The sequence below is a fragment of the Hydra vulgaris genome, chromosome 15 (assembly GCF_038396675.1).
Source record: "Hydra vulgaris chromosome 15, alternate assembly HydraT2T_AEP".
In the NCBI taxonomy this organism is placed as follows: Eukaryota; Metazoa; Cnidaria; class Hydrozoa; order Anthoathecata; family Hydridae; genus Hydra; species Hydra vulgaris.
In genome coordinates, this window is record NC_088934.1 from 20,952,533 (window position 1) to 21,096,711 (window position 144,179).

The 144,179-nt window shown below is 27.1% G+C and overlaps 4 protein-coding genes across 4 annotated transcripts in view; all 4 read right to left on the reverse strand.

Annotated features, from left to right (window-relative positions):
• Nucleotides 1–13,976, reverse strand: part of LOC136072095 (UDP-GalNAc:beta-1,3-N-acetylgalactosaminyltransferase 2-like) — a 42,167-nt gene extending 28,191 nt beyond the window's left edge. Inside the window, exons 1-6 of the mRNA XM_065820358.1 lie at nucleotides 13,810–13,976; nucleotides 13,320–13,416; nucleotides 10,774–10,880; nucleotides 9,691–9,773; nucleotides 7,750–7,851; nucleotides 5,627–5,722 (exon numbers count right to left, since the gene is read on the reverse strand). Coding sequence (XP_065676430.1) covers nucleotides 5,627–5,722; nucleotides 7,750–7,851; nucleotides 9,691–9,773; nucleotides 10,774–10,880; nucleotides 13,320–13,416; nucleotides 13,810–13,888 — 564 coding nt within the window. The 5' untranslated portion in view covers nucleotides 13,889–13,976. The remainder of the gene's footprint in view (nucleotides 1–5,626; nucleotides 5,723–7,749; nucleotides 7,852–9,690; nucleotides 9,774–10,773; nucleotides 10,881–13,319; nucleotides 13,417–13,809) is intronic.
• Nucleotides 13,977–14,653: 677 nt separating this feature from the next.
• Nucleotides 14,654–44,049, reverse strand: LOC136072096 (nuclear pore complex protein Nup93-like). The gene is made up of 14 exons (XM_065820359.1): nucleotides 43,844–44,049; nucleotides 36,222–37,378; nucleotides 36,031–36,107; nucleotides 32,973–33,087; nucleotides 32,438–32,564; nucleotides 32,150–32,222; nucleotides 31,964–32,008; nucleotides 26,321–26,437; nucleotides 26,188–26,232; nucleotides 20,874–21,065; nucleotides 18,281–18,364; nucleotides 15,077–15,147; nucleotides 14,937–14,988; nucleotides 14,654–14,830 (listed from the first exon to the last, which is right to left on the reverse strand). The coding sequence occupies exons 1-14, from the start codon at nucleotides 44,014–44,016 to the stop codon at nucleotides 14,711–14,713; spliced, it is 2,448 nt and encodes an 815-aa protein (XP_065676431.1). The 5' UTR covers nucleotides 44,017–44,049; the 3' UTR covers nucleotides 14,654–14,710.
• Nucleotides 44,050–56,233: 12,184 nt separating this feature from the next.
• Nucleotides 56,234–116,639, reverse strand: LOC136072044 (membrane-bound transcription factor site-1 protease-like). Its single transcript, XM_065820038.1, has 29 exons — nucleotides 116,472–116,639; nucleotides 116,140–116,291; nucleotides 102,558–102,697; nucleotides 102,342–102,369; nucleotides 102,151–102,207; nucleotides 101,987–102,035; nucleotides 92,764–92,874; nucleotides 92,421–92,530; nucleotides 92,038–92,154; nucleotides 91,734–91,801; nucleotides 88,465–88,567; nucleotides 88,309–88,385; nucleotides 85,553–85,627; nucleotides 85,306–85,406; nucleotides 83,675–83,738; nucleotides 78,701–78,797; nucleotides 78,454–78,501; nucleotides 78,307–78,351; nucleotides 74,928–75,065; nucleotides 74,491–74,567; nucleotides 68,406–68,501; nucleotides 68,224–68,303; nucleotides 67,930–67,965; nucleotides 67,718–67,819; nucleotides 64,116–64,298; nucleotides 57,441–57,668; nucleotides 56,954–57,079; nucleotides 56,723–56,879; nucleotides 56,234–56,635 (listed from the first exon to the last, which is right to left on the reverse strand). Exons 1-29 carry the CDS (start codon nucleotides 116,575–116,577, stop codon nucleotides 56,623–56,625), a joined length of 2,784 nt encoding a protein of 927 aa, XP_065676110.1. The 5' UTR covers nucleotides 116,578–116,639; the 3' UTR covers nucleotides 56,234–56,622.
• A 22,985-nt stretch (nucleotides 116,640–139,624) lies between these two features.
• Nucleotides 139,625–140,857, reverse strand: LOC136091810 (ATP-dependent DNA helicase PIF1-like). The gene has a single exon (XM_065819522.1). It carries the CDS (start codon nucleotides 140,855–140,857, stop codon nucleotides 139,625–139,627), a length of 1,233 nt encoding a protein of 410 aa, XP_065675594.1.
• Nucleotides 140,858–144,179: the final 3,322 nt, after the last annotated feature.

Consider the following 144,179-nt stretch of genomic DNA (forward strand, 5'->3'; position numbering starts at 1 on the left):
ATTAGCATCAAATATATAACATTAGCATCAAAAAATTTGTAAACAATGTAAAAAAATGTGTTTTTTACCAATATTTCAACGCATCCTTTACTGAAGCTAAAATAAATATTAATTAAAAGGTTTTTATGTTTACTATTATGTTTTAAAATAATTATAACATTGAATTGATATTTTAATTAACATTTTTTAATTGATTAAAAAAAGAACAATTATTAATGAGTTTAAAAATTTGCAAACAAAAGTAGGAATATTTCAATGATATTTAATCAAAATTTATTAGAAATCTCTTTACTATATCGAGGGACTATCAAGTAACAATCAAGAACAGATTTTCACTTAATAGTGAAACTCATTTAAGTCAGTTGATTGGGATAGCCACTTCAAAACATAATAGATAGCCACTTCAAAACATTATTCTTTTTGAAAAATTCTTGAACTGATTTGCCTACGTGTTTGGAGTTGTTATCCTGATGACATATCAATCCATGAGGCATTTTTTATTCCTTGCATGAGGTAACACAATACTCTTGCATATTACATGTCTTTGTATATTTCTTGATCAATAATTCCAGTATTCTTAAGGGGTACACAGATTTTATCTGTTGATCAACCTCGCACCCCTTCTTCATCTGTTAGGCTGGCGCAGATGTATTTATAATACATTGTTTCTAATTTAGGATGTTGAATGCTGGATCTTCTTGACTTAATGCATGGGTTTTGCTTGAGTCTCTGTTTTTATGACTAGGCAACTCGTTCTATTATCTCCTAATGAGGGTACAGCTCTAAAACTCAGTTTTATGGTTCTGAGGCCATCTGGTAGGTTTCACAAACTCTGTGGTAGCTCACAGAGAGACTGTTTCCATCAACAGCTGTAAAATATCAGAGTACTAACAGTGCCATGTTGCGCATGGATGGTGTCCCTGTTTTAACTTTTAGTGTGCATTGTCAAGGCCACATTTGGAGCCCTTTGTTACACATTAGGGTTTATTAATAGTAATGAGGCATTTTCTTGGGCTATTAAACAGTGTACTGAGTACTGCCTATGCTTTGAGTCAGGTTCTTTAACAAATCTATAAATGACTAAAACAATAAAAACTATAAAAAACAAAAAACCATCGTCATCACAAAGATCTCAAAACCTATCATTCACTAATATTCGTGGTATTCGAAGTAACTTTTCTTCTGTTGAATCATATCTCTTGCAAAGTTTACCAGACCTAATTGCTCTTTGTGAGATTAATTTGAGTTCAGCTGTCTTATCTTGTAGTGTTGATGGTTATCTTCCTTTAATTCGTAAAGACTCCAATAGTCACATGCTTGGACTGGGCATTTACATTTGTAAGAATTCACCCATTTGTCAGGAAACTAGGTTTGAATCCAGACTTATCTTTTATGTGCTTTTGTTTAGCACCATTTCACTCTATCGCCTTTCTCTTTGTTCTATATCGCTCCCCTTCATCTCAAGACTGCACTCTTTTTGATGTAATTTCTAATCAAATTGACCAAGCCCTCTCTCTTTATCCATCAGCCATTCTTGTTGTTGTTGGTAACTTTAATGCTCATCACACTAAATGGCTTGGCTCTAGTGTTAGTGACTCTGCAGGCGTTAAAGCCCACAGCTTCTCAATCCCTAACTCAAATAGTCAATTTTCCAACTCACTTTCCAGACAACCTGAATCATTTACCTTATGCCTTGTTTTTGATCCAAGTCAGTGCTCAGTTTCTCCACATTTAACCTTAGGTGCTTCTGATCACAGTTTGATCTCTCTAAAACTATTAAATCGTTCTTCTTCATCATCAGATTCCCCCTATCATCGTACCTCTTACAACTATCTTAAAGCTGACTGGGACTCTTTCCATGATTTTCTTCGTGATGGGCCTTGGTTAGAAATCTTTCATCTTCCTGCTGACAAATGTGCTTCTTACATAATTTTGTGGATTCAGGGTGGCATAGAATCACTTATTCTATCTTGATGATTCCAGGTCAGGCCTCACTCTTCTCCATTGTTTTCCTGAAATAGTGCTGCTGCAATTTTCAAACAAAACTCTTACTTCCATATCTATCAGCATAACAATTCTCCAGAAAACAGACATCTTTTTATTACTGCTAGAAACCATTGTAAAAAGGTTTTGTCCAACGTCAAAGCCCGCTATTTTCAGGTCATGAAATCTCATATCTCATCTCAAAAACTAGGCTCTCGTGACTTCTGGAGAATCTTTAAAAGTATCTATAATAAAGGCAAATCTGCTATTTCACCTCTCTTGTATGGCTTAGACTTTGTCATCTCACCTAAAGACAAAGCTGAACTGTTTGCTAAGAACTTTTCATCAAAATCATCTCTTGATTCCACTAGTTGCGTTCAACCTGATTTAGCCATCAAACTGGTTGATCGATTGCTTGACATTTGTATCACTCCAGCTTCTGTATTTAAAGTGATTTCCTGTTTAGACTCTTCTAAAGCTTGTGGTCTGGACAACATACCTGTTATTGTCTTGCAGAATTGTTCTCCAGAGCTGTCATCTTTACTTTCAAAACTATTTAACAAGTGCTTATCAGAGTCTTATTTTCCAGCCTGCTGGAAAGCGATATCTGTTATCCCTATTTTCAAAAATTCTGGAGAGCGATCTGATTCCTTTAACTACCCTCCGATTAGTCTTCTTCCTATATAAGCAAGGTTTTTGAATCTTTAATTAATAAACACTTAATCTCTCATCTTGAATCTAATAAATTACTTTCTGATCATCAATATGGATTTCAATTTTCTCATTCTACAGCTGATTGCTAACATTTATAACTGATAGATTTTATTGTGCATTAGATAAAGGTGGAGAGGTTAAGGCCATTGTTCTTAAGATTTCTAAAGCTTTTGATAAAGTTTGGCATGCTGGTCTTCTCCATAAGCTTTCTTCTTATGGTGTATCCGGCAACATCTTTAAGATTATTGAATCCTTCCTTTCTAATTGTAGTATAAAAGTTGTCCTTGATTGACAGCACTCTTCTTCTTATTCTGTAACTTCAGGGGTTCCTCAAAGTTCTATCCTTGGCCCTATACTCTTTTTAAATTACATTAATGATCTTCCAGATATTCTCACATCTAAGGTGGCATTGTTAGCTGATGATAGTACCATTTGTTCTAGTCATGATAAGAAGCTAACACTCTCTGATTGCTTAGAGGGGACATTTGAGCTTGAAAAGGGTCTCACTTCTGCTACAGTATGGGACTCACAGTGGCTGGTGAATTTCAATACAGATAAAACTCAATTTTTTTCAGCCAATCTTTATTGCAATAATTTAGAATAATTTAGGATTAACTCTTCCGATCTTACTTGGAAACCATATTCAATTCTGTTGCAAAATTAGCATCTGCTAAGGTTACATCTCTTTATCAAGCTCGACTCATTCTTACTCGGGATTCTATTCTCTATCTCTAAAAATCTCAAATCCGGCCTTGTATGGAATACTGTTGCCATATCTGGAGCGGATCATTTAATGATGCCCTTTTTCTTTTAGACAAGGTGAAAAAAACGCATTGTAAACATAATTGGACCTGCTTTTGCAGCCAACCTCTATCCATTATCACATTGTTGTAATGTTGCTTCTCTTTCTCTTTTCTACAAATACTATTATGGGCACTGCTCTAAAGAGCTAGTGTCTCTTGTGCCATCTAATGCAATTCGTTCTCATGTTACTCGTCATTTAATTAAGTCTCATGCTTTTTCTGTGACTGTTCCTAAGTGCTTCAAAAACTCTCATCCCCCTCGTTTTTTTCCTCAAACATCAGTTCTTCAGAACTCGCTTCCTTTATCTCACATTCCTGATTCATATAATTTGCAATATTTTAAGTCGTCTGTCAACTGTTATCTTGCTCAATAAACTTGCTCAATAAACAACTCTATTATTGGTTGCTTGCAGCCTTGTTGTAAGCAAAGATGTTGAAGAAAAAAGATTTTTTTTTAAATATATATCTATGAAGTGGATCAACATCTTCCAAACTAAAATATCTCAAAACTATCACATTACCACCTCTATATTTTACTGTGAACAGTTGGGAGTTAGGATTTGTACAAAATGGATGTCCAATGAACTTGATTCTATCTGATCCAAACTGCATAAACTTATTTTCATCACAAAAAAGAACCTTTGACCTCTTTAGATACTCGTAATAAGATACTTTCTTCAAACTTCTTTAAATACCATCTCCAAAGTTTTGAATTTTCAAGGAAATCAATGGCTTTTTAGCAGAATGCCTTCCAAACACATTTAAATGCCATAAAAAATGTTTTGCATTAGAAATAATACAAATTATTCCATAAAACATTTTATTTGTTCATTTAAATTAACAGCTGTTAAACAGGGTTTTTGCTGCTAAATATCACAAGCTTTTTATCCTGACAATACGTTATTTTGCGTGTTTTTTCTGAAATTTTTCAAATTTTTGTGGATCCAGTAAGTTTATATTCTCTTAGAATTTGTCAACTAGCAGACTTACCAGCTCCATAAAAATGTCTTATGAAAAGAATTTCCATTTTTCAATCAAATTTTTAACAGATCATATAACATCAGCAGATGTTATACATTTCCTATATCTGTGACCTCAATAACTTATAGGTAAAGTTTTTTAATTACTTCCACAAAGTAATCACTTACAATATTTATAAAATTGCAATTAATTGGGATAAATGTAAAAGCTACAGTATGTCTGACAATTCTTGAACTCTTTAAAAATAGTTATCTTTAAAATCAATTAAAGTATGTTAATTAGATAATCAATATTTGTTCAAAACATAATAGTAAACTTGAAAAACTTTTAATTGGTATGTAATATGTCGACTTTAGTGAAATAAGTACTGGATCCCAAGTACCAAAACAAGTTGTGTTCATATATTAATTAACCCTTAATAAATAAGTTTCAAGTTAATTAACCTTTTTAAAACAAATTATTTATCTAGATAATAATTTTTTTAATTATTATTATTTCAAAGATAAATTCTGGCTCTTATTTTTTTTTTTAAATAACACTGGTTAATGCGGGCAGTACTACCCTAAAATAGTTTTAAGGACCTTTTTTTATTTTTTAAAGGCATTTTTTCAGTCAATTTCTTCAAAATTATTTATTTGAAAAATTATTGGGGGGGAGGGGGCAAATGCCCCTGCTGACCTTATTTTAACTATTTAAAGAAATTTTAAACATAAGACAAAAAAAGGGTAGGAAAGGGTTTAGAATCTTAATTTCTTGAAATATAAGACAACACTTTAGGTATCATTTATTTATTTTACTAAAATGATTATAGACTTGTAGCTAAGTAAGAAATCAAAGACAGCATAAAGAGTATAACTTATGGTAATCCACCAGCAAAAAAAATAATATAAATATAGTGTTTCTTTTTTATGCCAATAAATCTTCTAAATTATATCACAAAAAAGGATTTAAAGTGTTGCAAAATGCAGCGTCCAGCTACATTTTTATGATTTAAAATTACAACTTTACACCTTAAAAAAATTATTCCTATAATATTTTAAATAAGTAAAAAAAAACTATAAGTCATAAATATTACTAACAATTACTTAAAAAAAAATTATAATTATATAAAATGACAATAAATATGGAATAAATTATTTAAAAACCTTTGGTAAGACAAATCTTTTAGCTGGTTTATATAAATAGAACCCATCTTTTTCTCCAGTGCTAAATGAAGTGAAGACAACTTCTGTAACGACATCCTACAACAGTAAAAAAAACACACCCACAACGAAGTTATTTCGCTTTTTATTTTATAACATTTTAAAAGAGTTGCTTAAAGTTTAAATACTTTATTAATGTTTAACCCTTTGAGCGCTCGATAAAATTTAAACGCCGTTCAGAAAAATTCAACTAAAAAAAAAACGGCAAAAAACATAACAAAAAACAAACAAGAAAAAACTATTTTTGAACTTTATTTTTTTGTAGGTTTATAAGATTAAAAGCAGTTTAATGATTTTAATGCACAGCTTTTATGTGATAATTACAAAAACAGGCTGGACACAGTCCAACACCACATAACTGACACTGCCAACTTGTGCGCACGCGAGTTTGGTGCCCAGCTACACATTTTATTTTTTTTCCTGCACTAACTTTCACAAGATTGTGACCATATAATGGATTGTTATTTGCAGTATGTTGGGGAAGTGGGTATGAGACAATTGTACTATTAGCCATTTCAATCTTTCTTGATGTTCGTCTTTTAGAAATTACTTTCACTGGATAATAATCTCCGACTAAACTTTCCACTATAGCCATCATAAAATCTATTCTTGACATTGGCTTATGTTCATTTGTATTGAGCTTATACAATAAATAGCTATTTAAAATTGCCCTACCAAATAGAGAAAAAGCAACTTTAGTTGTCCACTTTATTGTTTTACGCTCAGACAAGTACACATAGAGCTGTGCATCACCCAAATCTACACCACCTATGGTTTTATTGTAAAGGGCAACAGCATTTGGTTTCATAACTATATTTCCTCTTCTGTTATGTATTTCAGTAAAACCTGCTTTGGCAACAGTAGATAGTAATATAGGCTTTTTTTTACCATCTTGGTATGCCACTCGCAACAAAGGCCCTTTTCTACATTGGCAAACCTCCTTGTTTTTTAATTTTGATTTGATGCAGATTTCTGGTAGGCCTTTCCTATTGACTCTCACTGTGCCTGTTGCAGTGGTCTGATAAGCATATAGATCTAATAACAGTTGAGAAGAAGTGTAATAATTGTCAATACCTAAGTGATGACCTTGATGGAGGAAATTAGTTTGGCCCAAAAGACGAAAAACTAAACTATAAGTCATACCATAGGCAATGGCTGCTACATCTGGGTCTTTTCCTCCTTTGTAAATTTCAAATTGACACAAATAACCATTGGTGCTGTCTGAAACACACCATAACTTAATCCTAAACCTAGAATGACGTTTGTTTGGCTTTTAGACGTTTTTTGGCAATCTTTTAGAGATAAAAGGAAAGCTTTTATCTCTAAAAGATTGGTCTTTCCCTGTTTAATCCATCCATGACCTCTTGATGTTGGATGGGACCTCAAATGTTGTTGATTATTTTGAATCCATGTATCAGCATAATTATTAGTAAAATTTACTATATTTTGCAAAAATTCACGGGTAAAAAACAAGTCAAGATATTCAATAGGCTTAGACTCAGGTGAAATTGAGTGCTTGGGTCCTGATTCACCAGTAAAATAAACAACATCAGGACCAAGGTCATCTCCTAGAATAAATACCCAATCATCTAAAACATTACCATCAACATCGCCATCGCCATCAGAACTGAAGTCTACATAAAAATTAAAATAAAAACTCCAAATTATCATACTAGTTGATATATTTGTATTAAATAATATTGTATACAATTTTTAAATTAAAGTTATCGTGCCTTCATCAAACAAACTGTCATCGCTGGAACTTAAAAAATCTTCGCTGGTACAACATCCATACAACTTTCTTCACTGTCGCTCATTTTTAATGCCAAATATATAAAGACAATATACCAAAAGATAGAAAAAAATGTGCTCTATTCAATGCTACCATTTTTAATGAACGAACAGCGGTATTGTGCTGTAAAAAGTCATAGTTTCAAAGACCACTTTTAAAGCCACGATCGTGGCTCTTCGCGCTCTGACGGTATACCCACGATCGTGGCTCGTCGCGCTCTAAGGGTTAATTTAAAATATAATTCCTAGAATAAAAGACAACTAACTAAAACAACCTTGTTACCATAGTTATATAAAACAACTTTGAGCATTCCTTTGATTCCATCTTGGGCATGGTCATATACACCTAACTCATGTATAACAATTGGATGATTCACCTAAAACAAAAATAATTAAAAGAAAAATTTAAAAGTCCGTTTTCTTTAAATGTAAATTTCAAAACCATGTTTATTTTGACTTTCACTGTACAAGCCTACAAAACATTATTATTGATAAGCTTCTTTTCTCCTGATGATCTTTATTTTTCTCCAATAACCAACTTTTGATCTTATTTATGACTGTTTCATTTACAATTAAAATAAAAAAAAACAAAGATAAGGATAAAAGAAAATTTTTTTACAAGCGTTTTAAATTTTAAAAGTGGTATAAAATATTTAAATCTTTTCAGTAAAATTTTTATTTTACTGAAAAGATTTAAATATTTTTAATCTAAAAAAATTATAGAAAAAACTCCTACTTTTATGTTGTTTTTGAGGCGCAATCACTTATTTGGTGTTTTTGGAGTGCAATCACCGATTTGGTGTCTTTGGGAGTGCAATCACTAACTTAGTGTTTTTGGAGTGCAACAACTTGTATTTCTTTATTGTTGCTTTATACAACTTAGATAAAAAATGTAAAATGGTTTTAAAATAAAACATGTTTTAGTTTCAGTATGGTAGTATTGAGATACTGACGTTAATTACTAAAGTTAATAAGTAAAATAAAAATATCCACAAAGACTGGTATATAACACAGACTCACATACACACACAAACACACACAGTTAACAACACAGTTAACAGCAGAATATTAAAACAACACAGTTAACAGCAGAATATTAAAACTTTGAAAATAGAGCATTTTGTAAAAACAAACTTCTGCAATATCATTTAAAAATAGATAGATATAAAGATTAAATAGATAGATATAAAGATATAAAAATCTAGAATGGTAATAATCCCGTTTGAATGTAATTGATTTTTTTTAAACTAATGCTATATAAATTGCTCTCAAAATAATAATAAAGAAATAAACAATGCAACAATTTATTAATAACTAGATGTAAAAATTATATGTAAAAAGATAATATAAAAGGCTTTTAGATAGTTTGTGTAGTCATGAAATCAATACACACTTTTACTTTGCATACTTTTAAGTTGCATTATTTTTTAAAAAGTTTTATTAATTTTTTTTTTTTTGATTATAAAAACTATAAGCTTATTTCTTAAAAAAGATTTACAGACTTGCTGTATATTTCTGGTGTAGATGTAGGTCAAAAAGGATTTTGGAAAATTTAGTGCCTTATAGTTTTATCGCCAGTGGTATTGCTCTAGTCATCATGTCATTTGTTGCAAAAGTTGAAGTCAGACTGTTTTACACCTTTTATTGCCCATAATATAGTTTTCACTAATTTGTCAAAAGCCAGAGCGTTTTTGGTATGTGGAAAATAAATGCAGCGGATTGAGAGAGATTCTTATGGGAGTTTAAGTTCAAGCCAAACCTGTTCTGAGAATTTGCATTGAAAACTGTTGCTTAGTTGAGAATGGTCAATTTCATTGACAATAAAGCTGGTCTTGCCATATATGGCTACACCTAAAGTACACCTGTACTTGATTTTCTTGTGTAGTTTCACATTATCAATAATTGTAAATTGATAAAATTTAGTTAAAGAAATTTACAAACAAAAATATATTTACTGCTACAGATTATTTAACTAAATAAACCATTTTCAAAATAAATAAATTAAAAAAACAAAAAACATTTTTTTCTCATCATTCTGGATAAAGAATCCATAAAAAAACATTAAATAAATAAAATAATCCAGTAAAATACAGTAAAAATGAACAATTAAAAAGAAAAAATAATAATAAAAAAGAAAGTCAGCAAGACATAAACAGTAAATAAAAATAAAAAAATATTTATTTATTTATTTTATTGTTAAAACAAAGAAATTATACCTGAAAATCAAGTCCATAATGACCAGAGTTGATTAGTTGAAAATCTGTAGGAATGTTCTGTAGATAATATGTTGTATGCATTTCTACAATAAAATATTTTATATTTTATAACTTTTATGTACTAAAAATTTAATAAAAAAGAAAATGCAAATACAAAGATAAAAGAAAATATAAAAATTTTAATAAAAAAGAAAAAATAATACAGCATAATTAAAACTGAAGAATTGGTCAATAAAGATTTGTCCCTTATATTATTTATATTTTCAAATTCAAAACTTTTACTTAAATTCGTTAGTTAGTGTTAACTTATAAACATTATTTGCAGGTTTTATAATTTATAATTATTATAATTATTAATTTATAATATTATAATTCACAACTATTATAATTGATACTTATTATAATTTATAACTGTTATAATTTATAGCAAATTTTTGTTTTTAGTTACAATAACTTTTGTGTTATCGTAAAGTTACAAATTAGTTTTGCTATAAAAATAATACACCTTCATTTTGCTTATTTTTTCGAACCAATTAAATTAGTTGAAAAATCTCTTTGGTTAAAGATACAGCTCTTTTTTCAGCTGAAAGAAGTGTTAAGAATAAAATTTCCATGAAAGTGAAAATTTTAGATGTTCTGAAGAGAGAGAGAAGAAAGAAAGAAAAGAAAGTGAATGAATGCTTGTTTGATTTTCAAAAGGATGAAGTCTTTAATATGTCTTCAAATTTGATACATCAGAAGTCCAGAAAAAACTGCTTTTTAGACTTTTTCCAAAAAATCCATATGACTTGGAATTTGTTCAAGATGCATGTGACTCAAAAAGTCTAATTAAAAATTTTTTTTTCATCTAAAAACAAACTCAATGTAGTAATTCAAAATTCAGCTAAAAAGCAGTACTTAAATTTATATGACAAACTCAACACTTTTTAAAAGAAATGTTAGTATATGAATCAGCAGAAAAAAGAAATGAAGATCCTGAACTTTTATTTAAAGAACATAATATTGAGAACTAATTGAACTAAAATTAACTTAATTTTAAAAATGTATAGAAAAGAATTTTTCAAGCTTTAAAACAATTATTACCGAAGTCTATTTTTTTGTGAGAGCTAGCTTCACATCTGAATTCATCAACACGATCTTCTGGAGGAATATTGCATGCATTCTTGCTTACAATAAACTTTAACAATACACTAAAAAGAATAAAAAAATTCTCTCTTATTGAAAAAAAAACAAATAGAATCTTTTGACCATATCATGAATTAGAATACTATCATTTAGTGGTAACATTTGTAAATTTGAAATCAAACAACAACAGATTTATCAATAAACTGCTACAACAGCAACACAAGAAATTTATCAACAAACTGATACTGATACATAATAAATTTATCAACAAACTAATACAACAACAACACAAGAAATTGCAAAAACATTAGTAAAAAAATAAAATAAATTATCATTATAGCAAATTTATCAACAATAACAAGAAAAACATAAACCATTTAAAACTGTTTTATTTATAGTTTTAAATGGTTTATGTTTTTCTTTTTATAGAAAATTAATTTTTGTTTTTTATATTATTTTGTAGCATTTTTTTGTCTGATAATTTGCACACTGACTGTCATTTGGATACCGAAGAATAAAATTGACTTCAGAACATCAACAATCAAATATGTCTGCTGTTTTAATAAATATTAATGATAATAAGTTAGTAAATTTAAGAATAATAATAACAATAGTCAGTGACTCATGTGAGTATATATGTAATCCTTTTAAATGGTTAACAATATAATGGCTGGTGAAGATTATTAAACACAGTTAGAATATTGTGAGAAAATGCATTTTTTCATCTGACGAGTGTTAACCAAAACTAATTAAAATTTTATAATATATTAAAATATAAACATAATGTGATGTTTAAAATTCAACACTAACATTTTAATTTAATATTTTTTACAGCTCATATTGAAACAAAATACTAGATCAATCAAGAGATGCTCAAAGAAGTAGTCTTAACAAAAAATTTTAAAGCTTTTAATTTGCAAGACAAACATGAAGGCAGACAATACATGATTAAAAAATTATTAAACTAAACAAAATTTTGTTTTCCAATAAAAATATTATTTTAAAGGTAATTTTATTTGAAATAAGCTAATGAAATTATATAATTTATCTTTTATATGTTCTGCAATTTAAAAGTAGTTTTGCAGTACTTGCTTAGGTTCTCATAACAGTTAAACCTCATGGTTCTGTATTTAAACCACAGCTAAAATCCGGGTTTCCAGAGGGTTTCTCTTATTATTAGATTCTAGTTAAGTATGGTATTCCATTGGGACCATTGGTCCCAGTTACAGACCCAAAAAGTACCTTTATCAATGTTGGCTGGGTAATGTTTTAGTAATACTTTATGAATTCATAAAATGGTTGCTATTTTTTTTTTAAATTTGTTTTATATAAGTATAGTTTTCTGTAGTAATGAGAAAATTTGATCAAAATATCAATTCAGTTTTGAATATTTTGTGTTGTGATGTGATATGGTGAGAAGAGAATTATTAGGTGGCTAAAATAAAATGTAGGAACTTGGAATACGGGCAGTACATAACAGCTAAATAATTTGTTTGTTATTATCTATTAATAAAATATTGATTTGAACTAAATAATAAAAAAACTTCTGTAAAATGCTATAAAAATGGTTGGTGTAATATCTAAGTCTTGCGGAAACAAAAGATGCAGGATTACTTTTTTTAAGTCGCCAAGCAAAAAAATAATGAACAAAATGCAACTGTAAGAGTGATTTGATGTCTGATGAGTGTATGATGCAATTATATGAGTTATTTAGGTTGATTAGTGAAGCAGGAGTCACCATTATGAATCTCTATATATAATACTAGTTTATGAATCTAGTGCTAACCTTGACTATCGCTAGAAAATGTACTGAACTTTGTAAAGTGTAACTTTACTGCTGGTTGTGAAACTAAATGCTGTTCGTATATAAATCAAATTTAAAGTGTTCATATTAGAGTGACTGAACTAAGTGGGAGAACACTTATTCTGCTGCTGACAATGATGTTCACGATGACAGTGTTGATGATTATGACAAATATGAAGCAGATTATAAGAAGGCTTGTATTACAATAAATCAAATTCTATTAGCAAATAGTTTTTAACTCTTATGCTTATAAATAATATAAATTTTTTTGTAGAGAACCAGTTGGAGATAAATTTTTTGTAGAGAACTAAAATATTATTGTACTGTGTTTTTCAAAGCCCGATAAGTCAAGAACTGCGGGTTTTTGAATTTTTGAATTTTTATTTTAGAATTTCCACAACCTGAAATGCTCATTTACATTCGAAATTTTTAGTTCTCACGACTGCACCACAAAAGTTAACTTTAAAGCATCTTGTTATATTATGGCCCGTGGTCTATAATTATTTGTTTAGCTAATAATTTTATTAGGCTAATAGTTAGTGTGAAATAGTTTAATGGTTTAGGTTAAATCTATTTATTTTAAATAACTTGCTTTTAATTTGCTGCATTTATATCACGGGATCATTTGGATTATGGGAAATATTTAGTTAATACAATCATTGACAGATAAAAAAATACATAAAAAAATGACTAAATTTACTTTGGTGACAAAGAATCTTTGAGCCCATTTCGAATAATTCTTCTATTGTCAAAATGACTTCGAGAAGACAAAATACCAATTACAAGTTCATAACTTCCTATAATTTTTATTTAAAAAACATTTTAAAGGATGAATTTAAAAATCTAAAAGTTTTTATAAAAAAATAAATTTTTAAAACTATATTTGAAGACAAAAACTATAGATTTACAAAACTATATATTTATATACATAAAAAACTATATATTTGTAAATAACTTAATTAATACAATATTAATAAAATAATTATCTTGAAACTCCATATTTATTCATTTTAAATGACCCTTAACATAAATTAATTAAAAATACATTAATTATACTTAAATCCTATATAATTTAACTATTACATAATTGTTACTTATATTAATAAATCTAGCATAAATTATATTTAAAAATGACTTGATTATGCTTTTTGATTTTTTTTTTTTATCTTTAACCAATTATTATTTTATACCATAAGTAAATGAATATTTTTTCCAAGCAACTAAAACTGCAGTAATTGCAAATAGAGAAGCCACAATCCACCACTTCATTGAGTGCCACAAGCCAACACTGGATAGAGTGCCATATAATACTTTATAAATATTTTATGAAATAATTTGATTTGTTTAAAAACTTTAAATTCTAAAAATAAAATTTAAATTTTTTTAGCTATAAATAGGTTGTAATTTTTAAAGAGTTAAAATTCATATTAAAAGCAACTATTGTAAATATAATAACATTAACAAACAGAGACTAGAAGATTCAAAACCAGATTAAACAACATTTTAGGATTCTTGCATGACAAATTTCGTAATAGATTTGTTTTCCACATGACAGATTCAAAGGTAACTTAAAAAAAAATTTCTTGTTTTATAACATGTTGCAAAAGTAATAACATTGATGCATTAAATGAAATTTTGAAATTACAACTAAAAAACAAATAATTAATTACCACTAACAAACAAATAATTAATTACCACTAACAAACAAATAATTAATTACAACTAACAAACAAATAAAATTCACTTTAAGGAATATTTTTTTTTTATTAACTAGTTTTTTAGGTTCAACAAATGTCACAGGATCAAAGGGGGTTTTTGTAATGAAGATTTATTTTATTTAAAATTGTTTTTTTTTCAATTAAACTCCTCATATTTATTATTAATGCCATAAAAAAATATTTGATAACTATAATTTGTTTTACTTTAAAATGCAATGCTACTTTAAATATGCATTGTATCTTAGTTTGAAATAAAAAAAATTCATACAAAAAGTACAATTTTAAATTCACAAAGAAACATAAAATTAAAAAAAAGTATAGGTATTTTCTTTTTTATATTTCTTTTAACAACTCTTGGCTGAAAATTATAGCCTTAATTCATCATTATTTCCATTTGAACAAGACGTGCATTAGAATCACCAGGCATGCGATATGGTAATAAACCAGCAAATGTTACTAATGACCGTGCTTCATTGCGTATACTTTTTAGGTACTATATGAAATTAAAAAAAATTTTACAATGCTTTTAGTAAACATAAAAAAAACAAAATTACAGCTAAAAAAAAAACAACAACATGGTTTTAACCATGTGCTCTTACACTATCTTCTTTTTCTTTAGAAATGCTAATAATATTTGCCTGTGCTCCCATTCTAGAATTATATAATAAGAATGATTTAAGGTTATTTACCAAGCCTAAATCATCATCGTGAAAATACTAAATGATGAAAAATTACTCACTTGCATTTTTTATATTTACCATATAAAATGCTCATAGTAGCCAATAGTACATCAGGCAAACATTGACGCACCTTTAATAAAATAAATACAAAATTAACCAACTGAGCAGAGTAAGGATACAAAAAAATCTAATTGCAACCAATTGTATTCAGACTTAAGCTTATAATGCAAAATAATTATAATTAATTATAATTGTTTAAATAATTATAATTGCAAATAATTGTATTCAGACTTAAGCTTATTTTACTGAAAATAAATAAAAAAGATAATACGACTGCACTTTGATTTTAAGTTGATAAACAAAGAAAACTATTAGTACTACATTCTATAGATGAAATATACTCATAAATGCTATACTTAATTAAGTGTACTTTAATTAACTATAAATTAAAATGAACTTTATATACTTTTTATTTCAATGAAAATAGCCACACCAATTATTTTTATTGAAATATGTAATTCTAAAACCAAAAATATTAAAATTGAATTTTAAGTTTAGTACAGATCAATAAAATTAAAACGTAGATGGCTTCAAAAGATGCAGTGAAAATTCCAAGCAAAATTCATTTAAACTATCATAAAGCTATTAATATCAAGCTATCAACCAGATGTATAATCACATAACATCATCATACATAAACATCAAGCTATCAACCAGATGTCTTAAATCAAATCTAATATATTTCAAAATAAGTTATAACATTTCAAGGAAATTTACAATAGTACAAGTACTAATATAAAGTAAATACCTGAATATAAAACATAACGTTATAGTCAATGATGAAAATAGTAATTATAACTGATATCAATAATACTAACTATTATAATAATAATAACAATAATAATAATAATTGTAATAAGAGCAATAATAATAATAATAATAACAACAAAAACAACAACAACAACAACAACAACAACAACAATAACAACAACAACAACAACAACAATAATAATAACAACAATAATAATAGTAACAATGATAACAATTATAATAAAAGGAAATTCATAAATAAAGACAATAACAGCAGCAACAAATATTTAGAAAATAATGACAGCAACAACAAAGATTTAGTACGAAGTAGAAAATAGTTGAATGAAAGAGATAAATAAATAGATAGATAAATAAAGAATGTCAAAATATTAGTACTAATATAATGATATTAGAATGAAAAATTTAACAAAAAAATTTAAAAATGGCAGATAGAAAACCAGAGGAATTAGATGTAGATGGATAAGTAAAGAATTTAAGTTGTTCTTAAAGAACAACTGATACAAAATCTTGCTTATATTTTTCACACAAAAGTCTTAAAGACTTGTCTCTAGCAGATTAAGTTCTGGCTGACTTAAAAAAATTTTAAATTTTAAATTCAACATCAAAAATTACAATTTTTAATGTGGATTAAGTGACTTATGTATATAATTTACTTTCTGTAACTGACAGAACATTCATTTTAATATAAATTAATTTAATTTATTTTAATTATATTTATATAAACTAATAGTTAATGACTTTCTCAAAAAAATACAACAGGTAGCAACAAGCTGAATTTGAACTGTATTCAATTATAAACACTGTTATTTATTAAAAAAATTTAAAGTAGCTCAGTACAGTTTCAAAGTATCAAAGAGAACAATGACTAGCTTGGTTACAAAAAACATAGCAGCAAAAAAACATGGTCTCATAGCAGCAACAAAACTTTCAGCAAAAATTGGTCTCATTGCAGTTCAAATTTTAAAGACAATTTAAAAAAAATTTATTTCTCCATTATTTCTGCAAAGTCTTTAAAAAAGACATTTAAAGCTAATCACTATAATCTTTTAAAGGGATCCCAAACCTCCAAGACATGTTGTGTTCATGTGTTCATATTAAAGAGAATGATAAAAAAAATGTTTGGGTTAAATTTTTTTGATTAAAACAAAAGAATAAATGAATACCAAGACTAGCTTTTTTATTTTAATTGAAGCTCGCCTTCTCCATTTTATTGTAGGCCTAAAAGTCAGCAATACTGCAAAACACAGCAAGTCAATAACAGACTTTATAATTCATTTAAGCGCGTTTTAGTACACGACATCATTAACTTTTGTTTGTTTACATAATCGATCTCTTGCACAAACAAACAAAAAAATCAATGATGCCATGTACTAAAATTTTAAGGAATAAAACGCGTTTGAATAAATTATCAAGTCTGTAGATTGCGGCATATATTATGCTGACTTTTAGGCCTACATTAAGACAGAGAAGACAAGCTTCGACTAAAATAAAAAAGTTAGTTTTTCTTGGTATTCATTTATTCTTTTGTTTTAATCAAAAAAAATTAGCCCAAATATTTGTTTTTATCATTCTCTTTAATATGAACACAACATGTTTTTGTTTTTTTATTTTTTATTTTTTTATAATTCACCTCCCCAAGGCCGAGAAGGCCACTACAGATGAGGAGGCTACTTGTGGTTATAACCCTCTCTCAACTCTCTAACTCCGAAACACGAACCTTGATGAGCAAGGTCGCTGCGCGGAGAAACAAGTTGAGCACGGTACTACCAGGGACGTGACAGGAATCGAACTCGGAACCTCTCACTTATGAAGCGAGCGCTCTACCACTACACCACTACTGCATGTCTCGGAGGTTTGGGATCCCTTTAAGAACCATAAATCAAATTTTGTTGAATGATGGTTTTACAGAACAAGCTATACTCATCATCTTCTGAATAAAAAGTTTTCATTAATTTTATTGAATTATTAAATGTATTAAATAGATTATTATAAATGTATAAAATCACAATGTTGTTATATGCAAAAGAATAGCTGCCAACAGGATAAATAATTCAGCACAACAATCATCCTTAACATACAGCATTTTCAATGACTTTGTTGGTTAACATTAAAAAAAAAAGTTTCCTTAAACACAAACATTGACGAATACAGCAACTGAGCAAAAAAATATGTTAGGTACAATACTACTAGAACATGGCGGGGGTTTGAATTTTTTTATCTTTTTACTTAAAAAGTAAAGGCTCTACAACTGTTACCAATTAAAAGCTATTTGTACTAAATTTTACAGTCATAAACTTTAAGAGCATAAAGTGGTTAGGTTAACACTTAAATATCAGAAAACACAAAATTCAAAAACCTTTAAGTGTTATAAAAATTATTAAAAAGAAATGAGTTAAAAATATTCTAAAAATATATATATATAAAAAACTCACTTCATCACTATATTGCTTAAAAGAAGTGACTTTCTGTTCAACTTCATCGGGTTTTAGAGGTATCAGTTTTATCTTTTGTATTGTCTAAGAATATGATATAATCAATACAAATATCAATACAAATTTATACAAAAAAGAACATTTATATATATTAAAATAATGTAGTTAGTATGTTGATGTCATGTCAAGCTTATTTCAAGCTCCATTTCTTATATAATGTACATGAAATCTAATAAAGCTTTTTTAAAAACATCAATGTATTGTCAATGTAAATGTCAATGTACAGAACTAATATATTACAATAATAACTCAAGGCTAGGTTCAATGGATCACTGAAATTGATGCTTTTTAAAAAAATTTAACATTCTGTCGCATGGTTTTTATTTCTCCGAGTCAATTATTATTTATAACTTTAATTCTTAATTAAATATTTTTACTTTTTTTAAACAAATTATTTGGGGTAGTAGTAACAGTATCGAAAACAGCCCAACTGATTAATCTCAAAAAGAGACTTTCCGGAATAACATCGAAATTGTGAAAAAAGGAATACTATCGGAAATTCAAAAAACCGAATTAGATCGAAGTTGTGAAAAAAGGAATAATATTGAAAAGGGACTTTCTGGAATAATATCGAAATTGTGAAAAAAGGAATAAAATCAAAAAGGGACTTTCCGGAATAATATCGAAAGTGTGAAACAAGGAATAGGTTCGAAAATTCTAAAAGCAGAATAAATAGAAGGCCAGTATTTTGCAGTTTTGAATTAAAGTGTAGTAATTAACTGTATAATTGTATAGTTTATACAATATAAACTAAAAGTTCTATTAGTAGAACAAAAATATTGAATGTTGTGTTGCTGGCTGTGTATAAAACGATTTAAAACGAGATGTATTGATTTTATTTACAGTTAATGTCAACAAACCATAAAAAAGTTACACAATTTTTAGTCAAAGTTAATAAAGACTTACGAACCATAAAAAGTTTAAAGGATAAAGTTATTTGTAAATATGCAAAACTATATGACAACTATGTCATCTGTTATATGTGCACAAAAATTTCAAGAAGAAAGTACTTTAAAACAAGGAGAGCAGGATAAAAGATCCTGCTTAATAAAACAATTAAAAAAGCTAATTAAAAAATCCTGATTAATAAAATAAGAAGAGCATGCTAAAAGATACTTTTTAATAAAAGATTATAAACAGTACCCACTCTACCTCCAAATACCATGGAAAAATTACAATTACATGTAGTCATCTGGTTATTCTGTTCCAGAATGTTTAACATTGTAAATACTAAAAAAATATTGAGCACACAATTTTAAATACATTGCTGGTATGGTATGTAGCTACCAAATGTTAAAAATTAACTATCATATTGTATTTTACAAGATGTTATTTAATAAAATTTCCATACCAGAAGTTATTGAGTTTATTATACAAGTTGCTGAGAGCTTGAATGAGAATATTTTACAAGTTGTTTATTATCTTTACATAACGTTTTGTAATAGTTATAAAAATGCCCTACATGTTTATGTTGGAACACTTTCCTACTTACTTACAAAATCATCCAGAATCTGTTTGGTTTTGGTTTGGTTTTTGAAGAACTTAAAAAGAAATAAAGAAGAAATTAGAAAATACTGATTATTTTAGTGTTATACTTCCATGCAATTATTCAAAGCATACATTATATCACCATTAAAAATTATTTGGAGAGATTTTTCATTGCTTTCTTTATTGAAAACACACTCTGGTAATATTGACACAATAGAATATGCAAAATTATTACTCAATATTGGCCCAAAATGTTGCAAGATAACTGTTTAATATTTGATGAGATGTATTTACAGAAATATACAGAATACTCTGAACTTTGAACTAAAAAAACTCAAGTCAAAACTTTTCAAAAATGGTATACAATAGAAAATTGTTAAGAACATTCATTAAATAATAGAAACATTTTGTACATAATAAAAACTGCTTCAGTTATAAAAATTGATAGTAATTGATCGAGAAATGAAACCATTGAAACTGTGACTATTTTTTAAACAGTGCTTTTGGTGTGCAAACTTATATATTATATTGATAAGTTCTCTAACGACATTTGGGAATATTGAGTTTCTTAAAAGTTTCTTAAATTTCAAGTTTTAAATCGAATTGAATTTCATTGCACGTGCAAATTAAACTGTTTATTGTGCGTGCAAATAAACTGTTCATTTAAACTGCTGTTCTCCATTTTAGATAATGCTCACTTTGTGTAAAGTCGATGCGATATTTAGGTAAAAAGTTAGGAATGATTTCGATTCCGCATTTGTGAATTTCGATATAAAAACTTTTCGATATTAATCTGAAAATCACATTTTCGATCTTAATCATTAAAATGGGTTTCGGTCAGTTATTTTTCGATATTAATTATTTTTTCGATCAGTTAATTTTCAATACTATTCCGCTTTCCCGTTATTTGTTTATTATATAAAGTAACACTAAAGAACAAAAGAACATTAAAAATTATAAATCTTAATATAATAAATATCAGTTAAGTTTTTCCTTATTCTTATAAAATATAGTTATCATTTGACTTTTATCAAAATGTACTTACATCTAATGCTGTATCAAACTGTTGTTCGTGGTATAAATCAAAAAAATACATTAAGTCTATAAGAAGATAAAAAGTTGAACTCCTAGTGCGACTTCCATTGTGACCATGCGTTTTATAGCGCTCAGCTACAGATCGTGCTAATATTTGAATTCGTTCTCGAGATGATTGTGGACTATTAGCAAGTGAAACAAGCTGAAAATAAAAAAGTATGTACATATTAAATATGTATATATTGTATAATATATATGAATACATACATACATACATACATACATACATACATACATACATACATACATACATACATACATACATACATACATAAATATACAGGGCTCAAAATAGACACTAGACATCACACATTGTCCAGCACTTGTCAGGTAAAAAATGTTATCAATCGATCATTTTGTCAGAACTATATTTTTTGTGTTTTGTGTTATTTTATATATATATATAACTAGTTTTTTGATTGACTTCATTAAATTAACAAAGTTATTTAATTAAAACAAATTATTAATTAAAACAAATTATTTAATTAAACTAAATGATATAAAAATTTAAAACAATGTAGTGCATACTACTGTGTTTATACTAACTTTAGGTGTTTTATTTGAAAGAGATGACAATTTATTTAAAATACAGTAATATAACTAATTAATAAAAAATTAAATAGCTCATTCAAAATCAATTGAGGACCAATCAAATTTTAAGGTATAAATTGCAGTCTGGTTTAAAGTTATCTAAGTAATATATTATATATATACTAAATATATATATATATATATATATATATATATATATATATATATATATATATATATATATATATACATATATATATATATATATATATATATATATATATATATATATATATATATATATATATACACATATATATATATATATATATATATATATATATATATATATATATATATATACTAAATATATATATATATATATATATATATACATATATATATATATATATAAATATAATAATATTTAGTGATTTAAATTTTATTTATTGTAAAAAAAAATGTTTCGTAAACACTCTTCTTTATTTCCAGTAGTTTTCGGAGTTTCTTAAGGTTCTATCCTTGGTACTGTTTGGTTTCTTCTTAATGATCTTCCTGACAACCTTATATCTGAAGTGACTCTATTTACTGATGACTCAACATTATACTTCTGTCTTGACAAAAAGTCTTCTCTTTTTGATCACTTAGAACAGGTATCATGCCATTATTTTACTTCTGATTCCATTCTCTACTTCTAAAAATCTCTTACTCACCCCTGTATGGGGCGAATAAGAGATTTTTAGAAGTAGAGAATGGAATATTATTTTCATATTTGGGCTTGTTCTTCTTATGATATTTTATCTGCCAAGCTTGAGCCTCTTTCACATTGTTGTAAGGTTGCATTTCTTTCTCTTTTCTACAAATTCGATCATGGCTGCTGCTCAAAGGATCTATCATCTTTAGTTCTGTCAACTAAAACTTATTCTTGCTTGTCTTGTCATTCAGTAAAGTCACATTCAGATCTTACTGTATCTGTCCCTGCATGCTTTAAAAACTTTTATTCGTCTCGTTTTTTTTCCCTCACTTTAACCCTTTGGAACTCTTTTTCATCTTTATGTTTTCCTGACTCATAAAACTAGTGCTTTTAAAAATCATGAAAATGCCTACATGGGTACTTGTCAAACCAACGGGGGGGTACTGGGCACATGGTAAAAAAAAACAATATTTTTTGTTTATAGTTGTTCTTATATAAAGTCAAAAAAAAACTTTCAATTGAATGATGTTATCTATATAGAAATGTTCTTTTTCACTTATTTATAAATTTTATTTTATTTTAGGAATCCAGGTTACACAAGTCCAAAATACAGTTTAGAAAAAGTAGCGTGTCCGCTTGTGTAAAAGATACACGTCATTGATTGATCACATGCCCAGCAGTCAAGAAAGCGTATTCCGATGGACAAAATGGACATTCTGAAATCACAGGTGTGCACATGCTCTTGTGTGATAACTCTAAAATGGCATAATTATATCTTCCATCTTCCAAGTTTTGAAAGATTTTTGTCCGAGAAAAATTATTAATAAGTTGGCTAATTTCTATTTTACATAAAGAAAAACCAGTACCTAGGAGTTATAATAATTATCATTGAGGAATTATAAATATCTGAATCAGAAACTAAAATAACTTTTGGAATTTCATATTGCATGTTTTCAGAAATTCTGATGGTGATAAAAAAATCATAACTGTTGAAATGTTTAACAACAAGTTCTTCATTCACATACCAAGTAAATATTTTTTTTTACAAATCTTCTTTCACATACCTAATTAATATTTTTAATTTTCTTTAATTTATTTTAGATACCCCAAGAAGTCCTTACATTCCTTATTACAGAGCACTGTGGAAGAGCATTTAAAAGGAAGTTCATGCCTCCTATCTTACTGATGTTATAAAACTTGCCCAGAGGTGGCGTTGAACCATGGATCTCTAGCTTCTAAAGCAAGCGCACTAACCACAGCGCTACAGCTGCCTAATTGTTATACTACACTTAATAATTCTAAGGTTTAGAAATGAATAAAATAAATTTGAAATTTATCAAATGATGCATACCCATCATTTAATGTTAGCCGGGCAGAAACCAACAGGCCTAATTACCAACATACTCATTCAAGGCTTAACGAAAAAAGTAAAAAAAAAACATTTCAAAAGATTAGTTGCTCTTTACTGCTCCCAGATAGAGGGTTTAGGTTGAAGGTGAAGGTACCTGGAATTTTTTGGCAGAAATATCAGAAAGACATACTCAAATAACCATAGCCAAAAATTAAAATTGTACCCACTCCTAAATTGAAATTTCATGTTTTTTTGTATTGGTAACTAATTATGTATTGAAACTTTGTTGTCTTTGGCACTACAGATGGCCTTATAATCTTCAAAATATAACAAGAACACATTTATTTTTTAGGATTATATATGTTATATATATTTACATATATGTAAATATATATATTTAAAACTTAAAATGTGTGTGTAAAGTGTTTCATGTATTTTAGCAGGAAAAATTAAATTTGAAAAAAAGTAAATGAATCGGAAAAGAAATCCCCAGGAGTGCAAAGGTATAATCTGTTTTGGATGTTGCAACAAGAACAAACAATATATACCCCCTCAAAATCTAGCTCAAATTGCTTTAAAAAATCTAGTAAGAAAGCATAGATATAGGTTTTGATGTCAAAGTGAAATTCTTTCCTACTGGAATGTGTCCGAAGTGCAAGACTGCAATATATAAGAAAGAGGTATTTATCTTTTTTTGCCATTTTAAATCTGTCACTTTTTGTAAAAATAGTTTTAGTTTCTTAAATGTAAGATATAAAAAATCATTTTACAGAAAGGAAAAAATGTTAAAAGTGCAAAAATCTCCTGGCAAAGAGGAAGAGCTACTATTTCAATGTTTGACAGAATACAAGTGGTGTCAGAATTATGTCAATGCCCAATCTGTAGTCTGGCAAGGACCCTAGAAGTAACATAGAGATGAACATAAGGGAGTACATTGACCCCATTTTTCCCCAGGAAAAAAAAGTAGTCCAAATTCAAGTTCTTATAGTAATGCCTCAATGTGTGGAGATTGTTTTCAATATATAGGAAGAGGTATTAGATCCTGCAATAGAAAATCAACTGCTAAAAACTTAGAAAAATTTATTTTCAAAAGATCTTAAAATGTCTGAACAGATAACATCAAAAATTCCAAAAACATTAATTGGGGATGAAAAACATGGTAAGGTTGAACTATCAACAGCTTGGTATTGGATGTTATACCTCCACCAGAGCTGCATCTCTATGAGCATATTATCACACAGGTGTCAAGAGTACTATTTTCAAATAAGACCTTAACTAAGTTCTTAGAATAAAAAGTGTTACTCAGCATGGCTACAATTGTGCAGGACTAGTGGACCTAATTGTCAAAAATTTCTAAGATCATTAGATGAGATATTAACTGTAGCGCCGTTGAAGTACCACGAGTGTATTAACAAACAAAGAAAATTTAAATCAGGTAAATATTGATAAATAAAATATTATTAACATATTTAAAGATCTTAATAAAATGTATCATTTTATTTGTAGTGACTGAGAGTTGTTTTGGAATGAAATTAGATCCATCTTATGTTTACAAAATTGAAGCTTTCATCGACTCTATGGACTATACAAACAATTATGTTGAAGAAAGGTTTAACATCAGTATGTCACTTGGATGGAAGTACCATATCATTAAATATCACTTGAATGATTATTTGGACTGCCATCAGATGTCTCTCAGCCTGACAAACCTTAGAAGCTATTCACAAGAACATTAATAAGACTATCAAGAGGTTTAGTGAATCGGAAAGTAATCTTTCTCATGGAATAAAACTGAGAAGAAGGGCTGAAACATACAGCTCAAAGTATAAAGGTTATAAATTGGATAACAGTTGGTTAAGATAAATAACTTGTATATATATAAACTACAGTAATTTCCTCATTTGTCCTTTTAATCTCTTTTTTTCCTATTTTTAAAATTTATGTTGGAGATATGAGAAATTTTGATGAGACAGCTATAATAGCATATTTTTAAACTATCAAAAATATTTGTAGCTATTGCTTGTATTTAAATTCATAAAAAATATTTTTTTCTTGGGATTTTAAATTTAATATCAAAATTTGATTAAAAAATTTAAAAAAATAATACATTAATACAGGGGTGGCGGAAGGAAATAATAAGGAGGGAGGGTGCTGAAAATATTATTAAAAATTCAAATTCTATTAAACTAAATTTAATTGCTTCAATATTTTCTTAACCTTATAGGATAAAATGTTATTTAATTTTAATTTAAATAACATTTTATCCTATAACATTATAATTTTAAATTGTAAGATTACTTCTGCTCCATAGGGTCTATTTAAGCTATCTGCAGCATGAAACACAACAAGGTTATGACAGTAACCTTGTTGTGTTTACTTTCGTGTTTAATTAAAAATTTAAAAAATCATCATACTCTCAATTTAGGAGCAACTCCGATTTTAATTTTTGTTTTGCAACAATCTACTAAACCCACCTGATAATTCTGTGAAGAAAAAATCCAGGTACCTTCACCTTCAACCTAAACACCCTATCTGGGAGCAGTGTCTTGCTTAAAGTGTTCCAAAATTGTTTTATAATTTAAAAACTAAAGTGCACAAATATTATTTTTCTTACTTACTAATTAACATTACTTATCTTATTATTTATTCCATTTGTGACAAATTGCAATAAAAATGAAGCGAAACTACCTGAGAGAGCAGAGTAGTCAACAGCTCAAGAACTTTTTCATGATTCTAAAACATAAACTCTATTAACAATCATTTAGCTACTTAAGCTAAAAATAAAATAAAACATCTAATACTGAAAAATAATCATTAATACATCTGCTAAATCATAAAGCATAGCCGCATCTTCAAACTGTCCTTTACTCTCTGCATCTTTAGCAACAGTGCATACAATATTGCTAACATCAACTTTAAACTTTGATATACATCCGGGCTAAAACAAAAAATAGATTGCAACAATATATATACATTTGCATTTATAATTTCTAAATACGGCATGTTAACTCTACTTGTCAAATTTTTTGTCCTGCTCATACGGACAATAAATCAGATTTTGCAGGTGCAAAAGCTGTAAAAAAATTTCAAAATATTCTTTTGTCAATATAAAAAGTTTCTATTAGAATAAAATAACCTTGCCATACTGTTTTTGTTTTATACAGATTGTTTTATACATAAAAAATATAAAATACATATTAAAAAAAAAAAAGGAGTATTTAAATAACAAACATGTTTAATCTTAAAAGTACCAAACAATAAGATGTTACAGTTAAAACTTTAACTGAACTTCTTTTTTTACTTTAAAAATAAAAGTAACATAGTTACTTTCAAAACAAAAGTAAGAGATTTAAGCTTATGAAAGTTTTAGGTATTTTTCAACAATGGATCTAATATACATAATTTCATGTTGAAAAGTTGAAACTTTTAGAGACTGAGCACTAGGCCTAAGATACATAATTTAAGTTTGAAAAGCTGAGACCAGAGTTGTTAGTCCTTGGCCTTGGCCTCAATCTTGTCTTTGCAAGGCCAAAAATTGGTCTTGGCCTTGAAACTGTTCGCCTTGGTCTTAGCCTTGAAAATTTGGGCCTTGGTCTTGATTGGTTGGGCCTTGGTCTTCCACATTTTCTTTAAAAATTCAAAACTTTCTTTCGTGTTTGCATTTTAAAAATTTTACTATAGTTGATTTTGTTTACAAGAGTTTTGTTTACTTGAAAGCTTAAGAACTTAATTTTGCATTTTATGTCACAGTTTAAATTGCCATTTTTGACTAGTCATTTTAAAGCAATAATCATTGACATGATTGGTTAATGAGAATTTATTACATCTATATATTAAGTCACATGATGTAACTTAACACTTTTTATTAATTAAAACATTTCAAAATTTAAAAAAAGATTTAAAAACACTTGATTTTTTCTTAAAATTAAAAAAAAAATTTTAAAGGTTTAATATCTAATAACTAATAACATATCTTTAATTAAAAGAATGTTAGTTGTTAGCACTAAGCACAAAAATACATAAAATTAAAGAATTAAAAGTTTTAATTTTTTATTTTTATGTATTTTTGTTTTCGGTTTTCATATATATCTACAAGTATACTTTCTTATTGACTTCGTTGAATTTTGCACATAACCTTGGTTTAATTTCACAACATGTGGTTTTATTGTAACAACGTAAGTCCAAAATTTAAATCTCTGGTTTTGAAAATGTTCGTGTAGGCCTTGACCTTGAAAATCTTATACTAGGACTTGGTCTTTAAACTCTTGTCCATGGCCTTGAAACTTTTGGCCATGGTCTTGGCCTTGGCCTTGTAATATGTGGCCTTGGTCTTGGCCTTGCTACTTTTGGCCTTGTTAACAACTCTGGCTGAGACAGTAAAAGTTGTATTAAGTACTGATAATCAAAAGTATAAAAATTTATGAACTAAATAATGTAATCTATGCACAATTTTTCATGAAAATACTTGTTTGCTTGATATTTTTGAAAATAAATGATATTCTTGTGATAAAAAAAATGAAGACATAACTAAAATTATGCACAACTAAAATGACAATTTTCATAATTCAACTTTACTCATAGTGTAAGCATTTTAAGCACTTCTGATTTACTTTCCATGTAGTGAAAGAGTACAAAAACCACTTTGCATGCCTTTTAGTATGTTCATTAAAAAATGCTCAGTGAACAAGCAAGAATGCTAATAACCTACACAATCAACAAAACAGAAGTTGCACAACTTAACATGGTTGTACATAAAAACTTATGAGGTAAAACACTTGATGCAGAAATAGAAACAAATCTATTTATGCAATAATTGTTGTACAACATTTCTAGAACTATTTGAAACTAAACCTTACATCACACCATCCTACATTACACTATCTTAAACCAAATCATCTTACATTAAATTATTTTACATCACACTATCTTATATTACACACCCTAAACAAGGTAACTTTAAAAATACTTTTTCAAAAATTTCTTTTAAAAGTAACTTTAAAAATTTTTTCACATCTTTTTTTGAATTTTTTTATAATTATCATAATTGTTATTATTATTAGGGGAGACCGGGGCTAGTTGCAACAGGGGTAAGTTGCAACAATGCGGTTTAAAGAATGGTTTTTGTATATTTTTCCTAAATTTTTCTTAAATAATATAACTATAACTTTAACGCGTCAGCTGTAAAAAACTTACAGTTATTCAATAAAAATTTCAAAAGTTATTGATGTTTTTTTTTTTTCGATATAAAATTCTAAATTTCGTTTTTGAAGTTTTTTTGGGTTTTACTTTAAACTTAGAGGTATATGACCATAATAAAGTTATGGTAAGTTAAAAAAATCTTTTTCAAACACGATAAGTCAAAAGAAAAAATTTTTTTTTAATAAAAATAAATATATACAATGATTCGAGTGATAATGATGCCTATGGGGTAAGTTGCATCAAATTGCTTGGGGTAAGTAGAATCATAAATTAGCTGCGGGATTTGTTGATTTTACGCACTTAACTAGTTTTTTCTAAAATAATGGACGCTTTTTTTATGTAACAGCGCAAACAAATATAAACGAAAACAAAAATTTTATGATGAAGACAAGTTTAAATAAATTGTAAATGTATATAATATATATAAAGCATATGTATATATATGTATATATGATTATCCATTACATATTATGTATATATACATGTATTTTATATGTATATTATGTTTAATATACATATTACATACATGTATATATATATATATATATATATATATATATATATATATATATATATATATATATATATATATATACATAATATATAATACATAAATATATATATAAATACGTTTCATATATACTATTTACATACACAACTTATATAAGCTTTTATTTATTTATTTATTTATTTTATTTATTTTTTTTTAAACTTATTTTTATCATAAAATTTTGTTTTAAATTTATATATATACTATATATATATATATATATATATATATATATATATATATATATATATATATATATATATATATATATATATATATATATATATATACATGTATACATATATGCAAAGATACATTAATCATTCATATATAAATAAATTATGATGTAGGTTAAGTTATGTAAAATGACTTTAATGTTTTTTTATTTCATTGTTATTTGATTAAACTGTTATTTTGTGCTTAAGTAAAAATTGTAAATGAGAACTTATAAGAGAAAAACTGAAAAAGGACTTTATACAACAGCAGTGGTAATAGAGGCAGCAAACCATGCTATTGATGGAAAAGAAATATCGATTAGAGCATCAGCAAAAAAGTATGGAATCCACTACTCAACTCTTTTTCGTTAAATAAATAAAGTAAAAAAAGCTATTAATATGGGAATGCCGCTACCTATTCCTGGTTATAAAAAATAATGCCAAGTTTTCAATTTAGAACAAGAAAAAGCTATTGCTTTATATATATCAACAGCTTCTGATATTTATTTTGGATTATCACCTTATGAAGCACGAAAACTTGCATTTGAATGTGCTATAAAGTATAACCTTAATTTTCCAAAATCTTGGTTAAAACTTTCAATGGCTGGTCCTGACTGGATGAGAGGGTTTTTAAATCGACATTCAGGATTGTCTATTAGAACTCCAGAAGCAACAAGTCTTGCACGAGCAACTAGTTTTAATCGTGCTAATGTAGGTGTATTTTTTCAAAAATTATCAGATGTTTTAGATACAAATCATTTTTCTGCATCTAATATTTACAATGTTGATGAGACTGGTATCACTACTGTGCAAAAACCAAACAAGGTAATTGCTCGTAAAGGTATTAAACAAGTTGGAGCATTAACATCTCAAGAACGGGGGACACTAGTGACAATGGTGTTAGCTGTAAATGCATGTGGCAATAGTGTGCCTCCAATGTTTCTATTTCCGAGAAAGAAATTTTTTGATCACTTTATTCGTGATGGACCAAATGAATGCATTGGTGCTTCGAATGGGTGGATGAATGAAGAGTGCTTTGTTACTTACTTAAACCACTTTATTCGGCATGTCAAGCCCACAAAAGAAAGTCCTGTGCTATTACTTTTAGACAACCATCAGTCTCATTTATCTGTTCAATTAATAACATTGTGTAAAGATAATGGTATAGTTTTGCTTTCCTTCCCTCCTCATTGCTCACATAAGTTGCAACCTCTAGATAGATCTGTATTCCGACCATTCAAAAAATGCGTAGCTAATGACTCATGGATGAAACAATGCACAAGACTCATGGATGAAACAATGGCCAGGAAAAACAATGAGTATATATGATTTGCCAGGAATTGCAAAAATAGCCTTACAGCATTCTCTTACACAACAAAACATAGCATCTGGTTTTAGAGTGGCAGGAATATTCCCATATGATAAGGATATATTTTCAGATGCAGATTTTGCTCCATCATTTGTTACTGATCGTCCAGAAACTCAATCTAAAGCAGGTATTGATATTAGTATATCAACTTCAATCTCAGATGCAATTCCATCTCTGGCATCATTAGAATTTTCCCCAGAGAATGTAAGACCTCTGCCAAAAGCACAACCTAGGAAAGAAATACTCACTAGATCAAAGAGAAAGTATGCAGAAATTCTTACAGATACTCCAGTAAAACAGCGACTTATGGCTGAAAAAGAAGTTAGTTCTAAAAAGAGAAAGTCTAATACTTCCACATCAACAATCAAAAAGAAAAACATTAAAGGTGAATTAAAATGGAATTAATGTAATTTTTTGCATTAAAAAAATTGTTTTTTAAACAAAATGTTATTGTGTTTTTATATCCTAAAACCAGAAAAAAACAGAACTTAATATCCTAAATACTCCTCTTGTCTTTTTTTAAACTTAATTGTTGTTTATTTGACCAAGGGAAATTTTTTTTTCAAAAACAGTTTTTAGATTACTAAACAAGTCAGGTATATGTGAAGTCTAGCATAATAAATGTATTGCAACTCAAGGAAAATACTACTTTCTTTTATTGTAATTATAAAATTTTTGTTGCCAAATAGAAATTACAGATTGACTAGTAATTTTTCTGTGAACTCTACAAGGCTTATTCTTTTAAAGTAATGTGTTGCAACTTGCCCCATTCACTGTTGCAACTTGCCCCGACGCGGGGTAAGTTGCAACATTTTTTTTTTCATTTTTGTTTCACTATTGCGGAATAACTAAGTTTTATATTATATTTATCAATGTTGGATTAACATGTCACTAAGATCTATTTTATAACCCTGAAAAAAAAATTTCAAAAATATTAAAGTTTAAGGAGATAAATGCAGTTTTTTAAATTTTGTTGCAACTAGCCCCAGTCTCCCCTACTATTACTTTTATTATTATAATTAAAATAATAATAAGATGATTAATATTATTATTTATATTATTATTTTTTTTATATTTTAAATAAGCAAAATCATAAAAATTTGGAAATCAAAAAATCTTTTTAAAAAATACCTTTTTGGTACCATCTGCTTTAATACAACCCAGAATTGTTTCAAACTAAAAAAAAATATTACTATTTTACTCTCAAGACAGATATCTTTTATCCTTAATTATTTAACAAATTTTCAAAAAAATAGAACTCAGAAAAAATAGAAATTAAACAACATATTGTTTCCTTTTTAAAAAAAAAAAGCTTACTTCTCTTGTTTCTAGAGCGAGTTCACTGATGCACGATGCAAACAAATTTTGTCCATTAGGTCCAGTCAAGCCCCTATAAGCAATATCATTAAAAGAATTACAAATATAAGTAATGATTTATTTTGATTGTTTTTATAAAAAAAATCAATGAAGAATAAGGTTTAATTTCAATATTAGGTCCTCCCTAAAATTTACTTCTATCAATTGCAACACTTAAATGGTAAAGAATAAAAAACGCACTTTCTTAATTAACAATACGCTAAAAAAAATAATAAAAAAGATAAATACCTCAGGAGAAAAAAATATTCCAATGCTTCACGAGGATCAGTAATTTCAAATTTACGAGTGTATATTGTTATCAATCTAGCAAAGTTCAGACGTTTTAAAGGAGGTGGATCAAGCGGATCAACAGATACTACAACAAGTTAAGAAAAAAAGAAATTTCGAAGAAAATAGTAAATTAATAAATACAATAAAATGTCATTTTAAATGTAATTTGTATTTGTTCTAAACGTTTTATTTGTTTTAAACTTTTAAAAGTTTTTCCCATTTTATTTGACTTGGATTAATTACAACTTTGACCCTTTTATTGACTCTGTTTTAAATAAATCACATGGTTTATATAAAATTGGAATTGTAAACAATTTTTTAAGTTACAGCTAACTAGTAAATAGAAACCTTTGTTATTAACATTGATTTTCTCAAGTATAATTAGTAAATAATAATAAATTATTATTTTAAAACAAACAAATAATTAAATTGTTAATAATAAATGTCTAACAACAATTATAAAAACAAAAACAATGTGATAAAAATCACTCACAAAGTTGTGTATGGATTAAATCAGGCATTAAAAGAAGATTATAGCTTTGCAAGACAATAGCCAGATGAACAGCATGACATCGACAATGATCAATCCTTGAAAGAAATTCTATACCCTAAATAAATTAAAACAATTACAATAAATTTAAAATATAAAAGATATATAATCATACTATTTAATCAAAAAAATTATATATATTTTAATCAAATTGCTATTAAAAGTTTATGTTAACTACTTTCATTTGAAAAACTGTTTAAAAAAAAACTACAGGGCTCGAATTAAGCATATCATGATTGCTTTTCACACCTTTCCGATTAGCTTTTTTTTAAAGAAATATTTTTGAGATTTGTTTTTTTTTGTTAATTTTTTTTCTTTTTAATTTACCATTTTTTTGGTCATTCTTAAAAGTATAAAATACTTTGTCAAAGTTTTTTATCAAGGGTCATAAATACATCACGCTAAATATATCCTTTGAATTAAAGTATAATCATCTAAAATATCTTGCGCTGAGATTTTCATTCAATATAAAGTGCTTTTGAATTTAAATTATTTTATATCTCTGTGTGGAAGCCAATAGTATTTTAAAATTACATTTAGTTTGATTTACCTAATGGATAAAGTAGATCACAGTAAATTTACTTATAAACTAAAACAAAAACAACCAGTTAAGTTATTACAGTTAAGTTACTCAACTATTAAATTTTCTTAATATACTTCAAAGACTTGCAAAAGTTAGCCATAAAAATTAATATTTATATCTTATATGTTTTTAACACATAATAAGCTTTTAACACAAAATTATTTAAAGAAGAAATCTCAAATAGAATATGAAAAAACGCGATACCAATTTTTTAAAATTTTATTTAAAGCAATATCAAGATTTAACATTTTCTATTAATATGCTTAATAAATATAATAAGTTGATTTTAGAAATTTTTTTTAAAAGAATTTAAACAAAAGAATTTTAGTCTTCTAAAATTCTCTTATTTAAATAATTTTGAAATTGTACTTAAAAATTTTTGCAATTATAATTTTAAAAAAATTGAAAAGTTTAAAAGAATTTTAACGCTCGCTGACAATATTATTGTCAATATTATTATAATTATAAATTTAATCGCAGCAACGTCTGTAATACCCAGTGGCATAGCGAGAATAGGAAGAAAGTTTTATTTAATTCGTAAACATTTTGAAAAGTTAAATACTTTTTGTAAAGATGTCGTTATTTTTTGTTACCTGAAAATAGTTTTAAAAGTTCATAAAAAAGATTGCTAACATTAAACTAGTGGTTATTGCAAACATTAAACCAAATAATAAATTTTTAAAAAATTAATTTAAAAAAAAATTATTTACTTCTGTTCAAATATATTTTTTTCAAAAAAAACAATTTCAGCTTAAACTTACTTAAACTTAAGTAAAATATAATATTCAATTTTCTAAACCAAATTTTCTTCTTTCACATTTTATTGCAAAACAATTTAAACAAAAAAATTGAATGAAAACATCAACTTCAAAACCATTTGAATAAAAAAATTAATCATACTTAAATTTTAAATAGTTAACTATACTTAATAGTTATATTAATATACTTAATACCTAACTTAATTATACTAAAATTTTTAATACAAGATCAAGAAGTACCATCAAGCTTGTTTGATCTATGGATATAGCATGTTTTGGTGCAAATATGAATTTAAAGTTTTATGACGATAATGTTTTAATTTAAAAATTTAAAACAATTTTATTTATTTACCTTGTTTTATTTATTTATTTATTTTTTTATTTTTTTTAATTATTTACCTCCTTACAGCCAAGAGGGCCACAACAGTCAAGGAGGCTACTTTTTGTGGTTACAACCCTCTCTCAACTCTATAACTCCGAAACACAAACTTCAGCAAACAAGGCCACTGCGCATAGAAACAGGTTGATACACAAACAGAAACAAGTTGATACACTGCGCGGAGAAACAAGTTGATACATAAATTTTATATACATTTTATATTAACGCAAGCTCTTTACATTGACAAAACAACTTCGCAGTATTACTTAACTGTTGTTTTATAGCTTTTTACAATAACAATTTAATACTCTTAAAAAATAAAACATGTTTTATTGTTAACATGTACATATTAAATAGTTTTCTATAACTAAGTTATGTGCTTTCAATAATGTAATATTTGCGTTTTTACTTTTTTTTAAGTATCATGCTAATTAAAAACAATATCATAAAAAGTAATATCATAACAGTATTAAATAAGTAACTTGCTCATTACATTATAACTGCAACTCAAACTTTAAATTATAACTTAAATTAATTATAAGTAACTTATGTTATTTTAAACTCTGCCAAACGAGAATATTATATGATAATATTTAAATATATTATGTTAAAGATATTAAAAAGATATTATGTTAAAAAAAATAACAATTATGAACTCATGTACAAATAATAAAATTTAATACTAACACAACCCCCCCTCCCCCTACCCAAAGTGGCTACAGGGATTAGGGGAGGGGGGTTTTCGAACAGGATAACTTTTGCCAACCTGTAAAATCTCACAGATCTCCCTTTAAATTTGCCTTAAGATAAAAGTTAAAAGGTTAAAACACAAAAACTAAGACTCAATACTCATGTTAAAAACTCTAAATGCATAAGATGAATGTTGACATATATAATTCACTCACTTCAGAATCATGTGGTAGTGGTGTTGTGGTAGAGCGCTTGCTTCATAAAAGGTTCCGAGTTTGATCCCCACCACGCCCCTAGTAGTACCGCGCTCAACTTGTTTCTCCGCACAGTGGCATTGTTCATCAAGGTTCCTGTTTCGGAGTAATAGAGTTGAGAGACGGCTAAAACCATAATTAAGTAGGCTCCTCATCTGTAGTGGACTTCTCATCCTTGGGGAGGTGAATTAAAATAAAAAAATTTTTTAAAAAACTATTGTTTTAGCTGGGGCTGGCAAAAAGGGCAAATATATCCTCAACCCTAGTCAAAAAAAATTAGCATAAGATAACTAATAACACTAAACCACTAATAAAAAACTAAAGTATAAATACTTACTGCCTCAAATTGACCAGTAAGAAACAACACTTGACAATACAGATAAGGTTGGTCATAAGCTTTAAAATGGGTTTCACCTAAAAAAAAAGGTAAATGGATTTTACCTTAAAAATGATTATGTAATTTTTAACTATTAAATTCATTTACTATAATAAATTTTTAATAATAAATGCAATATTATAAGACTTTACCATATTCTTCAAGCAAAAGCTTCTGAAGGTATTGCAGTGTAACTGTTTCTTGATTTTGTAATGGATCTTCAAATTGTACTTGATTCAGCTTAAGCCAAAGATAATCTTCTGTTTTTTTTATAACTTCAGAATGACTATCTGTGTTATCACATTGTCCAACAATACAAAACAATATCCTTTTAAATGGATCTGAACTGCTTCTAATGCTTCTTTTATATTGGAGTCGCAACTTGGACTCATTGTTAGTATGCAATCGATTGTCAGGACTAGATAAAAACTCTTTTAGTGAAGCCTTGAAGTCAGAATACTGAGGAGGAAGAGCTTCTGCAGCTTGCTCTGTAGCTTTTACATCTCCACATCGTAAGCAAAAGTAAACTAAAGGCCAAACAGGAACCCCATTTATAGTCCCATCTTCAAACCCTGTTAAGTTGGAAGATAACTTTATTTTCAAAAAACTTAAAGCTAAATTATAAAGACCAGGAACTCCCCCTAAACATGCTTGTTGTAAATTATCAAACACACACTTTTCAATAAAGACTCTGTACCTATCTTCCAAAAACTTTTTTGAAGATTTTACAAGAATATTTTGAAATACATTAGACTGGCGTAACTTTCTTACATTTTGCTCATTTAAAGGAATGTCATTAAGTAGCTGCTCTAACAATATCCAAATATTTTTGGCATTTTGATCTTCACATTTTTGGCCAACTTGTTTAAAAGCATTTAAAAAACACCCTTTCTGTTTTTGTATTGTCATTTCATTACAAACAAAAAGTTGACGTGCAAAGGACATTTCAATAGCAGTTAACGAACTTCTTCCTTTAGTTAAAATAAATTCTTCAAATCTATTACTTTCTAAAGGAAATACCATGCTTTCTTTACCAGCAGTTAACAAAGAATTCAAAATTTTTTGTTTTTCTCTTTCCCATTCATCTTCAAGACTATTCCAAAACTTTTTCTCTGCATTTTCAAATGTTTTTCTTTTTGTTTCTTCTATTGTTGCTAGAATGGCATTTTCACGTTCATTTTTAAGAAAACTCTGAATGTCTGTTTCCAAAATTGGTTCAATAGGTTCAAATGTTTTAGTTGCATCAAGTGATTCCAATCGCTGAGAAAGTTTAGGAAGTTCAACACCCCTGGAGCTAAGAAGCAGTGAACTAAAAAATAAAAATGTGTAACACTTGTTGAAAACATCAAAACATATTTAAAATATGTTGTTATTGATATATTTATTAATATTGTTAGATATCAATATTTGTTGTAAAAAAATGTATTTAATTATATTATAGTATAAACATTTCTTAATAGGTTTTATAAAAAAAAAATAAGTCTAGCATTTTTAATAACAAAATGGCTTATTGGAGTTCTTGTAACAGTTTCATTTTAAATGTTTTAACAGTAAAACTTTTTTACTTGTTAATCACTTAACCTTTTAATTTTAAACGCCAAAAAAAATCACAGTAGACTTTGAAAATATTGATGCACTATCTTTCAAAATGATTATTACTATCAGGTTTGTATGTGTCTCCTTGATCAAAAGTAATGGTTTTTTTATAAGTATAAAAATATAAAACTAACTTTTAGTGCAGCAAGGTTATTCAAAAGTTAAAAAGAAATTTTTTTTAGCTTTTTAGAACTCTAGATACTGAAAAAGATAATTCCTCTAATTAAAGACAGATTGAAAACATTGCTAATAATAGTGAGAAGACTAATTCAGGGTGGCCACACTTTTTTGATTAAAATTTTTTTTAAATTTAGAAGATTTTATTAGGAGGCATGTCAACCCTTTAATTAGACAATAGTTAAAAGGGTCAGAGCAATCTTCCAAGTTTTAAATTATAGGAATTACCCATTTTCTAGTTGTTAAATCGTTAAAAAAACTCTTAAATAGTTTGAAGAGTTATCTAAAAAAAATAGAGTAAAAAATTTATTATCTATTATCTAAAAAAAAATTAATTAGAGTAAAAAATAGTTTTCATTGAGATTGATTTCCTTAACCTTGAGGCAGAGAAGAAGAAATAGAAAAGATACTTATATATTTTTTAACAAAAAACTTATAGATCTACTTGTAAATTTAGGTCAGGTCAGGTTATCCTGCAAATAGTAACATGTAACCCAGTACAACCTATATCAATATATCTTTCCTCTTCCAGTAACTTCCAAATCTAATCTTCCAACAAGACTTGAAACCTTGTTGGAAGTAAAGATTACACAGCTATTTCAAATATTCATATTAATAACACCAGAATGAGTGCCAGTGATTCTATTGGTGCTGATAACAATGTTGAATTTTAAAAAATATGGAAAAAGTAAAAGTATATTTTGATACATACTTTTAAGTGGCTTGCTTTCCATTTTTATTTGTTTTGAGCGAAATAAAAGGTTGTGTATTTAAACAGACCATGGTAACTCATAAAAGCATACATGCTGAACTATAGAAGTTGCTATATAAAATGGTGCCAACACTTTTATTATTAACTTTCTATCTTTTATTATTAAGTTATTATTATAAGTTATTATTATAAGTTATTATTATATATTTATATTATTATAAAATGGTGCCAACACTTTTATTAATAACTTTCTATCTTTTATTATTAAGTTATTATTATTAAGTTATTATTATAAGTTATTATTATATATTTTATTATAAGTATTATTAAGACTATAAAACAATTATTCTCTACTTTTTTGTTTATTTTCTTAAAAAGTGATGAAAATGTAGTGGCAAAGTGCTCTCTTTGTAAGAAAAAGTACCAAGCTCATAGCACATCACTTATGGTATTACCAGACATGGTGTGGAATGAATAAGGGCCGCTGAAATTTATTTAAAAATACCAGTCAGCAGACTGGCAAAGAAACAGTTATTAATTACAAGAAAGTGCTTCATAATAAAATCACATTTTGAGCTATAAAGATTTTATTTTTTGTAACTATTTTACTTAAAACTTTAAAAAAACATTTCAACTTATTATTATTTTACTTAATTTTATTTTGCACTATGTTGCAAAATAAAATTTTATTGAATGTAATAAAAAGAAACCTACCGCAACTATATTAGACAAGTATCATTTCAAAATGTTTCAAAATCAATAAAATAAATTTGAATTAAAAATAATGTATGATTCAAAATGTTTCACATTTTGAAAGTTTTATTTTGAATTCATGTTTCAGAATAAGTTTTTTTTTTTTTTTTTAATTCTGATTCACTCCAAACAAAGCTGCACCACTATTAAGTTGGGAGCTATAGAAAAAAAGAATAGAGTTAAGGAAAAGAATCATGAATCCAATTAAAAAAAAAGTTCAATGCAAATGAGAGATGGAATGTTAGACCTACCCTTATTAACAACGCTGTTGAAGATTTTCTCAAAGTCTTTAGAACCTAACTCTTGAGGTAAGATACGAGATTTAGTGAGCAGAGAATAATGGTTCTAAGCATCTGACAACATCTTTTTACACCGATTTCTTGCAATAATAAATAGCCACTTGTTCTTAAGAGAGTTGCTCTTTTAAAAAAGATGAAAAAAATGATTATGATTAGATATAGCAGCTGCACAAGAGGGTGAAAACCATGGCGTAGAATGAGGCTTGATTTGGAACCAACAAGAAGGAATAAAAGCTACCATTACTGCCTGAATCCAGGAAGTTACGTAGGAGGCACATTTTTCAGCAGAGAGGGAAAAGACATCAGTCCAAGGACCGTCACAGAGAAAATCTTTAGGGTAGCAGTAAGTAGTGCAATGATAGGGTAAGTCCGAAAAGGAAGTGCGAGATGAAAGATTTAAAAAGATCAGTGCATGGTCAGAACCATGCACTGATCTCTTTAAATCTAAGGATCAGAAAGCTAGGATCAGAGACCAGACAGTGATTATTGGAGTTTTTGCAAATCAAAGGATAGGTCCCCATCAACACGAAGATCAGAAGAAGGAATAGTAGAATTTAAATTGGTCTCACTAAGAGCAAGCAAGACTGGTGAATTTTGCAAGAGGTAAGATTCAACTGATGGAAGGTTGCTTCGCAGACCACGAATATTAGTAAAAGATATATTAAAACAGTTAGGTAGTGGGGATGGCTTATTATGTTTATTATTTTGGGTTACTTTTGGCATGTTTTAAGTGTAAAGAGAACTTGACTCATTCATAATAGACCACGACCTCCTAAGCAATGATCTATGCGATTTCCTCAGTCCTGTTAAATAACCCTGAGTCATAACAAAGGGCTCCTTATGCTGCCTCGACAATGTGCACCAAAAGCATTAACCATCCATGCGCAACATGGCACTGTTAATACTATGATATTTTGCGGCTATTGATGGAGCCAGCCTCTTTGAGAGCTACCGCAGAATTTGGGAAACCTTACTACCAGCCGGTCTCAGAACCATTAAACTGAGTTTTAGAGCTGTACCTTCATTAGGAGTTAACAGGAAGAGTTGCATAGCCACTATCAAGAAGGCACAAGCAAAAAGCTATGAAAAGAATCAAGAAGATCCAGCATTTGTCATCCTAGGCAGGATTTGATGTAACACAGGTTTGAATCTAAGCCAACCTAATAGATGAAGAAGGTATTTGAGACTTGTTAGAATTTGCCTAGGAGACCTCCTGCAAGACAGTAGCTGGTTGCAGTTAACATTTGCCCAAGATGAGTATTTTTATTGAGACACCATCTCTAGCCTTTACCCAACTAAGAGCCCCAATGCAGGGGAATTTTAGCTGGATGCAGTTAATATCAGCCCAAAATGAGTATTTTTATCAAGATACCACCTCTAACCTTTACTATATATATATATATATATATATATATATATATATATATATATATATATATATATATATATATATATATATATATATATATATATATATATATATATATATATATATATATATATATATATATATATATATATATATACATATATATAAATACATTTTTTAACTTTATTTAAAATTATTCTATAAGCAGTAAGATAAAAGATGTAATTAGCTTTTTAAAAAACCACATTAACTTTTGAATGATAATTATGCAAAAAAGTTTGAATGATAATTATGTTAGATGTAATATATAAACTTATTAAAATTAGGGTTAATGCTTGGGTTTAACTTAAATGACAAGTTTATTTTAAAATGTTACTAAATATTTAAATATTCAAATTTTTAAAAAATTCAATGTTTTTAAAAAATTCAATATTTAAATTTTATTCATTCTTAAAAAAAAAATTAGCTCATTTTTATTGCAACTTTATTTCGGTTTTCTTTCCTAAACATTTTTTTACTTAAAATTAAATACAAAATAATTGTGTTCTGAGGCTGTATCAAGAATTTGCACAAAACATAAGTTAAACTTATTTTTATAAACGCAAGTAGAGAGCAGCATTTTTTTTAATAAATGATATATACAACAACATTATTTTAGCAAATAGGGTTTAGAAAAATAATCTTTACTTTCTCAACAGAATCGCTAATAAAATAATAAACTTTTAATAAATAAAGTTGATAAATTAACGTAATTTTTTTATCTGTTACTCTCTAATTTTTTTTAAATGAAAAATCTTTTTTAATTGCAATTTTTTTTAAATGATTATTTAAGAAATAATCATTTAAGAAATAATTATTTTAAAAAACTTAACATATTTATACATATTTTATAATTCATTTATACTAATGTTGAGATAAACAATTTGTTAACATGAAAAAAAATTTTTAATGTAAATTCATTTTAATTATTCAATATAAAAAAAAAATGAAAATAAATATTTCCTAACAGTAATGATAAAAAACGAGTTAAATAATATTTAACTTGTTTTGCAGTAATTAATATTATTGCAGTAACTTAAAAAAGTTAATTTCTTTAAAAATAAAAAGATAAAGATAATTTTATGACGTCAAATTCATATTAGGCTAAAGAGTTAAGCATTTTTTATTTACAACAAGGCCTGTATATATATATATATATATATATATATATATATATATATATATATATATATATATATATATATATATATATATATATATATATATATATATATATATATATATATATATATATATATATATATATATATATATATATATATATATATATATATATATATATATATATATATGTATATATGTATTTATATGTATACGCATATATATCAGGGGCTAGTCTAGACAGTTTTCGATAGCGTCAACCGTATTTGGGTGCCGCCCAAATTAAAAATTGAGGACTTGTTTTTTTTTTTTTTTACATTTTTACAGCAAATATTGTTTTTTCGTGAAAAAAACGCCAATTTTCCGCTAACGCTCGTCGAGTCCAATTTGGGTGCCGCCAAAACTTTTTTCCTAGAACAGACCCTATATATATATATATATATATATATATATATATATATATATATATATATATATATATATATATATATATATATATATATATATATATATATATATATATATATATATATATATATATATATATATTAGTGATGTACTGATTAATCGGCATTGGCATTGGCTTAATTGGACACTTTTTGCACAATCAAAATAGGTATCATTCTTTATTTATTAGTTTACCAATTTTCGAACCAATGGCATTTTAATATTTTTATACTGCATTATGATAATAATTAAATAATAATAAATAAATAAACTTGAACATCACAAAATAAAATTATTTCTAAAACAACTTAATTATCTAAAAGTAATTTAGATATCTAAACAACATATGATTGTTGTTTAGATATCTAAATTACTAATAAACTAAAATAGAATTCTAAGTAAACTGCTTATGATAGAACTATTTTATTTTTAAAAGTGAACTAAAAAGCATTACTCTAAAATTGTATTTATTTTTTTGAAAGTTTTCTTTTCATAGAAAAAAAAAACTAAAAAATTTTTTTTGTTTAACTGAGTTTTTCTTATATCTTTTAAAATAATGGTTTGGCTCTGATTTGGGTCCAAGTATTTGTTTACCAGTGCTGATTCCATGAAAAAGATTATACAACTTAAAGCAGCATGGTTTTATATATATATATAAATCCAATGCTTTTTGACCATGCAAAATTTTGAATAAATTAAAAAATTTTAATAATTGTTTAATTCATCGGCATTGGCATCGGCATCAGCTAAAAAAGTCCTATCAGTACATCACTAATATATATATACATACATATATATATATATATATATATATATATATATATATATATATATATATATATATATATATATATATATATATATATATATATATATATATATATATATATATATATAAAACTGGTAATTCAAATTTATTTTTTAATTTTTTTTAGAAATTACCGGAATTCCATACCGGTAGTTTCATCTGTATTCCAGAATTACGGGAATACAGATAAAACTGGCAGATAAATCTGGCTTACACCATTATTATTATATTATGATATTCTGAGATTATGATAATATATTATATGATATTATTATGTTATATTATATTAATATTATGATATTCTGATATTAAAATAGTCTGAAATTTATTTCATATCTGCAAAAACAGAATTAAGTATTAAAAAACATTGTTATGAATCTTAAAATAAAATATATTCGAATTTGTAAAACTTTATTAAAAACTTTTAAAATATAAAAGAATTAAACTCTTACGCTTTAACATCTGAGGCTTCATCAACATTACCCCATGTTTTTGACAAAAGTCTATTAGAGGCTTCAGCTAACTGTGGAAAATTACGCTCTATTCTTGGTAACTCACTACCAGTTTCCATATCAGCAGTAAGCTGTTCAGCTCGATGCAAAAGATCAGAAAATGATATATCCATTTCTATTTGTGTATTATAAACTAGAAAAAATACTGAATATATTATTTAGATAGTGTGAATATCATTTGTAAAAATTTACACTATTCTAAAATTTATAATTCAATTGAAGCAGCATGTTATATTAAACAAAATGCTACATTCATTTTTAAATTAGCCAAAGAATGCTGGCGGAATAACTATTTGCCATACCTACTCCAGTAGTGGAGCATTTACTTTTTAATTATTTTTGATAGTTTTATTATTTACTTAGTTTAACAACTTTATGTTTTAGATGATTTGCATTGAATAATTAAAAAAAATTCATAAATTAATTAATCTTAAAAAAACACAATTATGTTTAATCATTTATTTTACACATTAACTTCCTAGATTTTTGGAGCATTTTATAGATTTCTATGTACAATGAGATTACTAAAGAGTAAAATATTGTGACTGCAATTACTTAACAACACTAAAAGTTATTTTTTAAATTGATTAGGAATGTTAACTATCTTTTGAACTTCATCATATGTATTTAAACAACATGCAGGTGTAATATCATTATCAATGGTATCTATGAAAAATAATTGACAATGAAGAATCAACTTTGGAAAAAAACTGTGATAAAAATAAAATCTAAAATCTTTTAATATAGTACTATAAAACATTATAGATAAGTTCTACCCCACTTTGAAGCATTCCTGTTGATTATTTGTATTTAATTTTGTAATAAATTTTTTAAGTAAAAATCAAATTTTCTCACGCCATCATTTTTAAACTTTTCTTCTATCTATTGCAAATCATGGCCAAAAAAAAGTTCTCAATGATCATTTAAACTAATTGAGATAAACATCTTAGTTTTCTTTCATCCTTAACTATCAAAATAAAGGTTTACTTTAAAGTAAGGATTTAGATATCTTAAAGCTTTATACCCAGGCTTAATTAATAAAAGTTACCAAACTAAGCTCAATAATAATTACTAGATACATATTTGATCAAATCCTAAGATAAAAAACATTATATTATGTTTTTTAAAACAGATTTTGATCAAATACATATATCATTTGTAAGGAATATAACTTGTAGTGCATATAGAATTTTTTTTAACAATTATTTTAATAATTATAATAATTGATTTAAAAAACATTATAATAATTATTATTATTTTAAATATTATTATGCATTATAGCTATTATTATATTGCTATAATTATTACTATAACAATTATTTTATTGCTATCATTTTTAATTACTTATTGCTATAATTATTACTAATTTTTATAAATATCTACATTTTAAATATTTAAATATTTGTTATGATTTCAAATGCCAGCTTATCTTCTAAACATTATATACCTAAACTATTCTTTTTTTACAGGAGAAGTAAACAACTATATATTAATAATAAATAGTGGATACATCCTATTAAAAAAAAAAAAAACTAATCAGAATACGAGGTTTACTAGATAGGCCAGCGATATTTTAAATAATAAATAAATTGATAGTGATAAAAGCATAAAATATACATATTATATTATATATGTAAATATTGCATACAATTTTGGCATTTATAAGAAAGCATTTACTTCAAATAATATTTATAACTTTTAATGTTTTTTTCGCGCGTTTACAATTTTTTAAATCACGCGTTTATTTCTATAACTACGTGTGCGCGTATTAAGAAAGCACCTATATTTTCGACAAAAACATTTTAATCATTGATACGAAAGTATATAATACATATATATATATATATATATATATATATATATATATATATATATATATATATATATATATATATATATATACATATATATATATATATATACATATATATATATACAGTGGCGGCGTTAGGGTAGGGCCTGGTTGGGCGATGGCCCAGGGCGCCGAATATAAAGGGGCGAAACCAATTGGTCATTTTACCCTTTGCCTTTTTTTTGAATGGGGTTAAATTGAGCTAGGGGCGCCGTAGAAATCTCGCCCAGGGCGCTGGTAGTGCTAAAACCGGCACTGTATATATATATATATATATATATATATATATATATATATATATATATATATATATATATATATATATATATATATATATATATATATATATATATATATATATATATATATATATATATATATATATATATATATATATATATATATATATATATATATATATATATATATATATATATGTATATATATATATATATATATATATATATATATATATATATATATATATATATATGTGGAAGTATATATATATATATATATATATATATATATATATATATATATATATATATATATATATATATATATATATATATATATATATATATATATATATATATATATATATATATATGTGGAAGTATATATATATATATATATATATATATATATATATATATATATATATATATATATATATATAGCATACTTAATATATGTACATATTTTAAAGGCTAGAAGAACGCATTCTGTTTTGTAGTACGAAGTCAATTTTAAAAGTGATTCGCAAAGCTTCTTCAAAGCTCTTGCTTTGTGCTTTTTGTTACTTTTTACAAAATCAGTCTTCAAATCAGGCAAACGCTGTGGTTTCTGTTTAAAATATAGGGCGATAGCAAAATACTTTAAACAAAAACCACAGCGTTTTCTCCCTATGGCTTCACCTTGTTGAAACCCCAACTCTGGATTAGTCTCTACCTCTGTTCTCTAAAAGATTTTCAATAATTTCTGGTATTGAATGCCATTCACATTAATTAAAGCTTGTTTGTTGCTTTAGAAAAAATATGACCTAACGATCTTTTCTGAAGTTGGCATGTGGCTAATATATATTTGTTGGCATTTGCTGGCGGAAAAAAACACTAAAAACTAACAGTTCTATTTGTGTTAATAAGATATATAAATAATATATTATAAATTGGAATATTTCACTTCACAAAGGTAATCCACTGCTATTAACTAATTTTGTTTGTTGAGCAACTATTGAAATCATGACAGTTACAATAAAAGATTTGGCATCTAAGTTTGAAATATTTAAAGATGATCAAATTAAAAGAGTCAAAGAATTAGAAGAAAAAGTGAAATTATCAGAACTTAAGACTACCGCTAAACCACCGCCTGAAAGTTCAACATCTACTGTAGTAAATTCATGGATTAGTTTGCTTCAAATAAAAGCAAAGTCAAAGAAAAAAATTTGATAATTTATGGTTTGGAATTGTATAAAAAAGATAGCATTTCTAATAAAATAACAGAAGACCGAGAAAATATTGATGCAATATTTCACAAAATTGGAATTAACAAATAAAAATTGTTAAAATTCACAGGTTTAGGTCTTAAAATGATAAAACAGCACCAGTGCTAGTGGAACTAAAAACTTCAGATGATCGAATTGAAGTAATATAATCAGCCAAAAAACCAGGAATAGATGAACAGTTTAAAAATGTATTTATTAACCTCTACTTAACCACAACGCAACGTGATCTTGTAAAAAAAAAAACTTCTTGTTCAAAGAAATAAATTGAACGATCAACTAAATAAAGATGGCATCAGTGATTATAAATATGGGATTCGTAACAACAAAATTGTTAGAATATCAATTAAACATGTCAATTATCATTTAATTGAATATCAATTAAACATGTATAGTAATCTTAAATCAAACTTTATTAAAATTAGAAAGAAAAATAATGATTTGTCAACTAGGAAAGACATCAAAAAAGTTACAGCAACTAATTGTTTAAAAGATTACTGTATAAAAAAACACATTAACAATTCTAGTCTTGCAGTGTGGTCAACAAATGCAACGTCACTAAGCAACAAAATTGATGAAGTTAGAGCTCTAATTGCAACTTGCCAACCTAATGTGCTTTTCGTTTCTGAGACTTGATTTAAACAAATATCAGATATAAATATAATAAATTACCATTTGTATAAGTGTGATCGAGAAAAAAAAAGAGGTGGCGGAATTTGTATTTATATTTGTATTATAAAAACTCAATTATAGCCTCAATATACAGTGCCAAAAATCTATTAGACAAAGGATTATTTTCAGGATTACTTATTTCAGGAGACTTTAATTTTGACAAGATTACTTGGAGTAATGAAAATGCGCACTCTTCTGGTCTCAATGAAAACCAATCTAATAAGTTTTTAACTTATTTAGACAACTACTTCTTCAAACAAATGGTACTAGAAACCACATTTCAAAAATCAACAATTGAAATGACAATATTTTAGATCTAGTAATTGTCAATGATGACACCAGAGTTTCAGATATAATTCATTTACCACCTCTTGGAGTTAAAGAACATGCTCATCATCTTTTATCTTTTAATTTTTATTAATCAAACATAACTAATCCAAATAAAAACAATAATCGGTTAAATTACATGAAAGGAGACTATTTAAAAATAAATTAATACATGCTAAATAATGATTGGAATAAATTATTTTTAGAAAAACCTATCAGTGACTGTTATAAAATCTTTCTGGATCATTATCATTCAGCATGTAAGTCATATATACCAAAAGTGTGTGGAATTAAAAATCAAAAAAATCCTTGGCTAAACTATGAGTTGAAGCAAGCAATAAAAAGAAAAAACAATTTGCATATACGAATCAAGAAGTTAAGCTTGTAAGATCACCTGTTAAAGAGCCAATATAACAATATGAAAAAGGATCAAAAATTATTGTATTTATATATAAATTGCAAACCAACAATTAAAAGCTACATTAAAGCAGTTGAAAATAAAGATGGTACCGTTGTCATTGATAAAACACAAATTGCTTGTATCTTAAATTACTATATCGGAACGTTTGGAGACACTACCAGAATTTAAAAATAGATTTTAAACTAAGTTAGTAAAAATATATGTCTCTGAAGAACTAGTACAAAACTATATGCTAAAAACAGATATTAGAAAATCTATGGGTCCTGACTGTGTTAATCCATATGTATTGAAGCACGCTGCAAACCGTATGAGTTTGCCTTTATATCTTATTTATAAGAAATCAATTTTGAGTGGTTTTAACCCAGACGAATGGAAAAAAGCTAATGTAACTCCTCTTTTCAAAAAAGGAAATAAACTTAAACCATGTAGCTATCGTCCAATATCTTTAACTTCAATCCCCTGCAAAATTATAGAACGAATTATAGCTGACAAAATTATTAATCATTTAAATTCTAATAAACTTTTCATCAACTTTGTTTTTGAAAAGGCAGACGCTGTACAACTAATCTTTAAGAGTGCTTAGACATTTTATATACTGATTTTGCCAAAGCCTTTGACCGTGTTTCACATAAACGTCTGTTAATAAAGTTATTCTCTTACTGCATCAAATCTAACTTATTAAATTGGATTAAATAATTTCTATCTGAAAGATAACAAAGATTAGTCCTGGGTGACATAACTTCATCATGACAAAATGTTGTGAGTGGAGTAGTTCAAGGATCGGTATTATTTTTAATTTTCGTAAACGATTTACCAGAACAAGCAATTAATACTTCAAAATTGTATGCCGATGATAACAAACTTATTGCACCGGTTAATTCATTTATAGATCGTGATCTTATGCAAAATGATATTGATAAGTTAGTAAAATGGGCACACAAATGGGACATGGATTTAAATATTGAAAAATGTAAGATAATGCACTTTGGTATACATAATCAAAAATTTGATTATTACATGACTGATAATGATATTAAGATCAAATTACTAACAACAAACATTGAAAGAGATTTAGGAGTTTTGATATCAGACAACTTGAAATGGACAATGCAAATCAGAGCAGCAGCTTCAAGTGCCAAAGCTTTTATTTATAAAACTTGTGACATTTCTAGAAGCTATTTTGTGCGTATGTGAGACCACATCTAGAACTTGCTGTTCAGTATGGAATATGTTCTTAAAGAATGACATTGATATACTTAAAAATGTGCAAAGACGATGATTTACTTGAAAATGTGCAACTAAGGTGATACCTGAAATTAAACACCTTTCATACGAAGAAATGTTAATCAAACTGAATTTAACAACATTAACTGAAAGAAGAAAATGTGGTGATTTAATTCAATTTTATAAATTTTTCCATCATATTGAAGATATCTCATGGTACAATCCGCCTAAATTTTGTGAATCGTTATTGTTGTCTGGGCCAGCTGCTAATACAAGATGTAATCAGTTTAAACACAGTTTATAAACTCAACAGGTCAACAGTCAAATTCGAAAACATTTCTTCACAAACCGAATTGTAAAGACATGGAATATTGTGCCACAGTCAACCATTGAAGCATTAACGGTGAACAATTTCAAGAGCAAAATAGATAATTTATCTAGTATTATGTCGATTACTAACTACACTTCTAGAAACAACATAAATAACTATTATTTGTTGTTTATATTGTTAATTATAAAATTATTATTGTTAAAGTCTGTCACAGATTTAACATAGCGTTAAGTCTCAACACCAATAATAATTATTATAATATTATTATTATGTGGCTGAATGGGTCAACGCGGCTGCCTTCAATTTGAACAAAAACTTGTCAGCAGTTTCAAGGATTGTTTTTTTACGAGTGAGTAGAGATCTCTACTCACTCGTAAAAAAACAAGCTCGAAACATATAACCTTATCAATATGTTTGAAACCAACGATGGCAATATCACTACAGACTACAGGGTTATAACCGCCACAGTTAACAAAAAAGGAAACAAGCTCAAAGCTTGTAACTACAGTCAGTGTCTCTCACTGCGCAAGTTTATGGAGAGAATTATCAAAGAAAAGATTATAAAACACTGTGCGTGACACAATCTAATTTCAAAGTGTTTCATAATCAACAATGCAAAAGATTTTGACGAGTCAATAATTAAGCCAAAAATATAACTTTTGTTAGCCAAACAGTCTAAAATTTGACTGGCCATATCATTTATTGTATGATAAGCTGAACGCACTTTCAAAAACCAAGCTGTGTTATGAATAATCCATTATCTTTTTTAAGAGAGTTATACAGTTGGTTATAGATAATGCATACGTGAAAATAAATATAGGTCTGTTGTTAGATGAAATAATCGTCAGTTTTGCAGACAGGGCTACTCTTGCAATTTTTAATTGACACGGAAAAGTTGTTAACGATAGATTAAAGATTTAAAAAAGATTCAACAATATCACCCAATGAGCACGCGTTGTCTGGAGGTCGTCCGCAAGACAGCTACTTGACATCCGTAAGACGTCCCCCGGACGACGCATACCCTCTAGGCAAGCTTTTAGAATATTATCAGTAATATCGTAAAACGCCACTTTTCTATTTTAGGTGCATTAAAAGTTGGTCAAAGTTTTTTTACTAACAGTTCAGAATCATCCATTGCAAAGTGAGCTTTTTTTAAACAGAACTTGAATGGATTTTTTTCCCGGAATCAAACTGCTGTTTGTTTAAAAATAAATTAAGATTTCCGGCAACTTTTTTCTTATTAGATATACTTTGTTCATATATGTTTTCAATGTCTTTAAAATAACAGTGTTTTTTTAATTGTTGTTTTTCTGTTACTTCTTTAATTATGTTGTTTTACTATTGTAATGTTTTGTAATTGTAATGTTTTATTTTGTAATGTAATGCAATCATGTTTTTTTTACTATTTTCTATTTTATTAAATTTTCAAGGGGAGAGGGTGTAAATTTTATATGGCTAAAATATCTGAAGACAATAATATTTTTCAATGAAATTTTAAATCCCTGAATCTATTCCAAACTGCAGTGACCACAAAATGATCATTTAGAAAGGTTCTATATGATTTTTGGAACATTCTGGTTGATAACACCAAATTTAAATGCACTTTGTCAACCGAACAAATTTCCCCTCCTGCTTCGGATTCCCCTACTCTGTTACTTTGTTATATACCAGCAAGAAAAAGTTTAATTTTCAAAAGAAATTTAAACAAAGAAATTTTCATAAAAATAAAATACACAGCAAAAAAAACAACAATTTAATTAAAATTCTTTTTCAGAATATGAAAAAGATACTAAAACGCTGTTTTCAGAAAATAAATAAGAGAAGTAATATATAAAATAAGAAAATAAATAAGAGGCAGGTAAAACAATGTTATCAACATTTCAAGCTCAAATGAAAAGATAATCATGAAAAGACTCTTCATGGTTTAACTAAAAACTATTGGTATTGTGAGCAAAATAATGGTAATTGTTTCAAATACGTTATTGTAACAATTAAAATAATGGTAATTGTTACAAATACATTATTTTAACAATTAAAATAATGGTAATTGTTACAAATATGAATATATGAAGTTCAGTTTTGGTTTCCATGATAAGCCGTTTGACAAAAAAGAAAAAGTCAATTTGAGCGAACAAGCAAACAAATGCTCAAAAAAAATTTATTTAATTTGTAGAGATATTGAAAAAATTTATTTTATTCAGATAACTTTCTTTAATGGAAATTTTTTTGACCTGTAAACAAATGGGCTATTGTTTTGACTTAATTCGCTCATTGTTTTTTGTTGCTCAGAGTAATATTGAACATTTTGCTTAAAATTGTTGCCAAAATAAAAAGTATGATTGACTTTTTAAAGTTGTATCGTATAATACTTTACGTTTTAAAATTTTTGGCAATAGTTTGGCAACTTAAGCTATAGTTTTAAAATTTTTATAACAGAATAAAATGTTATTTTAAAAAGAGAACACTCATGAAGAAATATATACTAAAATAGTTTAATATAAAGGCGAACAAAACCTTAAAATGGGAGCTACTTAGTATTTTTTTTTAATATCACTACCAATAAGGAACCACCATTTAAGGCTCCCTCTAACCACCATTTAAGTTGAGAGTTAACAAGAAACAAACAGTTAACTACCAATCTAAATAGCAAAACTAAACGTGAAGACGAGAGACTGGTTCCAAAGCACCGATAATCAAGAGAAATACTAGATGAATAAAAGTTTAAGCATGGCTGGACTTTAAAGGTAAAAGTAAATAGATCCAACTTTGCTGAATGACCAGTCATGCAAGATTGAAGTTTGGTTAATAGAAAAAATGATAATAGCTGCCTTAAGCAGCGACCATAGTAGTATTTGAAGAAATGATAAAAAAATAAAACCTTACAACATTGGGACAGAGATTCAACATTTTTAATGCGTTTTCGAACGTTGTCTCAAAATAAAGAGCCTTCAACAGAAAAATCTTGTCCACAAAATATAATTTTAATAATGCGTTTAGTAAAAAAGGATTCGATAATTTTAAAAGTCTTTCTAAATACACCATATGAAGCGAGCTTATGGAGATACAAGTAGTCCAGACTTTATTGAAAACCTTTAAAACATCAAGAAAATTAGCCTTTGCCTTAAAGTTTTTATAAAATGCTCAATATAATCTTTATGTTATAACAGTTTACAAGTCAGCAATAGAACGTTAAGATTAAAATCCGTATTGATTGTCTGAATGTTCATGAGATATTAAAAGTTTATTAATTAAAAATTTAAACACTTATAAAAGTAATAGGAAGACTGATTGATATAAAGATGGGTCAGATCTCCAGTGTTTTAAAAATTAGAAAAACAGTTATCGTTTTCAAGCAGACAGGAAATCGAGAATAATTTAAGCACTTGCTAAATAATTTAGAGAATAATGACAAATGTCGTTGTTTTAAAACAGTTTTGAAAAGATCATAAAAAGAACTTTGTGCGAATAACAAGCTGTAGATTAGTTGAGCGCGAAATAATTTTAATAATAAAAGCCGGGATGATTTTAATGTCTGAGTGTGGTTATTAGATTTAAGAGTTGAATTAGAGAAAAAGCTCTTTGCAAATAGTTCAGCAACTGTTTCTGTTTTTTTTAATTATATAATTCCCAAGGGTTTTAAGATTAGATTCATGTATGGTATGTTACCAAGATGAAATGTTAGACTTTCCTTTGTTTTTAACAAAGATTTATTTAAGTCTAACATTTCATTTTGGTAACATACCATACATGTTAAAAATTTACTCTAAGTCTCTAGAATCTAACTTTTGAGATGAAACACAAGATTTAATAAACTGAGACCTAAATAAATGGTCCTTGGCGCCAGACATCACCTTTTAATATTCACAAATCAAGAAGTGAAGGTAAATAATTAAGGTTGTCAGGAAAACGAGTTATAAAGTTAACTATCTAAGTAAGAGATTATGAAAGACTAAAACTATGAGCCTTAAAGTAAGCAAGATTAGTGAACCAAGTCTTTTAGTGTGACGAGCATTAAAGGCATCAACAACAATAATATTATTGCTGAAGGATTAAGAGATAAAACTCGGTCAATTTGATGAGAAACTACATTAAAAAGATTGTAGACTTGGAAAGGAGAACAAAAAAGAACAAAAATAAGAGTGAATGGATAAAAAGAAACTAAATAAAGAGCATAAAAAATTAGTCGGAGGATTCAAAATTAATTTTATGTCAAATAGGTGATTTGATACCTAAGTACACGCCGAGGCCGAATATCTGACTGTAAGTGTCTTTGCAAATCGAGTAATGTTAGCTATAAATTCTACGATCCTAAGATGAAACAGTTAAATATTAAGTATCACAGCAAGTAGGTCAAGTTAACTTTGTTAAAAATGATAAGTGGATGTAAAGTTACTTTGAAGATTGCTATTATTTGTAAAAGATAAATTAAGAAAACTTAGTGATAATGATGGTTTTTTTAGTTTAACGTTTTCAGGTATTTTATTTATGTTTTAAATAAATAGAGGTTGATTTAACCACAGTAAATGCACTGTTTTTAGTTAAGTGAGTTTAGTAGTAGCAGTGCATCAATGCTTTCCTACTAACCAATCCAAAGTCGTGGATTGACAATGTGCACTTGCAAAGACACCATTTTAATAGATAGATATTTTACAGCTGGTTTTTTTATTTTATTTTACAACTTGCGTGGGTATAATTTACTTTTTTTTTGGCCGGAATGAGCCTCTCTATTTAAATAATTACCTTGAATAAATAATAAACCTCTCAAAAATAGTAATTGTTTTATATACTGACTGTAAATTTAGATTTTATATACTGACTGTAAATTTAGATTTTATATACTGACTGCAAATTTAGATTTTATATACTGACTGTAAATTTAGATTTTATATACTGACTGTAAATTTAGATTTTATATACTGACTGTAAATTTAGATTTTATATACTGACTGTAAATTTAGATTTTATATACTGACTGTAAATTTAGATTTTATATACTGACTGTAAATTTAGATTTTATATACTGACTGTAAATTTAGATTTTATATACTGACTGTAAATTTAGTTTTTACATACTGACTGTAAATTTAGATTTTACAATAATGCTTTTTATTCAAAGGCTTCTTAAATGAAATTAAAAAAAAAATAGCTTTTCAATGTTTTATTTTTTTAGATGTTTTTACAAAATATGAAAAGTATTTTTAAAACTTTTTATATCATCTTGCTTTTTAAAAGATCCAGGTTGATTTTTCAAGAAAGTTTTTCGTTAACAATATTAGGACTAATCTTCAAGGATCTTGGACAAATCTAATTCAGTAAATAATTCATATAATTAAATAATATAATTAAAAAAAAAAACACTGCATGATTGAAATTCATGAAGATTTACAGTTAACTTTATCTAGCAGTTTATTGTTATTTTCCACTCCAGAGGCGGATGCAACATTTTTTAATGTTTGAGACACTTCCAGACATGGAGAACACTCTAAATATTTATATAGTTATACTCATATCAAATAAGGATGCTTTGCAAAAAATTGCTATGATTAGATGGGTACAAAAAAGCCCTAAAATTTTAGCTACACCTGCCCTAAACGTGAGAGCAACAAGTTGATAAAATATTTTTTTTACTATTCTCAACCAAGTTTATATTCATCGATAAACTTTAAAATTCACACAATAATCTCTTAGCGTTCAACAATTATTGCCTTATAAAATTTGTAACTCCCTTAATTGAGGGGGGTTCAAACCTTTTATGGTTATAGTTTTTGAACGCTAAAAGATTTTGAATTTTATAATTTATCGATAAAAATATAGATTCATAACGCATTTTTATAAAATTAAAAAAGAAAGACATTGTTGCTAATAAAAAAGCAGATACCACGTAAAAGAAAAACTAAATTTTAAAGCGTTTTAAACACTTAAAGCGTACTATTGCTACTAACGCTGTAATCGAATGTAATTCGGAAGCATCTAACGCATCGACACACGCATCATACTCATTTATTCTAGATATTAATATTTTTACGCCTGATAAAAATTACATTGTTATATAACACATATAATAATACAAACGTTTTAAGTAAAAAATGATGTTTTTTAAAATAACGTTTTTTAAGCGAGGGTTTGAAAATTTCGTATCAAATTGCAACAACCAAAAATATTGCACTTAAAAACATCGTAGTAGCACCGAATGTTAATGCAACAAGAAACGTCTTTGGTAGTAGAAAACTCTTCCCTTTAAGCAAGACGAAACTGATAATATCTTCTGTATGTAAGCTTTAAGAAGAAAAGCAATCGGGAATGGAAATGTCGATAATTTCACCGTTAAACTTCGTATCCTGGATAAAGGATCCAAGAAAATATTGATTTATCGAAAGAGTTGCTGAATTTATGTGGGAGCCCTAAATTAAAAAAAATTAGTAAAAAAAATAGAAATTTTTTTTTCAACCACTTTGCTCTTAAAAAAATTATTGAAATAAAATATTTACGTCATTGGTACGGCCACTGGTAAAAGGTATTCAGGAGCGAAACCTTTTCGGGACAATGGCACATTCCACTTAATTGAAGGACAGTTTGGAATTGGCTTTTTCAAAATCTCATCACCAACTTGTTCAATAACTTTAGAATACAAATGCAACTTGTTATCTGCAAAAAAATTTAAAAATTAATTTTGATACTTAAGTTATATACAAAAAAAAAAAAAAAAAATTTACAAATACCCTGCAACCGAGTAGTCAACATGTGCGGTTCGCTAATAGGTTCGCTTTTCATAGATGTTAAAAATTTAGTTAATTCCCCACCATTAATTGTATAGTTTAACATTTCTTCTAATAGCCAGAAACAATCTAAATAGGACATTTTTTTTTTTACGTAAAAATCAAATATGATATCAGATCATATTTGAAAATAATTTCTAATTCTATTTTAATTCTATTTTAATTCTATTATATCCTAAGATCTGAATGTGTGTTACAATAAAACTAATATTTAATTATTATATTTATATAATTAATTTATACATTATATTTATGTAAATATATTTATATAATTTATTTATTATTATAAATAATATATTTATATAATTATATTTATATAATTAATTATTATAATCATTAAATTATATTTGTGTTATAAAACTTATATAAGCATTTCACTTTTAAGCAAAATTCCATGTATTATAAAAATTTAATTATATTTAACATTTACCGGTTGTCATATGTGCAGAATCTAAACAATTAGAATCTCCATACACAACTATGCGACCTGAACCACGATGAGTCTGACTTGGATCATAAAAACCAATGATAGGTACATCCGAGTCTGCTTTAATTTCACCAAACAAAACCTCAGCAGCTTGATCGTAAAGTTTGTTTGCTCTCATCACAAACCCTTCTTTAGGAAATTCTCCAATCGTTGCACCAGATGCATAAATGACTATGTTAATAAGCAATGTATACATATAAATATATAATAAGTAATGCATATATATACATATATAATAAGTAATGTATATATATATACATATATAAAAAGTAATGTATATATATATACATATATAATAAGTAATGTATATATATATATAATAAGTAATGTATATATATATAATAAGTAATGTATATATATATATATATATATATATATATATATATATATATATATATATATATATATATATATATATATATATATATATATATATATATAAATATATATATATATAAAATAAAACAACGAAACATTGGAAATGTTTCGTTGAAAATATGGAAAGGTTATAATATAGGTTTAATACAAATATTGTGAAATCAGCAAAAATTATTGGAATTTAGCTGGGAAATATCACCTCCTCCACCATATTCACCAGACTTAGCCCCAATTAATTATTACTTTTTCATCACTGAGAAATGGTCTATTTGATGAAGTTTTTAAAATGAGATTAACCTAAAAGCTTACCTGAGCAACTATTTTATCTTCATGCCCAAAAAGTTTTATTAACGGGACATCTATGTTTTGTGTGCACGCTTGCAAACAGTCATAGACAATAATTGAAAAAATAAATTGTTCCAACGGTGTCCCTCAAAGCTCAGTATTAGGACCACGACTTTTTCTTCTTTACATTAATGACCTTAATAACTCAATTAAGACCATTAATGTAAAATAACTAAATTAACTCCTTACCACTTTGCTGATGATACTAACTTGCTCATTATCAACAATCTTAAAAAAAAATTAACTAATACATTAATTATGATCTTGCCAATCTAGTTCAGTGGCTTCACTCAACTGTAGTAAAACTGAACTGGTCATATTCAAATCCAATAAAACAAAAATCAACAAAAATTTAAACTTTAGATTAAGTAGCCAGAAAATCATTCCTGTAAACTCAATCAAATATCTTGAAATTGTAATTGATTCCAACTTATCGTTTATATCCCATCATAAAGACTTAGCCAAATTAAACAAATCAAATGGAATGCTGACTAAAGTTTGCCATTATGTCAATCTGGAAACACTAGTAAATTTATATCATGCCATTTTTGGCTCACATATACGATATGCTTGTCAAATATGGGGACAATCTCAACAGCAAGCATGTGCTTTATCTTGCTTCTAATATCCTTAAAGAATGTGATCTTGTTGAATTGGCAGTTTGTCTGGAATCACCATACAAAAACCTACTTCTTACCTTCAACAATTTCTTCCCCAAAAATGCAAATAACCGATACTATCTTCGATCAATTGATAATCTGAACTTAGCAGTCTTAAAACATTGTTCTGTTACTTATGGATGTAAGTCCATGAAAAACCAAAGTAAAAAATCTTGGAATAACTTTCCCTATGACCTAAAAGCTCTCTATTCTATGTTTTTAAGAGTAACCTATTCCATTCCTTCCTAATCAAATACACTTAATAAATCCAAAGATATGTGTATCTGTGTATTAGTGTTTGCGGAAGTGAATAAGTGTGAGTATATATGTATGCATGTGTATATGTATGTATACATGGATGTGTATGTGTATGTTTGTATATATTTGTATGTGTAAATAAATGTGTGTATATATATATATAGATGTATTTGTATATATGGGCAAGTCCATTTTTAACTTATGTTACATGCGCAACAACTTTATCAAATATTGGCCTATTTAAACTGAAAATTAAATTTTTAGCTATTTTGTATGAAAGCTGTTAGTCTAAAAAATAAAATAAGCTAAAAAGTTTTGAGTCTGGCCAAAAGAGGGGGAACTTTAGTAAATGCATGTAGTTTTAACTTATGTTACATAAATTATAAAAATAAAAATATGCTTTAACAAAGCATCGCTATGCAAAACTTTAAATGTAAAAATGTTACACTTAATATTCTTTCGCATATATTACTAAAAAATTTATGTTTTTAAACTAAACTTTGCAAAAAACAAAACTTTATCATGTTTTTGTTAACTTAAATTACATAAAAATTGCAAAAGTTCTTTTGTTATTTGCTTGAAATATATATATTTTTAAAGTATAAAATCTGACCAACAACAATTTGAACATGTTAACTCCATTTTCATGCTAAATTAGTTCTAATTATGCAAATAAATCTATGGTTAAAATAAAGTTTTACAATGAAACTTTTTTAATCATGCAACAATGAGAAAAACTGTAACTTTCGGAAGCATAAAAATGACTTAAACCAATTAATTTTAGTGCAAAGGTATATTTTAAATAAACTTTCATGTGTCTACATCAATACTCATTTGCTAAAAGTTGACAAAAAAAAAGAAAAAAATTTGACTAATTTTTCATTTTCTGCCGTGGAATTGCCAATTTGCATATGCATATATATATATATATATATATATATATATATATATATATATATATATATATATATATATATATATATATATATATATATATATATATATATATATATATATATATATGTGTGTGTGTGTGCGTTTGTGTTTGTGCGTGTTTATATATATATATATATATATATATATGTATATATGTATGAGAATATATGTGTATATGTGTGTATATGTATGTTTGTATATGTGTATGTAAGTATGTGTTTATGTATGTATAGAGTATTCTCGTGGGTCACACGAATTTTAAAAATTTTCCCATTATGAGAGGATAAAAATGTAAACAAACTATTTTTGGTAATCATTTTTCAATGTCATTTGTAACAATGTGTCTTAATGATCAACTTTCTTTTTGTATAAACCTTTTTTCATTTTTAAACTCAAATCAATATCAAATTCAGTAGCTGAAGTTTTTATCTTATTTAAAGAAATGTCTTATTACAAAACTCTGGATCCACCTAATAAAAGCAGATATGATCAAAAACTTCTTCTTATTGAAGGCATAGATCCTTACTTAATTCTGGATAGTGAATTTAAAAACAGTGAAGAGACGTTTCCAGATGTAACCTACGCTGACATATTGAATTATCTTGGATTTTCACCAAGCTCTTATACTATTAATATAAGTATAAGCTGTATAAGTTATACAGCTGAGGATATAAGAGCCTATAAAATCTTGGAAGCATATAATCAAGTTTTAGAAGGTTAGGTCAGGAATGTAGGAGTTATTTGCATTGGAAGTTTGAGAATTTTTAAGGGAAAGGTAAGAAAAAAATTATTGGTAAGGTATGTAGTATATAATAATATTTATATGCTACATGCTTTACACAAATGCCAACAGCATTACTTAAATGGAGTTAAATAACATTATAAACACACCTATCAATTATAAAATAATCAATTAAATAAAATTATATATATATATATATAATATATATATATATATATATATATATATATATATATATATATATATATATATATATATATATATATATATATATATATATATATATATATATATATATATATATATATATATATATATATATATATATTATATATATAACTTTATTTAATTGACTATTTTATAATTGATAGGCGTGTTTGTAATGTTATTCAAGTCCATTTAAGTAATGCTGTTGGCATTTTTGTGACTAATATGTGTTATAATTATCACTATTATAATTTCTATTAGGAATATTAAACTGTTTTTTAATACATATTAAGGTATTTCATTTGCAGCATCTAAATGATACCCCACTTATTCTATGGAATGTTGCAGTGTTTAATGGTGAGATTGTATGTGCACACTGTAATTGCATGGTAGGCCTCGCTGAAGCATGTTCACATATTGCTGTAATTCTATTTTGGATTGATATAACTGTTAAAATGGAAGTGTCTAAAACAGTAACTGACTATAAATCGTACTGGTTACTACCTAATTCTCCTGCACAGTTAATACCAAACATTTATGTGAAATTGATTTTTGATCTTGCATAACCAAAAAACGAATATTAGACAAAGAGTTGGAACAAGATGTAAATGATTGCATTACTTCTGCATTTACTTGTTCTACCATTTGTAAATCAGCTATTGAAAAGCCAACACAGAGCGAACTAAATGTGTTTTTTAATAAACTAAATAAATCAAATTCAAAAGCAGCTATCCTGAGAATAATCCCTAAATATGCTAATGAATACTCTACAGAATCTAATCAACTTAAAGTACCATTAATGAGTGATTTATATTCTTCAGATAAAATAACTCTAAATTACATGGAGTTGCAATCATATTGTGACAATATTTTTCCTAGTTTAACTTTAACAGCTGAGCAAGTAGTTAAAATAGAAAGATTGACACAATAACAATCAAGTTCTAGTTGTTGGCATAAGTTTAGATGTGGTCAGGGCCAAACAGGGGGATGGCCCTGACCACATCTAAACTCATGCTAACAACTAGGAGTGCCCCCCACCCCACCCCAAAGCTGTCATATAAACATTTGAGTTGGCACATTGAGTAAGTTTTGAACTATAGTTGGCAAATTGCAAATATTGAGGACCTTATTTTTTTTGGTGTCTCTAGTTGGCAAAAAATACATACAACACCCCCCCCCCCATGGAAGACCTCGTCGGGACAGCCCTAAATGTGGTCGAGTAATTACATTTGTTATAAAAGATGTTTGTCATACTGATATCAAGAATCCATCAATATCTATCATCAAAAAAATATGCTACCCTGCAAATTTTTGGAGTATTTCTACAGATTGGGGTATAGCGCATGAAAAAACAGCTAGGGAAAAATATAAGTGTTGTGAATGTATGCCACGAAAACTTAACAGTTATTGACTCAAGTCTATATAATAATAGATTAATAATAGATTGCACAATATGATTGAAAATGAAAAAACTAGCTATCTTTATATAGAAAAAATGGACAAACTCACTTAAAAATGGACAAACTCACTTAAAAAAGACCATGCTTATTACTATCAAGTACATATTGTAATAATAGCTATTATTACAATAATAATCACTTTTCGTAAATATCTGTATAGCTTAATTAATAAACTATTGTTCAATTTAAGTGCTAATGAAGTGCTACTACAGATGGACATATGTTAACCAAAGCAAATGCTGAATGGACAATTTTTATTTAATGTTGTATGACAATATCCATCTTTAGTAAATAAGTGAATTGGTATTTTATTTTGGAATAGAATTTCAATGTTTAATATAATAATAGATATAATAAAGTTTTATATGCAATGAACGCTTTCTTAAAAATCTAAAGTTTAAGTTTTTTTATTATATCGGCTTTGTTTACATTTTTATCCTTTCATAATGGCAAAATTTTTAAAGTCATGTGACCCATGGGAATACTTTATATGTATGTGTGCATTTATGTACATTAGTGTGTATGTATATATGAATCTATATATATATGTATGTATATTATGTATGTATATAATACAGAGGAATATAAGTATATGTATTTATATGTATTTGTAAATGTGTGTATGTGTGTTTGTTTGTATGTATTTGTATGTGTCTATATACGTGTGTATGTATGTGACTTATACTAAATTACTACTATTTTTGTTATGATTATTGTAATTAATTTAATTTTTATCATTTTATTTTTTATTATTATCATTTTATTGTTATTATTGTTACTACTACCACTTTTATTATTAATATTATTTTTTATTATCATTATTAGTATTTTTACTCCTACAACTTTTAATGTTTGTTTTGTTACTGCTGTGGACGATTAATATTACTATTAGCATTAATGATATATTTATTAGCTTTAATTTGCAAGGTTTTTACTTAAGATTAGTACATGTACTATTTGTAAACTTCCGTGAATGTAACAACTATTTCAGAAATATATTGATTGATTGAGCATATATAATTGAAAAATTTATTTGTTTATTTTTTATTGACGAAATATTAAAAACCCAATAAAAAATGAAGAAGACTAAACAGTTACATCTAAACTGTTACAAATAAAAAAATCTAACTTAGCAGAACCTGAAAGTTTTAGTTGTATACTACAAAAAAAACTAAGTACAACCAATCCTTGTCAACAACAATAATATAAATTAATCACTAGCAATTTAAAATCTCTTCTAAACTTTTTATTGTTTATTGATTTCCCTATAAAATATGTCAAAGCAACTCAACAACTGTTGCAAAAAAAATTTGACAGAAATGTTTTTACAAGATGCTACTTAGAGAATTCTATTTAAAAAAAATTATTAACTCTATTTAAAATACAAAATCTACTTAATTTCCAAACAAAAATTTTCAAACTACAGTTAAAAATTCAACAAATTGCTTAAAAACTAGATGCATATCTAATTAGTGACTATGTAAAATAACAAAAAATGTAATGCACCATTTTTTCAGAAGATTGATTTTAAACAACAATTATAAAGATAACAGGAAAATGACAGTTTAGAAAGATGTCAGTAACATTCATTTAAAACAAAAAAAAAATTAATTTTGCTGAAAAGTAAGAATACCTGTTTTTGTTCCAACTTTAAATTCTCCAGAATAAACTTGATCAGTCAATGATATTCCCCACGGCTTCATTAGTTCATTTAAAGCTGGAATATTTGCACCTCCCGTAACCGGCGTCCACCATTGTCTTGTATTTTCATCATAAAATTGTATTTTATCCATTACTTTCACATTGTACCATTCCCCTTCAAATAATATTTATAGTAAATATCAAATTTTTATATTTATATTTTATATTTATATTATCAAAGTTTTTCTTTTGTATTATATACACTTCCTTAATGACAGAGGTTATTTATTCACTCATGGCAATAACAATTTAGGGTGCCATATTGTTCCATAAGATATTACACATAAGTAAGTATAATATGATACATCACAATACTAATATAACTACTTTTTTAACCATAAGATTTTTATAATTTTTCTACTACAAGCATTAAAAAAAAATCTTTTTACTTTAATTCTACTTCTCTTTGATGCGCTGGCACATTATACTACTATTACCTATCAAGTAGTGTACAAGTAGTGAGTTTATTTAGCTTTCTGATTGCCAACAACTAACCCAAATTTTTTTTAGCAGTTTTATATTTAATAACACTTTTATCCTATTTCAATTCTGATTTTTTCCATTTACAATCATCCAAAGGACATAAAAGAGTGAAAGGATAAAATAATGATCACATGTGTTTAAAGATAAATTATATAAAAACACTATAAAATTCATACCATAGGCAAGAATACATATGTCATTTTACTTCATTGCCTCACATGTATCACACGCTTATAACTGATTTTTAACTATTAATAATACTATGCATGCTGGAAAATCAGACTCTGATAAGCAGTTGTTAAATAGTTATGAAAGTATAGATAACAGCTTTGGAGAACACTTCTGCAAGACTACAACACGTATGTTGTCCGGACCACAAGCTGCAGAAGAGTTTAAGCAGGAAATCACTTTAGATACAGAAGCTCGAGTGATACGAATGTCAAGCAATGGATCAACCTGTTTGTTGGCTATATCAGGTAGAATGCAACTATTGGAATCTAGAGATGATATCGATGAAAAGTTCTTAGCAAACAATTCAGGTTTGCCTTTAGGTGAGGTGACAAAATCTGAACCATAAAAGAGAGGTGGAATTACAAATTTACCCTTATTATTGATACTGTTAAAGATTCTCCTGAAGTCACGAGAGCCTAATTTTTAAGATAAAATACGAGATTTCATGACCTGATAATAGTGGGCCTTTGGCGTTAGACAAAACCTTTTTACAATGGTTTCTAATAATAGTAAACAGATGTCTGTTTTCTGGAGGATAGTTTTGCTAATAGATATGTAAATAATGGTTTGGAAGATGCAGCAGCACAATGTGAGGTAAACCAACGAAAAGAATGATATTTAACTTGGAATCGTCGAGAGGGAATAAAAGATTCCATGCCAACCTAAATCCAAGAAGTTATGTAAGAAGCACATTTGTCAGCAGGAAGATGAAAGATCTACCCAAAGACCATCATGAAGAAAATCGTAGAAAGAGTCCCAGTCAGCTTTAAGGTATAAAATAATAATTTTACAGAGATCAAACTGTGATCAGAAGCACCTAAGGGTGAATGTGGAGAAAGTTAGCACTGACTAGGATCAGAAACATGACATAAGTTGAGTAGAGAAGGTAAATGATTCGGGTTGTCTGGAAAACAAGTTGGAAAGTTGACTATTTGAGTTAGAGATTGAGAAAGGCAAAAGTTGTGGGCCTTAACACCTACTGAGTCACTGACTAGAGCCAAGCCATTCAGTGTGATAAGCACCGACAACAAGATTGGCTGATGGATAAAGAGAGAGGGCTTGGTCAATTTGATCAGAAATAACATCAAAAAGAGTGCATTCTTGAGTTGAAGAATAGCATTATAGAACAAAGAGAAAGGTTATAGAGTGAAGTGCTAAACGAAAGCACATAAAAGAATAGTTGGTGGATTAAAACCTAGTTTCCCAACAAATGGGTGAATTTTTATGAATATAAATGCCAAGGCCAAGCATGTGACTATTGGAGTCTTTATGAATTAAAGGAAGATTACCATCAAGACTAAGATCATAAGATGAGACAGCCAAACTTAAATTAGTCTCACAAAGAGCAAGTAGGTCTGGTGAACTTTGCATGAGATAAGACTCAACAGAAAAGTTACTTCAAAGACTACAAATATTAGTGAATGATATGTTTAGAGAACTTGGTGGTGATAATGGTTTTTTGTGTTTTATAGTTTTTGGTACTTTAGTCAATTTTAAATTTGTTAAAAAACTTGACTCAAAGCATAGATAGTACTCAGTACACTATTTAATAGCCCAAGCAATTGCCTTATTACTATTAATAAACGTTAAGCTGTAACAAAGGGCTCCAAATGTGGTCTCAACAATGCACGCTAAAAGTACAAACAGAAACAACATCCATGCGCAACATGGCATTGTTAGTACTCTAATATTTTACAGCGGTTGATGGAATCAGCCTCTCTGAGAGCTACCACAGAGTTCAAGAAACCTGGCTACCAGCCGGCCTCAGAACCATAAAACTGAGTTTTAGAGCTGTACCCCCATTAGGAGATATTAGATAATAGAGTTGCCTAGTCATAAAAACAGAGACAAGCAAAACCCATGGAATGAGTCAAGAAGATGTAGCATTCAACATCCTAAACTGGAAATAATGAATTATAAATACATCTGCGCCAGCCTAATAGATGAAGAAGGGGTGCAAGGCTGGTCAACAGATAGAATCTGTTTACCCCTTATATATATATACATATATATATATATATATATATATATATATATATATATATATATATATATATATATTATATATATATATATATATATATATATATATATATATATATATAATACTTATTTACATGTATGTATATAAATGAAAGCATGTGTGATTTCAGTTCTTTTAAGTGCAAGTACTTTCATATATATACTCATTTTATTAACTTGTTATTGTATAATTTTTTGCACTTTCTCATTCAGCTCATTAAACTTTTTTTGAAATATTTTTAGTAAATAGTTTAAAGCTTGTTTACATATTGCTTTCTTAACTGCTGCTTTTGTACTGTGTTTTTTAAAAATATATTTACCTTTAAAGTTAATGTATCCACTATAGTGGATGCACTATAGAAGTTGAACCCTAATTTTGTCCCTTATTGCTCTATCCTCTCTACTTTTTTTCACACTCTCGACTTTTGTAGCACCATCTCTACTAACCCAGTTGCACCGTCCTACTAACCCTATAACTCCTAAAAGTAAACCTTAAAGAACATAGTGAGAAGAAATAAGTTTATTACTCTTAGGTTTGAGTTGGAGTACTTCCATTGGTGTAGCACATTTAAACTTTTTACCACAAGCTTATGAAGTAATTGTGCTACCACTAAAATACAAATGCATTAATGGCATACAAGAAAGTACTGTTGCATCTTCATCAAAGAGGGATATTTATAGCGTATTTACTTAATAAAAATGGTACTGATATGCTACCTTGACTTTTATTATACATTTTACAAGAGTATTTTTACTTTGTTTGTAACACCTGTAAAAAAAAATTTGAAAAAGCACTACCTACTACAATGACTGAGAGTTTATTGTCAAAAATATCTTTAGTCAATTTTACAATTTCTTCATCAAAATATTCTTCTTCAGGATCTATTACTAAAAGTACTCCTAAAACATAAAATCTTTTTTAGAAGGAAACTCATTTAATTTGTAATTTTATTAATTGTAATAATGCTTTTTGGTAAAATCCACAAATAGAAAAGTAAAAAACTGAATACCATAATCATTTGCATCAAAGCATGTAAATGGCAAGCCTAAAATAATAAAGATGTTTAGATGAAGTAAATTATTAACTAATAAAAATAGTAATTTCTATTCTTCTCAATTCTATAAACTATTTCAGTTTATTTGATTTTAATATATACAAAATTTTTTATGTTTTAGTATTATCATTATTAAAACTATTTTTTTAGTATAAACTTAGTAATATCATTTATTAACAATACAAAAAGAACTTCAATGTAACTATAACTTATTAAATAAAGAAGTTGCTCCAAGAACTGTTCACTTACCTAACACTTCAATAAAATAATCTTTTGAACGTAAATATGTGTACAAATCTTTGTAGTTTGTATGGATGTGGTCTGCATTCCTTTAAAAAAAATTCAAATTAAAAAAAAAATAGTTACATTTACAACAATTTAACAAAACTTTTGTAATATATACAAATAGAAAACCTTTATTTTTATCATACCAATCCAATGGATCCATCTTCATGTTAAGATTATCTCGAGGAAAATACCCAGAAGGATATCTCAAATTATGAAACTGATCCCAAAGAATACGTTTGCTTAACAAAAAAAAATTATATTTACAATAACTAGAAAACTTAGAAAATGAAAAGAAATAAAAAATGAAAAACCTTTCTTTGTTTACAAAGTTTTCTCATTATTATTAACTTTTTTGTGCTGTAGACACTAACCGCTTTTTCCCAATTTTTAATATATATATATATATATATATATATATATATATATATAATATATATATATAAATATATATATATATATATAACATGTGATTCCAAACAATTTGGACAAACTTCCCGCCAATTTTTTCTCTGCGTAAATTTATCAATTTTGATTGGCTCGCACGCCATTTTGTAGAGAATTAAATTTTCTGCAAAACTCATTAATTTTATACTGAGCAACAAATTTGAAATGATGAAAAAAGTTACTTCGAAACAAGATGACGTAAGAAAACAAGTGTACGAGTTTATTAAAATTAACCCAGAACTTTCCAAAAATGCAATTGTAAAACATTCTATGATGGAAAGTATTCCAAGATCTACGCTCTACAATGTTCTAAAACGAAAAGACAACAATATATTACCCGAATGACAAGTTAGAAGTGGTAGGAAAGCAGTTAACATGACAATAAAAAAGATCAAACAATTGGAAAAAAAAATCGATCATCAACATGGAATCAGTCCACGTTCTCTTGCTAAAAAATTCAATGTCAATCAATCATACATATGAAAAACGATAAAGCAGAAGACAATCATTCGTTATCATAAAAAAATTAGGGCTCCAAAAAGAACTCCTGAAAAACAATCTCTTGTTTGCCCAAAGTGCTCTAAATTGGTTGAAAAAAACAGGTGATTATTGACAATGAATCATATTTTGGATTAAGTAATTGTAATATTTCAGGAAACAGTGGATTTTATTCATCAGATGTTACTACGACACCAAATAATGTTAAATTAAAAAGAAATTTGAACAAAAATTATTGGTTTGGGTTGCAATTTCTCCAAAGGGATTGTCAAAACATTATGTTGCACCTTCCGGTCAAGCTGTCAATGAAAATGTGTACATAGACAAGTGTTTGAGATCATGTTTGCTCCCATTTATAGAGACTGTTCATAAAGATGATGAAATAGTTTTTTGGCCTGACCTTGCATCATCTCACTACTCAAAAAAAGTTCAAGAATTTTTGAGGTCCAAAAATGTCGAATATGTGCCCAGAAGTCAAAATATTGCAAACGTACCAGAATTGCGACCTATTGAGGATTTTTGGAATGAAATCAAGAGAGCAGTATATGCTAATTGTTGGGAAGCTAAAAATTTGATCCAATTGAGGAATCGTATCAACTACTGCTTCAAACATCTCGACATTGAGCGTGTACATCGACTTGGTAAGGAGAGTTTTATTAGAGTTGATACAGTTCGCAGACAAGGAAAATTTGTAATTTTTTGTAATATTACTCTATGAACATTGCTCTTTTTGAAACATCGTTCAAAACTTAAAAAATAGTCATCTTTCTAAAAATATTTTAGAATTTAAATTGTCCAGATTTTTTGGAATCGCATGTTTTATATATATATACATACAAATAGAAATGTAATGTGTTTGCATGTTTGTCAAACCCTTTACACCTCACGTTCCATGCCTGCTTGAGTACTTTGCAGCAGTTTATAGTTCATTCCTCAGGAAGGATATTAAATAGCTTGAAAAAGTACAGAAGCATGTTAATAAGTTTTATTATTACGGCTACAGAGTTATTAATCATGTCTAGCTAAGTTGGGTTTAACTACTTTATCTGAACGCAGAACAAGAAGTTAATTAATCCAATATTTAAAAATAAAAAAGGAAAACAAGGTACATTGAAAAAAAAAAAACAGCATAGTTTACAATATAAAAAAAGCTCTCTGATTGCTTGGAAGGGCCATTTGAGCATAAAAAGAATCTCACTTTTTTAAGTTTTAAAAAATTTTTTTAAATTTTAAAAATTAAAACTGCAAATCTTAAGTCAATATATCTTCTGATTAGGTTTATGGTAATAGGTTAAGATGCTCGCAAAAAACCAACTCCTTTTAATGAATTTGAATCTAAGCAGTTGATGGTAGAAATGTAAGAAAGAAAAAAAAACTGCCATTATTAAAAAACCGCTAAAACTTGTATACTGAGAAATGTATTTTAATGGCTAAATTTATTCTTCAGGTACTTAAAATGTTTACAAACAAACCCAATTTTTCAATTCACTGCCGTATGATGACAACAAGGATGAACAGGATGTATTCAAATAAATATAAACTTGTTTACAGGAAAGTTCTTTTGTTTAAAAAATATTTTGTTATGTTGTTTATTTTTACAGGATTTTAAAATTAATCTATGATACTTATAATTGCTTTAGCAATTTATGTTTAAAATAATTTACATTTAAAATTATGACAAATATATGTTGTTATTTATAGTTATTTCAAAAGTATTATATGTTTAAAACTATGATAAAGAAATAAAAGAGGGCCCATTATAGTCATACCTGGTTTTTTATGCTAGACATTTATGATTTTATTTTACTCTTAGTGGAAAGGATATTTTTGTAAATGTAACAGGGTAAACAAGTATACAAATTTATGTATGTTATACTTTTGGCACAGTGCATTGGATTTTCCATTTCTATAATTTACCTTTTAGATAACTTAGAATTTGTTACATGATCCCAGGAATACCTAAACTTCTAAATTTATCATAGGAGGAGTCAAACATTATTGAACTTATTTTACCTGTATTATTACAGTTAAGTTTATACCAAACTTTATACCAAACTTAATACCAGTAAAATTTTGGTCAATATTGACACAAAAATCATAAGGCTAGTGTATAAATTTCCATAAGGTCCACATGATCAGTCAGCTCCTGCATTGTTTGGAAAAAAAGCATTTTTTTGACCCTACTTCAAATATGGAGTGATGAAAATTTTTAAAACTTTACATTTAGTATTTTTAAAACCATAATAAATATAACCATATTTATGTATCAGTCTTATCTGTTTAGCCAGCGTTTTCGTGCTCAAGTCTATTCACGCTCGCCCACTCGCCCGCAAAAACTTTGGCAAGCACATAAAAGAGCGCTTGCAAAAAAAAAAAGTTTTTTGTTTATTTGTTCAATTTTTAAGAAAACTAGCCTTTTTTTCAAAAATTTTTTTTTTTTAATTATTTTATTTAGTCATCTATTTTATCTGTATGTATGTATGTATGTATGCATGTATGTATGTATGTATGTATGTATGTATGTATGTATGTATGTATGTATGTATGTATGTATGTATGTATGTATGTATGTATGTATGTATGTATGTATGTATGTATGAATGTATGTATGTATGTATGTATGTATGTATGTATGTATGTATGTATGTATGTATGTATGTATGTATGTATGTATGTATGTATGTATGTATGTATGTATGTATGTATGTAAGTATGTATGTATGTATGTATGTATGTATGTATGTATTGTTTGGTAAGCTAATGAGCTTTTTATAGTAAAAAAAATTAAATATTAATGCAAAACAAAGTAAAATTTTGTATGATTATAGTTAACTCTTTTTATAATTTGAAAGCTAAAACCAATAAATTAATTGAAAAACTTTTTAATTCGTTAAACTCATTTATACTTGAAAAAAAAATATTTTAAACTTATTCTCAACAAGGCTGCAATTAAATTAGGAATTACTATAAAAAAAAGAATAGCTTTTAAGAGCAAGAAAAAGGTCGACACAAGACTTAAAAAACTGTAAGTTGTACAAGCCAGGAAAACATGAAGATGGGAGAGAGTTCCAAAGGGTTGAAGTGCAGGGGAAAAAAAGATTAATTAAAGACGTTAGAGGGACAGATATAGTAAAAGGTTGCAACTTTGCTGAATGATAAGTCAAGCAAGAATGAATTTTAATTGATGGAACTAGAGCTTCTTTGAACAGCAATTATGATTAGTTGACAACTAATCATAGTAGCCCCTGACAACTATGAAGCAATTATTATGATGCCAACATACATTGATGGGAGAGTGGCTCATACTTAGAAGATAGAAAAAGTCCAACTAAATTTTCAATGCACTTTAAACCTTGTCTGGAGGAGAACTGTATTCCATACAAGGACGAATAAGAGATAAGTAAAGGTAGAGAATGGAATCAACAATATTGTAGTTGTTATAAACTACAAGAATAAGAGATAAGTAAAGGTAGAGAATGGAATCAACAATAGATAGTTGTTTGCAGTAAATAACTGAGTTTGGTTGGAGTTAAAATTCGCTAGCCACTGCAAGCCACAAGGTGTTACAGAAGTAAGATCAGATTCAAGATTGACTGCCTAAAAAAATAGAAAATTTATTGTCAAGACATGATTATAAAGTTGAGCCTTCAGCAAATATAGCCACTTAAGATGCAAGATTATCAGGAAGATCATTAATGTAGATAAGAAACAATACAAAACCAGGAATAAAACCTAGAATAAAATCTACATTACAACAACAAACAAAAAAAAGGCCTACAGATTCTTGGGTGAAAAAACATGTGAAGAAATTGGATGAATAGAGTAAATTTTATATAATATCTTCTAAGCATCAAAACAAATTCTTTTACTCAACAAAAATCAATTTTGATACAAATATAACAAATATAACAATGATACAAATATAACATATATAATAACAAAGTTTTCATATATAAATATCTGAAAACTTTGTTTTTACAATTCAAGTAAATTCTAGATATGTTTTTATTAAATTAATTTTATAAAAAAAATTTCTAAAGAAAAAGGAATCTTATTGCATAAGGATTTCTTTCTTGAAATCACTGCACAATTGTTGTACTACAAGCTGCTAATACAAGCTACAAATTGTCACTCTTCATTATTATCATCATGTGGTAGTCATGCGGTAGTGGTGGAGAGGAAGAGCGCTCGCTTCATAAGCGAGAGGTTCCAAGTTCGATCCCTACCACGTCCCTGGTAGTACTTGTATCTCCGCGCAGCGGCCTTGTTTGTCAAGGTTCGTGTTTCAGAGTTATAGAGTTGAGAGAGGGTTATAACCACAATTAAGTAACCTCCTTGTCTGTAATGGCCTTCTGGGCCTTGGGGAGGTGAATTAACAAAAACAAAAAACAAAAAAAATGTGTGAGAACCTTTGCATAGTTTGTGATCATTTCAATTCCTCTCTCTGCTGCATCATTTAAGCATAGAAGCCTAAGTACTGTTATTTGCTTGCAATGACATTCTTGGTAGTCCAGACATGACAGGCATTCCAAGTGGGAATGATGAGGGTTGATTAGTTTTTAAAACCTTCTGAGCAGATTTTGTCTTTAATGGTGTTTGGTGTAAGAAAACTGCCAGTGGTATCATTTCTCCAGCAATGTATCAGGTATGCCTTCCAATGAAAATCCAAGTTTTTTCACCCATTTCTTTCTCAATTTGGTCAACTTGAAAATTGTGAGATCTTAAACTAGATTCAACTCATTGACTGGTAGTATGTATGCAGGTAAGCCAGTTTTTTGACGTAAATTACAAAAAAAAACTGGATAAATCTCTCAACTTTAGCAGAAAAGTCTGTTGAGTAGTTTAACTGATGTCTGAACAAAAATATCTTTGTGCTGCACAGAGGTATGGCCATCCAGCTGGCCTTGTGGAAAGCATCAGGTTTGTAGAAAACAAATCCATCCAATGCTTTTTCTCCAAGTTTAAAAAATCTAACTTATATGTAATTTTGCAAAGATCAAAGTAATCACTTTTAAATTATTTTTGTTTAAGAGTTAATCAATAATAATAAATAATAATAGTAATTAATCAATTATTCAGAAAGTTGCTTTATTAATACTTAAATTAATTAAACTAATTCATTGATAAATTGAAAAATTAAATGAATATATCCCTATACTTTATTAAAGAGTTCTGGTTTTCATATCTTTTGTATAAGACATGCTATTTTTATTAAAATATATGTTATATTATTAAAATTAAACCAGTATTACATTAAAAAAAACAACAATAATTGATATTTCTTACCTCTTTAGGGGTGTTGGTATAATACTAACTTTGACTGGAATTGTTATCTTAGATGATTGCTCTTCTTCATTTTCAAGCTAAATTATTTACAGCATATCTACTAAAGTATCTTTTAAAGTTGGACTTGTTTTATAAGCTTAAATATATGTATAATAAAGAAGTTATTGATTTTATAAATGAGGACAAAATAATTATAAAAAAAAAAACGGATTTTTTTTTTCTATTTTATTTAGTGTTAAAATTATTTCTTTTCTTTACCTTCCTTATTTAAATTTATGACATTTGCATCTTTGATTATTAAATTAGCTATCAAACAAAAAGCAACTTAAAATTACAACTACAAAATTACAAATTTCAACTTGAGTACGAAATTACAAGAAAGAAATCAAATAACATCAATAAAATTTATGGATTTTAACACTTAAAATGAAACAAACCGTAGCATATGATGTCACAGAAAGTGTTATTACACCTTGTACAATTCCAGTCCATGCTTCTCCTTCCTTTGAGACACTTAAATATACAGCAAGGTAACCTGACCAAGGCCATAAGTTATCTGAATATGCAAAAGCAATCTAAAATTTATTGATGACAAAACATTTTATATATATACATATATATATATATGGATATATATATATATGGATATATATATGGATATATATATACATATATATATATATGGATATATATATATATGGATATATATATATATATATATATATATATATATATATATATATATATATATATATATATATATATGTATATATATGTATATTAGTGATGTACTGATTAATCGCATTGGCATTGGCTTAATTGGACACTTTTTGCACAATCAGAATAGGTATCGTTCTTTATTTATTAGTTTACCAATTTTCAAACCAATGGCATTTTAATATTTTTACCCTGCATTATGATAATAATTAAATAATAAATAAATAAACTTATATATATATATATATATATATATACATGGATATATATATATATATATATGGATATATGTGTGTGTGTGTGTGTGTGTGTGTGTGTGTGTGTGTGTGTGTGTGTGTGTGTGTGTGTGTGTGTGTGTGTGTGTGTGTGTGTGTGTGTGTGTATAAAAATATGTATATGTATAAAAGATAAATACATAAATATATATATATATATATATATATATATATATATATATATATATATATATATATATATATATATATATATATATATTAATATAAGACAGATATATAGTTTTCCTTGTGTTCAGCACTTAGTTTGACATTGTCATAATATATATTGCATACTCTGAGTTTTAAAATGGCAATAAAATTCTCTGTATACATATTATATATATATATATATATATATATATATATATTATATATATATATATATATATATATATATTATATAGATATATATATATATATATATATATATATATATATATATATATTATATAGATATATATATATATATATATATATATATATATATATATATATATATATATATATATATATATATATATTATATAGATATAGATTAGCAAATGCTTACTAGTTTTGCTTATCTTTAAGGCATGCAGCTTTTTTATAAAAAGAAAAACAATATGAAGAATAATGTAAGAAAAGATTGCTGCCCCATCCCAAACCATCAGTTGATGTTACTGCACTCCTTTGTGACAGCAGGCTCTAAGATAGTTGATATATGTACTAAAGCCTCCGGCTGCAGACTATTTCAGTGTGAGGTCACTGCCTAAACATGCATTTATAGTTGCATATTAAATAAAATCCTCAAGTTCCAACTGGCAAATGGGTTTTGCATAACTACTTACTTTTGAAATTAATTCATTTGAGCTTTTATGTGCTACAAGATTACTCGTGTGTTACAGGCTGACTGCTGTGTTATGTCTAACCTGATAAAGCTATGGAATAATCTAAATAAGTAATATGGGTTCCTCATCATAACCTCTAAAAATGTGCGTGCATGTGTGTATACATATATATATATATATATATATATATATATATATATATATATATATATATATATATATATATATATATATATATTTTTTTTTTTTTTTTTAGAGTGTTCACCTCCCCAAGGCCTGATGGGGGCCACTACAGTCGAGGAGGCTACTCATTTTTTTTATTTTTATTATTTTTTTATTTTTAGTTGTTAATCGTGGTGCAACCCTCTCTCAACTCTTTAACTCCGAAACACGAACCTTGCCGAACAAGGCCGCTGTGCGGAGAAACTAAGTTGAGCGCGGTACTTCCAGGGACGTGGTGGGAGTCGAACTCCGAACCTCTCACTTACAAAGCGAGCGCTCTTACCACTACACCACTACCGCATAATATATATATATATATAAAGGTGTATATATATATATATAAAGGTGTTCCAGGCTATAAGGGGGAACTTTTTTTTTCAGTTTTAACTAAACATTACTTCTCATTTCCCAACTTTAATATTACTATTAAACTTTTTTTTCCCTAATGATTGGTGTACTTCATTAGTCCTATCAATGAGTCAAAAAAGAAAATTCTGAAACTTCATTATCAATTCAACTTTTTCTGATGAATTGCAAGGGTGCATTTTTGAATTTTTCCTGTTACTAGTATTTACAAATTCTGTAAATACTGGTAACAGGTGTGTGCCTTAGATTAGTCACAAAACTTGGTTGATTTCTACTTCTCCTAGCATGCAAACATCACATTTATAAAATACATTGTTCACTGCTGGAACATTTATTCAAGCATTAAAATAAATGACCATTTGTTTAAAAATAAAATAATATTTGTTTAAGAAGTTTAGAGAAGTATTAGAATCATTTAATTTTCAATAAACTGAAGATATTTTTGATCGCTGGTTGCAGTTCAAGAATAAATTCAAAGTAAATTTAATACTCTGTAAAAAAATAACTTTAGTTATGTATTTTTAACAGTAACAATTGATGATGAATATCTGATAAAGGAATATCTGATAAAGGAATATCTGATGAACAGAATTGACAACAATGGTGTTTTCTGGTGATGAAAAGTACAGACTAAGAAAGCCTGGATCTCTACATTATGCCAGATTTTTAGCAAAGGAAATATACTTTCTAAAAATGTATCTCCTTCTGGACAACATTCTTGGTTTATCAAATTTTGAGAAGAAATAAAAGAAATGGCATTTTTCACAGCTGTATTTTACACTTATTGGTTTATAAAGGGTAAAGTTTACTTCATTTTTCCATATCACATGGCAATTTTACAAACTAATAGAAGGTTAATTTGAATATATTGAACTTCCCTTGTGTTGAAAAATGATACTCTCCCAACCTTGACTCCACTAAAAACTGACTAGAATTGGTTAATTTTTGTATGTTAAGTCATGTAAAGGCAGAAATATAGAGGTTTTTTTTCATCATTTTGGATGAACTGACAGGATCCAAATAAGGGGACTCATGGAGTGGTTCTATCATAAAAAAATAAACTTTAATAGTAATATCAAGTTTAGAGCACCTTATAAGAAGCAATATTAAATGAAACTAAAAAAATCATTTTTTAGGAACACCCTATATATTTGGGGCTTATGCATTATAGCCATATATATGGGTTTGAAAAATATCCATCAAGACATTCAGAAGACATAAAATCCTTTATTTTAACATTTCCCTAACAAAACACCTTCAGTCAATATGCAGCCTTTTTCTATCATAAAACATCCAGGCTTTTATATCGAGTCTGATAGAACTCAATCACATATGTAACTTTTTACTAACATTACACGCTCAGCTATACAAATGGTTTCACTTTATTAACTTAAATGTCTTAACCAAACCTTTAATAAATTTCCATGATTTTCATTGAGTGGTTCCCATATTGGCTAAATTATAAAAAATAAAAAAACTTTAATATCATTATTAGAACTATAATAATGCATTAGTAATAAAAAAAAATGCGTTAATTGATATTAAACAAAACATACCATTTCTTTTATTCTTCCTGTTACACCCATTCCATTTAAAATTGTCATCTGATGATATAAAAACAATGGACATCAGACAATAAAAGTATATTTAAAAATGTAACAATTTAACAAATGTTGAGTTTAATAATAAAAACAATAATTAAAACTAGATAAAAAAAATTATTACAAAAAAATACATAAATATAGATAATGCACTTAAGTTGTTAATCACAACTTGAGTGTAAGAACAACCAAAATAACTTACATTAACCAAAATAGGCATTCCACTATAGTATAAAGGCTGGGAACAATAAGGCCACATATAAGGACACTCAGTTAGATCAAGATACTTAGGGATTACACTAAATTAGAAACATATATCTACATATATATGAATCAAATAAAAAACACATGTCTACATATATACAAATCAAATAATAATACTACTAATAAACTAATAAAAATACTAATAGTTCTCTTCAAGAATATCTATCAAAATGTTATTACCAGTGTTGTGGAGCTAAAGAGTTTTAAGAAAAAAAAAAGTGTTGAAGTCAGTACAAACATACTAGGGTTTTACTGGGCTATACTTTTAATTAAAGAATTAAATTAATTTTGCCTACGAATCTCAAGATGAAACATGGGATTTCAGAATGATGGTTCTTATGTTTAAGTCTTTAGTTAAGTAAAAAAATTTGAGTAAAGTTTTATTAAAAAAATTTTTAGTTCAGTAAAATTTTAAGAAAATTAATAAAAGAATTGAAATTAAAAAGTCATTTAAGTGTCATTAAAAAAAAATACTTTTTTTACTTAATTGCTTTTTTATATTTTTCATTTTTTCTTACTTTATAAACAAGTTTCATTTTAACCTGTTTAAAAGTCCTTAAAAGAAAAAACTAACAATTGTATATTAACATAAATGTATATTGCAAAATTCTGCAGTAAACATTTTAATCCCATATTTATAGTGAATTGTTTTCAAAAAAAGTTATTAAAACATTGTAACAATTTTAAAAATTTAATAGAAGATAAAAAAAGAGTAACAAAAAATGATAGTTGCAAATCCAAATATTAGTGAGAATTATTACTTTGTTATCCAAATAGTGAGAATTTGTTTGTTATTCAAATATTAGTGAGAATTTGTTTGTTATTCAAATATTAGTGAGAATTATTTTGTTATCCAAATATTAGTGAGAATTATTACTTTGTTGGAATTTTGCAACTGCTAGTTACACCTATGTTTCTTTTATTCTTTGGACATCAGACAAGAAATCATTATTAACCAAGAAAGTAAATAACCTATTAATAAGCAAGAAAAGAATTGTAGAGAAAGAGAGTTTTGGACCATACTTAACAAACGCTCCAAATTTTTAAGGTACGCTCAAAAATTCATTAGAAAATAATTAAATAAAGTTTGTATCATCCAACTTATAAAAAAATGCTTTTAAAAAAAATAAATTTAAATAAAATGAAATTAATCAAAATAAAAGTCATGTAGGTGAGGCTATTATTTTGCATTCCTTCATTAAATGCACGTTTTATGTGTTGTTTTTTTTTTTTTTTTTTTTTTGCAAAATCCTTTTCAATTTAAATAACAGATATAAAAAGTACGAGATAAAACAATCTGTAAAAAAAAATTATTGACTACTAGCACATTAAAAAAAAAATATATATATAAAAAATTTTATATATATATTTATGTGTGTGTGTGTGTGTATATATATATATATATATATATATATATATATATATATATATATATATATATATATATATATATATATATATATATATATATATATATATATATATATATATATATATATATATATATATATATATATATATATATATATATATATATATATGAGTAAAAACACTTATCTAACTTTTATCTTCAAAATTATGTTTCACCATCAGTAGGTTTATCAGGAAGGCTTCCTGATGAACCTACTGATGGTGAAACATAATGTTGAAGATAAAAGTTAGATAAGTGTTTTTACTAATTTATTATTGCTCTGTTCTTTAAGAACATTGAGCACTCTATTTGTAGAATACACTGACATAATTTATATATATATATATATAAATATATATATATACATATATAAAATATTATTTCCTAACTTATTTACACAGTTTTATAACAAACATATACATTGAGGTACTAATAATAGGCCGTTCCACTGATCTTACAGTTTTTTTTAGAGATATTTGCTTCATTAACATAACAATATACTTCTTTAATTTTTTTGTTGGTCTTTGTCTGAACATTATTACCAATTTCCTTACCACTACCTAATTAACTAATGAGAGGTGCAATTAACAGAGATAGAGAGATACACAGCCATCGAAAGTAATTAACTAATGAGAGGTGCAATTAACAGAGATAGAGAGATACACAGCCATCGAAAGTAATTAACTAATGAGAGGTGCAACTAACAGAGATAGAGAGATACACAGCCATCGAAAGTAATTAACTAATGAGAGGTGCAATTAACAGAGATAGAGAGATACACAGCCATCGAAAGTAATTAACTAATGAGAGGTGCAACTAACAGAGATAGAGAGATACACAGCCATCGAAAGTAATTAACTAATGAGAGGTGCAATTAACAGAGATAGAGAGATACACAGCCATCGAAAGTAATTAACTAATGAGAGGTGCAATTAACAGAGATAGAGAGATACACAGCCATCGAAAGTAATTAACTAATGAGAGGTGCAATTAACAGAGATAGAGAGATACACAGCCATCGAAAGTAATTAAGTAATGAGAGGTGCAATTAACAGAGATAGAGAGATACACAGCCATCGAAAGTAATTAACTAATGAGAGGTGCAATTAACAGAGATAGAGAGATACACAGCCATCGAAAGTAATTAACTAATGAGAGGTGCAATTAACAGAGATAGAGGCACAGCCATCGAAATTAGGAAAAATAAGATCAGCAAAAAATTGCTGACCTAAAATTATTTTAGGTCAGCATCAGGTTGGCAAGAACTTTAGAAACAGGGTTCCAAATATTAACAAATGTGTGAACATATAGCATCAAATTGACAAAAAAACAAATGCAGAGTTTGCCAACTTTTCTTTCCAATGTAGACATTTGCTTAAAAATTTGAAAAATGAACCCAATATTTTAGAATTAATAAAATGCTTGTTTTCCATTTTTTTTTTTTTTTTTAATCATTGTATTAACTAATTTGAAATATTAAATAAAATTAAGTTTTAAATATCTAAGGTTGGCAAAAAATAGCCAATCTCAGACACTGTCAGGTTTGGTCAGCGGTTTGGTCAGCATTGCAGGATGCTGACCCTAATTCCAAGGTCTGGATACAGAACCTGATCTTAAGAATTGCTGAACTAAATCTCTGAACTACATCTTACTTAACTACTTTAAATAATATAATATATTATACTTTAAATAAAATAATATAATATCAGTGGTTACTACAAACTTTTACAAATAATTACAGTGCAAATTCTATGACTAATGTCAAGATCAAATGATTCATTGTTGACAGAAAAAGTCTCATTGCCGCTAGAGATACTCTTTAACTAATTGTTTTTCAGCTTTATGTAGTATTTGTCTAATTGCTGGTTTACTTACATTTTGTTTTAGATAAATTACAACATTTTTTTGCAAGTTAAGATCAGATTCTGTTATCTTATACTCTAATATCTTAATATATGTATCAACAGGTGATCCAGGTAGACAAACCAAATTTAAGTTCCAAAAATGGTTGGCAAATAGTATCTAAACTATTATTTAAGTAGCAAACAGTACATAATTTATATTGAGTCTATTTATTAAACAATAAAGAAAACCATTGTCCAATAACAAATCAAATCCTATACGATTCTAGAAATGACTGTAATCTAGAATTGTAATCTAATCATTTTACACATTTTGTTGAGTGTTGAGCATTACCTTTTGAATGCTATAGGTATAAGACCTGAAATGAAATCCAGTCAAAGGTATATAATATTGAACAAAATCATACTATAAGCAGTCATGGACAGGAAAGGCGTGCGATCGCACTATTACTGACCAAACATTTATTAATTTTTTGCGATAACTTGACCACAGCATTTAAGATTTTTGAAAACGTTTTAAAAATGTGCTAAATAAAGAGGTAATAAAGCGAGAAATTGCTTTTAAAGATTGTATACTATAAAAGACATTTTATTTAAATTATCGAAAGATATTTTATGTAAATATTTTTAAAACAATTTGTACAATTAATTTTATTAAAAAAACATGAGGTCAAAATGTTGCAAAAATCAGGAATTATGTCAATAAAAAAGTCTTTATAAAAAACATGAGGCTAAAATATGGCAGAAATTAGGCATGTTTCTTTACAAATAACTCTTTATTAAAAACATAGGGTTAAATTATGAAAAAAAAATTAAGCATGTATTATATTTATATTCTATATTCTTTATATTCTATAGAAAACTAAACAGTAATTTGAAAAAGTTTTAAAAGAACCATGTTTACATAATTCTGTGTTTTATTTTCATTGAGTTTTGCAGTTTTTTTTTTAAGTTTTTTTTGTAGGATTAGAACTCTTTCCATGAAAATGTTTTTATTATCTGTTATTATTACTACTTTTCCATGAGAAAATCTTCTAAATTGTAAATAAACCATAAAATTCACAATGTTAAAACCTACACAATTCCAATGCCAATTATAATATATTGCAAATCTATTATTTATATTATAGATATATAGATTGTTGAAGAAATGGAAAACTGTCTGACGCCTAAAAAAATGAAACTTTCAAATTAATAATATACAATTAGCATAGAAACTAAATGAACTCTATGTTATTTACAATTGACTTGTTGTTAGCCAATTTGCCATTTAATATATTTGTAAATTCTTGAATGTCTGGTTATTATCATTTAATGGAAGTAGAGATGAAGACCTATATTTGAAGAACTCTCTGCTTCATATTATATTCAAGAAAAAAAACACAATATAGTTAAAAGAAAAAAGTTAAAAAAAAGCAAACTGAATTCTTTTTTTTAATTGTTATACTTATACTATTACTTATATACTTACAACTATTTACTCTATGGATCATACTCATATATATATATATATATATATATATATATATATATATATATATATAAAAACACACACACACACACACACACACATATAGATATATATATATATATATATATATAAAATGTATACTGGATCATATCTAATACTTAAATATACCTGGCATATGGTTTGTATTTACTCAGTAATTTGTAAGCTTTGATTAAATCAAATTTGCCATGACCTTTGCACAAAAGAAATTGAATTAATTTTAACTTAAATAATTATTTAGGAAGTGTTTAAAAAAAATATTTATACATTAAAGTTTAATTAAAAAAATGGCCTTAAATCAAATTGAATCTTGAATCACATAAACTTTGTCAATTTTTGAGTACAAATACTGAAAGGTAAAATATTAGCTTTGGGTTTAACAAAATTTCTAAATTTTGTCAAACCCAAAGCTAATATTTTACCTTTCAGTATTTGTACTCAAATAATATTTTACCTATAAATTTTCTAATATTTTACCTATAAATTTTGTAATTTTATGTCCTTTTGGACATTAAAAATGTCTGAACATCTTTCACCATTAAACTCTAGTGCAAAATATAAACTGTCCTTCAAAACACCCAACAAAAAATTCTACTTTTTCAATTACTGATTACAGCATTTTTTTATTAAAAAAATACTCTTTAAATGGAATCAAATTGTTAGTATTACATATAAGAAAATTACATACAAGAAAAAGATTTGTACATCTTTTTCTTACATGGGAAAATGAATAAACATACTGTTTCGCATGTATTGGTATTTTAATGGTTCATTTTTCTTTAAGTATAATATTACTAATAAGCAGTTGAGCATAATGAGCAGCCGTGGCACAGTGGTAGCGCACTTGCCTCAGAAACAAAGGATCCGTGGTTTAAACCCCACCTCTGGGCAAGTTTTGCGACATCAGTTAGGAAGGAGGCGTGAACTTCCAATTAAATGCTCATCCGCAGTGCTCTGTGATAAGACCGTAAGGACTTCTTGGGGCACCTAAATAAAATTAAAAAAAATAATAATAATAACAAAAGTTGTAAAGTGTAACATGCCAAACAAAAAAATGAAAATTTTTTCTTTGTATTTGTTTTTATTGTGTGCATTGACTAATTTCGGAATTTATGAGAATTTTTAATCCTAGTCCTTGGCACTAGTTACTCGAACAACACAGACATAGTCTACTGTGGCTTAGTGTTGTGGTAGTTTTATACTTGAACAACAGACATAGTCTTCTGTGGCTTAGTGTTATGCTAGTTTTATTCTTGAATACCACATAGTCTACTGTGGCTTAGTGTTGTGGTAGTTCTATACTTGAACACAACAGACATAGTCTACTATGGCTTAGTGTTGTAGTAGAAAGTTCTTAGGGAAATTCTTTATAATTCTTCTACTTTAAATAAAAAATGATAAACCAGGTGTATTAGAGAAAATTTGAATTTACACCATTCTTTTGATTTGGCCATGCCATTTTTAATTTTTTCCATAACTTTTCTTTTTCTTCTTTGTTTGAAAAACTGCTTAATTTTTATCTTATTATGGATATTATATATAGTTATGAAATAAACTGTCAGTAGAAGGTTAAATTAAAAGGTTGCACTGTCATCTAATTATCTGTCAATTGTGAAAAAAAAGTTTGATCTACATGCTTCAGTTATGAATTTTTTGATTCAATTTGATTCAATTTATTTAAAACTTTTCAAAGCTAAATTGTAAATATAATACTTTTTTAAACTTTTTTTAAACTTTGGTTGGATACTAAAATATGTTACCTTGCTCAAACATATTAGCATCTGGGATCCTTGTGGCAGACTCTATAATGGCTTGTTTCACACTAGCTGGGTTGGTAACAACTTTTTTAGATGCCACCGAGCTAAATCAAATTTTTAAACAAGTTGAACACTGAAATGAACATTATAATATAATATTAATATAGTAAAAATAATGTAAAATAATAGTAAAAATAATAATCTAAATAAAACTAAAATTTTTTTTTTAACAACAAATACAATAAAATGCCTTAATAACAGAGCTAGAGCACCAGCCACAACAGGTGACGCCACACTGGTTCCTGATAACGAACGACAACCACCTCTATAAAAGACAAAAGTTAAAATAACTTATACTAAATTAAAAAAAACACATAACTAATCTTCTAAAGATGTCTAGTTCAAACAATTAGGGATTTCAGTATTTTGGGCATCAAAAGTAATAAACTTATTACTATTACTATAATAATTGCTAATATCTTAATTTTCCTTAATTATGAAGTAATCTGAAGTTTGATAATCACTCAAAGTTGAAAACTTGAAAAACAGTGCTGAATGGCACAAATACAAATAAGAAAAGCCAGAAATTAGTTTAAGTACCACCAAATTAATAATGAATAATCACATCACATCAAATTAGTAATCCAAAATCATATCAAACCAAAATATTTAATTTAGTTTTTTTTTAGTATCAAGTTGATGTGTTTCGTATAGTTTATTCGCCATACAGTTTATCCAATACTGAAAGATTAATGCACCAGTTTTGTTTCTATCTGCTTAAGTAGATTTTTTCAGAATTTTTATATATATATCCCGTGCTCGAAGTGAGGAAGGATGCCATCCCGTCACCTTTTTATAAAGTGTAAATTATCCCGATTAACAATGATTAGGTGGGATGTTGTTTTCAATTTACCAAATACCATCCTGTTTTCTCTTCACTTTGAGTACTGGGTGTATCAAACACCCTATGTCAAGCAAATACTTTCTACCTAGTCTTAAAATGTTTCATTGCTCATAAATGCTGCCTAGAGAAAATTTTATGCATTTAGGAACACATTTAGGGAGCCCACCATAAATCTGAAAAATTTTACAATGCATAGCTTGATACAATGGAGTTTTAGCATGCTAAAAATTCTTAAGCTTGAAATATCTTTTATCCTAAACTAATTAGTAGATTTCTATGTTTTCTATTTTTGGTTTGTTTACATTAGTTGCTATTTTGTATTTCTGAAATATTTTGTTTGAAATTTACAAAAAAGTGTAACAAATTTACAAATTCTTATGGTTATTGCCATGTGGTTTGTTTATATTCTATGTTTTTAGTACAATGTTTCCATCAGAACAACAGTCAAGCAACATTGCTATTTAGTTTTTGGAAGAAAATATTATTAAATGTAAAAGTGGTTGTACCATCTCAGGTCATTTACAACACAATACAAACTCTGTTGATTGTTTCATTTATGAAGATTTAAAAAAGTTAATACCCTACTTCAACCATTGCATTTATTTTGGGCGATATTTGTGCAGATTCACAATGCAAATATTAGTAAAACATATCTAACTTAATGTCACAGCAATTAAATGTGTATGCTCAATTCTTTGTTTGTACATAAAAACATTTCATACATCAGAAATCAGACGCACAGTATAAAGAGAAATGTTTAATAACCAATTGATAATATTAATCAACAGAGAAGTTCTTTTAAGAATGTTCTGGCCAAAAATGTGCATGTTAAAAAGTAAATGGATGGGGGAGAAGGGGACAAAGGCTATTTAAAAACTGAGTTTAATTCAGGCTTAATTTTAGACATTTTTAGTACTGATTATGAAATGCTTTTATTTATATATATATATATATATATATATATATATATATATATATATATATATATATATATATATATATATATATATATATATATATATATATATATATATATATATATATATATATATATATATATATATATATATATAAATCACTGTATTTAATACATATTATCACTGTATTAAAATCTATTAAATCAGCAGAAAAAAAGTTATGGTTAAAATCAGTGTTGATCTTAGGTTACCAATGGTTTCAAATAAAGCTTTTATTTTTGGAAAATCAGAAATTTCAAATGACCATATTTCATGAACCACAAAAGGTTTTATGCTGAAATTTTAAGAAATTGCTTTTCTCATTGATATAAACCAACTCACCAAGTAAAGTATTGTTTTAAAATATTTTAAAAATTTATTTTTTGATGTTTATGGGGCTTAGTGACTAAGTTTGTCTTCTGTCACTTTTTTCAATTACAATTTGTGTTTACTTGATTTTTTAATATTGAAAGCATCATATCTATGAGATATTTATTGAGAATTCAAATTATCTATGGGGAAGTTTTTTTTAAAACACATAAGACAATGAATAATAAATGAAACAAAAAGTTGAGATTCAAATTAAGTTTAAACAATCCTCTGTTGTATGCAGTCTTTAATTTGACATTTAAAGTGTTTTAGAGTCAATCAATTGTTATTTCACTCAAGACATTCGATAACTCCTTCTCTGTCATTTAATGATACCTGTAATAATTTTCTTCAACTTGTTCAGCTGTATGCTAACAGATTGGATGTAGGATCCAATTATTAAACACTAGATATAAACAAATTTGGTGAAATAAATGTTCACAGATTTTTTTTAATGACATACTTTCAATACATATGTCAATATATAGTGTATTGACACATAACCTAATGATCTTTTAACTCCATAATTATTGCTAGTGGTATACAGAAAATTTGGTATTATTAACTTAAAAAAATTCTTGCCCTAAAATACTTTTTAAAATAAGCTACAAGCTTACATTGTGCTTTCAGAATTACAATTTACAAATTTTTATTTGTGACATTTTTAAATCAATCAATATTCTTACGTGTTGTGCTTTTCAAATATATTATAAAATTTTTTATTTACATATTTTTTTATAACATATTAGTAACAAATGCTATTGAAATTTAAAATACTTAAGATTTGAGCCTGTTACACTTGCTCCATAAGTTACAATATCAGGTTTGATGCGCCCATAACCATAAGGTAATTCCTAAAAAAATTTAAGCGAAATTCAAACTATCAAAATTCCTCTTTTTAAAAACTAAAAACCACATAAACTTATACTATACATGAGTAGTCATTCCTCTAGAAGAAAAACTCGCAATTTTGTCATCAAAATTTATTCCGCCAACGCCAATAACATCCATCTGGTCAGCTGGATTATTTAATGTCCTAAAAATGATTATATTGCTTAAAGGTATTTTAACAATATGCTAAAAGTATAAAATAACAAAATTCATTAAAATAAAAAGAACTTTTAAAATGTTACTTTTATTATTTCTGCTTGTCGCTTTTTTTTTTCTTGGGGGAGGTGGGGGGGGGGGAGGAGATAGGGGGGCTCATGTTATTAAATGAAATACGAATTTACTTTGCTTTTTATTAAAGCAATCTTTTTTGTCAAAGTATTTTATTAAAATAATTAAAACCAAAAAAATATGGCGGTCACATTATTGGTCACTTATTTCAGCACATGGTAGTATCCCACTTATTAAACTTAAGATATTTCCATTAATTTGTTGGAAATAGTGAAAAACTTTCATAATTAAAGTTTTTATCAAACAATAATAGAAAAAAATAATTAATAGTAATAAATCATAATAAATTGTAAGAAAATGTAATAAATCATATTAAATTGTAAGAAAATGTAATAATAAATCTTTTTTATTTTATAAGATTCATATACAAATTGTTTGTGTTTGCTCTATTGTTTGTAAAAGTTTGTTCCAACTATTTACAATTCTGTTGGTAAAAAAGGTATATTTCAGAAAATAAGTTTTTGTCATCTCTTAGTGATGAAATGTTTATCCAACTGTTTTGTATCCCTTATGGATTTTGTATTAAAAAATTAGATTCCTCCTTGCCTTTTGTGTTTCTAAAGACAAAATTCAAAATATTTTCAGCCGGTCTTTGGAGTTGTAATTTCTTAAGATAACTTTTTCCACTCTTTGTATACTTAATACAGTTTAAATGTCATCTATTCTAAGGGAGGCCTTAACAAGACTAGATCAGTTGTCTTATTACAACTCATTTATTGCTTTTGAATTTTTTTCTTATTAATCCATAAAAACAATTTGATTATTAATTATTTTTGCAATATCTTCTTTCCCAGTTTCTTAACAACACACTTAAATCTTTTTCTGTCAAGTTGTTTACATTTTATGACCACATAACTTTTAATTATAATTTGGAAGTCCTTGTCTTCCAAATTATAGTTAACCATAATTTGGCCAAATTTAACCATATTTTGGCCAATTTTAACCATATTTTGGCCAATTTTGTTGTTCTATGCTTATTTAATAGGCTTATTGTAAAATTAGATGATCTGTTTCATTGGAAATAGCACCTAAACTCTTAGTGTCATCTTCAAACAATCTGCATTGACATGTAAGATTGTCTAACATGTCATTAACATATAAAAATAAAATATTGATTACAGCATTACACACATTAGCTTGATGTAGTATCATTTTTGACTCTTTTTTTAATTAGTCAGCAAAGCATGATTCTACTTTAAAAAATAAATATCTATGCCATATTTGCCATTTTTTTAATCCTTTTTTGTTTGATCCACACAATATATTTATTCAAATTACATTAGTTTCAAAATATTACTTTTATGATAACTTTTAAGTAAGTAGGTTATATGATCAGAAATTACATCTAAAAGAGTGCAGTCTTGGGAAGAAGGAAAACAATAAAGAACAAAGAGAAAGTTGATAGAGCGAAGAGGTGCTAAGCGAAAGCACATAAAAGAATGGTCAGAGGAATAAAATCTGATTTCTCAACAAATAGGTGAATTGGTGCATAAGTATACGCCGGAGCTAAGCATGTGACTATTGGATTCTTGGTGAATCAAAGAATAGTAGCCATTAATATTGAGATCTGAAAAAAGAACATCCAAGTTAAAATTAGTCTCACAAAGAGCAAAGAAGTCTGGTAAATTTTGCAAGAGGTTAGATTCAACCAGCGTGGAAAATAAGAAATCAAAGGAGAGCTGTCAGATTGACTGGTTAGCACATATTGACAGTCAATTGTTTTTTTTGGATAGCCAATTATTTATTCTTTGGTCGGTCAAAAATTTTATTTTTTCTTTGTTTAAGTTTTTATATTAGTAATAGTTCTTCATGACTGAACTTTACAAAAATAACTTTACATATACAAAAATAACTTTACATATCAAAAAATAACTTTATGCTTGAAAATTAACAAATTCATATTCCTTTTAAAACAATAATTTAAAATAAAATCAATGTGATCAATCAAATGGAAACGCAAATAACTAACATTCAGTTTAATTTTGCTGATGTTAATAGTTTTAAATAACTCTCGCATGAACAAACTTTTATTCAATTAAAAATAAATGTTAAAAAAACTTAAACTTAATACTAAAAGAAATCTTTTGTGAAATGCTACTATAACTTATGTTAAATAAAACAAGGTTTTTACTAAAAATGTTATTTCAAATACACATTTCAATCTGAATCCTTGATTGATAGGTGAAAATGCGCAAACATGCATTGATAATTTTAAACTTATTTAAAAATAACTCATTCTTTGCAACGATTTTCCATGCTGGATTTAACTGATGGAAAATTACTTTGAAAACCACAAATGGCTATAAAACAACATTGCTAATTTATGACCATATTATGATATAATTTATGATTTTACAGCTGTTGATGAATCAGCCTGAAGGCTGATTCCATCAACACCTGTAAAATATCAGAGTATTAAAAAAATTCCAGAGTTCAGGAAACCTTACTACCAGTCAGCCTCATAACCATTAAACTCAGTTTAAGAACTATACCCTCATTAGGAGTTAACAGAAAGAGTTGCATAGCCACTATCAAGGAGGTACAAGCAAAAATCTATGAGTAAAGTCACAAAGATCCAGCATTCATCATCCTGGAATCATGGCAGGAAACAAGGTATCACAGGTTTACTTCTATGCCAGCCTAACAGATGAAGGTGTGCGAGGCTGTTCAACAGAATTATTCTACATACTAAAGACTTTGCCTAGGAGGCCTTCTATAAGGCAGTAGCTGAATGCAGTTAACATCAGCCCAAGATGAGTATTTATATTTAGAAAAACATTACATCTAACGAAATACTGGAAATAAAGGCAAGCATAAGTTTTATAGTTGGAGTCGCTAGTTGGTAACTGAGCTAACATTACACCAAAGATTCAAGCAGAACACAAACATACATATATATAGTAACTTACATGTGGATAAACACTGCAGCAGAGGTTCAGATAGAAACACAAACATACATATAGATATGTTATAGATATAACAAACATACATATAGATAAAAGTTGACAAATAAATGCTCATACCCATAGAGAGGTCCATCATTACCAATAGCAGATACCATAATGACATTGTTAGCAGTAAGTTCCCAGACCTATTGTAAATAAAAAATTACAAAATAAGTTGAAGATTATAAGTACTTTATAAACTTTGAAACAAATAATAACTCATAAAATAATGACATATATGAAACAATACCAACAATAACATACATTAAGTAATAACAAATGAAAAAGATTATAGCATTAATATATAATACAGTGTTTAAAAAAATATTTTTTCAAGTGTAAAACAAAAGACACAACACAATAAAATAAAGTAAAAAACTACCTTATCAACAAAGGGTTTGTCCATGAAATCTGGTCCACCAATACTAAGATTCAATATATCAATATTTTTCAAAATTGCATAGTTAAAAGCATCAAGAAACCAAGAAGTATATGAGACCTACATAAATTGTTTTTTTATAAATTTATTGTGAACAAAAATAAAATAAGATTTATAAATTTTTAAAATATTTATTTAATTATAAATATTATTATTATTTTTTCTTGTAAATATAATTGAACTGACATAGAGCTAAAACCTGAAATAAAATTGTAAATTATATTTAATATACTTTATAACAAGCCTTAGTGTTAGTATATAAATATTGTGGTGAGAATATGTTAAACTTTGTCTAATATAAATAAACTTAAATGTGTTAAAAATACCTGCTTATTTGTGAACACCCTAAAAATATATAAATCTGCTTCTGGAGCAAAACCATAGCATTCTCGATCGCTTGCAATAACTCCAGCAACAAATGTTCCATGACCAACCTCTAAACCCGCAACAACAACAAAAAAAATCAATACACCCTTTCCTCATTGAAGAGATTACAAAATACTTGTTACTTTTTACATTAATAAAACAGTTTTATTTATATTTATTATTTTTTGCACAATCTGCTTATATTTAAATAAGAATAATATCAGCAGTTATAAACATAAAAAAAAATTTTCAATTCACGATTCATCATAAGGGCATCATTTTAGATTTTGACAACAATCTTACCATCATTTACTGTTTTTTCCTCAGTCCAATCTGTTCGATCTTTAATATTTTTGAAATGGGGATGAGATTTCGGAAGACCAGTATCAAAGACTGCTACTTTAACATCTTTTCCTAAATAAAATAAAATTTATATAATACATCATTGTTTACTTTGCATAATTTTGTATACTTATACAAAGTATAATTATACTTTGCATAATTATATAAAAATAATATTCACCACCTAATATTTATTCATAATATTTATTCACCATATTTAGCAGTTCACTGATATTTAGCTTGTATTTCAAAACTATATTTTATTCTTAATTCATTTTAAATACAATTTATTTGAAAAAAAAAAAAGCTGAACTTTTCAAAGAAGATAAATAAAAAGTGTCAACTTTTTATTTATCTTCTTTGTTTTTAATATATTCATCTCCCCAAAGCCTAGGAGGGAGGGGAATAATACTACCATCAATAAAATAGTTTACTGATAATTTGCTGTTTTTTTGTGCCAATTGCAGGCCTCGGCAATTAAATAAGTGCAAAAGTGAAGAAAAGCTCTCCTAAAACAAACATGGCAAGCCATGCGAGCTGCTCTTCTCAACAGCGTTTTACGAGAGCTTAAGGTTTTTGCGCAAGCTATCTTTTTATTTGTTAAAAAAAATTGCTTAATAAATACAAAATTTGATTTTATACTTCTTACAATTTGTAGCGTTAACATTACAAGAATATATTTAACATTACAAGAATATATTCAACTAGGGTTAGGACTATTGTAATTGTAATGAAAGCAATAACAGTAACAATAGTTATTGTTATTGTATTAACTTAATTTAGAAACAATAACAATACTTGTGATTTACAACTATTGTAATTCTGTAATACAATAACAATAAATATTGTATTGCAATTCATCTTTATAAAACAATAACAATATCTGAAAAAAACAAGTGTTGTAATGACCCACTACAATAACAATAAATATTGTATTGTATTCGTCTTTGTAATACAACAACAATTTATTGTTACTGTAATAAAAGAAATTACCATTTTTATTTAAGAAGAATTATTGTTATTGTTTAACTGTTTGTATTACTAAAGTTAATTTTCATATATATTTTAAGTTCCTTTGCAGCATTAAAATCAAGAGGAAAAAATAAAAGGGCTGAATTAAATAATTTATGAATGTTATTTTTCATAATAGTAAGGCTATCATCAGACAGGCAATATTTTGCGGCCATATAGAGCTTAGAAATACATAACAAGATAGGTGATGCGAAATCTAAATATGTAAAAAATAAAATTTGCAATATATTGCAAATCCGTAAATAAAAAATAGCAAAAATAATAGTAAGTTTGTCAGAGATAAATATAAATACGTTAAAATACATTAGCTTTTCTACTTAAATGTAAAGTAATTCACTACAATAGTTATTGTAATTGTTTTCATCAAAACAATACAATAGTTATTGTAATTTTATTTCATTAAAACAATACAATACAATAGTTTTCAAACTTTATTGTATTGTTAGAAAAAAAACAATAGAATACTTATTGTAATTGTTTTTCATCACAGCAATACAACACCAAAATAAATTTTTTTTATTGTTTCTGTAATATTATAATACAATATTATTGTATTGTAATGTGTAATTGTATTTAATTTTTACAATTACAATTACAATAGTCCTAACCCTATATTAAACATTACAAGAATATATTTAACATTACAAGAGTATATACATAACAATCATTGTTTATTGCATCATGAAAAAAAAATCATAAAGACAAGCATTTTCTTTGGGTTTTCACGCTAGCTATTAACAACTTTAATTATTTGATAAAAAAAAATTTGAAAAATAAAGATCTATAAATGTTTTACTGCTTATAAAAAATATTTTATAATCTATTACTTGTAATAGAATGTAAAAAGTTTAATTAATATTTTTTTTAACAGAGCATCTGATTGTGCATTATATTATTTTATTTTGCTCAAATTGAGACGAATTTCAATAATTCATTTAAAATAATATATAGAATATATATTTCATTGCATAATATAAAAAACTATTACACAATAAATTAGTGTGTAATTACTTTATACTATATACCGTAAAATCACTTAAGTTCGGTCGCCATGTAACTTCGGTCATTTATGAATAAATAACAAAAATGCATGCACATTTTAATTTTTAAAAACTTTTTTTTTTTCAAATAATATGTTGTCACTTTGTGCTTAAAAATCATTAAAAAATGATATTTTATTTGAAATCTGCTGAAATAATTTGTTTGGAAAACTAGAGTTTAAACATTATGCATACTATAGAAATCCAAAATGAGCAAAGTATTACACCGCGCAGAAATGATTTGTTTGCAAATGAAAATTTCAAAATCCAAACTTTAAATAAAAACTCTGAAAATAATGATAAAAGTTTACATTAACATACTTAAGATTCATTTTAATTTGTTTGCTGAAAATAATTAATGATTTTTGCTTTTTAATAAATTTTTTTTATCAGTTAGTTAATTTTAATAGAAAAAGAATATTAGTTAATTTTAATAGAAAATTAAAGTTAGTTAATTTTAATAGAAAAATAACGTTAGAAAACTAGTTTTTATAGATGTTAAATTTGTGATATACGGTATACGATATTTGAGGCTTTTTGGTATATAAGTACACAAGATTTTATAGTATATGAGTACACGAGACTTTACCGTATATGAGACTTTAGGGCATATGAGTATATGAGACTTTATGGTATAAACAAAATTTAAAAAAATGCAGTTATAATATTCAAAAAGAATGTTTTATTTTTTCAAATGTATTTTTAAAAATATTTAATATAAAAGACTGATTTTTAAATAATAACTTTAATAGGACAATATACCATTGAAAAAAGAAAAGATTAACAATATAATGTTACCTTTTTTTTTTCATAAAGGCAGTTTTATAAGAAACGGATTTTATATTTAAGAAACCAATCAGCTAGTCCCATCTAATTAAAAGTATTTGCATTTCAATTGGCGCACTTTAAAATTATTTTTTTTTGCAATAACTGTGTCTTTAAAAGAATTGCAGTTTATTATGTAATTATTGGTTACTTTCAAAAATTACATTTGTGTTTTTCATTTTAGTTACAACGATAATGTGTTTTTTTTACAAACAACTTTGCAAACTGACCACTATGTTATAGTGAATTGCATTTTGACGGTAAAAAAGTCAATGAATTTTTGCCATTAAAATGCAATTGAGGGTTATTTTGTTATATAGAAAACATAAAATACCTGAATTGAATTTTAAATAAAGTATACTTAAAATATCGTAATTGAAAGTTAAATAAGGTGGAAATAGAATACTTTAATTGAGTTCTAAGTAAGCTGGGCATGAAATACTGTAATTGGATGTTGGATATATAAATTTAAAATTAAATAAAATTATTATAATTTTTTGGTGTTTTTTTCTTGTCAATAACATTCATTAACTTTGTTTATTAGACAAGATTGCTGGGACATTTATTTCAGCAGTGGATTGCATTGTGTTATTGTTTTTGTGTGTGAAGTTAATAAAGCAAAAGTTAAATCGAGTTAAGTGCAGTACAGGTAAAATACTGTTTTGTTTTTGACATAAAATACTTTGATTGAAAGTTGGAAAAAGGTAAACAATTTTCTAAGTATTTGTTTTCTGGTCAATGGTATTGCATTTGTTATCAGCATTATTATAATATTATATGATGTTGTTGACAAGAGGATGGATACTGAGAATTGTATACTGGTTTATCTGTAAATAGCTATTTTTAGTTTAAATTTTAATTTGATAGCCAACTAGAGCAAGTAAGTCAAGTCTTTAGTGGAGTACATTTAGTTGTAAAAGCTAATAAATAAGTTGTAAAAGCGAATAGAAGCGAATGATTACATTAGACATAGTGTTAGTTGCATAGTTACAATGTTGACAGATTTCCAAGATAACAGCAGGTAATTAGGAGAAAATAGCAATTAATTATTAAAAAAATAGCAATAGTCAATGAATTGAGACCAGTTAGTAATGGGTAAAAATATATGAAATCATCCAGACCATGACACCCTTACGTCTCAGAATTTGTTTATTTTTACACCACTTGCAGTCCACATCAAAAAAATAATAACTGCGAAAATTTTAGTTAAAAATACCAATGAGTTCCAGAGATATCGTCACTTGAAATAATGCTGACTCAGCATTTTCTGAAGTGACTACAAAGCAACTTTGACATACAGTATCTTCATAATGGCTTGGGGAAATTTCCTAAAATTTGGTACTCTAATAGATTTTAACTTGAGAAATCCAAAAATAGCACTCTTAAGACTGATTTTTGGAGGTAAAATGAAGACTGTGGCCCAAAATCCCGAGTAAAAAGTTTAATTGTATATCATTATTTCATCTTAGGTCTACTGAAAAAAATTAGATTCATCAATTGTCTCTCTAATACGTGATCAAAATTTGCATTTAAAAATGGTGTCTTTTTAGAAAAATTTAAATTTTGTAACAAAAGCAATTAAAATATTTTTTAAAACATTTATTTGAATAAAACATCAAATAGTGTCATTTATTGACTAGTTTAGGACATTTATAGTCATGGGCCAAGGGAGATCTCCTCCCCTCCCACGGGAGGCCCCTACGCCCCTCCCCCAATATCCCTAGATTTTTTTTTTTTTTTTTTTTTGCATAAAATAAATAAATAATGCAAAAACATACAATTTAATTTTAATTTTGAAAAAAAAAATTTTTTAATTATTTCAAATTGGTGACTTAAAACCTCCTTTTATATAAAAAACAAACATAAGTTTTGTTTTGTTCTTTTTAAAGGTATTTACTTGTTTGTATTTTCTTAAAGAATTACTTTTAATTTTATAGTTTTTATATTATTTTGTTAGGTAATAAATAATAAAAATAATTAATATGGAGAAATGTGACATTGGAAAAAGTCTTAACATTCATTGCCACAAAACTGGATTTTCAAGAAAACAAGGTTTTAATCAATTTAAAGATCTTCCTTGTGAAAAACAAGAAGAAATAATATGGCAAGCAAATTTAAAGGAAAAATATAGTTCAATAAGAATTATATGTTGTTATCATGAGCAATTCTATGGAAAATATTTTGAGAGAAAAATTACAAAGTGTTGCAATCCTTTTGGAACACACAAGGAAAGTAAAAAAATTGCTATAAAAGTTAATCTTACCTTATTTACAACAGAATTGATATGGAAATTAAAAAAAAACAATTTATTATTTATAAAATGTTTGATAATTTCAGTTATTTTAACCACGTAAAACTAAATTTGTTTTTTAGGTAATATAAAGATTTCCATAGACATGGCAAACTATTTGCAAAAAAATAATGTTTATGTAACCCCAGGTTGGAAATTCTGCAGTAAATGTTACAAAAAAGCAATAGAAACTAATGAAGATTTAAATTCACAGGAGGAATGGGAATCCAAAAGTGAGAAAAAAATTAAGTTAGATACCACTATAGAATTGCTTGGAATTTCACCAGTCAAACTAAAAAGTCTTTCAAAACACAGCAAATTGCCTGTAGCAAAACAAAAGTTTGAGAACACTATTGACAGAGTTGCAAAAATGGTCTCATTAGCATATAATATTAAAGAAACTTTTTTAACAACAGAAATAAAAAGCCCCATTTTAAACAACAACATTAACAATGACCATGATTTAGACATTTTAATGTATGAAATAAAAAATAAAATTTCAGAGACTGACTCTTATTGCCATAAGGTGCAAATGTTAACACTCGCACCAAAATCATGGACACGTAAAAAGATATCAAGCTACTTTGAAGTGTCTGAGTATCTTGTTCGAACAGCAAGAAAAGTTAAAAATGAGAATGGAATTCTATCATTACCCAGAAAAAAAACTGGATACCCACTTTCACCAGAAACAGTTAATTTAGTGATTAACTTTTATCAAAGTGATGAATTTTCAAGAATGATGCCAGGAAAAAAAGATTATGTAAGTATTAAGAAAAACCAACATGTTCAAAAAAGATTATTGCTACTCAATCTTGATGAATTACATGTTGCATTTAAAAAAGACTACCCTAACGTCAAAGTCAGTTTGTCAAAATTTTGTACTCTTAAACCTAAATGGTGTATTACAACTAATGCGTCAGGTACCCACAATGTATGTGTTTGCATACATCACCAAAATACAAAATTTCTCATTGATGCCATTAGGTGGAATAAAAGTTATAAAGATTTCATGGCATTGATTGTTTGCTCTCTTGAAAATGCAGAATGTATGTTGCATCGATGTAACCAATGCCCTGGTATTGAAGTGTTAAAAAGTTTTTTAGTGCAGGAGTTTATGGACCATGAGCATGAAAAAGATGTAGTATTTAAGCAATGGCAGAGTACCGATCATACAACACTACTTTCACAGTCATTGCCACTAGATGAATTTAATGATTTATTATGTGACAGCATTGACAACCTTACCACTCATTCATATATTGCAAAAACACAAAGTAGATACTTAAAAAACTGTAAAGAAAATCTTAACCAAAACGAATGCTTAATTTTAGGAGATTTGCTATCAATATGTTGTTCAGGATGAGGTTCAAAGTTATCACTGGAGCAAAAGTCAATGCTCACTTTATACAATTGTACTTTATTTTATAGAAAACAAACTTCTCAAACATAAATCTTTTTGTTACCGTTCAGAAGATATTGATCATGACACAGGATTTATTTACAAGACTCAGGAAGATATAACTAGATATATCAAAGAAAATCTACCTGATTATCAAGTGTGAAATACTTTTCCGATGGTTGTGCAGCACAATTTAAAAATTTTAAAAATTTTATCAATCTTTGTCATCACAGTAAAGACTTTGATTTAAATGCTGAATGGGTATTTTTTGCTACCAGTCATGGTAAATCCCCCTGTGATGGTATTGGTGTGACTGTTAAAAGAGTAGTATGTCAAGAAAGTCTAAAACAAATAACTACTGGGCAGATTTTAGATGTTAATTTAATGTACTCCTTTTGTAAAGCCAAGATAAATGGAATTTATTTTAAGTTATTTTCAAAAGAAGAAATTGATCAAACACGAGCACAATTAGAAAAAAGATATTTAGGTGGAAGAACAGTTCCTGGCACAAGGATGTATCATCATTTTATTCCAATTGCTCCAAACACTATAAGTTATAAAAAAATAAGTACTGATGCATGCACTGAAATATTTGATATCATTCCAAAAAGCAAACATTATGTAGATATTTCATTAAATATTAAAAAAATGGATTATATTGCATGTTTTTATGATGGATTTTGGTGGGTAAGGATTGCTGAAGATGTAAGTGAGCTTGATATAAAAGTCAGATTCATGCATCCACATGGACCAGGTAAAAACTTTATTTGGCTAATGAGAACTGATGAGTGTTGGGTGCTCAATTCTGAAGTTATATGCCTAATTTCTACACCGCGAACAATATCAGGTCGTACATACAACATATCTGATTTAGATTTGAAGAATATAAACTGTTGGTTACAAAAAAAAATTAATTATGTTTAAAATAATTTTGTTTTTATTTTATTTACCTATTTTGCATTTAAAATGTCTTTTATTTTTTTCAAATTCTTGAATTGTAGGCTGAGAAGGAGGGGTGGGGGTTTAAATAAATCACAAATCACTCCCATCTTATTATGTCAATGACTATATTAGTCTAAAACTACATAAAGATATTGATTGTCAAAATGTTTTAAAAAAGTTTTAATATCTTTGGTTTTAAAATTTATGACTTAAAATCGTAAAAAGATCTTTGAAATAAGAGGTAAGTATTTATCGATTTGAAGTAACGCAAATAAACTGTTTCTCAAACTTAAACTGAAAAAATATGTTTTTAAAATGTATTTTAACAATCAACTATTATTTATTCATTTTATGTAAAAAAAAAAATAAAAAAAAATCTAGGGAGATGGGGGGCGGCATGGGGTCTCCCGTGGGAGGGGAGGGCGTCTTCCTTGGCCCATGACTATAAATATCCTAAACTAGTCAATAAATAACACTATTTGATGTTTTATTCAAATAAAATTCAAAATAAAAAGTTTTACAAAATATTTTAATTGCTTTTGTTACAAAATTTAAATTTTTCTAAAAAGACACCATTTTTAAATGCAAATTTTGATCATGTATTAGAGAGACAATTGATGAATCTAATTTTTTTCAGTAGACCTAAGATGAAATAATGATATACAATTAAACTTTTTACTCGGGATTTTGGGCCACAGTCTTTATTTTACCTCCAAAAATCACTAATTTACAAGTCAATAATTTTGAACAAAATTGGACAAATGAGGCATTTCTTGAGATAATCGAGTCTTGAGGGTGCTTTTTTTGGATTCCTCAAGTTAAAATCTATTAGAGTACCAAATTTTAGGAAACTTCCCCAAGCCATTATGAAGATACTGTATGTCAAAGTTGCTTTGTAGTCGCTTCAGAAAATAACTAAAATGCTGAGTCAGCATTATTTCAAGTGACGATATCTCTGGAACCCATTGGTATTTTTAACTAAAATTTTCGCAGTTATTATTTTTTTGATATGGACTGCAAGTGGTGTAAAAATAAACAAATTCTGAGACGTAAGGGTGTCGAAAATTATTTTTTTTGGATGATTTCATATATTTTTACCCTAATAACTAACATAATAACAGTAATAAAGACTTGTTGAACTTTGCAACTAGACCCAAAAAAGTCCAGTTACTTCATGAAACGCACAAAACGGTTAAATCTTCAGGGAAAAAGTAGATAATAAAAAATTATTTTAAGACTAATAATATTTTGAAATTAATACTATGAAAAATATCTTAATCCTTGCTAATAGTTATTACATACTTCTCCATTAAACTTAAGTTAATCATATTTAGTTAATTATAAGAAAAGGAAAAATAAATTTAAAAATTGTCAATAAATTATGTAACAATAAATTTTTTTTTATAACAGAGTTTCATTAAAGTTAAAGCACTTTTTACTTTTTGGTCTAATTAAAGACAAATGAAAATTTTTGATCTTATTGGCCTAATTTATTAGTTAAATTTAGCGCTGTGTAATTTATGGATGATCCCAAATAGGTAAAATTACTTAAAATAAATGCCTATATCTATTTTCTTTTTACATAAAGAAAGTCAGGTTTTTTTTTTCTAGAATTAGAAACTTAGCATCAATAAAATCAACTTCATGCAGTGTTACCTCTATGCCCAAGTCCCCACAATACATTAGCTTGTAATACATGAGATATCTAAATGCATTGAAACCTATCATATATAAAATAATAATTCAAAACAATATATAAAATAATATGACAAAATTGATTAGTGATAAAATAAAATGATCATAAAAAAATATTTAGGTACCTGTCTTGGAATTGCTCTCAGTATTTTTCTTGATTTAACAGAACTTTCTTCAATAAACTGAGACAAAACCAAAGTTTATCATAAATAAAATATTAAAAATACTGTGGTACAATAATTTGTAGAAATCAAATAAACAATTTAATTTCTAAATGATAAAAAGAAGAATTGTAAAAAATATTTTTATCACTTACTGAGTCAAAATTAGATTTTTTTAAATTTCTAAAAAAGAAAAACTTTGATACAAAATGTTTATATTTATTCATTGGAATTTTAAAAATTTAATCTAAAAAAAATAATAATCAAAAAACTAAGCAAAATTAATAAAAATTATAAAAAATTCTCCAAGTTTTTATTTGATATAATTTAAAAATCATATCAAATTTAAACTTCATTTAAAATAATCTAACCTTGGAACCCAAGAATCAGTATCCAAGTGATTTGGATTGACATTTTTTAATGTTCGCGCAACCATGCGCTGCTCAGTTACTCCTTTAATTAAAGAATGTTTTTTCAAAGTAGAAACCACCCTATCTACATCGGAATAGATCTAAATAAATTTTTTTTTTATAATTATTTAACAGTTTTACTTTTTTGGTTTGAATGCTTTTTACTCTAAGTAATATTTTTTAAAAGGAAGAATTATGATAAAAACTTTAAAAAATAAAAATTATTTGAAGTTTTTGCCATATATAATTATATCTAAATTATGTCTATCTTTGCCATATATTAAAATATATTATCTTATAAGTAAAAGCCTATTAAAAATAAAACTTAAATCAATACTTTTGTAATTGAGGATAAAACAATGATTTCTCATTTTTTCTTTTTAGGTATTGGCATGCTGTACTTTTTTTACCTTCTCTTGTTGTCTAGTTGATAGACATAGCTGAAGCTATGAAACCTTACTTTTTTAGATAGTTAACTAAAACCCAACTAATTAACATCAACAAAAAAAACCTACTATGACCCATTTTAAGGTCCTGACACCTAGTTAATACAAATTAACTAAAAATTAATTTTAACAGTTATTGAAAAGTTTTTTGAGCAAAGTTTACTGTTTTCATGAGTAAATTTTTCACTTACTTATAATTAATTACTCGGTTACAATTAGTAACAAGGTTACATTCTTTTATTTTCAATTAAATATTAATAAAATAAACTTGATAACGCAGTAAATGTTTGCTTATAATTGCTTTATTGCTAATTACCATATTTACTTTGTTTTTTATTGTAAAACAGCTTTGTCTCAACTGATTACTGTCACAAAAAAATAAAGTTTCAATTGCCAACGTTACGTCTCAATTGGCTTTTTTTTTAACTTTTAAAAGTGTAACCATTAGAGATGTAACGTAACAAAAAATTAAATAGTTTTGAAACTACTTCATTTAATTCTAGTGTGGCTTGTGATCAAATGCACATTTTCTAACAGCTGGTTTTTCATAATTTCAATGGGATTTATTATGTTTATATAAGCTTTATACTTTGGTGAGAAAATTACTGTCAACGATTTTTAAAGCCTGTTTACACTAAAATTTTGATATTTCAGTGACTGAAATAATGATTTTCTAATTTTTAAGGCCGATTTCTACAGAGTTATCCTTTTTCAGTCTTAAGATTTAATTTTTCTGTTAAAAACAAGTAAAAATTAAAAAACTTACGGTGAGGGGGTCTTAACAAACCTAGGGTGGGTGAGAAAATTTTCCAAAAATTATTAAACGCCTCCCCTTGTATTATGGACTCAAGAGTACACTTTCAAAAGTTAAATCTGAAATATATTAAATATATTATACTTAATGATTTTAAGATTTACTAAACATTGTTTAAGGATCGTAGATCAGATTTTTTTGAAAGTGATTTGAGACTTACTTAAAAAATAGGCATTTAGCCAGGTGATGCTTACTTTTTATGGTCATTACCTTCCTAGGTTTTAATCTGCGCAAATTTTTGTCATAAAACCATTTAATTACATAAGTACGAAAGTTAGACTTTTAAGATTTAAATGTTTAGACTTACCTGGAAGAATTTTTTAACTTACCCAAACTTTCTATTTAAAGAATTAAATAGTAAACTAATTTATATTATTTAAAAACTTTGGCATAAAAAATTCGCCGAATGGTCACACACGAGCAGTGAACACCTGAGGGAAGAAATGAAGTACATTAGAATAAAGGAGAATTATTTTTCGAACAAAGCATATTTTAAAAGTTGTCAAGACAAGATTAAAGATTAAAAAGGAATATTTAAAATGAATAAGCCAGAAAATGCACCTAAAGAGTGCTAACAATAATAATAAACAAATTGTTTTATAAACACTAATATGAACGAAAATATACAAAAAATATGTCACCAAACAAATTTAAAAAAATAAAATAAAACAAAAAATTGATTACAAAAATAAAAGTATGCATACAACAATGAAAGGCCTCATTTATATTTATACTTCATTTATTTTTAAATAATTTATATTTTAAATAGTAATTAAGTAATAGTTTAATTCTTTAAATAGTAAAGTTTGGGTAAGTTAAAAAATTCTTCCGGGTTTCAAAAAAATAAACTGAAAGGGCATTCTTTTTTGTATAAAAAAAGTTAAATGTTAAGTTTTAATTAGTGACTTTGTTACAAAAAATTTTTTGTGCTTTGAAAGTTTTAATAAACCCACAAGCAAAAATATATATAAAATGACAACCTATATTTTTAGTTGACATCTGTTTATCTAAAAATTTAAATGATGTTTAAATTAGTTAAGTCTACAATTGTGTTTATATCTTGTCATTTGTTATGCTTGATTAGTATATAGTTTTACTATTGTTATATTTATTTACACTATACTTCAAATATATACTTTTATTTACATACTCTTATATATATTTGCATATACTTATATATTTTTTTATATACTTATATGTGAAGATATTTAAATATAAAAAAAAGCAAAAAATTATAATTTATTAAGAAACCACAAGTTACAATGTTACATCTTGTAAGGTTAAAAATGTTACTTTTTGTTACGTAAAAAATACCAGACATTTGATACATAATGATACGTAAATATGTTAGGTTGCGTTACGTAAACATGTTATGTAACAGTTCTGTAACATTACGTCTCATTACATAAAAATGTTATGTCTCATCATGTATGATTAACGGACATTTTGCAGGTATCGTAACCTGGTTTCGTTACATAGCAAAACTTAAAAATGTTATTGGGGTGAGTAAATCAAATTAGAAGTAATTTTATATAAAATAAAAATACTATATATATATAATAATATATAATAACGCCTATAGCATTAAAAAATTTTTTAGCAACTTTGCTTGACAAGATTTGTAATTTTTGTCTAATTTATAGAATTAGACAAAAGTGATCTCCACCAAAGTAGTACACCAACTAACCCTAACATGTGATTTCTTTTATTCAAAATAACTTGTATATAATATTATCAGCAGTACTCAGGCTTGGTCGGGAAAGGCGTGCGATCGCACTCTGATCTTGACCACGCATACAATATTTAGTTGCGACAACTTGCCCACGGCTTCATAGATGTTTTGAGAACATTTCAAAAAATAATCAAGCGCAAAAAAGTTCAACTGGACCGATGAGAGACAATTACAAAAATTAAAAGCTGCCTGATTAAATTGTTATAAAATAAGTTTAGAATAATTAATAAACTTCGTCTTTTATAATTAAGCGACACTCTTTTATATAAAGTAAAAACTTACTATTAATAATTGTTTAATAAAGAAACAATTGTTATTCAATTTATCAAAGAGTTTAGTATAATTTCTTTTATTTGAGTACTTCTGATTTATTTCAACAAGATTCTAATAAACAAACGTTTGTTGATTTATTTAATAAATAAAAAAGTCAATCTTTTTTTAACCATTTCGCGCTTTACGTAGTTCGCCTGAGTTTTGTTTTTACAAATTACATACGATTCTTTGTAGTACGACGAACAAAAGAAACAATTAAATCATTCAGTTACTATGACAATGTTAGAACGTTGTTTTTAGCAGTATCTTTAAAAATGTTAAAAACAATTCCGCAATGTGCTAGACCCCTGAATTAGCGGTCTATAATGATCAGTATCCAAAAAAATTACATTCCAAATGAATTATATTTTTTTTTTTATTTTACTAACCAAAACCAAATTTTAAATACGTCAAACTATCTGAAAGCATTTTTTTATGATTAAACTCAAAAGGTAAAAATAAATTACGAGGAGGAAGCGGAACTGCTTTACCACTGATTATGAATAGTGAGTGGGCTTTTTTTTTATTTTTCATTTTAATAAGTATTTAAAACAGAAATAAGTAAATTTAAGTTTAAGTATAACAAATTTGTAAGAATGACATCTGAAGCAAAAAAAATTCAAGATAGTAAACCAATATCTAAGAACTTAAAAACTTTTCTTTCGTGGGGGAAAGAATCAGTTATTGGATACACGGAAGAAAATGGCTTAGTTGTCAAAATATGGTGTAAGATTTGTGCTAGGAACAAAACTGAAATTTTAACGGATGCTTTAGTTAAAGGAGTATCAAATTATTCTTTGAAAGCGTTTACGGAGGGAACTTGTGTGGTGACAAAGTATCAGGTAAAATTAAAATAATTAGCTTGTTCTTAATTTGTGACTCCAGGAATTAATTTAAACATAATTTTTCTACCATTATATAACTTATAACTGTAGTTATCTTATAATTTACTATATTACTAAGTGAATAAATTTTTTAGAAAATTGCTTAATTTGAACCGTGATTTTTTCTTTGATAATAATAAAGGTTGATCGCCATCTTAGAGGGCAAAGCCATAGATTAGCGGTGCTGATTGATAATGGTAACTCAGAAGATCCTGGAAGTAGTTGTATTGCTAACCTCGATATGGAAAACTTGTTAACTATTACACAAGACAACCGCGAAGCGTTATTAAAGATGATTAGAACAGCCTATGAAATGGCTCTAAAACCAAGCATGCCACATCGCCATTTCAAGACACTGATCAAATGCCAAAGACTTAATGGTGCACTCCTTTTACAAGGAAAAGACAACAATAAAGCAGGTTATTGATTTTTAGGTTCAGTTTCTTTTTCGTAATTTAATAAAATAATTCAAATGAAAAAATCAAATTAAAGTTACGTTACTATTATAATGAAAGTTTAATTTTTTTTTTTTTTTAAGATTTTACATTCGAATGGTCTTATCCTTTTGATTTATCCATTTTATTTTTTAATTTGAAAAATATTAGTTTTATTATTATTTTTTTATTTTATTGTTTTTAATTTCTTTTTTAGCACGTGAATATATCTCATGCATTGCCAGTGCCATTAAAGAAAAAGTTGCTAAAATTGTCAATGAAACAAACTTTTTCTCCATTCTTTCCGATGGTTCTCAGGCTAGAAAAACAAAGAATGAAAAAGAGTTGATTCTTGTGCGCGTTGAACGCGAAGGGACCCCTGCCTGTTTTGTAGTTTCTTTACTTGATATGAACAGTTTGGGTGGTATGAATGCCAATACCATTAAAAAGGCTATTGATAGCATTTTTATTGAAACCGGTAGTGTTCCTTTAACTGCGTCAGCTTACAAATACAAACTTGTAAGCGCTACGGCCGACGGAGCTTGCGTTAATTTTGGAATTTATAATGGCGTGTTAACACAATTAAAAAAAGATAGAATGTGGCTGATAAAAATTAACTGCGTAAACCATCGTTTAGAATTAGCAATAAAAGATGCTGTGAAAGATATTTCCCAGTATAAAGAGTGTGAACGTTTTTACATTTCCATATTTAATTTATTTCGCAATTCTGGAAAGCTAAAATGCGCAGTTAAAAAAGCTGCTGAGGCTTTGAACATTACATATTACACGTTGCCTAAAATATTTGGAACGCGCTTTATAAGTCACAGGAGACGCGGCTTTACAAAACTTTTACATAATTGGCCTTCGCTTATTGTGGGTTTCGATAATACTCTTGCTGATCGCGACACTAAAGCAGATATGCGTGCTAAACTTTCTGGATTGTCCAAACGGTTGCATGACTACAGACTATTATGTATGGTTTGTAGTTATTTGGACATCTTAGAAAAGTTATCACCATTATCATTGGTTTTTGAAAAACAAATGTTAATGGTGAATGAGTTAAAACCAGCGGTGGATATAACAAAGGCTAGCTTAGCGGAATTAAGCCATGAAGATATTGATAATATTATTGATTCATATTTACTCAAGTTTAAAATCAATGAAAAAGATGGTTCAACCAATCTTCTTTCTTCGTATTTCAAAGAAGGTAACGAATTGAAAAAATCAAACCCTGAGTTTGTTGAGATTGAACTCAACAATATGGCTAATCTTAACTTTGAATGTATTCATTCTGCCATTAAAGTAAGAAAATTAGCAATTGAAATCATTCTGCCATTAATAAACGATAGATTTAGTTCGCTGTTAAATCCCATATTCGAATCAATGGATTGGTTAGATCCGCAAGTATGGACAGCAGACAGCATGTATGGTGATGCCAGCATATCTTTATTGCTAAACGAATTTTTTTACCCTCTAGAAAAATTAGGAATGGATTTTAAAATGGTTCTTTCGGAATGGAGAGCTGCAAAACTATTAATAAATGCGCAGTACACCACTGCACTCACACCATTGCAAATATGGCAGAATATTTTTCTTTATTATAAAATTAAGTTTCCAAACTTGAGTCTTTTAGTTGAACTTCTGATGTGTATTGCTGGTTCTAATTCAGCTGTCGAACGCATTTTCAGTATTTTGACTGTGATTTTGACTGATAGGCGTTTAAAGATGAACCACTCAACAATGGAAGACTCAATAATCATAGCAGGGAATGACACGAATTTCACTCAACAAGAACGCGATGATATTTTAAGTCGTGCTGTGGATATTTTCTTAGATAAGCGAAGAGTTTTTTTCCTTGATTCAGCTAATGCTAGTATTGCCACTGATTATAGTAGCGAAGAAAGCTGCACCAGTGAAGATATAAGTTCTATATCTGAATCGGACGGATAAAAAATTTGTAATATAAATTTTATCCCACATAATTTTATATTTATGTACATTACTTAAGAGTCCTGAAGGACGAAAATATATTTAGCATTATATATATGATATCTTTGATTGTCATATTCTTGTTATACGATTGCATAAATAAGTTGAATTTAATAAAAAGGCAGCGTATAAGCTAATATATGTATATATTATATGCTGTATATATAAAACTTTTTAATAATATAGATCAAAATATGTTATTAAAAAGTTTATACTCTGCCATTTTATTAAATCTTTTAAACATCTGTGTGTGTGTGGCTCCAACAATAAGTCAACGTATTAAAACAAAACAAATTTATATTAGCGAATCTTTTTAAAGCATTCGTCAATATAAAATCATTTAATTAGTAAAGATTAAAGTTATGAATTTAATTTTTTTGCGTGTATTTTTAAAACTTATTGTTATGCGGACAAACATGGAAACATACTTGAATGTTCTCAAAACATCTATGAAGATGTCATAGTAACTGAATGATTTAATTGTTTCTTTTGTTCGTCGTACTACAAAGAATCGTATGTAATTTGTAAAAACAAAACTCAGGCGAACTACGTAAAGCGCGAAATGGTTAAAAAAAGATTGACTTTTTTATTTATTAAATAAATCAACAAACGTTTGTTTATTAGAATCTTGTTGAAATAAATCAGAAGTACTCAAATAAAAGAAATTATACTAAACTCTTTGATAAATTGAATAACAATTGTTTCTTTATTAAACAATTATTAATAGTAAGTTTTTACTTTATATAAAAGAGTGTCGCTTAATTATAAAAGACGAAGTTTATTAATTATTCTAAACTTATTTTATAACAATTTAATCAGGCAGCTTTTAACTTTTGTAATTATCTCTCATCGGTCCAGTTGAACTTTTTTGCGCTTGATTATTTTTTGAAATGTTCTCAAAACATCTATGAAGCCATGGGCAAGTTGTCGCAACTAAATATTGTATGCGTGGTCAAGATCAGAGTGCGATCGCACGCCTTTCCCGACCAAGCCTGAGTACTAATAATAATAATAATAACAATAATAATTATAATAATAACAATAGTAATACAGGGTCGACAACACAAGTTTTAAAGTAGGGGGGGGGGGCACTATCATCAACTTCTAAAAAAAACTTGCATGAAACATGGCATCAGCCATGCAATAATAAGCCACTGCCAGCTTCAAGATTTAATAAGAGTCATCCTGGAGTTTGTTCTTATACTAGAAATATATAGACTTAAAGAAAAATAAACTTGCAAAAGTTAATAATCATTAAGGGATATCAATTTTAGTAAATTTGTGATTCACATAATTTAGGGACAAAGGGCGTTATAATTTATAATATTGAAACTTAACAATTAGAATAACAAAGAAAAAAAATAGAAAAAAAAATAAAAACATTGTTTTTAATTATATAAACAATGTTTTTATTTTTATTTTTTTTAATAAAATGTTTTTATTTTTATTTTTTTTTAATAAAATGTTTTTATTTTTATTTTTTTTACTGTAAATCATGCACGGAGTGTTGCTACATCGACTATCTTATAGCCTGACTTGCAACAAAGTACTGCTACATCGACTGACAAATAGCCTGACTCGCAAGGGAGTGCTGCTACATTGACAGAGGGTTTGGTTGGGGCAGGCAGTCTATCAAGTAACAAAAAAAAATTCCGGTCTTCCATTTTAACTTTTACTTTTTGTCAACAAAACTTTCTGACAACCAGTTAGTTGTTTTCATTGAGACCATCTCTTGTTTTCATTGAGATTTCTTAAGCTTTTTATTGTTTTAGGCATTTTCTTTAACACACACACATATATATATATATATATAATATATATATATATATATATATATATATATATATATATATATATATATATATATATATATATATATATATAAATTATAAATTATGTTAGTGTATTCTACAAATAGAGTGCTCAATGTTCTAAAAGAACAGAGCATTAATAAATTAGTAAAAACACTTATCTAATTTTTGATTATTTCAACACTGTGTTTCACCATCAGTAGGTTCATCAGGAAGAATAGATTCTTTACATAATTTATTCAAACATAATTTATAATTTATAATTTATAATTTATATATATATATATATATATATATATATATATATATATATATATATATATATATATATATATATATATTTATATATATATATATGTTAAAGAAAATGCCTAAAACAATAAAAAGCTTAAGAAATCTCAATGAAAACAAGAGATATGCTGGTTTGCCATCTGAGCTTCCAATAAGTGATCTTCCAACTTATAGGCAAGTGGTTCAATATTGCTACTTTAAAAAAACATAAACAGTGTCAGAAATATTATTTCTACAAAGATTGTTTCAAAAGTTGCTAGTGACCTTTTCAATCTGTGGAGCACAGTAAGTCCTAAGCTGCCTCTGATACACTAGAAATCAGTAACCAAAATATGTTTTTAGACTTTTCATCAAAGTATTGTCAGCAGAGGACAAATTCAAACAAAAACAAGAAGTATTTTGATTGTAATTTTGAGCGTTTATATGATTTGTAGTCATGTAATTTTGGATTTCCAGTAGTAGCTTGCAATAATAGGTAAGAAAGACCTATTTTTATTTTAATATGTTTTAAAAAAATTATTATTATAAAATAATATTAAATATTATAAATTAATTTCAGGATTTGCAGTAATACTTTTCATTTAAATTTTTTTGGGGAATAAATAAATTATATTTTAAACATTTTTATAGATCTGTGAAGTGTAGGAACCCACCAGATTGCAAAACAAGACACTTTGCTTGTCTCTGAAGTTAACAAAAAGGCAAATAAGTTAAAATTATAAAAGTTAATTTAATTTAAATCTATAGTTTGTTAAATATTGAGTAGTCTTAATCAAAAGCAAGTCAGAAAAAATTAAATTACTTTTCTTTGACTTTGACAACAAATCATTTTGTTATATTATATAATATTATTAAGAAACACATCATTGTAATATAACACAATTATATATATGTATTTTTTTACTTGACTTTTACATGTTTTCGTAATATATAATATATTTATTTTTGATTGGCTTGGTGTACAGTAATTTTAAAAGTAAAGTTATATGTGTAACTTTTCTTTTCTTAAACATATATTATAACTTTTATGTTTTGCAATTAAAAATAGTTTTTAATTTTTTAAGTACCACTATTAGATAGAGAATATTTGAAATATCAAAAATTGAAAAATGGAACTGTTGGGTAATTTAAAATTTGTATGATTGATAAAAAAGCAGTTGCCAAAGAAAAAAGAAAGCAAGACCGTGAAATTAATGAGCAGATAAGATCTGCTAACTCACTTGCTCCAGAAATTTAATGTGATCATTATATGGGTAGTGATATGATGATATGATAGGATAGTGATGGATTTAGATAATAAAAGTGACTCTGAAACAGATCCTGACTTTTCCATAACTGCACCAGCTGGAAAAAATCCAACTTATTTAACAAACTTGGCAAAGGTCGTTATTAGGTTTGAAATAAGCAATGTTGAAACAGCTGCATTGGCAACAGATGTATTAATTGACTACGGAATTGTTAAAGAAAGTAATAAAGCACAAATAATAACAGAAAAAAAAATTTTAGGGAAAAAAAAAGAATCAGCAACATCATAAGCTCTAAACATTAAGCTGACATTAAAGAACTAGAGGTTATTGGAGTTGATTGAAAAAAAGACAAGTCTACATTAACACATTCTATCAGGTATAACATTAATGGAGATCCAATCATTGTTGCTGCAATCAAAGAAGAATACCATCTAACATTTACAGCAGAGAGTGGACCCACATCACAAAGTTTTTGACTCATGTAGTTATACCTAATGGAATTGGTGCAACCATGGCAAATGCTACTGCTAATGTTTTATTAGAATATAACAGTGTTCAGAGTTTAATAGCGGTTATTTTAGATAATACAAGTTCAAATACAAGTTGCGATAGTCGTTTGGTTGTCAAACTTGAAAAAATTATAAACAAAACTTACACCTTTTAGGATGTTTGCTGCATCAGAATGAACTGCCATTGCAGCACATCATATCAGAATTAGATGGAAAAACAATTAATCCTAATTCTTTCAAAAGGCCAATCAGGGAAGCTGTATCTAACCTAACTCTTCATGAACAGCAATTGTTTCAATTTGTACCCATAAAGTCAGAGATAGAGTTAATTGTTAACTGAGAGATTATAAGTGATCTTAGTACAGACCAGCGTAAACTCTATGAGTATTGTGTTGATATTTCAAAAGCTTTTGTTTCTGAAAAGTTTGTTTCAAAAAAACTTGGACCAGTTTGCCATCTAGATGGCTAATTGTCTCAGAATTATGATGTTATATGTTAGGACTAAGGAGCCATCTCTTGATCTATTAGCAGTAACTAAGTATATTGTGCAAGTTTACTGTGCAATGTGGTTTGCTATCAAGCACTCTGGACAATACAAAGTTACTTGTCTATTCCTATATAAAAATATTCAGTTGGTCAAGCTTCAAAAGAGCAGGAGTATTGTTTTTACCAATCTCCAGGGAAATTCATACTGTTGTTTGCAAAATTTTCTTTACTGCATGCTGCAGGATAAAAATATGCATATAAGAAACTGAGCTGTTGACCAAATTCTTATAATAAGAAAATTAAAAGAAGACATTAAAAGAAGAAAAAATAAAATAGGCATTTGAATCTGGACTAGAGATGCAAAAAAAAGTGTTTTTTTGCTATCATGTTTTTTTCACCCAAAAAAATGTGTTTTTGGGGGTTTTTTTTGGAGTTTTTGGGGGTTTTTACTGATTCATTTAGTGCTTTTGTTTACTTACTTTTAACTTTTTTTTAAATGTTCCAACTTATTCAAAATTTTTCTATTTAGTTTTGTTTGAGTATTTTAGATTCTATATTAGATTATATTAAAATTAATTTATTTTAATTAAAGTGTGAACAGAGTTCATAAAAGAGTTAAATTACTGATATTTTTATTGCTAAAATGGTTAACAAATTATTTGTTCTTTTCTGAAATTAAATGTTAACAAATTTAATTTATTTGCAATTGCAGAAATAAAACTAAAAAACAAAAAGCATAAAATAAGTTAAGACATTTAAAACATTTGTTTTATGAAAAAATTGTTTTGAACTCAAACAAAATATCTACATAAAAAAACAGACAAAAAAGACTTAACTTATGATGTCTCTGTATTTTATAAGAAAAATGTTTCTATAAATAATTTTTTCAATTTTCCTTTAGCTTATTATAAGTAAGTCATTGAAGAACAATTATTAAAGTTATTTGATGAACATTTGAAGAACTTGTAAAACAAGACAGATAAATGGTATATTAAAAAGGAGAATGACAAAGTCATTCTCCTATTTAATATACCATAACATTACCAAATATGACCTAAAATATATGCCAAATAGTACCTAAAATATATACTGAAAATAAAACCATAACATACCAAATATCACCTAAAATCACAATTTTTAGGTGATATTCATTTAAATATTAAAGTTAAAAGTGTCAAAGTAGTTAGTAAAAAAAATACAAAAAAAAAAAACTTTGGTTTTTTGAGCAGAATAGTAAACAAGGTATTTTTGGTAAAGTAGTAAACAGGGTATTTTTAAGTCTTGAATTTCTTACAAATACCAGACTTTTTTTACTTCCCAACAGAAAGTCTAAAAAATTATGGTGCACTAAAATATAGTTTTTTAAAAACTAAATAAATTACAAGAACAGTTTTCATATTACTAATCTTTGTTAAGTTCTTCATTAAAATTGATTATAAAACTTGGGAAACTTTTTTGATTTTTGTGTGGATCTGCTACATTAAGAACTTTAAAGGAAATACTAATAAAATTATATTTTATAAATCATATAAAAGAATGAAAACTCTTCTATAATAAATATCACCCAAAAACAAATTTTTTAAATTATTTCAGTGTTTAAAATAAGAATAAGAGTAATTTAAAAAAAAAAAAAAAACGAAGCAGTTGGTTTTTTTGGCCAAAAAATGTTTTTTTTTGCAAAAAAAACAAGAACCAAAAAACTGACTCACATCTCTAATCTGGATAAAAACTTTGCCTAATTGATTTTCCTAACAATTCTCAATCTGTTGAGAGAGCCATAAAACTAACCTCTGAAGCTGCTAAGTAGGTTTATGGTCAAGAAAAGAGACACAAATTCATTTTGGCAAAGAGCAAAAAAGAAGAATAAAAGAAATGTAAAAAAATGTGATTATTTTATAAAATGAATATCTAATTTTATAATTTCTGTGTGATTGAATTAAAAACAGCTTGCTATAAAAAATGCAAAATAAAAACTATTCTGATTAAGTTCCCAGGTTGTTTAGTGTTGATTAATTAATATTCTTTATAAATAAAAAGGCTACGAAAGATATAATTGAGACTGTAAAAAACATCAAAACGGCTAAAAATTCAATTAAAGGTACTTATTTTAACCAATTTCCTAAACTCAATATAAATTAAACAAAGTTAAATTCATATTTTTCTTGTTATTTGTATTGCAATGAACAAATTCCAGGGTGACTCTTAGTAGTTTTCCAAAAAAAACTCCTTCTAGGCAGTGGCTTAATGTAAACAAAAAGCGAACTTAGTTTGTTCCAATTATTTACAAATCAATTCATATCCTTGTGAATTTTGTATTGGAAAATTAGATCATTCCTTGCTCTTGGTGTTTCTAAAAACAATATTTTAGCCAACCTTTTCAGCTGTAATTTTGCTAACTCGTCAATAATTTTTGTTAATCTTCTTTGTGTACTTTCTACAGTTTTTCAGTAACCTTTTATATATGGAAAACAGACAGTCATTGCATATTCTTAGTGAGTGATACTGCCTAATTACAATTATATTATTAGCTTTAAATCTTTCTGTTATTTATCATAAAAACTGATAGCTTGACTAGTCATTAACTATACCTGAATAAGTGAAAAGTCACTTTGATATTGTGAAGCAGAGTTTTTCCTTGGCAGCTCTTTCCACAATATTAAATCAAAATTTTGTAATGCTTTAAGTAAAATGTCATTTCGTTGAGAACCATTGTGGTAACCAGAAAAAGATACAATAAATTCTAAAACAAAGAAACTTCAAAAAAAAGATTAGGAAAAAAAAAAAAAAAAAGAGTTATTGATTTTTTAACAAAATCTTACATTAAAAAATGTTGGAAATAATTAGAAAAAAAATCAATAACTATTGGAAATAATTAAAAAAAAAAAAAAACAGAAATCAATAAAATATTCATTAAAATTACCATTTGGTACAATACTGGAGCTATAGCCAAATTCCTCAATAAAATTGTCTGAAAAATGGCATAGATTTATGAACGTAATAAATATTATAACAAAAGCCACAACCATTATTCAAATAATTTTAACTTTTTTGATTGAAAATATAACCCATTTCTATATTGCAAGTTCTAAAACAAGAATTAAACAACTTTAAAAATAATAATATGTATATCTATTCATACTTTTTATAATTTTATATAATTAAATATAATTGTACATATATATAATGTAATAAGAATTACATTATATATACGTTTTCAATCAGTTACTTCAGATTATACTTTTAATAAAAGCTGCAACAGCAAATATTATATTAGCTGAAATATTTTTTCATCATAAAATATATCCCAGGGACAATAAAATATGTGTTAGGCATCAAAAATGTTTCAATACATTTCACAGTCCTCTAAAACACATCTTATACTGGATTGTGTGTATATATATACATATATATACATACATGTACATATATATACACTTTACAACACACACACATATATATATATATATATATATATATATATATATATATATATATATATATATATATATATATATATATATATATATATATATATACATACATATAAATACATATACACTTTACAACACTATATATATATATATATATATATATATATATATATATATATATATATATATATATATATATACATATATATATATATATATATATACATACATATAAATACATATATACTTTACAACACTATATATATATATATATATATATATATATATATATATATATATATATATATATATATATATATATATATATATATATATACATATATATATATATATATATATATATATATATATATATATATATATATATATATATATATATATATATATATATATGTGTTGTAAAGTATTTTAAATATGTGTTTAAACTACTTTTAAAGTATTAATATTTTGTATTTTTAATACTTTTTCAGTCGAGTAGTTAGTATTTATATTTTAAAGTTTTCTAAGTATTTTTTATTTTTAATGTCTTTTAAAAGACTTTTCAATTTTTTTTTATTAAAAAATTAAAAGAAAGTAATATTAAAAAAGAAATGTCTAGAAATGTTAGGAAAAGAGGTCTAATTGATGCTGGTCTGCACAAGATGTTTTTGGAGGGACACTGGTGTGTCCCTCCAAAAACAATTTGCAGTGGAATAGGTGGTCAGCTAATATTGACTTCAACTACTAGTAAACAGCAACTAACAGTAAGTACCAAAGTTCTTCTGCAAGCAAAAGTAAATGATTTAATTATCAACTTAAAACAACAATTCGTGGATGCAAATTTTGATTGCTCAAAATTGTGGTCACATATCAACCTAAGCACACCAGCATTCAATGTCATATTAAAACTTTTGGAGCCGAGAGTAAACTAAAAATTCTCCCAAATCATGGAGGCATTGGATTTGCACTATTTCAAACCAGTCCAATTAGAGATAGTAGAATACAAACAATTTTTAAAACCTATTGCTGATGCTCTGGACAAACTCTAAAAAGAAATTGATTGTTCTCTGTGATTTCCAATGCCAATGGTTCAGCAAGTAAAAGACTTATGATGCTTATTCCAAAAGATAAATATAGAATAAAAATTATTTTAAACTTAAGCTGGTCAAAAATACTTTCAAGAACTAAAAAAGTATTTTGTATTTTAAATGCAAATTTTGTATTTTGTTTGAAAGTATTTTCTATCTGCATTTTAAATACTTTTAGTATTTAAAATACAGATACCCAAGTAATTGTTTTTGTATTTTAATAAAACTTTTTCAAAAGTAACATTTACAACACTGTAATTTATATATATATATATATATATATATATATATATATATATATATATATATATATATATATATATATATATATATATATATATGTATATATATATATATATATACATATATATATATATATATATATATATATATATATATATATATATATATATATATATATATAGATATATATATATATATATATATATATATATATATATATATATAAAAATATGGTTATTAGTGACCTCTCATAAACAATTTTCAGCTTTGAAAAAAATTTTCTTTTAATTAAAAAATATTAAATATCACAAATCATAAAAATATCACAGACAAAACTTTATTTATTTATATATATATATATATATATATATATATATATATATATATATATATATATGTATATATATATGTATATATATATACATATATATATATATATATATATATATATATATATATATATATATATATATACATATGTTGCATGATGTCAATACAGTCAGTAGCCATTTCAGTTATTGCAGCAGAGAGACAGTTATGATACATCTTTCTTTTTACTAGTAAAAACTTTTGAATTAGATTTTATAGCCCCACAAATCTATGCAAGATATTTAATACAGATGAACACCTAAAAATGCAATAGAAAGATAACTCAGTTTTAGTCACTTTTTTAAAGACTTGCTTGTTGTAATTTTTTTTTTTTTTTTTTTTAGGTTTTAAGGTACTTATATAAAAATGATGATTTTTCCTGAACCCTCAAAACCACTCCTTTAAATTGCTTTTTTGAATTGTAAAAGCTAAACAGAGTTAATCAACCACATCAATTTTTATCTTTATCACTAAAATCAAAGTCATCCTAATACACTAGTTGAAAAAGTCTTTTTATATCTTAATATGTTAGTTTCTTATAACAGCTTTATGATGTTTCAAAAATCAATTCATTTGACAACAGTTTTAATTTTTGTTATCTACAACTTTTAGATTTAAAAAAATGGAATCACAAAATCTATTGCTAAATAACAAAAATTGACTATTATGCTAATAACTAATAATTAGTAATAAAAAGATTTTAGATCTTTTAATAGACTTTTTAAATTTATCTTTTTAAGTTAACTAATGGGTGGAATTATGGACATGAATTATTAATGTATCATAAAAACATTGCCTGATCTTTATAATTTAACTAGTTATATGTAATTGAACAAATATAAATTTATTATTGCTCATAAGAATGTCAGTTTGAGCCTGAAACTTTTTAACATTAATAAATTTCGAAAGTTGTTAACTGAAATTTCCGGGTAACAACTTCCGAAATTTATTAACACATTTTATTAATGTTAAAAGAGCCACAAGTTGCTTAGCGGGAGTCGCATTCCAACCCCGATATATTTATGGATCAATGGTCCATCGGAACTATAAGTTGTTTTAATTTTGCAAAAAAAAAAAAAAAAAAAAGACACTTATGCATATGTCTTAGGCAGTCAAAACAGGTTTTTTTCACTTTAGTTAAGTTATAAAACAATAAACTTTATTTATTTGTTCATAATCAAATTTATGGTATGGAAAATTAGCAAGAACCAAGATATATAAAAGCGTTAGATAAAACTGACAAGCTTAAAGTATAAAGATAAGCATACTTTAAGGACGTTTCCAGACATATACACACAGTTGGAAATCTCTAAAAAGATGACGTTGCACTTTTGCTAGTTTTTTAGTTGGGAGGTATTTAAACATACCTCATAAATATACAAACTAAAAATTTAAAAATGGGAGTATAAAAGCTTACGGAGCTTGAAGCGTATGACTTTTTTTTGAGCTAACATATCCAAGATCAGTGACGGATCCAGGAAAGGTTGAATGGGGCATGCATCCCTCCCCCACCAGAATCTGGAAGTCCTAAAATATCATAGAAATAGAGAACCTTTTTTTTTTGTAAGAGACGCTAATGTGGTACAAAAATATTTCAACATCCCCCTCCTCCTCCACCAAAAATATCTGGATCCTTCACTGTCCAAGATCTGTAGGGGAAAAAGGGGCAAGATGGCTTTTAATATAACAACTCAACAATAAAACTTAAAATGGGTGAAAATGAGACTGTATTTACATCTTGTATCTTAAAATGCCAATTGGTTTTTTTCAAATATTATTAATGCAGTTTTATACGCATAAGTTTACTTTTTGAGCTTAAAAAGAATACATCGTTATCGGTTATTAATAATGGTGGATGGATGGTTGATGATAACGTAAGTTACAATTCTTGTAAGAGTCAGACTCAGATTCAGTGTCACCGACCGTGTAAAAAAAGTTGAAATAAAACGTTAAAACCGAGGTCCGTTGAAACGTTGAAACCGCGGTCCTTGTAAAAAAATGAACCTTCAATTCTGACTAATTCTGAGAATTTAGGAAATGAAAGTGATGAAAATTTCCCGGTCTCAAAAAAAAAAGGTGGCGCATGCGCAAAAAGATCAGGTGACAAAAAAAATTTAATGAAGCGTGACCAAATGTATATAAAGCGTGAAAAAAAATGAAATGGGTTCATAACGAATGGAATCAAAAAACAAACCGTTACAACAATTTCAAACTCCAACGACCGTAGCAGTAGTTCGACCTTATAAACAAGATCCTCCGATAGATAATGGTGGTACACACGACTCGCATGGGAATCATATTCGAAATTTTGAAGTGTATTAATGCATGGAAAGTAGCGTCGATAATAACACTTTCGAGTTTATTTATTGTTATTGTAGCAGGAGGATATTTATTTGGAGCGTTACTAGGAGTTTTTATATTACTTGGAACACTGTTGGGATTTTATATTTGTACTAAAATAATAAAAAACAAAGTGTAAAAATATATATATTATAAAAATATTATTTTCCAATTCTATTAATTCCGTAAGAAATTCCACCAGAGATAGCTCCACCCAAAACAGCTTTACCAATGGTAGGTAGAAGAGCGCTAGCAAATGCTGGTATAATGGCTTTAGATGCCATTCCTAAAAGAGGTCCAAAAAGAAATTTTCCACGCATTCGTCTTGTTCTATGTCTTTTATTATGTCTTTTATTATGTCTTTTTTTATGTCTTCTTTTAAACATTTTTTTATCGCGCTATCAGTGATGATAATAACAATGGACCTAAGAATGGAAGAAATCGACCACGCATGCGTTTTCTTAAATGTCTTCTTAATCGTTTTCTACCTGCGCCTTTTAACGGAGGTAAATAAACTCTTCCTCTTCCTCTTTTTCTATGCATTACGACATGTTTGAGGACGGTTAAAGTAATTATATATTGTAAAGTCGTGTTTTTTTAACATGATCAAATTTAGTTTTTTGCATTTGTTTTTTTAAGCCTCATACCAAGGGTAAATTTTTAATTTTTCTTAAAGTGTCTTGTATTTTCTTTGTCTTTTAAATCGCTTTCTACCAGCTCCTTTTAAAGGAGGTAAATAAACTCTCCCTCTTCCTCTTTTTTTATATGATTTTTTTTTTATTTTACAAGCGGTGCAACACCCTATTTTACGCATTGCGTTGCTTTTGAAGATAATCCAAAGCGTAACCTCCTACGTTTGATTTCAAAAGGCGTTTAGCAAAATTTTTCACTTTGGTAATAAATTTTCCTTTCCCTCTACGAGTTTTATGATGTCGACGACGGTGACCTCTTGTACGTCTGCGAGCCATGAACGCGACAAATAAAAAAAAACAACTAGATTTAAGAAAAATTTTTTAGAAATAAATAGCCGTTTACTTATAAAATAATAAATACAAATAGGGTTTGTTTAATAAAATGACAAATGTTTTTCATAACAAATTAAGACGATTTAAATTTGGTAGGAATATAGGTGACTTGAGTGTCGTTTCCTGAACCTTGTTCTATAACTTGAGCTTGATATTGCATAAATATAACAAGTACACCTTTAAATTGTTCTGTAAATTGCACATTGATTTGAAACGAATTATTTCCAGCAATAGTAGCAGGAGGTTTATCGTTGATAAAATTAAAATCGCTAGTGCTATCGATGACTAAAGGTTCTGTAGTGTTAGTAGTACTAAAATAGAGTTTAGGAGTTCTTAAAAAGCTATCATCGTCTGCAGTATAAAAATCTGCAATATTGTTAATATTAAAAGTAGAGGGTGTATTTCCTTTAAACAAGGAAACATAACTTTTCCAAAGGAACAATTGATCGTCTTGCTTTGTCAAATCGTATTCAGTAGTATCACCTGCTGAATTAACATATGTTCTTCTGTAATTATAAAGGGTGATTTTTTTAATCATGTTGCAAGCCATTTCAACGGGTGTAAAACAACTTTTGCTTAAATGATCGCTTTCTTTTTTTGAAGTAACAGAAAATATAATGCTGTGAGGTACAAGATCTGCTGTCTTTATACTTCCCAAATTAACAGTGACTTCCGTCACATTTTCTACATTGGTGACAACTTGTTCGTAGTGAGCGATACGTAGTAAAGTATACATTTCGTCTTTTTTACTGTTGAGATATAAAGATTTTTCCAAGGGTAAACTAGGTTTGAGTCTATAGGTATTGCAATAAATCATTGGGTTTTTTATAGCTACTCCTACATTAGCAAGAGCTGTTACTTGTGCGTCTGTAATAGGTCTAACCCATTCTAATAGTTGATTCATATCGTTTTCAATATAAAACTCAAATCTTACTTGTTTATTTTTTCCAAAATATTCTTTCATTTGAAAAATTTCACATATTAAACTCAAAGGTACTCTAAATTTACAACCTTTTTCTGCAGTCATAAAAGCATTATATCTATCTCTTAGCGCTGTTTGATAACCAGGAGCTACTGGAGCTGGTGTTCCAGTAAGTGGTCTAATGAGGCCATTAGGGTCTGCAGCTTGTATAAGCGTTTTGGTTTCAGTAAAAGTAATAGGGGTTGTATTTTCAGTTTCTTCTGTTAAACCTAAACTAGGATTAATCCACGACTCTCTAAACGCTTTTGTATAACTTTTTTTAACTAGCATTGTTTTAAATCGATCATAAGAACGATTAATGATAGCGTTGTTCGAACAAGTAGTATTATTTATTTGATAGTTGGGATAAAATTTTAAACATTTAAATAAGGCTTGAATAAAGTTGTAGCAAAGACAGACTTTGTTGACTAATTCATCGTCTGTTGTAGGTGTAAATCTTGTTTGCGTGTTGACATTTTTATAAAGAAATAAATCAAAATCTATATAATAATCGGGTAGATATGTCCATTCGTTGAGTATAGTGGTAAAAGAAATTAAATTAGCCATGTCAGAAGTAAGATCGTAAGAAAATTTTTGATTATTAACAGCAATGACTTCATCTTGAGCTTGAGCTGTTTGAAATCCAGGATATTTTTCATTTAATATCGCTTTATATTCAGCACTAATATTACCACTTGTTGCTTCTTGCAATAAACGATTTTCGTGGTCTGCTTGTGCCAAAACATCTTCAATAGTAATATGACCGTTTGTATTGGGTGTATAACGATTGCCGTCACCGTCTCTCACATATTTAGCTAACGAACCCATTTTTTTTTGAAAAAAAAGAAATAAAACATTTTTTTCCTATTTATTCATCTTCTGATTCTGAAGTAGTTTTTTTAAATGGTATTTTTTTATTTTTAACGTCTTTTAAAGCACGAGTGTAACCAAGTTCAATTAGACTTTTTTTATTCAATTTTTTTTTCTTTTTGTCGTTGTTATTCTGCATGAGTGGACTTGATAATATGGCTCTTTGTTGAATAATACAGTTTCTACATAAACCGTTTATCTTGTCAACAGCATTGACTTCTTGAAAACATTGCGAACAAATGTGTAAAGGACTAGATTTGCTTTTAGGTTTTTTTTCAACAAGTTCTTCTTCTTCTTCTGAACTTTCGGTTTCAGATTCTGAATATTTTCGTTTTTTAGGTTTGGATTTGATTTGTTCCTTTTTTTTCCTATTCTTGGGAGGTTTTTCTTCTGGTATTTCTTCTTTTTTATTTTTGATTTTTTTAATTTCATCCAATTCAGATTTCATGTTTTGCAATTCGGATTTGGTGGAATATTGAGTTAGTTGATTTTGTAATTGTTGCATGTGATTTTTAATTTGAGTGAATTGTTCTTTAGGATTAACTTTTGATTCTTGCATCATTTTTTCTTCTAAATTGACTAAATTTTTATGATATCTTCCTTTGGCGCACAAGAGACTCATTTTTTTTTATGTAAATAGGTAAGAGAAAAAAATAAATAACAACTTTTTTTTCTTTTTATATTTTCTTAATCATAATAAAAAATAAAAGACATTATTTTATACTAATCAAACTAGTTAATTGTAAAACGGAACCATTTGAATCTTTAACGTAGGATTAAAAAAAACGGTAGAACTAAGATTATTAAAGGTGAGCGGTTCAGATTTTGAATTAAGAAACGACCATCTTGATTGTTTCCAGTCGTCTACATCGTTGATATCAAAGGTGGATAATTGTCCTTGAATAGAAGGATTACGATTTTTTGTAAAATCAATATTGGTGGTCACTTGAGTCGAATTGGTGTAGTCTGTTAAATTGAAAAAAGCAACAATACCGGGAACATAAATTTTGTTCATATACATTCCACAATTTATAGCTTGATCGCATTTGATAAAAATATAAGTGTCTGTAGTCGAAGGAAAGTTGGAAACAGTGTTATTAAAATTACTAATTTGAACTAGAGCACATCTTAAGAAAGCGAGTCTTTTTTTTTGAATTTTAAAATCTAGCGACATGGCGTTGGTCATATTTTGATCGACTTGCATAACAAAGGGATTGATTTGTTGAGTTAAACTGTATTGATCTCTTTGTAAAAGTAAAGTATAAGGTACAGGATTGTTTCCAACAGGTTGATACATTTTTAAAATGATATTTTTTAAAGGCAAACTGTCTGTCCAAGTTTGTATAATCGTACCGTCGCTCTTTTTTTGATAAATAAATTGACCGGTGAGCGAAGTGCAATAAAATACCAATTCTGTTAGATTATTTCCTTGTAATATAGCTTTGACACTATTTAACCATGTTTTATGAGTCGGTGTTGTCGCTCTTTCAAAACTAGTTGTAGTGACAAGAGGTACTTTGATGCTATTTGAAAATAGAGGTTTGGTTTGTTCGCAATAGATTAAAACTTCAATAAAAGTTTCTGCGTTATATTTAGCAATTAAAGCGTTATCGCCTGTCCACATTTTGACAATGTCATCAGGTAAGTTGGAAGGTAACACTTGAAAGGTTCGCCAATAATTCGGTTTTATTTCGGGTTCGCCAATAATTCCGGTTGGGGAAACATAATTGATATCATAATCTGAATAGGAATTATGACTCATTTTAAAACCTAACATGTTTCTCTTAAGGAATACGCTCAATTTAATGGGTGATAATAATTTTCTTTGGAAGGAGGGTAAAGAAAAAAAAGTATAATAATTGGATACTCCGTCAATAGGTTGGGGAATACATGAAGGTATACCTTTGGGTATATTTGTAAGATATTTACTAAACATGTTAAAATCGGGTCCTGCATAAGTATGATCGGCAAAGGTCAAGTTGTTTAAATTGAGATTGAGTAAATTGTTTGTTACGTTTAAACTTTCGGTAAAAACATCCATCATTTTTAATTCTCTTTCAGGCCATATGACTTGATCGACGTTAAAAAAAGGTAATGGTAAAGAAGCTAAAGGTATATTTTTCAAAGTATAACGAAAATATTTTCTAGATGATCTAGATGAAAGAGGAAACCATATTTGATAAAAACTTGTTAATAATTCTACAGGTTCAGCTCCCAACTCGGATGATGTGACATAGAGTAATCTGCTCGCCGTTTGTGCGCGAATACTTGCAAAAGCAGCTTTAATAATATCTGCAAATTGTGGTAGTACCATTTTTTCAGTAGTATAAACTCCGGGCGTAGCGGGGTTTTTAGTATCAACGTAATCATTCCAAATTTTCCATAAGGCGTTAATATGAATATTGACATTATAAGGTATGTTGAAATCGTTTAGATTAGTTTCTACGTTATATAGGTTGCCTTCAAAAGGTATTGTATTGGTGTTGGTTAATATTTTTAATAAAAAAAAAGCAATTTGCCACGGTACAATGTGTTTTGTTTTTGATTTTTGACTTTCTGCAATAGGTAATATGTTATGAATATAAATATCTAAATCAACACTAAGAATATTATCATCGGCAGTTAACGGTCTGGTATCCGAAAGTAAGCTTCCCGAAGATAATGAGGGGTTTTTATAATTGGGTGTCAGCATGATGTGAATAAACGGACGAACAAAAGTATCTTCTACACCGTTTAGAATAATCTGTCTTTCGGGTGAAATAGCTGCTATTTCTGTTGCGGTTAAAAGCGGATGTTTTGCATATATTACAAAATTTTTACTAGTGTGAGTGTTTAAGGATAAGTTGTATATGTTGTCGTATAATGATCTACTACTATTATAATTATATTGTAGTAATTTGGTAAAATCTTCTAGAACGTAGGCAGTTGCAGATGTTCTGTTTGAAAAAAAACCAAAATAAGACAAACCTATTTCTTGTACGGTTGAAGTCGAACTAGATCGAATAGGTTGTAAAAAAGAAGGGTTGCTTGCATATTCGTTACTTTTTTTATAATACCACAATAAGTTATAGTTGGTTCTGTTAGCAAATGGGGCGGTATTGACGTTGAATAAATTTTGTTGTACATTGTTGTTTGCATCTAAACTAAACTTGATCATGGGCATATTGACTACAGCTGTTTTGTATCTAAGTTCAGTGTCAGGATCAAATAATAATTTTGGATTAAAATATTTTAATGATGAAATTTTAGCATCTTTATTATAATAAGTTGAAAAAAAGTCTGAAAAATAGAGCACTCTATTTAATCTGGAATTATAAAGTTCCAAGTTTCTAATAAAAAAATCATCTTGTCCGCCATGGGGTGTCATAGTACCAAAGAGTTTACTTCCACCTGTTGCATAAAAGGACCACATAAAATTCAAATGATCGCTACTCATGTTTTCCATATCTAATATGTCATAGCAAGGAAACGTGTCACCTGGTAAAGGGATATGATTAGCGTACAAGACAACACTTTTTGTAACAAGATAAAAATATTTTATGGGTCTTGTAGGATTAGCAATCATGTCGTTTTGAATATCGCACAACATTTTTTTTATAGCTGGTTTGGATTCCATTCTTAAACCGTAAGCGTTTTCAGAAAAAGATAGACTTTCGTCTACTCGAGTTAAATTTGTAGGTACGTCCATACTGGCTAAATGTAAAATGGTGTTATTTTTAAATGTGGGTTTGTCAATATCGTTAGGTGTCAAGGGTAAACTAAAATCGTTCAAAACATTATAATGCACGCTAGCTTGATTTTTATTTTTAATTTCGCTAAAATAATACGTGCTACAATCATATTTATTTACATCTAAAACATCGTCAAACGTTAAATTGTTCATTTTTTCTTTTTTTCTTGCTGTTTTTTCTTCAAAGGTTTTAAAAATGTATTAACATATTCGTTAAAGTTTTTATAATAAATGTCTTTGTCTTCTTCGTTAACAGGTAACAAATCTTCTCGTTTTACTTTAAATGTCTTATTTAAATTGCCTACTATTCCCACTTTATAAATATAAACGGGTAAATAACCTTCGACTGAAGGGTTAGTGCGCTGAGAGACTTTGATAATAATTACTTTTTTGGTCGTGTCCCAATACGGTTGATCGCGAGTAGTCGATTTGCTAAAAGTGTCTTTGGGATCTATTTTATATTTTTTCAAATAACATTCGGTTCCAACGGAGAGAGGTTTGTATATTTTTAATTTTTCGTTTTTGTATTCTTTTTCTACTCGATGTAACATGTTGGAAGAAAAATGATGTCCTCGTCTTTTGTCGTCTCGGTATTGATCGACTAAACGAAGAGCTTTACCTTTGGCGTCGTCAGCATCCAATTCATCAGGAGCGATTCCACTCGTGACTCGTTCTTTTTCGTTGAGTTTTTGTTCCATGTCCTCGATATAAAAACTCCAATTCTTTTTTTGAAGTTCACCTTGTTTTTTTAATTTTTGATAAAGTTGTTTTAATCGTCCTATGGTGGATTCGGCCAAGTAAGCTTTTCCATAATTTTTAGAACTAAAATGAACAATGTTTTGTTCATAACACCATTCTTCCATTTTGTTGTTAAAAAATTCACCACCTTGATCCGTTTGCAAGTAGATAAACGTTTTATCGTCTCTTTTAATGTCTTCAAAAATATGTTTAAAACTGCTCAGCACTTTGTCTGCTGTTTTTTTACTGGTGACTCTCAAATAGACTTTTTTAGATACTCCATCTACCACAACTAAACAAAATTCGGGTCGATGAGAAGCAAAATTTAAATTAAAACTGTTCATGTCGGCCAAATCAGCTTGAAAATATTGTCGAGGTCTATCGTACGAATATTGATGTGTTTCGTAAACATAAGGTTTGCGAGGAGCTTGTTTTTTAGCGTTGACATCGGTTGTTTTTTTAAAAAGCAAAGTAACGTGTGACCAAGCGGTGATGAGTCCGTTCCATTTGGCATAGATGGAATTTTCTAAAAGCGCTTTGAGTTGATCATAAAATTTCAAATCGGTTGGATTTTTTTTTAAAGTGTCCAATTGTAATAAAACTTTTTTAATTTTGGGTACGTCAGTCAAAGCAAACAAACGACTCGATAATTTGGTCAGTTGATCTTCTACAAGATTATCAATAGCATCTCTCAAAACATTGTCCATTTTTTTTAAAAGTCGGTATATTTTGTTATCGGAGCTTTTCTTTTTCTTTCGTCTATATTTGTAGACGATGATCTAGTAGGTGGTTTTTTTGTTCTTAATCCTAAACGACCACTTCTAGTTAACATTGGAGTTTCAGTACTAGCGCTAGCAGCTGTTGGTTCGCTTTCTGTTGTTTCAGGTAAAGCAGTAGCTCCTAATAATGTGGGATCAGTTTCAGGTTCAGTAGTTGTGTTTGTTTCAACAGGTTCTTCTTCTTTTTTAGTTTCTATCGGACCTAAATAAGGATCGGATGCTCGTGTTCGTGGTTCTTTTTTGGGTGTAGGAATTTCTAATAAGGAAGACTTTGTTAAAGGATGAGTGAATAAATTTCTTTTTTTAAAATGGGTAACATGTTTTAAAGCGTTGGCAAAATTTACAATATTATTAGAATCCATTTCAAAACATTTTTTATAAGACATTAAAAGTGAATTTAAACGAATAAGATGAGAATTATACATTGCACCCATTATCATTAACATTTCGAGCAAACTTTTTTCTTTGATTGTATTTTCTGTACTGTAAAATTGATTCGAATTGGATTTAATATGTTGCAATAATCCCAACATGCCTCCTTTTGCACAAGTTTGTTCTACTTCTTCTTTTAATAGGACAACATCTGTTACATCTCTAAAAGGTAAAGAAGGCACAGTGTTGAAAAAAGTTTTGAACGTCAAATAGACCATTGTTTCTCCGATGGCTCTGCTAGCTAACGCGTTTTCGTTATAGTTGTTTAACATTTGAGCAAATATATCTTTATTAGGTAATAAATAACTGTTGGCTTGAATGTATTCTCTCAATATTTCAAATTTATCACCTCGAAACATTTCGCCATAGTGTATACATCTTTGTTGAATAATGTCTTTTGTTTGTGTTAATATTTCAAAAGCTCTACTTCCACCAAAACTTTTATCGCTGAGAGATTCGCTTTCTATAAAACTAGAAGTCATAACAGTGTAAGGATCTCGAGCTAGAGCACTAGCATATACACCTTCGGAGGTTAATTTAGTTTCGTTTCGGAAGGGTATGTTGTATTTTCTAATAAAACTCCATAATTTGGCAAAAGTAAGTTGTCTTATTTGATAATAGTCGGCTACTATTCTCATGTTTGTTACAGAATGAGAAGAAGTGAGTAAAGTTAAAAATTCGTTAGCATAATAGGAATATTGTTTTGGATCGTTTATTTTTTCAAAGGCAAAGTTGGTGACATTGTTAATAATACTAGCTATAGATTCTTCTACATCTACGACGTTGGCTAGATATAAAATATAAATTTTTAAATTGTTTAAAGTAGCTTTTTCGTTTCTCGGTTTGTAAACGCGTAAAGAAATTTGATGCGAACCAAATCGATAATTGACTTGATTTTTACACATGTCCACCAGCTGTTTAGCCAAGTTGGGAATTTTTTTTACAGATTCGCTTCGATAAAGCTGTTCTAGAATTTCACTTGCATTGGCTGTTTCGTGAAAAATTAAAAATTTATTAAGAGGTGTCAAAGTGTAAATTTTTTTATTAGCCGATGGAATAGTGTTCAAAGTAGTAGAACGCGGTAAAGTGTTTAATGTAGATTGAATAGAGGTGGGTGGTGTAGCGGTAAGAGCGTTGTCTTGAATAGGAAATCTTTTTAAATTTCTCATGCTTCTCAAAGATTCGCTTATATTTCTTTGATCGATTTGATCATTAAAATCGCTTTGTTTATTCAGATTTAAAATGGATTTAAAAGCGTAAGCATCACCTCCTACGTTGAGATAGGTTTTCCATTTTTCTTGATCGCTGATTAAACTTGTAGCTATATCACTATCGAGCATAGTGTCTAGAGGTAACAAAGCATTTAAACTTTGTTGAAAGCTTACTTCGCCAGCAATTTGATTGTCGAGATTGATGGGATCGGCATAATTGAGAGAAGAAGGCAAATCGTATCTCTGGATAAGCTCAGAGACATTGGATGTGTTTGTTTCGCCAGATTCTAGGTTACTTTGTTCGTTTTCTTGTTCGTCAATTTGTAACAATTTTTTGTTAAAAACATCCATGTTGTAGGCATTTTTGGCTAATACCTTACGTAAGGTTAATAAAGGAGACTCGTGATAAGGTCTATATCTATTCATGTTTCATAAAAATACAAATTATTTTGAAAATACAATTCTTTTTGACAATAATCAACGTCAAATTGTTGTCTTAATAAATCGATTACAGTTTTTGTAGGTTGTATAGTGTCGAATGAGATTAATTTATTAGCGTAATAATTTATAATTTCGTGATAAAGTTTAAAACGAGTAGAGTTGAAATATTCTTTTAAAACGTCGTAATTGTGATAAACAAAGTCTGATATAGCTTGATTTTTATCTTTCATTTTTTCTTTTTTCATAATGACTTTTCCGTTTTCGTTAAATTTTGGATACGGATACAAATATTCTTTGACAAAAAGTTTAATTTCTATACAAACGTATTCTTGAAAAGCGTTTTTTATTTGTTGTCGTTCGTGATCCGATAAAAGTTCGCATTTTAACATTTTTACAGCGTTAAAACGCGTCAAAATTTCTTTCATCCATATTTTAATTTCGTTTTCGTCAATGTCTTTTCTTCTATTCATTTTGGGAATAAATATTTGTCCTCGAACAGCCAACTTTTGTCTCATGGCTTGTCGTTTACTCGCTTTGTTAGAAGGATTGCAACATTCGTAATCGTTTTGTAAAATTCGTAAAAATTCTTCACTTTCCCAATCATGTAGAATCAGAGGCGTGTCCACTGTCTGAAGATTCGTCTGTAGATTCGTCTGAAGATTCGCACAATCCATATCGTTTTTGTCTTTTAATTTCTTCGAGTAGCTGTGTTGCTCTCTCGCTTTCACTCCATTTTCTTTTTTTTATCGTATTTTCTTTTTCCTTATTTATATCCATTTTATCTTCTTCGCCGGGTTTATTCTCCTTCTCTTGATTATAGTTGTTGTGATGCGATTTGAGATAATAATGATTTTTTAGATTAGGCGCTTTTACGTAGGGAAAAGATTGAAAACTAACAATTTTTTTGTTCACGCTCATGTCTTTATAATCAAAGTCCAATTTACCTTGAGCGTCTACTGGAATAAATACTTTTTGTTCTTTACTCGTAATTTGAGTTCTTAAGCGTGCAACGGAAGAGTTTCTTTTAAACAAAGCCAAATGTCCGTGTTGATTAGAAGTTTCTTTATTTAACAAATCGGTGATAACGTGATGATGCATTTTGCCGGTCGAAGGAAAATCGTTTTTAAATATTTTTTCAATTTCGCTGTTGTTATCAAAAGAAATGATACATTTGTAATGAGACACTAAATTGTTCCAACATTGACTGGCTTTAGAAGGTACGGAATGAAAAACGGTAATGGTACCTACTCCGTGATGAGAACCGCTAGAACACGCGCTAGTGTATTGTTGACTTTTTAAACAAAAAGCGCTAATGTCATCAAATAAAAGTATTGTTTTTAATAAACGGTGATCGCTATTTTGAATACCGTATTTATCTTTGGAAAAACCAATAGCTCTCTGTATTACCGAATCTAAATTTTCTGGACTGTTCACTGTTATAATCTGATACGCTTCTAAATTATTTTTTGAAGAGTCGATAATATTTTTCCATGTTTTGTGTTGACAATCGCTAGGTTCTCTCATTTGTATCACAAATAACATTTCGGCATCAGGAAATTTTCCACAATGTAATAAATCTCTAGCCATAGTTGATTTTCCACTGTTTGTAGGACCTGTAATAATTGTATTTTCTGGATAGACATCTTGAGTAGGTTTAAAAATATTAAATTTTACTTGCGAATGGGTTTCATCGTCTTTGAGTTCAGTTTCTTTTGATGTTCCTTTCAAATAGAAATCATGAAAACCTTTTTCGTTTAATATTTCGGTAATAGATCTACCATCTTTTTTTTCTATAAGTTTTTCTATAGGTTGTTCTACAGTCTCTATTTTTTGTTCAAGAGGTTTTTCTTCTTTTTCTTCCATTTTTTTTTTTTAACTACGAATAAAAAAACAAACATTTTTTTTAATTTATATCCTTTTTTTATCAAAAAAATTTTTACAAAATACGGTTCAAAATAATTTTTTTAATGTCCATTCTTGGTATGTTGTTCATTGCGTAAAGTAATTGTTCTTTAGTGCCATTACGATTCCATATTTTTAACATTTCAAAAGCTTTTTCTTCGATATATCTGTAATCTGCATCAATAAGATCCAGTTCTTGTTCACACACTTTCAAATATCTTCCACACGTTTTCCAATCTCGATTTAATCGTTTTGCCACTTCTGTTAATACTATATTATCCATCTTTTTTATTTTCTAAAAGACAATTACAATTATAATGAATACTATTGTATTCTTCACAATGAACACAATCTTCTTCATAACATCCCACGTGACACTCGAAACATAAATATTCAACCAAACAATCAAAACAGCAACTTAAAAATCCTTCATGAATTAATTGTCGTCCGTTCAGAGTAATGAGAATCAAACGCGAAGTATAAGAACCGTTTTTTTTATTTTTAAAATAATGAATTTCGTTTTCTGTATTTTCTACTAAATAAAAATTTTAAAACCAATTTCTTTTAATTTGTTTTCAAGTTGTTGCGCTGTCCATTTTTGTTCTAAAAAATAAAACACCATTTTTTTTTTTATAATCATAAAAAAATTTTTTTTACAAATTTATATTCTTTTTAAGATCGTATAATAAAGGGATCAAAACTTTTCGATTAAACATGGCCATTGTTTGATAACGTTCTGATTGTTTTATAATATTTTTTCAATTTCAAGTAAATTTTGAATATGTTCATCGCTACAAAATTTTCTATATCGGGTAACACTTTTAAATTGCTTCTCGTATCGGTTGCAAAAGATAATGATCACGAATTTCGGTCATGACTCCGTCATCAAAAACATAATTTTTTTGTGTAAATCTTTTTAAAAAATCAATAGTGTGCGTTTGTATTTTCACTTGTTTGTAATTGACACTCATTCTATTTTGTTCGATAGGTTGATTTTCTTTTATCACTGAAAAAGGAACTTGTTTACACAATCTTTTGGCAGCAAAGGTATCGAATCCGTTGACATAATTTGAAAATAAAAGTTTAGAATTGGGTACTCCTTTAGCTCTATTTTTATAATAATTTTTTCTTCGTCTCCGTTGACGCTATGAACGCTATAACATTTAGGTCCCATAGCAAAAGCTTGTGCAATGTAATAAGGAGGAGGTATTTCGTTTTGAAAATGATCCGTTTCTTTGGCGTAAAGAGTGGAATAAAAAGGATGAGTCGTTTTATAATTTGAAAAATACAAACAACGATTGCCAAAGTTTGAAAAATAAATACAATATTCTAACTTTTATCGAAACGGTGTGGAAAGCATTTTTTGTTTGTTTTGCGTAATAAAAAAACAACCAGAATCAGTATCTGTTACTACTAAATGTTTTTCAGCTCCATGATTTCTTAATACTTGTCCCAATTCCCAACTAAAACGTCCTACATTAAGTTTGGCATAAGATAAAATTTGTGAAGCTACAATACGTAAAGAGGTGTTTACGAGTTTGCATTTTTCGCTGGTTGTTAAAATGAGAGCGTTTTTATGATCTTTCGATTTTAAAAGTTCAAAGGCGTCTTTCATTTCATGATGATTGTCTTGATCGTGAAATAAAATACTTTTGGTTTTAACATCTGTCATTAAACCAAACAAAGTTTCTTTAAATAATCATCATAACTAAAATCACTCGTTTCGTATTCATCTAAACATACTTTTTTTCAAAAACGTCCAATTTATATCTTTCAGGTTCAACACCGATGAATTGTGATCCGTTATATAATAAATTTTGAAATGAAAAGGGAATAACTTTTTAATATTTTCATCTGTTTGACCTTATTGAATTAAAACACGACGAATGTTTTTAAAATTTTCAATAATATTTTTAAATTCTTTTTCTTCGTGGTTAATAAAAGTAGTATTTATTTTTTGTTAAATTTGTTTAATCAAGGTTACGTAATGACCGTTAATTTGTAATTTGCAAGAAGCATCCACTACCTTGTCGCCCTTTTTAATAGCTTCTTTCTTTTTTCCATATTTCGTTTTACCATTTTTTGAGCTAAAGGATAACGCCATAGAGGAAGCACTTTGTAAATTTTTCAACAATGCATCCACAGCACGTAGTCAACCATATTAAAGTGTCTAAAAATTCACACACGTTTCATGCGAACTTAATTTCATGACCAATTTAATAGTTTTGTCTTTTTCTATACCGTAGGTTCCATTGTTTTTGAGATAACGTTTGGATACAATTTCAGTGGGAGAATAATCTTGAAAGGATATAATTTCTTTTTCTACCATGGGTGAAAAACCTCCTACTTGATCTTGATACTCTGGTTTCATAGTAATTTGACAATGCACTAAAGCGCTCGTCGAGAAACCGTTTAAATTAACGCGATGATATTTTCGAATCACATCGTCTAAAGTAATACATTCCAAATCAAAAGAATATTTCATGTGAAAAGGTAAAGGTTTTAATTGAGCTCCTCCGTATTGTCCGTTTCGTCCATAAAAATTAAACAACCTCTCAATTCGCTGTTTAATTTGAGTTCTTTTATTTTAGGTTCAAAGTAATCTGTATCAATGGCAAACTTTTGCGTACCGTTGGTGGACATACCGCCTCGAATACTCTTTTCAATCATTTTTTGATGTTCGTTGGTCGCAGGATATTGGATTGGAATTAAACTGATGGTAGAATTGAGTTTACTGGTATAACTAAAAATGCTAACATGATTTAGAATATGAAACTTTGTAAATTGAAATGTTCTTTCGTCAAAGTCAATCATAACAGAACCTAATACGACCGTATCGAGTACAGTATAGATATGCAATAAGGATTTTAAAGTTTTAAATTCAAAAAGTTCCACAATTTTTTAACACCTTCGTAAGCTTCTTTCAATTTTTTAATTTCTTCTTGTAAGTTTTTAGACTTCATTAAATCGTTTTGAGCAAATAATTCAATCGGTGGAAATGTTTTATATTCAATGTTTAAGAGTTCGTCTGTTATTTGCGAGTAAGGAAATAATGTTTTTTTAATAAAACAGTTTTTAAACTCTAAATTGTCGGCTAAATCATTTACTTCGGGATGAAAAGGTCGTAAATAATGCAACATGGTGTTGACAATTTGATGTTGTGCTTTTTGTGACAACATACTACTGGCCTGTTCTAAGGAACAGTTTAAAATTTTCAAACTATCTACAATTTTAATATGTTTACCGATGCAAATAATATTGACTTTGCTTACATTTTTAGATATAACAAAAACATCTTCCATGTTGCTGTATTTTATAAAAGCATTAAAAGGTGTAGTTTCAGATTCTGCCAAATGACCGTATAACGGAATATCCAATATTTTTTTAAACCTTCTACAATCATAATACGATTATCAAAAGAAGCATTGTGAGCAAATATAGGACAAGACAAATGCTGACTATATCTACCTAAATTTTTGTTGCAATAATCGTGAGCTAATCCGTACACTTGTCCTGAAAAATGATCGTGATCAATAACAAGATAATCTTCAAAAGCGTTAAGAAAAAATTGGCATTTATTTAAAACTTTTTCTCGATTTTTTTCATCTTCAATAAAATCAGTTAAATTAAATTGGGTTTCAAATTGTTTATTAAAAGCAACCAACATGGTGTGATACCATAATTCGTAGACGGGTTGCTTGAATTTTCTCATGAGAAACAAAAAATGAAGGTTGTCTGTATATTGTTCACCCGTTTCGTTAATACATTTGCGAAGATTTTGATTAAAAAGTAGGGATCTTCTAATAACTCTATATCTTCTTGATTAAAATAGTTTTCAATTGGTGTTCGGTCATGATAAGCAAAGACAATTGTTTCATATAATCTACAAGTTCAGCAGTGGTGATTCTCACATAATCACTCAATAATCCGTTAGTGGCAGGTAAGTGTTGAAATTTTTCCCACCATCTACAACAAATGTAATTACAAAGTGGAGACTCGAAATAAATCTTGTTTTATTTTTTCAGCATCGTTGTCGATTAAATAATTTTGAACGTGACAAGGTAACATGAACAATTCTAATCGTCCTACTCTTTGAAACACCATGTTTACAACTCTGTCAATTCGCTTGTCGTTATAAATGCGAAATTCATTATGATTTAATTGTTCCATTTCTTGAGGAGTCATGTGAGAAAATTTATTTTTATAAACATCAGATTGACGTATTTTATCTACAGGAGTTCTACAAATAGAACAACAAGGATTTTCTTCTCGCCATATTAAATCTCTTTCTTCACTTGATATATTTAAATTTTCAAAACGCGGTAAACATATTTCATATGTAAATCGAACCAAAGTATCTGCTAAAGCAATGATATCGTAAACTCTCAATTCCATTTTTAATTTTTCATTATTTTCACAATTTAGTTTTTCCACAAGATACGTCTGTGTGTCTTGTGAAGTAAAGAAACTCCTGGTTGAAAATAGTCTGGTAGACAAGTTAAAGGATTTCTTTCTAAACTTTCAACCGTATTTTCATAATAAAAAATCCATTGAGTAATGACTTGACCTTGTTCGTCTAAACCAAAACATTCTCTTGCTAATTTTTCATGAATGCATTGAATCACAATGGAATGACAATAATAATTCAACTCAGATAAAGGTTTCACTTTGGAAGTAGCATTTTCTTCAGACTTTGTAATACTCGTTTCGCAATCAAAAGTCATTAAAAATGGAAACAAGTTTCTACTTGTACACATGAACGAATTTTGTGGTCGATAGTGAGTAATGCAATCACCGTATGTTCAATTTAGGTTTATAATAACCTTCGCATTTGTGTTTCTCTGTGGTAAATTTTTGTCCACAATCAGAACATTGAAACAAAACACGTGAGTTGTTAGAACAAAAATACTTTGTAGAAAATTTTTCATTCAACATGCTTATAGCGTGAAAAGAATTATTTTTTTGAAAAATACAAATTTTGATCGTGTTGATTGTTTTTTTTCGTTCATTGGCTTTATTTCTTTCTTCGTCGTTAATAAATACTCTTTGAGAATCTTGATCGTCTTTGGTAATGTTTGCGCTTTCGTAAACTACTTTTAACAATTCTGCAAGAGAACTTTTATATTGTGATTTTAATTTTGAATGCAACAAACGAATTTTGGTGTTTTTTTTGTTAACGGCAAAAATTTTAATGTTAATACGATCAAAAGTGTTTTCGTAAGCAAAACAATGACAAAAATCAATCAAAGTTTGAAATGACGTATTTTTAGATTTTTCTTTTATTTGTTGTAAAACGTCTTTCCATGCTAGAACATTTTGCTCTTCTTGATCTTCAAAAAGAAGTTGTAAAATATTTTCTTCAGAATATAAATCTGTAGTGTTTTTTTTCCAACACTTTTCTATTCCATTCTTCAACGGTGCTCACATTCCATTGACGAATCAACAAAGACACGAGAAAAGCAGAATAAAAACATAATCTGGTTCAAATAAAATACTATAATCTAAAAACATTTTCTTTTTTTGTTGATAAGTCAGAATAGTATAAACAGTACTTTTAGTGTTTTTTCCCATTGTGTTAAAGAATGAGGTCTATACCATTCGCCAAACCATTCGTCTATTTCTATCTTCTTTTGTTGTTTTTTTCGTAATATATTTTATTGTGTTTCTTTTGGTTACTTTTTCTTCGTTGTTTTAGTGTTTCTTTCTTTTTTTCATAATAAGTTTTGTTGAGTTTTTTCTTTTTTTCCATTTCTTCATTTGTTATTCGTTGTTTTAGTGTTTCTTTCTTTTTTTCATAATAAGTTTTGTTGAGTTTTTTTCTTTTTTTCCATTTCTTCATTTGTCATGTGTTTTTTCTTTTGGTTACTTTTTAGTGTTTCTTTTCTTTTTTTCATAATAAGTTTTGTTGAGTTTTTTCTTTTTTTTTTCAATTTCTTCATCTGTCATGAGCGTTTTTCTTTTAAAACCAGACAATTCAAAATCTCGTAATTTCATCATGGATCTTTCTGTTAAATTGGATAAAGTTTTAATTTTAATATTACATAATCGTATTATCTTCCATCCGCTGTCGTTTTCTAAAACATTAAAAACAGCTCGTACATTGGCATCTTGAATAAAACGCAAATTTGTCGGTCCTTCTAAAGGTTTAATAAAATAAACAGGTGAATTGTAACAACGTTTCATTATTTTACAATAACCATTTTCAATAGACTTACAACACAAAGTAACAATATTATAACCTAATAAGAAATTTTGAAACAAGTCAGCAAAAAGAATACTGTTTTTCATTTGTGTTTCAAAACCTTGCATTGTTTTTTGTTCAACATGATGAACAATTTCATCTGGACTTTGAGTTTCTGAATAAAGTTGTGATTCTTCTACAATATCTTCATCTTTATAACGATCTTTAATGTAAAAAAAATGTTCCGTGTATATACTGTTATTACTAAAACGAGTTTCCTCAGTTTGATATTCAAATTTCATTTTTTTTAATAATATAAAAAAAAAAAAAATTTACATGTATTTTTTATAAAATTCCAAAACATCAGAATCAACAGTAATACTTTTAAATAGTGTTCGTAAATCAAATTTATTATTAATAATTATAAATATATCGTTCAAATTGCAAACTCGTGATAAAGAAACATAATAAAGACTATTAATAAAAGCCTTTGAATTAAATTGAACAACGGCTTTATTCATGGTACTTCCTTGTGCTTTATGAACCGTAAAAGAAAATGCTAATTTTAAAGGCAAACCAAATCTTGAGCCCACGACAGCATGAGAGCAATCTAAAATTTCTTCTTTGACACATTCAATTTTGACTTCTTTTTTATTCATCATCACCCAAACTGCATTACTTTCTATTAAAATAACAGTACCAATAGTACCATTACACAAACCTTCTTCCACATTAATATTTCTTACAAGCATCACAATAGCACCTATTTTAAGATAAACAGCTGCCGGAATTTGAAACGAGCATGGAATATTTCGATTTTTAATAACATCTTTAGCATAAAACCAATACCCTTCTTGTTTGATAGTTTCCATTTTTTGATTGTTATAAACATCCACTTCGATGTTTCTAAAAAACAATCTTGTATATTTAGAGTTTAAATTTTCATCTTTTTCAAAACAACGTGTCATAAAATAATCAATAGTTTTGTCTGAAACTTGACCAACACGTAGTTCATTTAAAGCTCCAAAAAATTGTTCGTCGTCTTTTTGTCTAAAACATTGAGTTAAAACCAACACTTCTGTCATGTAGTGTAGCCATATTTGTGATTTAAAAACAAATTGACCTGAAACAGGTGGCAACTGAAAAAAATCACCACAAGCAATCACTTGTATACCACCAAATAATTCATCGTAACATTGTCTAATTTCACAAGCTATCGAATGTAATAAATCAAATGTTGAAGCGCTAATCATTGAAATTTCATCAATCATTAAAACATCAGTTTCCAACCATGTTTTTTTAATGTCTTGATGCATATGTCGTTTATAATAATCGACACTTTTAACACCAGTTTCTATACCAGCAAAAGCATGTATGGTGACACCATTGATTAAATAAGATGCTTTTCCTGTACTCGCTGTAATATGTATTGTTTTATAAATTTGTTCGCTTTGAGCTATTTGGTTGACAATATAACTTTTACCGCATCCAGCACCACCAGTAATAAAGAAATTCTTTCCTTCATCAAGCCATTGAAGTGCTTTTTGTTGTTGCAAAGATAACATTTTTTTTTATTATTTTGCTGAAAAAAAAATATTTTTTTTTTATTTACTGAAAAAAATACATATAAGAATATTTGATAAAAAAGAATAACAAAATTAGTTTAACATTTAAATTTGTTCGTATTTTAAATAAAAAGTCACTATAAGCTTTTTCGTCTAACAAAAATTTCAAAGATGCCATTTCCTCGTCAGTTAAAGTTTTGCCATTTTCTTTCTCCTCGTCAGTTAAAGTTTCGCGAATTTCTTTCAACAAAGAATTCATATTTACAATCTTTTCCAACATTTTTTTATTTTCATTTATATTATTCATCTAAAAAAAAAAAATTTATTTCGAATATAAAAATATTACACCATATTTTATAAAAAACATCATATATATAATGTTTCTATTGATCAGTTTTTCCAATTTAGTTGAAAAATTGTTTTTGTTCCCATTAACAAGTAATAAAAATTTCACAGCTGACATTTCATCTTTGTTCAATACATTTATTTGTTCATTATGTTTGTTTAATAATTCCAACAAGTTGTTATTTTCATTTATTTTATTCATCTAAAAAAAAATTGTCAATTAATAAACAGAATTATAACATTTTTCACAATATATAAATGAACAACTTTCACCATCAAATTCTCTATGCTCATCACACTCTTCACATTCGTTTAAATAATGTTTACAATTTTCAATTTCTTTACATTTTTCTTTTACATGGTTTAAAACACTTTCTTACATTTTAATTTAAAAAAATCATAAAAACATTCAAAATTTAAATTCAAATAAATATGATAATGTTTTTTAATATATTGAAAAACCATCAAAATCAATATATGAGGTACTCGTTTCATTTCTTGAATGAAAAAATCATCCCACTTGTACTCACCATACCATTGACATCGACGACATAAAATTTGTCCGAACTAAGACGCATGTATTCGAATTTCTTCCAATGTAGCTGGGTGAGCTCGATTGAATTGGTATATTTTTTCCATCAAAAAATCCAAATCATTTTCTGTTAGTTGCATTTTTTATTATGTAATCTAAAAAAAATAAAGAAAAAAAAATACATTAATAAAAAAAATAGTTACTTTAACGAAACCATCGATATACCAAATTTTTATTAAAAGTACAATTGTCACACAAATGTTCAAAAACACAATTGTCACACAAATGTTCAAAAACACAATTACATTTAACTAAATCACGTATTTCATGATTAATAAGACCAAAAATTTTGTTTAATAAATCAGACGATAAAGCAAGTTTACTAGAAGCTTTTATTATCATAGTGTAAAATTCTTTTATTGAATCCTCACAATAACTACAACATAAACAAAGAAAACGATAATCAAACACAGGATCGTATTCTCCACATTGACATTCAGCCAAAAATTTAATCTTTTTCTCTTTATTTCTATAAATTTCCAAGAGTTGTTCTTTAGTTAAATCCATTTTTTTTGAAGCTATATCCACACAAGAACAACAATACATACAAAGAAATGATGGTTTGTATTCGTCACATTGACATTCGGTTAAAAATTTCTTTCTTTTATAATCTTTTAAGATTAACTTTTTAGATAAATCCATTTTTTTTGAAGCTTTTAATATAATAGAATAGTTACACCACGATATCTCCTCTTGTTCCATTTTTTATTATGTAATCTAAAAAAAATACAAAAAATGTATACAATTCATTATAAAAAATGGAATTCAAAATTTGATATAAAAAATGATTATATAAAAAACAAATATAAAAACAAATATATATATTAATTACAAAAATATAAAAAAATGTTTGTTTCTATCAGATAAATATAATTATATCGACAAATGTAATTATATCTTTAATTGTTTTACAATTCGTCATCGTCCAAAAATATAAAAAAATGTTTGTTTCTATCAGAAAAATGACGTTCTGTAAATGTAATTTTATCTTTAATTGTTTTACAATTCGAACATAACCTTTTACATTCACAATTCACTAATTTCGAAATTTGGTCTCGTCGATGTTGAATAATTGATTCTATCAATTCTTCAGAACAACCCATTTTTTTTGCATTTAACATTATGTTAGTTTCCATTTTTTTTAATAATCTAAAAAAAATATAAAAATTATATACAAAAATTTTATTATTAAACAAAATACAAAAAAATTATTAGACAAAATACAAAGAAAATAAAAACTATATACAAAATTTTTATTATTTAAATATAACATCTAAAAAATGTTTATATAATGTTTCATAGTCTATTTTTTCTTCACTCAATTCCAAAGCAATTTTTTTACAATCATAACACATCATATCGCAATATTGTTTTTTATTGTTCATATCGCAAGTACAAAAAGCCAAAAAGTTCAAACTTTTTTTTGTTTTTCTGACAATTCCAACAAGCTCAATGTATAATTTTCCATTTTTTATTATAAAAACTAAAAAATACAAAAAAAATGTATATAAAGTTTTAAATAAAAAAAATATATAAACAAAATGCTATAAAATTTAATATAAAAAAATTTTTTTAAATAAAAAAACAAAAAAAAATATAAACATGTTAAAATTATAAACAAAATACTATAAAATTTAATATGAAAAAATTATTAAATAAAACATTAAATATTACAAAGTTTTTAAATAAAATTCTATATACAAAATGACATTATTCAATTATTTCTTCATAGTCTCGTTTCCTTCTTAGAGAGTCTCTTTTTTCTGCCATTATAATATGTCTCGCCATCATTAGACAATTCTTACACAAATCTCTTTCACAACCACACGAAGCTAGCTTATAAATTTCTTCTTTATAATAACGAAAGTTTTTTTTCGTTATCGCTTCACTGAATCCCAATTTTATACTTGCTATTTTTATATTTTTTTCCATTTTTATTATGTAATGCTAAAAAAATTTAATATAAAAAATTCAAATTTAATATACAAAAATTTAATATCGAAATTTAATTATTCATCCATATCCATCCATATTTATCTATATAAAAAGGTGGTTCATATTTCAACACACAATCACTATTTTCTAATATTTCCAACACAATCTTTTCATTTTTCGACACATATTATGCGATTTACAAGCACACGAAGCCAAACTATTAATATCCTCTTTATAATAACAAAAATTATTTTTCATCAACACTTCAGGCAATACCAATTTTTTGCAAGCCAACTTTATATTTTTTTCCATGTTTTATTATGTAATCTAAAAAAAAAATACATAATTAAAAAATTTTACCAAAATAATAATAACCAAAAATATTTCTTAGTTCGACATAAATGTGACAAGCATTTAAATTACAAAATACACATTGAGGTGAACATTCAC

Excerpts from the sequence above, each read along its gene's own strand:
- LOC136072044 (XM_065820038.1), bottom strand. The coding sequence starts at position 116,577 with ATGGTTGTGGCTTTTGTTATAATATTTATTACGTTCATAAATCTATGC. Across the intron at positions 92,531-92,763 it reads GGAAAAAACAGTAAATGATG|AGGTTGGTCATGGAACATTT; the intron begins GTAAGATTGTTG and ends TTGCGGGTTTAG. Across the intron at positions 78,798-83,674 it reads AAATACAAACCATATGCCAG|TGTAATCCCTAAGTATCTTG; the intron begins GTATATTTAAGT and ends TTTCTAATTTAG.
- LOC136072096 (XM_065820359.1), bottom strand. The coding sequence starts at position 44,016 with ATGGATATATCATTTTCTGATCTTTTGCATCGAGCTGAACAGCTTACT. Across the intron at positions 36,108-36,221 it reads GCTTTTGCTTGAAGAATATG|GTGAAACCCATTTTAAAGCT; the intron begins GTAAAGTCTTAT and ends CTTTTTTTTTAG. Across the intron at positions 15,148-18,280 it reads TTAAGCAATATAGTGATGAA|GTGCGTCAATGTTTGCCTGA; the intron begins GTGAGTTTTTTA and ends ATTTTATTAAAG.
- LOC136091810 (XM_065819522.1), bottom strand. The coding sequence starts at position 140,857 with ATGTTATCTTTGCAACAACAAAAAGCACTTCAATGGCTTGATGAAGGA.